The following is a 118,925-nucleotide window of genomic DNA, read 5'->3' on the forward strand; positions in this document are numbered from 1 at the left end:
GTGTAAAAAATGAGATTTAATATTAGTAAGTGTAAACATCACACAACACTAAAATATCGATTTATTACGTTTTTACTTGGCACGAAATATTTTTCTACGCATACACTGTGTTTAACTTATAAAATATTTGAATATACTAGAGCACTGTATATTATAATATAGAATGCATATTGAGAAAAGGCACAGAAGGTCTATGCGAGAAAATGGTGAAAATGAATAATGCGACATCTTGCACATCTTTTAAAGAAAATCCCGTCTTATCGTAACTTCACTATTGCCAGTCGTCTGCTCGAATGTGAAAGGAAGACGATAAAGATGAACTCCTCTAGTAACACTGAGTGTTGGTAATACCCCTTCCAGGTGGATGCTGTCAATAAATTCCAAGTAATTCCTAAATTAATAATGGCACTAGTAAATTCTACCTGCTATGGCATAAGTAAATGTGGGTTTTCTAAATCTGGATAATCTTGGTTAAGTTGTGGACATCTCGACAGAAACGCCCCTGGTCCTCCAAAAATGGAAGTTGAGCGGGAGACTGCTGCATTAGAAAAGCTTAATTTATTGCTAAGAAACAAGCTGACAGATTTTCCAAAGTCGAATCCAGCATAAGAAAAAGGATATTATTATAAAACTGAAAGTAGCAACTTGGAATATGCGAACTCTCACATGTCCACCTGTAATAATTAATAATAATCCAATAGTTGTGGACACCAAGGTTAAATGCATCTTCATCTCCTTCTAGTGCCGACTCCACTAATGAAAGTTGGCTATAACCATTTGCCTCGTTTTCATATAAATGCCTCTACCCAGACAAAAGGTTTCTGCAACAAACACATAGAAACAAAACGCTGGCAATTAGATACCCAATTCCGACAAAAGTATTGGATTCTGAAACCCATTTGGTGCTACGGATTTAATTATGTGGATATGCAAAATTAAAAATAATAAATATTTCAACGATTTTAATCGAAAGTGCTCAGAACTGTAGTAAACACATCTTCATATGTCAGCAAATAGTAGCACAGAGACTTTTAAACGTGCTAGTGAAACACTTATACAAGAAGGAGGAAACAGCTAAAAGACGAGAAAGCTCCAGGTCTACATGAGATTTACGCAGAACTGCTGAAGCTGCTTCACAATGAAGAAATCAAACGTATCCATACCATATCCATATTTTCAATAAGAACTATATATACATTACCGGAAATATCCTTCAAGTTTGAATCTAATCAACATTTATAGCTAGGCCTAAAAAGCCAACACAATAGTCCCGTGAGCCATCTCCTTAAGGTATTCTCGAAAATCATATACAGGAGATTATACTATATAAACTAATTAATAGAAACACAACTGAACCGATCACACTTTGGTTTTAGGAAAGCACTAGGTACAAATGATGCATGATGATGAAGAGGCGTACCAGATCTAGAGCGGCGAATCATTATAAATCTGTATTGACATCAGTTAGCGGAAATAAATGTCGATGGGCAATTGTAAGAAACTATGGAGGTTAAACTCGGAGTACTGTAAGGTCCTATTTTGTCAACGTTATTATTTAATGTAAACTCCGAGGAAATATTTGCGGAGGCACTACATGAGACTGATGAAGGTATTTTAGTAAACGGAAAACGACTACATGACATCTGCTACGCAGATGATGCCGTCATATTTGCTGATAGTCTAGACGGCATACAACATATAGAATAGAAACAATCAAATCATATACTTATCTGGTAAGCAATGTCAATGATAAATGAGAACATTCTTCATGAGAAAATATGGTTACTTCGACGTATTTTGAGAATATCTTGGGTTTACCATATTTCTAATAGAGAAGTACTTCGTAGACATAATACACAACCTGCAATATTAAATACTATAAATGCATGGATTGGAAGTACTTGGGATATATTTTGCGAAACAACGAACGCTTTATGAACTATTACAGTTGATCTTGCAAGGAAAGTAATGGGAAAAGAGGTCCCGAACGTAGAAGGATGGTTTCTGGATCTCTAGGCATATCTGAAACGAATAGGCACCGAAAGAAGATAAGCAGAAATCTTAAGATGTAAGTTTCCTTGGACGTGCACTAGTCTCACCATATTTAGCTAAAACTCTTTTTATGATAATGATTGTAAATTACTGGTAGTCTATAAAAAAATGTAATTAATATTTAATGCCAAATAAAACGTAGACTTTGTAAGTAAAGACAGACTATTGACGTTTATTAACACTTGCATAATTGTTGATTACATTTACAACATAAAGTACAATAAAGCTATACTCACCCTAGTTCGGTTCTGCCAAGTCGGAAGGTGGCAGATGTTAGTACTAAAGCGACATCAAAAAGTGAAATAAAGATTGTTCGAAAACTTAGGACATAGCCCGCAGCTACGTTTGTATTTATTGTTAATTATTTTTTTTAGTTTAACCCTCATATTATATATTAGTAACATCATCTAAATTATTTTTTTATTTATTCACACAATGACTAAAATAAATAATATTATTTTGATGTTTATAGGCCTTCAATATCTTAAATTATTTCTTCCCGAAGTTTCTTCTGCAATTGCATTAGACACTATTAAAGGCAACTGAGTCTGCCCCAGATGCAGCCGAAACGTCAGGATGAAATAATTTCGGTGGGCGGTCTATAAACACTAAAACCAATGTAAGACGACAAGACAGCGGTCGTAAAAGTTTACATTCCATGATTAAAAGCAAAACAAAGTAAGCAAGCAGTTATAATCTTCGAACTGCTAGATGTCGATTCTGTCAAGAGAAAGAAATGTCGGCCGAAGACCTGTAGTTCGCTTTTAAGATAATTCATTGTAAGAGATGTTAAGCCTTAGTTAAGACCAAAATAAAACCAAGTTCTATAGATCATTTGGAGGTTGAAGTATATCAGAAGTTTCCGAGTAAGACCAAAAAGAAGGTAATCATAAATTACTTATTTGATTACATGTTATATTATCGTAATATTTACTAATCAACACATTAAAAGCTTGAGTAACAAATTTTCATGAGGTATGTGGTTGTATATTAACAAAATATAACGAACAATGTACATTTCTCTTTTATATACATTTAAATTGTGTAGAAAGGATAATGAAATAAAAGAAAAATATATCAATTTTTAGATAACGACCAATAATAATTGTTTTGGACGAATTACAACCAATAATTCGCAATAGTTTGGCCTGAGCGGCCAAACAATCGGAAGCTCGGCATTCACTAAGTGGCGAATTTGGAAGACGAAACTTTACAGTACTTGGCTAGCTGTTGTTATTAACACTCAAATGAAAATGAAATCCCTGAATATTCATAACAACAATAAGAATAAGATAAACTGCAAGAAATCAACAAGATATGAATAAAAAATATCATCAAATGGTATTATTACTCGTCAAGACTAGGAATGACTTTCTAAATTTTGGCTGTCAGCGCAGACGGAGAAAGCATTCGGAGAGAACAATATGAATGAACGCCGGGACTGGACTAGGTGATTTTTAAACGTAGTTTACAGGTCGAGTTTACTTCTCCTACTAAGACAATTTCCTGTAATTTTAAAGACAATAAATTAAACGTTAATAAAATCGTTAACAATACTTGAGTTATTGAAATGTCAACTACTTTCAGATTCCATAGGATATGAAAAAGAAGCAATGCTATTAAGATAAACGATTTTAATATAAGTATGGTATAAAAAATGTAAGATTTCCGAATTATTATACAAGATTTTATTTAAAAAAATATATAGTCAATAGTCTGCTAAAACCTTACATATTACCGAATAATTGTTAAATATTGTTCTTTATATCCTAGTATACGTTTTAGCTGTGCAGCAATCTCAAAAATATATATCTTCGTGCACCAAAACGCAAATAAGATCAAAAGTAGCAATCAACAGCTTTTTCAAAGCGTAAAGTTAGTACAGTAAAAAAAGTTACCTAAAATATAAGACACATCTTTTTAAAAACTATAGAACAATGAGTAGTCAACCTGAAAGTATGAATTGAGGTCATAACTTGAAGAATAGTATATAAAGTTCTCAAAGAGATCAGATTCGGGAGGGATGTGTTACAATATGTTAAGTAAATTTCATAAAGAGGTGATATTATTTAAGGGAAAAGTCAAAATTTAGCGCTTAGCATAATCATAATGTAAGCTATCACTCGGTAGTGATTTTATTATGTTTTATATGCGAATAAAATTGAACTGCATTTCCAACTGAGCATATATAAATATATATATATATATATATATATATATATATATATATATATATATATATATGAAAATTACTGAGTTCTCGGGAAGAACCGCGTTGAGAATTTAAAACTCGACGTTTCGGCACCCATTTTGGAGCCATTATCAAGAGGGATACGGTTCGGTTCGAGTTCGGGGTCTCAATCTGCCTACTCCCCTCACTCGAGACGTACCAGTATCGTGTTCTATATTGCAAGAACTGTCTCTCGGCACTGAGGTCTCAATCTGCCTACTCCCCAGTGTCGAGTGACAACCGGTCTTACCCTGTGTGGCTGCTTTTATACTCGCTGTATGCGCGGGAACGGTATGCGCTGACGTGGTCTGAACTGACGTGGCCTGAGCGGTGTGGGCGGGAGGTCGCTGAAGAAGGGGTCGCCATGTTGCCGGCAATCGTTTCGCGTCATCGCGCGTGTTCAAGCTGTGAGGCCGTTTTTCGATTTCGATAGCTTCACGAATGATTCTCGCTTTTAATGATCGGATGGGAGCGATGGTTTTTGCTTTTTCGAAATCTATTTTGTGGCCTGTCTGAATATGATGTTGGGCTAGGGCTGAAGTGGTATCGGAATGTTTGACTGATAGAGAATGTTCGTAAATACGGTTATGGATTCGTCGGTTTGTCTGTCCTACGTATGTACGTGGGCAACTGGAACAAGGTATCTCGTAGACACCATGGTCTTCATTGGGGATTTGGTCTTTTACGGATCTAACGAGATTGGACAATTTGGAATGAGTGGTGAAGATGGTTTTGATATTAAGAGGGATAAGAGTTCTACTGATCTTGTCAGTGACACCTTTAATAAAAGGTAGAAAGATTTTGGGTTGATCCGGCGGCAAGGTTTCTTCTTTGGATGGAATGGGGTTTAGAAGTTTTTGAATGCTTCTATTGATTTGGGTTTTGTGGTAGCCGTTTTGTAGGAGTGTTTGTCTTATTGAATTGATTTCGGATGACCTGTGATTGTTGTCGCTAAGTCTTATGGAACGGGAAATAAGAGTGTTGATGACTGAATTAAGTTGGGCGGGGTGATGATGTGACTGGGCATTGAGATAGCGGTTTGTATGAGTGGGTTTCCGGTACACGGAATAGGAAAAACTGTGAGGTGGATTTTTCTGAATAAGAACATCAAGGAATGGCAAAGACGCTTCAGACTCAACTTCCATCGTGAATTGAATGCTGGGATGTATTCCATTCAGATGGGAGAGGAAGAGATCTAATGCGTCTTTACCATGGGGCCAAATGACAAAGGTGTCATCAACGTACCGTAACCAGCAGGTGGGTTTGAGATTTGACGAGGACAAGGCTACTGTTTCGAAATGTTCCATGTATATATCTATATATCTATATATATATATATATATATATATATATATATATATATATATATATATATATATATATATATCAACTCTACAAATCAACCTACCTCTTTCATTAAAATTTTGACAAACTCTGAAACTAAATTCGCTAATGCACTCTCGGGCAGTATTAAGATGCAAGGAGAACCATTGAAATGCGATATTCCAAGATCAAGCAATTCCGGTTCGACTAAAACACTGTTCAAGCTGTTGCAAAAGCGGACACCTTAGTAACGAATGCCCTAAAAAAATCAATTATCTGTCCATATTGTGGATAACAACATAGGTCTACTGCATGTCCCACGATAGATGTTCCCAAATGTCCTAACTGTAATGGAGGCCATCCGGCATTCTCACAAAAATGCCCACACAGAAAAATCCAACCAAAAGACACAAAACAAACACAACCCGTACACATTTCCAAGCAAATCCCCTCATACGAATTATTCTTGGACATGAAATCCCTAATCCACTTCACATCCATGATCCTCTTTGTCTTCCCTGAAAAGAGTAGTGGCACAATCCGCTATGTAAACCAAATGTCCAATGCACTGTATGGGTATGCCACATCAACCTCCTGCTATAACAATTCCATAAACCAAACTTTCACTCAACTCAATGGATTAAAGGAAATTCGCAAGTGAAACTTGTGAGAAGGTTATCGGTAAGTTGAAGTTGGAGATTAGTCAAAAGGACAATCTCTTATTGTTCTTTCTATTTATCTTCAACTTCAACTGCCCGTAACCGTCACACAAGTTACATTTATGAGTCTTTTATATTGATATTAACGACCATATTCTTTTTTCATGTATTTAGAAATCTATGAATAGTTTATAGACTCCTAGAGAGTTTAATTCATAACCTCAGGACAACCTTTGCTTAGTCCCCCACTAGTGAATATATGGAATATATTAAGAGTATTTGTTAACAGGTAAAAGTGTATAATATGCATAAGTTATACAATAATGGAACTATAACAAATCATTGCGAATTATAGCATACTCTGATGATATGGACCTGGTTTTCACAATAAACGAAAACTAAAGTAATGACATCGATTCCAAACAGTAGAGGTGAAGTTTGAAGCACTGGTAAAAAGAACTGGAAATTAAGAAATTGTATTATGATCTACTACCCAAGGTTGTACACATGGAAATATCTACAAGTTAATAAATACATAGAAACCAAATGCGTTGTGTCATAATCATTACAAAATGAGAGGAGTAGACACGTATCGTGGAGCAGACATTGGCTTTGATCAAAACTTACAAATTAGTAATTAATCAATTAATTAATTAGTAATTAGAAAAACACCCAATACAGCTTTTTTAACCATTTGGGACGTTTCAACAAAAACTTCAACTTCGACGCTTGTCCGATATGCACGTGAATAGTGCATATGTCCTTGAGTTAGTTACAAACACTGTCAAGGACATTTTTGTTTGATTCTGGAAAAGGTTTGAGTGCTTCATTTTGATTTATGTTACCGTCACTTTTGATACAGCTGACTGGTCTACTTCTGGTCTGCGGTAAGTTCAGGTTTGTTAAGATTCTTTCTTTGGTCAATGACCGCGCCTTGTATAAGCCGTTTCTTCTGAAGAGACCGGCTAACGGGATGCAAATTTTCTTTTGTACGTGGAAATACTTTCCCAGCATCCTTATTTTTTTAATTCCACATTTTTCTAACTTATTGCACTCAATATCTTTATCTAAACTTCTGCCAAAGAATCTATCCGTGACATTCGCAGTTTCTCATCGTAGTTTTTTGTTTTCTCTGGCGGCTTTTTAGACGATTAAGCCGTTAAATAATGCTTTTAAGGCTTATTTTAGCTAATAATAATAAAAGCAACAGTGAATTAAAATACAGCCGTGTCTACGATCAGAATGGTCATGATGAAAACTATCCTGTCAAAACCCTATTACCAATGCGTGTAAGAAGTACGAAAAGACGAAATATCAATGCATGCGAGAAAACCAAAATACAGAAAAGTCACATCACCATACAGACTAAGATGAGACTTGTAAATAGAATGGTCTTCTCCATTTTTTTATATCGGTCTGAATGTTGGTCCTTGAAGAAAATTGATAAACTCACTATAGACTTGTTCTAAATGTTTTGCTGGCAAAGAATGTTACAAATGCCCTGGACCGCCAGAAGAATCAACGAGTCGATCCTTAGAGAGCTGCACGTTACAGAAAGTGTCCGAAATATTGCTATCGAAGAAATCAACACTTAATTTGGTCATGTGGTCCGTAGAGATGATCTGGAGAAGCTTACATTGCAGGGAACGGTGCAAGGAGCGAGAGCCCGGGAAGAACACCAACAAGATATGTGGACCAAATTAAAACATTGCTTCAGAGTTGCAGCAGATAGAGAAAGATGGAAAAAAATCAAGAATCATGATTAAGAATTTAAGGCGACGTTATGTCCGAACCGGAAGACCGACGAGGAGAAAGTGGGAAATAGGAGTATTAACAGGCCAAGACTGAGGTGGAAAACAGCGTAGACGAGGAAGATTATCTGGCGAAACAGATTAAGGTAGGACGAGTAACAAAGTAATTTTTTCTCTGAGTTGCAACTGTAATATCAACTTTCAATGCGACACTGCAATAAAATAGAACAATCCGACTGTTTATAACTAGGAGTTTACAACAGCGACACACTTGTAAAAGTGACAAAACGACTCGACAAAAGTGAATTGTGGAAAATTATAGTTTCGTATTAATTTAGTTTTTAAACCGTTTTTCTCTAAACACAGTAAGATATAAATTATTTTTCAAACGAATTAATAATCTTATATTAAGTCTGTTTAATTTCTAGGCAACAAAAAAATATTTAAAAACCGAATCATGCAGTAAGAGTACAACAAAATAGCATCAAAAAGAAGGCACTCCGAATAAAACGCGTATTATATATTTTTTATAAAATTGGTCGAACTACCTTTTAACTGTATTGAGATTAATTTAATTCAGGTTTTAATAAAAGAAATACTTTGTTTTGAAAATAAGTTTTTAAATAATATCACCTCAAAATTAAAAACAAAACCACTACAGTAAATTGACTGCAATATATTGTCCTGTAATTAAAATAGGTACATGAAGAGGTGAATGAAAGAAGGGGTTACGTCACATTTTTTCAATATGTATTGTTTTAAAATTATTCAATTTAAGAAAGAGTTACGGCCTCAACTTGTTTTGTATATGTCAACTTATCAAAAATGTTACCAGACCCTCTTTTTTCAGCCGCCTCTTTAAGTGTAGAATGTGCTAAAACTTACATATTTTAGAATGTACAATGATGGAAAATGTTAACAATCCATGTTTTAAGGCCACTGAATATGACACTGGAACTACTATATCTACATGTAAACTTTTAAGGCATTTTATACATATAATAACAAATAATTGGTGAAAGTAACTCATATCACGATTGCTACGTCAAATATTAGAAAAACTAATGAATTCAATATTGATACTTTCCACCTATTTGTAGATCTTTAAATCATAAGATTTCCAAAAGCGATAATTGGTAGAGTAGAGTCTACAAGTCTGTAGAGTATAATATATGGCAATATTTATAATATAAGTGTTTAAAACACTTGTGTTTAGATGACAGAAACATTGCTGAAACATGTTGCACCGAAAATAATAATTTTTTGAGCTTGTAAACAAATTCATACGCCTAGATCTTTATATCTAGTCTCCCTTATAACAAGAATAATGCTATAACGAAGGAAATAAAAAGGATTATTATCTTCGAACAAAAGATCTTAAGAAGAAGACTTAGAAGGTACAACAGAAATAGCAGATGGCAGGATTGAAGTAACATTCTTTATAACAGTCGTTAAGTAGATGAAAATGGCAAGAGGCTTGTCAAGAGCGAATCAAAAATACATTATCAGACGAACCCTATTGCCTATGGGAAATAGAAGTAGGCCAAAACTGAGGTGGAAGAATGGTGTTGCAGACGAAAACGTGAGGAAGATTGGCGCTGCAAATGGGCAACTTTAAACAAAATGATGTTTGTATGTGTTTTGTACAATGTATAAACCATAAAGCTATACTCATTTAGAATATAGAATGAATGAGTCACTATCTCCACTTATTTGGTATAATGTAATTAGTTGTTTTTCCAAGATATATAAAGTACTTTAATTTTAAACCATAAAAATAAAGCCCGCGCTGAGAAAACTACTCTAACAGTGACAAATATATTCTATATCAGTTTGGTTTAAGATAGTAATCGATTTATCTTGGAAGAAACTAACCAACGGCTAAATTATCTAATCTAACCACTATGGAAAACCGTAAATAGAAAAGCAGGGAGAAAAAGAACGGTATATGCTGTTTTTTTTTTCTCCAAATTATGACGTGTTATAATGCTTAAAACAATAAAATAATTCTCCTCCCTGCTATAAAAGTATCACAGATATGCCAACTCCGAATCATCCACTCTCACTTTAATTCAAACAATACACACTAAAAATTTTGTTCTTTCAAAAAACCGGAGATTAAGATTGTTCCATTTACACTTCTTTTACTCGTATCAGCGACAATTGTTTCACATCAAATCTTTGGTTCAAAATATTTACAACGTTTTTGCACTTATATATTTATCTTAATTAAAAGGAGAAAAAGTAGAATTACATACTGTTATCTCTCAAAAAGATGATACTAACGATTAGTAAACTATTCGTACATATATTTGTCATAGGTGGATGCTTTTTTACGTTGCGGCTGTTATTTCTGAATATATTTCGTACAAAAAAGACGATACATTTAATGAAACTAAGTCGCAGCAGGTAAAAATGGGATATTAAATGAAAGGTTGAAGTATTGAGGGGCAACAATGATGGAACAACTAACTTTATACAGAGGTCTCAACTTGTTAAATGCCACTCTGAAACTAACAACTAAAATTTTGTACTACAAAGCAGCAACAAGGTTTTCGTACGGAAAAGATGCAGTATTCTGTCATCTAAAACGTCAACAAAGGAAGATAATACAGAATGGGAAACAAAGAAATGAAAATATTCTGTTACGCAGACGATGCAATATCGATAACCGGAAAAAACTAGTGTACAAATTCAACGTAAGAGCTAACGACTTTTATAAAGACACTATAAGACCAATAATGAATGAAGTATGCATCAGACCTGACACAGACGAAACACGAGATTAATAGCATACTGAGAGGAAATACGCTGAGATCAAATAATAAGTGGAGATATCAGAAGATAATGTAAAGTACAGGTAATAAACAAGTGGATACTGAACAGAAAAAAGAATGGGAAGTTCAAACTTCCCATTCCCATCGATAGCAAGACAAATCACCAAATTGTAGAACTATCAGCTGAACCCGCAAAAGATGGAATGGCAACTTTCCATCGAAGCATAAAGAATTAGAAATATGGATTCTAAATAATATAACTTAAACGAATTAATACTGAGAAGAGGTGCACTGAAAAGAAAATCGACGAATCTTGCCAATCTTGAAGACATACGTAATCAACTAAAGCAAAGATCAGATTTGGTATAAATTACAATAGAATGAGAAATATCCACAATGTGTCAAGACCAAAAAGATTGAAATTACAGATAGAGTCCTTCAGAGATATAGACGCTTACAAGAAATGAGTATCAACAAGCTAATCCAAACTTAACTAGCTATAGAGATGCAAATGCTACAGAAGTTGAAGCAAACAAAAATGAAGGCAGTGGAAATACAATTAAAGTTAAATATAAATGACTAATGGGTTTAAAAATATATAAAATATAAAGCAGGATAAACTACTAACAGTCCATCGGAATCGAAAGATAAAGTATTGGGAAACAACATAACGGAATGATAAAATAATAATAATAATAAAGTCACGTATATATATAAAATATTTTGTTTAAAATAAAAAGATTCTGCTTAACATAATATAAATATATCTTTCCTCGGATGAAAACTTTTTATAGAGACTGATACATCGAAGCTCATGTAAGCAAAAGACAAAAATAGATTTAGACTGTACTGCCAATATTACCAAAGAAAATGTTGAATTTTCCTCTTACCTTTTTAAGGTGTATGTAAAAAGAAGTTTTAAGGAAATTGCATCACGCGTACTGTGGTGTATGAACCTGTGGTGTGGTGTTGGAACTCATCGACTTTCTATTAGTACAAACAGTATATGGACTTCTTGAGATTTTATAACTACATATAAATATGTTTGATGTATGTAAGGGTAACACACCACATGTGTTATAATATTACTACGAAGACAATTTTTGAATATTATTCTTGCGACAATTTCTCCTTTTAAATAAGTTTTATCGACATTTACACGGGAACATCTTAACCTCCAATAACATAATTATACTTCTTCAAAACATAATTTCAAAAAACTAAGAAATTAATTTTCCGTGCACCCTAAATCGATATAAGCAGGTGTACTTAGGATTTCCGTGATTCGATAGTATCCTGAGTTCGATTATCTCGAATATCTGTCCGTCTTTTTGAACATCGAAAAACTGCAACGCATCCCCGTCATATTCATAGACGTATTCACCTAACAACACTAGATCGCTATCGTTCTCGTCTTTTAAACCATAAACTTCGAAATGTTTTGGAGCCGAGTCGATTTCACTATTTGGTACCAGCAATCTGTTGATGTGTTCCATCGAGAAAGCTTCAACTTTGATTCGCCTGGATAGCCGAATCATAATAAACCCTGGAAAGTTCTGAAAGGCCCAACATTGGCCCGGGTTTATCCCAGGAGTTATTACAGTTCTCGGAGAATTCACTGGATACCATAAAGGGATTCCTAATACAGAAACTACTGCATTACCCGAGTGGTAGTTTTCTGTGCATCTTGTGCTTAGAACCTGGGCTCCCATTGACTCCATTGCGTAGTCTACCAAACCTGTTTTATCTGCGTCATAAACATCAAGCACTCCCTTCACTAGTTTTTTTATGTGTTGGTCAGAAATTGATACATCTCCAGAAGTTCTGTCTATTTGTTTTGACTCTTTACTAATGTCTCGTTTTATCCTTAAAGTCACTTCTTCCATAAGCTTTAGTGTATTTTCATTTACCAAGTTTTCATATTTTGTATCGAAGTTAGAAGTTATATTACCTATTCTGTATTCCAACTCTTGTCTTGCTATCAAGATAGTTCTTAAATAATCGTTAAAGCCTTTTTGATTTCTTAGAAACTCTGGATCGTTTATAAAATTCGTTAAAACTTTACTTATATAATTATCGATATCTATATAAGGATTCTTACAGCAGCGATTAATACGCTGTGTCCAGAAAACAGCTTTCTCGGACCTATCAGAGTTCAGACCTGACATTATCCTATTCAAATCCTTCTGCCTCACTCGTTCTGCTTCTACCATTTCAGATCGGAGTTTTAATATTTCATCTTTTAGACCGTCTATTATTTTCTGTTGATTAATAAAAACCTCGTTGTCGTCATTGTTGTTTACTTCGGGCTCTATCTGTACAGCGGGAATAATATTAACTGTTTCTGTAGATTTTATTTCAGGCTTGGGAACTATAATTGGGACTAATAAATCGGATTCTCCTTTGTTGAGTATGCTTCCCAGATTCGACCATATCGACCAACCTGCAAGAGGAATAAGATTAAGGAAAATTAAAAGCAAATGTGAGTGATTGAGTTAAATGGAAACTATGCTATTACTTTAAATCATAGTCTGTTATCAATAAAATACAAAAACACAATATTTTTAGTGATACATAAAATTTCATTTTGTTAATATATACAGGGTGTCCCAACAACGTTGATCACCGGTGATTTCTTGGGAACCACAATAGATAAAATGACGAGACATTGTCTTGGGGTCAGCAACAACCCATATTGGGAGTCTTACGTTACCATACAAGGTATCCGTTAAATACTTTAACATCACACCATCTTTTCAACAAAAATGTAATACAAAATAAATTTTGTAATTTTTAAGGGCTTTTACCCAGATATTTAGTGGCTTGACTCATATACACCTGGTAAAAATACACTGATGATACGACTTTTTAATCCGAAAACATTCTGTGATGTAGCTCGAAAGGGTCTTTTAATAAAGGATTGTTAAATAAAACTTTTGCGATTCATGGTATACAGCCAACTATAGGAATTTCATTTTCCTTGTGAATTTTAAAAATCTTCGATTTGGTAACGCATCAACTATGTGCAGTAGACGATCAGCGATCAGTCCCAAGCTTTATCATTTAAATTTTACTTATACATAGATAAGTATCGTGTACAGGCTGTGTACTGTGTATAAATAACGTATAACTGTTATGTTAAATTGAAAATAAATCAGTAAAGGACTTTAAAAAAGTTCAAAAAAAGCTGAATCAGTGTCGTAGTCATAGATCAACTTCAATCTGCAGCATCAATAGAAAGGACGAAATCTGTTGAATAGTTTTTCATAAAAAAGAAACCAGCTTTAGAATTAGGGGTAGCTGAAAAAGCTTCAGCGCAAAACAGTTTTTTTTTTATTTTTTAAAAGCATGGTAGGCAAAAATGTTATTCTTTTGCCAATCACCCATTGATGTACAGATCGTTATCATTTCAGGCAAAACTCAAAGGCGTTATAAACTTTTATTCTTGGAATGCAAAAGACAGTATTTGAAACATTGACAACTCATCTACTTACAAACACATTTTTAAAAATGTGTACACACAGATAGGAATTTTTTTTTATGAGTTTGTACACCAGAATCCTCTTTTTGAATAGAAGGTATTTATGGGTACGTCATTAATTTTAAACCACAGTAAGTGATTAACAATGAAATTTAATGAATACATCAAAAAATAAATAATTGTATTTCAGATGTATCAGTCTTAAACTAAAGTTAATCCTTTTAGTATATGAAAAATAGTCAGAAACAAAGGATGCCATGACAAAAAATATATGTGTAAAATGTTTAACTTTTATTGAGGTTAGTCATACTGTTTATACCAGCGATCGGCAACCAGCGACCCGCGGGGTACGTGCAGCCCGTAAGCCACTACGGTGCGACCGGCGCAAATAAGAGCCGTTCCACACGACGCTGGCTACACCGCAGGCATTAATTAAAAACACGTTATAGAAATAAGTTTTTAATTTATTTATAATAGACTGATAACTAACTGATAGACTCTGACACGATATTATCGCTCTTTCGTTTGAGAATGTGCGTTATGAGCGCGAGGTGGTCAAAGCTCATACGCGATGTTGCACCAATGATCATAATAGGTATCCATCGCACGCTCGTTGCGTATCCTATCCCAGTTACCACCAGTCCTGCGTTTCCTCACTCCTGCTCGCTTACTTTGTTGCTAATAGTCGTACGGGTAACACATATACTTCAACTTCCAACCGTCCTTTTGATCCTCCCGACTACGCCGACGCGGTGTGAGGTACGTTAGCAAATTTAATTGTTTTACGCTTTGAATGTGTATTTATTATTATTTTTTGGTTGTTTTCACCCTTCTCGAAATTAGATTATAGGTAAATATTGTGGAGCCGGGAATAGTAACATCGAAGTTATGTCTTTAATTTTTTTTTTTCTGAAGAACAGGCTAAACATGACTTAAAAAATGACGATTGTAGAAGAAACTAGAGTTTTTAACGAAGCATTGACAGAATTGTATTTTTTATTGAGTTTAATAGAAAATCGTTATGCTTGTAGTAAAGGAATATAACCTGAAGCGACATTACGATACTGAGTATAAAGCTAAATTTGCCTGTATTTAAGGAGAATTACGAAAAAATAAAATTTCTAGTTTCAATCCTCACTAAAAAATCAACAAAAACGTCTTCAAGGTTGTGGTAGACAACAATGAATCAATCAACTCGTAAAATATTGTGTCTTAGCAATCGCCGAAGAAGTATGTTCGAAAAACAAAAAAAAAATTGAAAGTGTCAGTCTCTTTGCTAGAACTTGCACGCGACGCATTGACGTGTTGGGCGTTAACTTGTATGAACAGCTCAAAGATAAATCAGTATTTTGATTGTCACAATGTTCATACTACATAAGATCTTCAACATCTCACACAGGAATTGATCCTATGGCCTCAAAACGTAATTGATAATTTAATTTATGCCAAGGCGGTGTCAAGCTGTAATTAATGCTGTTGGAGGAAACACATATTATTAAACATATTTCTTGTTAGATTTTTATGTTTTATATTGACTTTTACGTTAAAAATTTCCATTACAATCTAATCAGGCATTATAACGGTATGTCACTTTTTTAAAACCAAACAAAATTGACGTATATATCAGACAAAACTTTATGTTCCTTAAACATTTTTGATGTGTTTATTATGTTTATATAGAATTACAAATATAATTATCGGTTGTAATGAAAATTACATATTTAACCAACTAATTCTGTTCCGTACCAACAGATATTTAAATTAACACTCCAACCACAACGTAAACATCAAATCCCTATATGATAGAGCTCGAAGCAACTGCTCTAATGAAAATGCATTTCAAGAAGAAAAATAATCTGCCAACAAAGGTTTTGACTAAAAATTACTACCATTGTCATTTTTAAACAAGGAATTCCACAGGATTGAAGAAAGAAAACAAAACAGCACAATAAATTGTGGCCAACCCCTTCTGCTGTTCGGAACCGTTTCGTGACTAAGTGTTGATTAGTCACTTCCCGCTCCTTGCCGGATCGAGTATTGATCGATCCGTGTGTGTACTAACGCATCGCATTTTCGTTTCGATTTTTATAATATTAACCGTATTTATTTTTCGAAGGTATCAATAGTGGGTCATAGCGCCTTAGAAACCTTTGCCCGGATAGAAATTTTATTTTTTTATTGTACATATTACCTAGAATCTAATTTTATTTTGTTATTTATTTATTTAAATTAAACCTGTGTATTACTAAATCTGCTGTCTAACAGAGTTAACCGTCACAGGATAAACGAGCATGAAACACAGCAAAAACAGAGACTTCGAGACATCCCAGATATTCAAACATGCCTGGGACAACGAACACAGACCACAATGGAAAGATACATCAATAATCATGAAAGAAATAGACATGAAAAAGGGAAAAGTCAAAGAATCAGCCGTCATCCTACTTAAAGAAAAATGTCTAGCAAACCCATCAGCAGAATGTAGCAGACTTTGGTTGCAATACCAAAAGAAGTCCACAACAAGAAGATACCAACATTAGCGGAGTAATAGAGGAGGCCGAAATATATCACCTACAATATTATACACAGTACATAATATGCAACACACAATACATAAAACACAACTCTACGTAGCACAACTTACGTTATAAAACCACAATAACGCTACAGATTACACAAACATATAACACAAAAGAACACACAAAACAGTCAAAATTTGATATTCTTAGGGGAAAAATACCACCCTCACATTTTTTCAGCCATTTACATGGTGTTGCCGATAAGCTCGAGGCAAAGTATGTCAATTTTGTAAGAACGTAATCTAAAAACACATAACTTTGATTATATATTTTCGCAGAATTTTTTAAAATAATCTTTTTTTGAGAACGATTTCCAGAGTGGAAGTAGAAATGTCAAACATTAGTTAGTTAAATATGTAATTGTCATTACAACCAATTTTTGTAGCTGAATCCCATATAAACATAATAGAAATAGAATAGAAATAGAAAGAGAGAGAATAGAAATAGAATAAAGAAATAACATTGTTTATAGAGAAATAAATCTTTAGTAAATTTATAGGATAATATATTATATTGTCTTAAAATGATTTAGAGCGTGTATTCCTGTTGCATAATGACATCGCTTTGTTGTTCCTTAATAATCGATTAAACAAATTGTTTTGCTAATTGAAGCAATTTTTTCTTTATCTTCGTACTTCTTTTTTTCAATAACTACACTTTTTTGGTATTTTTTATTTTAATTATGTGTTTACATGCACTTTATTGTTACTTATATTACTAACCTAACTTAACGTGTTTGTTTACAAAAAATCTGTTTGAAAAAATGACTGACACTATTTTTTATGAAAAATCGTAACTTTAAATAAGACATTCCATAAGAAAGTAGTTTCAGAATCTTATTTTGATATAACTCTGTGTATACACGTCTTCAAGGGATGGCGTTTGTAGATGGAGTTATCAATGTTCAAACTGTGTTAATATATACATAGTACATTATACAGAATCTGTCTAAATCTCTGAAAATTTTATGCAGAATCTAAAAATATAATAATATATAGGGTGTTCCATTAAAACTTATAAAGTTGATGGCGACTTCGGCCGATATACCGGAAGCAGTAGCGATCTGTAAATATTTTAGATGTGTAGAATTAAAAGTAGTACAAATTTTCACTTCTCGAACAATCAGATCATGTTCAGAGTAAGTCTGACGACCGGTCTACATGAAACATCCTGTATACTAACTTTATACAAAAATAGAATAGTAAACAACCTCAAAATACTAAAAATTATTGTGATCCCAGAAACGCAAGTTTATTGTACTCACCACTGAAGTATAATATATCATTTTTATACACTCATGAGTATTTGTTTTTATTAAATGAATTAATTCTTTTTTTTTATTCCTGTAATAAAATTTTAACTAGTTGCCTCTTCCTAACCACCACAAATTGCTTTTCAGAAAGGATGTTACACAAAAACCATATGCATTCTCTTAAACTTTATTGACACAATAAAAAAACAGTACAAACACCAGTGTTAACATAGTCATAAAAAGAACAATCATACACAGCTAAACGTTAACTAATTTAAATACTAAAATAAGCCACAAATATCAGGTCTACGTATATGAAAAGTGTGATTAAATTATTATTTTGGCAATATATGAACGAAGCGATGAAAAGAAAATGACCTATCCCGTTCTGAACTCTGGTACCTATATAATATACACACGTACAAAACATAACAGTACTTGATTCTAGAAGTGTCGATGATTTTAAAAATGAAACGTAACATGTGTTAAAAGTGCAAAAATCTTCATCAATAATATATTCAATCCTTTGCCACAGTAACTGTATTTCAAATGACCAGGATCCAATTAATATCAATAACTTCTTTACTTATGTCAGGAAAATTTCTATCAGATTTTTACTTCTTAATTGTTTTCACGTTAATAGAGCTAAATCATTGTTATTATTATAACAAGTTTTTAGTTAAATATTTTATGGAATATTTATATGGGATTAAGCCACAATTGATTGTAATGAAAATTACATTGTACATTTGTTTTTGACGTTTCAATTTCCATTTGGCCTCATGGACCTAAAGCACTGAATAATAGACATCAACAGTAAAGAAGAATCAATCTTTACATGAAAAAAGAAAAAATAACTCACTTCCTTTTCTAGATATGTTAATCACAAAAGAGGATATATGATATGCAACCAAAGTTAACAGAAAACCATCCAACATCAACAGATATATAAGTCACTCAAAACACAACATAAATAACAAAAAGGGAATTATCAAATTATTATATGATCAGGAAACAATGTCAGGATAAACGATTATGTAGCATACATTAAAAACGGAGAATTCGACAAATCCCAGATATGCAAATGTACCTAGGACATGAGCACAGAGTATAGTGGACAGATACATGAATAGACATGAAATGAGCCAGCTCTCATCTTACTTAATGAAGAAAAATGTATAGCAAACCCAGCAAAATATAGCAGACTCAGGTTACCAATACTCAAAAGAATGTCAGCAACAACAATATACCAACAATAAAACATCAGAGACACATCATCTATAGTAATACATATTGATATTATCCTGGGGTACACATACCATTATCAAAATTTTCAACTAAAAGCATGCCTATTTGCCTACAAGATCGAGGCCAAGTAAGTCACCTGTCAACTTTGGAAAATAAAAGCGCAAAAACAGCTATAGCTTATAACAACTTCTTATTTTGTAAAATGTAAAGTGTAATTTTTATTAACTAATTGTGATTCAATCCCATATAAATTCAATATTTAATTTAAACATGTCACAAGAAAACAATGTCAAAACCTCTTTAACACGTTTTTGTAACGGTTCAACTAAACTGTAAATTAAAATTATCTTTGATAGGAATCCATTAGCTAGACTATTTTTTTTTTGTTTTATATTCATTGTGTTCCAATCATAGCATTTTTTGAAGTTTAGTTCACAAAATCATAATCGTTTCATTATAAGTTTATAGTAGTAGGTATAGGTATATAGTAGTATAAGTTTATAGTAGTAGTTGGTTGGTGTTTATTGACCCTTGCCAACAACTTAAATATATTATTATTTGTTATAGTAATCTCAAAACAAAACAGGATCACTCAATGCTCCTACTATAACCTATATAAAGTTATAAATTGATTATGTTAGTGAATATATTCCTCTAATTAACGCCGGTGAAAATATAGTGTTAAGTTCATTTGATGCTTCTGTTATGTTTAGTTTTGATGACCTTTTAGCTTTATTCTAATATTGCATCTTAAACATTAAGCAGTGCATGCTGCGTGTTAGTTACTCAAAACTGGTATATACATTATTTCCTCTAACGTCCGTTGCACGTCATGCATGACATTTCTACGTAGTCAGAGTACAACCATCTGCTTCAACATTTCCTAACGATAATTTTCGAATTATTATACGTATTTTAAAATATAAACCTCATATTCCCAATAAAATAAAATTTATAGAAAATATGTTTAAATTTAGAACTCGTAAAACAATAATTCTTTGAAAAAAATAGTACACAAATTAGCATTTATTTATGAAGTACAAAATTTACTATGAAGTTAGGTTATTAATATCACAAGGTTATGTGTATTATAAACAAACCTGAAATACCGTGAATAAGTAACAATTATTGTAATTTTATTGACAAAATTCCGAAACAACTCAAAGTAGTTGTAATAAATTTCTCTTTATTATTTTATTAACATTATTTCATTGTAGATGTATCTATTAAGATTTTGCCAGAGTTTGGCTTTTCTACCTTTTCACATTCATCGTAGAGAGAGAATGAAATCAAAGTGGCTCGTATGGGTTCCTTGAAGCAGACGTTCGGGAGCCCCACGAGTGTTTCATTGTGTCTCGTTTGTTTTTCATTGTACAGTGAGCAGTTTTTCGTTTTACCTATTTCAGAATGGTGCGAAATCGACAACGGAAAACCAGCAAGGGACTGTTTGTTAAAGATGACATTGGAAGGCAGTGGTGGAAATGGTCTTGAATGAAATTGAATAATGTGAATCATGTCACGTTATCAAGATATGTGATAAGAACGAAAGCACGTAGTGGGAAGAATGTGAGATATGCACCTAATTATTCAGTTAATATGGGTTTTTACAGCAGAGCAATAGGAGAAACTGAAAAAATAATTGAGAACAAGATAATGTAAATCTGTTTTTTAATAATTTGGAAATATTGTACAAACAGCATCCAGAATTTGGTGATGGGGACAAGGATGTTCAATTACGATGAAACCGCCACATCACTGTACAAAAACCCCAACGAATAGTGGATGAAAAAGTTGTCAAGCAAGTGTGCAAAGCCATAAGTGGAGAAAAGGGCACTAACGTCACCATAGTATCCATAATTTCTGCATCTGGCAGCACTACTCCACCAGTGATGATTTTTCCACGTGTCAATTTTAAGGAGCATTTCTAGGCACACTAGGCTTAGCTATCCCTTCTGATTGGATGGCATGGAAGCTCCCATGTTATGCAAGGACAATGACGTTTTAGTTTTGACTTTGATTCCCCATTCATCCAATAAAATGTACAACCACTAGATATGGAAAACAGCATCAATTTATAATGCAGCACCCTTTGTGAACACAGCTCATCAGAAAATAATGACGCCTTCCAATATAGTTTCAGAATTGAAAAAAAAGTGAGATACATTCATTTAATCGACATGCTTTTACCAACACACTTCTCGTGCAATTATGTGACTGATAGACTGCCTGCTGGCACTGTAAATTTTCAACCACTCAAGACACACGGCTATACTGTCCAAATGAGTCGCCCAATGAGGGTGACCAAAGCTTCCTAAAGCTTTACTCTCTCCCTTTCGTTCTTATCCAAAAGCAAGAGAACGAAAAACTGATCGAAAGTCGAGGAAAAAGGCAAAATGTATGATAGCTACGAGTATTCCCGATATCAAAGCCATTGCGGAAAAGAAAAAACCGGTTTTATTTTCCATGAACAAGACAGCAAAAAGGGGTTGTTTGGACCCAAGAACAAAAAGTCTGCACAAACAAGGGACGTTGATTCATCAGAGGACGACGATGAATACGTTAAATATCTAGACTCGGACGACGATATGGACATGGATCGGATTTGTTTGCTGTTGAGCCTGATCACTTTGCAGAATTGTTCCGCCTTCCTGCTTTGGATGATTCTAGCTTGGTTGAATTGAAAAATAGGAAACAATTCAAATTCTACGTTGGTCGAATCACTAAGACGAAAGATGATGATGTCAAATTCCTACTATACCGAAAATACACCAACTTCGTGGAGCCTCCTGTAGATGACATTGCCTCGATTATTGCACAGACATAAAGATGCGGTTGGAAATCCGTCTGTAGATCAGGTTACTCAGAGACAAAAAGGATTAATTTCATTCGGGATCGATTTCAAAAATTTTAACATGGGCTAAATGTAAAATGATTTCGTGTTTATGCCTCAATAGGGGCTAAATGTAAAACGATTTCGAGTTTGTGCCTTAATAGGACCAGTTGAACTTATTTTTTTCCCCAGGTGCATTTTCTTACTACTTGAAATTAATTTAATAAATAATGTTTTTTTTTTTCAGGTGTTTCATGGTACCCCTTGCTCTGTTTCAGAGTATCCCGGGCATGGGGCGCAATGAAACAAAAGTAAGTTAGTGGAAAATGGCCGCTCACGGTCACACATAATACAAAAAATAATGGTTGACGCATTTCTTACATAGATTAGATCCTACGGTAACAGGAAAAAAATAAAAAGTTAAAAAAAGTCTCAGTTGGAATAGCTATGGGTAGAACCAACTTTTGTGTTTCATTGTGCCCCACCCTCCCCTAGCTCTGAACAGATGAATTAATAATAATAACCTTACATTTTCATTATTTTATAATTCTCTATATTGTCTACTATCTGGACAATACAAAAAGCTGTGCGAAAACGTCAACTTGGATGACGTGCAACGGATTGACGATTAAATTACCAATGTAGAGCAATTTCTAAAGCGCAGAATCTTATATATACCATAACTCATGGGTTGTTAACTACGTACACTGCCTCCCCTGTTAAGGATGAGTGCGGTGGAATTGTCTATGAACTACATTAAAGCTAAAAGAACACGCAACAGTGTTTAAATTTTCCGAAGTGCAAAAAAATTTAGTCACTTAGTATGAATTAAGTTGATTATAACATGGAAAATAATAAATATAAAAGTTGAATATAAAATTCTAAAGTGAAGAAAAACAATGACATTTTACGGATTTTTAAATGTTGCGTTCTTTTAGCTTTAATGTAGTTCGTAGACAACTTACCACGCACCCGCCACTCTTCCTAACAGGGCGAATTAGGAAAGTCTTAATAAGCAGTGTTAAAGTTATCAGTCAAAATATGCTATCGGTGATTATTAATAGGTGAACCTTATGAAAAATCATTAGTGTTAATGAAAATAAGTTAGATCAGATTAGGATAGGTCCGTGTTTTAAGTTCATATAAACATGTTACTTAGCTTTATTTAAAATATATAATAAAAAGTAATATATGCACGTTTTAGGCATTTGTATTATGCTCTATTACGAATTCATAAATAAATTAGAAAAAGGGTTTGACAACGTTATTATCACAACGTATATTTTAACAATTCTTGGATTAAACCATTATGAGGTCAAGGTTCGAGGAACGTGCGCGAATTGTTGAAGTATTATTATGCGGATGCGATTCTTTCACAAATTTTTTGAACCTTATGATAATGTAAATTATAGTTCACAAAATCTTCAACACGAATAACTTAACATAATTTCCAATAATTGGGTAACTATATAGAGAAAAACGGGACCATAGATAAAATAAAGGGAAGACGAAGGTAGATATTGATTTCTGTTGGTCACACTGTTTTAAGACATTTAAAAAACTATAAACATATCAACAATAAAAAATTGATGAAATACTAACCAGCTGCACATTGTATAAAGACAGACTTAAAGCAACATATTCATTTAAGGTTAGGTATAAATGGTTTAAAGCATAGAGGTATATATTAAAATACACTGGGCAGTCTGTAGAGCTAAGTGGCATCATATTTTTTGTTGTTGTTTATTATCTCTGTCTTACATGAAGTAAGTATAGCAGCGTCTCTTTTGGTGGGGGAGAGAGTGAAGAGTTGCAATGTGCTAGAGAGGGACAGATCGAACAACCGAAAGAGATCTTGTCGTCAGTGCGCCAGTATGGTCGGTCTATGTTAATATATACATCTGTGGTTTAAAGAGTACCTTTGATAAATACAAATATATACGTATAAAATAAAAAGGGACCAGTAAAATATCAAGATTTTTTTCTATAAGTATCAGCTCTTGAACTGCTTGGATTATAAGTTCGTAAAAGAATCACTAGCCAAAGCATAATACAAAGTTATCTTAAATTTATAAGGTTTATATGAACGTTTTTGTGCTAAAACAAAACAAAAGCAAAGCAATTATAACTAATCAATACCCTTTCTTGCATTGAACACAATGTTACATATTTTGCTCATAAAATATATTTAAAGAATGAGCCATATTTTTTAAAATTTAACAATATTTTAGTTTTCTCAAATATATCTACAAAATTCGTAAAACAGATCGAATTTCTTAATAATTTTCCTTAGCCGATTAATAAAATGAATAAAATATATCATATACTTATTTTCTACATTATAAATCTTTTCTACAGATAACTCTAACGAAACATAAACAAACTTTGCTTTTTTCAAAAAGTAAACACTATCTGAATGAATCATGTTGAAAAAAGCACCAACTTTAGACTAAATGTGTTATTTAATTAATAAAAAGTGTCGGAATTTGTATATTTTTATATTAACAATTTACTAATTTTCGATGAAGATATTAATTTGGCAGTAAATAATTAACTTATAGATAAGGCCGGAAGGACCATAAGAAATTAAGAATAATGTAAATATCTAAATCTCTAAAAATAAAAAACAAAGAAAAAATAATAAGAAGTTATGACGACAGTACGATACGTTCTTAGCCTCACCATACGATGGCGCCACTATCCCAAGAGACATTTACTATTGTGTAGTATATTCTCGTAGACGACTAATGTCAAAATTTATTTTGACCGCGTGTGGAAGTAGGCGTGTCCGCGAGTGTTAGACAAATAGAAAAAGAGCACTATTGATCGGTGATTAGATTCTTGTTTTTGGTAGGGAAATTGCACAGCGAAATCAAAAATCGCTTGGATGATATGTACGTTGACTTTCCTCCTTCGATGGCGAAGTCTGTCAAAAATTGATTTAACGAGTTTTAAGGTGGTTTTTGATAAACCACGTCCATGTAACCCGAAAACAGTTACCAGGGAGGATAACATGACAATTCACAAGAAATTCACAATATGGTATTGGCAGACCGCGACAACAGTAAGCATCTCATATTCTGCATGATATTTTTGACTAGACCAAGCAACAGTGAACAAACTTCACCCGGTGAACGTGCTCCAAAGAAGGCAAAAACTGTCCTATTGGCCGAACAGGTGATGGCAACGGTTTTCTGGGATCTACATCAACTATTATTGGGTCGATTCGATGACTAATTGCAGAAAAAAACGGCCTCATACGGCGAAGAAAACGGCTACTTCGACCATGACAACGCACCGACTCACACTTACGCCGTCCACGGAGCCCCCCTCTACTTTGCAGGTTTCGACGTACTCTGACGATTTAAAGATTGGAGCATAGTAGACTAAGTAAATCAGACCATTCTCGTAAATCAGAAGATATGTACCACAATCTTGACACTAAGAGATTTTTAGAGGCCATACATATTCGCATTTTTGTCATCCTATTTGCTTTAGTTGTTCAGTAACATTTATTATAATCATCATAAGTGGCTCGACAATCCGTTGTGGATCTTGGCCTGCTCACAAAGAAGTCGCCACTCCTGTCGATTCCTGGCAAATTCCCTCCATCTTCTAACCCTTAGAATCTGTAGGTCTTTTATTTATTATAATATGTACTTGTAAATTTGTTTCTTTATTAGTGAAATCAGAAAAGTAGGCTGTAGATACCAGTGGCTAAAATACTCACGTATCTAAAACGTGTTCATAAAAAATGTACATTTCGACTCAGTGTATATTTGAACTCACCAAAGGAAAAAACTTCTAAATATTTAAAACTATCCGGAAACTGTTTCCTTGTGTCCATTTAACTTTCATCAAATATTTTGTAGGTGTAAACCATAGATTATAAAGTGAGTTTTTTATTTGATTCTTCGGCTTCCAAATTAAACTATGTAAATATATGAATCTTAACATTATAGGCATCCTTATTGGTAATTATACTTAAATCATTTATTAATTTTGATGCTACTTTTGATGCAAACCCATATGCCAAGTTTATGATTAAGGGTTTGATGGTTGTTATCTTACAGTACCATTGCCTCTTCTATCACTTTCATGGTTAGTAGAGGTTGTCCTTCAATTCGAGTTTCAACTCATGGTGCTCATGAGTCTATGGTGTTTCGTAAGGGAAGACCTTCCACTTGAGTTCATCTTCGTTTCTAAATAACTTAAGAACTTGGGTTAAAATCCCACTTACAGGTATTGATAGTCGCCAGCGACTAGTAAATTTGAAATGGTAACAAAAGAAGATGACAACATAGCAGTAAAATAAGATCCCTAGAAAAAGTATTCCAAAAATGTTAAAATAATTGAAATATATTGTAGTTAACTGATTTAAATCAAGAAACAAATTCATCTATGGCACTACCGACATATAACATCGTTTGAAAGTGTATATGGATTAAACAATATAATTAGTCTTTTATTAGTTCGTGCTTCTTCAACAGACTTCCTCTAAGTAACTTTCGTTTTGTTAACATTAAGACACTATATTAAGGCGAATGAAAAATATTGCAAATATGAGTTACAATGATTCAGTGTTGTTAAAGAAGTCGTATGCTCTATCTATGTATGAGTTTATATAAGTAGAGGCAATTTTTCCGCAATTAGGGTGGCAGGAAGGGGCAAGATTCACTCCATTTACCAACAACAAGTGCAAACCTGAAATATATGGGTCTCAATTAAAATTACGATATAATAAATAACTTGTTCTAAACAATTTGTGATATTTCAGATAATTACCCCTTCAAATTTCAAGACACAAAAATATATTTTTTAATTATATTGAAAACATATTTTAAATAAAATTATTGTATTTATACCTTTTAGTCTAGAGGCCAGTTAGGTTATCGTGACCTTTTCAATTCTGATAGGTCCATCCAAGTTTTTTTATACTGACTGCTAATTACGAATTTCGAGGGGGATCAAATACTTGTTATAAACAATTTAATTGTTTATAAGGCTCTAGATCGTAAACTAAGAGATAAAAAAGTTTTTTTCAAATAAAATTTGTTCCTAAAAAAAACGTTTAAAAAAGAAAATGGCGTTTACTAAACTTTAATCCAATAATTAGAACTCGAGATATAGTAAAATTAGTACAAAATAGTTGCAAAATAAGTATTTTTCGAAGCTTTTTCGATCGTAACTCGGCTACTATGCATGCAAATGTGCTTTATACAGTCTCGTTTTAAAACTTAATTAATAGACTTTCTAACAAATTTTGTTAAACGGCCTTATCTTTATTTGTATTAAAGTTATACCCGTTTATTCGAGGTCTCAGTCTCCCAAACCCCCCGACACTACTACACTGATCACTAACTAATGCATTACTGCCACTGGGAACAGAGAACGGTTTATTTATACCGTCGATAGTGACGTGGTTTGGGTGAAGGTTAGTGTGGGGATTGGCGTGGGCAACGATATATTCTTTATGGGAGGTCTCCATGTCGAAGGTAACCGTATGCCGTGATCTATTTTATTGAGAAAATTTGGCCTTTTTTCAATTTCTATAGCTTCTCGGATAATTCTTGGTTTATAGAACCAGATATGGGCTATGGTTCTGGAGTTTTCAAAATCGATTTTGTGACATGTATGAAGATGGTGTTGACCTAGAGCTGAAATTGAATCGGAATTGCGAACAGAAATGGAATGTTCGTAAATCCTATTTTGGATTCTACAATTTGTTTGGCCTATATATATATATATATATATATATATATATATATATATATATATATATATATATATATATATATATAGGCGTATATAAAGTTTTGGAGGGTAAATATTGTCTTTATTCCTGGATTTAAGAATTTTGCCGATTTTGGCAGATCCGAACGAGAGGTTCGCACAAATACATTTCGCTACGAGCCGGCGCATTAGAGGCGCTATTAAAATATCGATATCTTGGCCAAAAATATGCCTACGAACATTTTCCCAAGCTCTAAATGTTACTTTTGAGTTCTTATATCATTACTGTTAATTCAAGTATAAATGTTTATTGCTCAAATTTGCTTAAAACCCTTATAAACATATTAATTTACAATTTTTTTAAGAAACTTACAACTTCAAATGGGTATAACTTAAATACAAATAAAGATAAAGTAATCTAGCAAAATTAAGTTTTAATGGGACTTTTGTAATTTGACATTTGAATGTGTAGAAGCCGAGTTACGATCGAAAAAGCTTTGAAAAATACTTAATTTGCAACAATTTTGCACTAAACGCCATTTTTTGTTGTTTTTTTTTAAGGAACAAATTTCATTTGAAAATTGTTTTTTACCTCTTTTAGTTTACGATCTAGACTCTTATAAACAAATAAATTGTTTGACAACACGGATCGAAATCCACCCTCGAAATTCGTAATCAGCATCCAAAGGGTGGACCCATCAGAATTAAAAAGTCCACTGTGACCTAGTTTGGCCTCTAGACTATATATTTTTTATATTATTTACAATAGTTTATATTTTTAATAAATAAATAGTTTATGAATAATAACGAAACTTAAAAGAAGTGAAGATTTTCAATATGAGTAGTCCTATTATGGGTGGATGATGGAAACATTTGAGAGAATGATTTACTACAAATTATATAAAAGAATTAAGCAGAGTAATAAATCAATCAATTAGTCAATTTCAATCAGTCAATCAGTAATTTCATAGCTCTACCAAAATATGTATATGTATATTAGGTACGGACTTTGTCCAATGAGTAAAATCATATGCGAGGCCCATTTAGAGTTACATCCATGTCAGATATGGGCAAGTTAGGCAATAATTAGCAATCGAATTTTCCTAATTTTCCGCAACTTTTCCACGGTAAAATTTTTCGTTTTCACGACCTACCGTTATGCCTTTCTAAATCCGTAAATCCGACGGTCTAATTTGTTATTTTGTAGATGTAGTATATTCAAACATACTATTTTTAGAGCAATCAATATATTTTTGAAAATCAAACTTTACATCCCCTTTTTCTTGTTTTTGTTTATGTAGTGTGTCCAAACATGAGATTACTCTCATAATTTTTAGAGAAGACAATAAAACTATGTACTATACAGTAGGTACTAATTTGGCGATAACATAATGTTTACTGATCAACTTGAGAACCATTTTTTGAACGACGACCTGTATGTGGTTTTTGGTACAATTTCATGTAGCTTCATGAGATACTGAACAGCTTTGTTTTTATTTTTCTTCAGGTGCCCTGTTCGCTGTGAACGTTGGCTATTAACATGAAACTTCTGAAAAGTTCGACTGATGTGTTTGAAGTCTTCGAAGATTGTTTAAAAAAAAAAACAAAGTAAAATCAGCTATAAGTCTTCACGGACTTTTCATCAGCTATCCCTAATATACCCTTTAAAACCTACAAATATCTGTATAAGATTTTTACGTGAAATCAATGTGTAACGATGCTATGATCGTTTAACAGTTCGAACCGTGGGAGTGTCAATATTTGCGCATCCACTTCTACAACGTGAAGGCGTAGTGGGATTCAAACGGCTATTTAAGGCGTGTGAATAGCGGAATTAGACAGTCTTGTAGCTAGCGCTCTAGGCTCCCTGACTCGCCGGTGTAGTGAACCAGCGAGACATTCTGGACAGAGATAGTTCCGTATTGAGGATCATACTCTGTCCCTAACCAAGCGGAACCCATCGGTATTGCGTATTGAGCATTACCGTGGATCTGCACAGAACCAACCGGGACAGAGATTTCCGTATTGAGGATCATACTCTGTCCTTAGCCAAGCGGAACCCGTCGGCATTGTGTATTGAACATTGCCGTGGGTCTGCACAGCTAAATATTTTGTTTGCGAGCATATTCGGAGCTTTCGCTGAATTGAAGCGAAAGCGAGTATATTAGTAGTACTAATTAGTTTCTTTTCTTTTATAGACGTTTGCCGGGAATTCATTCAGCGCGGGACCCAGACGGAAACGTAGAATTCATTTTATTTTTGTTTTATAAGTATACAACGTAGAATTCCTTTTTTTTTAGTTTTTATTTATTGTATATATATACTTAATAGATTTATTTTTATTTCAAACCTGTGTTTTACTGAGTCTGTCGCCCCGAAAGAGCTACCCATCACAAACTGGCGCCCGAGCAAAAATTAATAACATGCCGACAGATAAAGACACAGACTCAGTAACAGGTACGTCGTGGATAAACCGACTTTGCAAAGAGGAATTGCAGAGCGAGGCCGAAAAATACGGCTTAGATCCCAAGGGAACCGTCGACGAATTGAGAGCACGACTCAGAACCTATTTTAAAAATCGCGAGGAAGCGACAGGAACAATCCCAAAAGAAAAAACTTCCAAGGGAACAGAATCCGACACACTGGCCCAGGAAATTTCGGGCATCCGAAGACAACTACAGGAATTAACAATAACGAAACAAATGGGGCAACCAGAATTGCTAAATCAAGTACGAAAGTGGAACACACACTTCGACAAGAAACATTCGGATGCAATAGAATTCTTAGAGAGGATAGACGAATTAAGCTTGGCCTACGAGATCGATAAACAAGATCTACTAAGAGCATTACCAGAATTATTAGGAGACCACGCTTTGTTATGGTACAGAAACAATAACAAAAATTGGAAGTCATGGACAGATTTCAGCGAAGATTTTAAAAAAGCTTTCTATCCCAGGGGATATTTGCTACAACTAGAAGAGGAAATCCGAAACAGAAAACAGAGACAGAACGAACCAGTAGATAAATACATCACGGAGATTCAAACATTAATCAGACGAGAAGGCTCTTTTTCCAAAAACCAAGAACTCGAAAGGATATACAAAAATTTGTTACCAGAATATAAGCTTTATGCTCGCCGCCGGGATTTCGAAAACTTAGCCGAATTACAGGATTTAGCCCAAGAATACGAAGCTCTAGAAGACGAAAAGACCCGAGCAAATCAGATTTGCCGTGGAAACTGGAGACGCATGGACCAAGCAGAGTACGATGCGAAAACGGCATGCTTTAGATGCAAGATGCCAGGTCACAGCCGTAAAAACTGCAAAAACCCATGGAAAAAGTTTTGTTCGCGTTGCGGCAGAGAAGGGGTTTACAGCAGCAACTGCTGTTTCAGGCGTCAGGGAAACGAATTACAGACTGGAGAAACAAGGAGTCGTCCCAGTCTGTAAAACAAGATTCGACTCCATTCGTTTTCGCCGTTACACAGCCAGCAAGCAATGACATTCGACTGTTCGCATCACTAAAAATAGGGCAAAGAACATACAGAGCGCTCATAGACACAGGAACTACTAAAAATTACGTCGGGGATAGAATAGCTCAGATATACAAGGACTCTCTAGATAGCTACAGCGGGAGAACAAGACTAGCAAATGGAGCGTCAATGGAGCTTAACCAGAAGTTGACAATTGAATGCGAGATCGATAAGTTACAAACCCGACAAACATTCATAGTAATGCCAGGGTTGACGGAAGATGCATTAATAGGAGTGGAATTCCTCAGGAACCATTCTATCGAACTTAAATTCGATAAACATACGACCAAACAATACATACAACATCAAGAAGAGACTTGTAACACTTTAAAAGACTCCACTCAAAATACGGAGTTAGAAAGGTTCCTAAGAAAAGAACTAAGGGAGTTTGAGAATATAACAGGACCCACGAACTTAATAAGACACGAAATAAAATTGAAGAAAAAGTGCGATCCAGTCAAGCAGCCTTATAGGCGGCACAATCCCGCAATGCTACAGATCATCAACCAAGAAGTGAACAAAATGTTAAAAGAAGGAACCATCGAACCCTCCACAAGTGGTTGGAGTTCACCGATTGTACTAGTTAGGAAAAAGGATAACTCGTACAGATTTTGCATTGACTTTAGAAAAGTCAACGAACTATCAGATAAGGACGCATATCCGTTACCCAGAATATCGGAAAATCTGGATAGACTTAAGGAAGCAAATTTTATATCGACCCTCGATTTGAAACAGGGATATTTTCAAATACCCCTAGAAGAAACAAGCCGCCCAGTGACAGCATTCAGCGTACCCGGAAAAGGCCATTTTCAGTTCAAAACCACCCCATTCGGACTGCATTCCGCAGGAGCCACTTTCCAACGCCTACTGGATAAGGTAATACCTCCCGATATGGAATTCGCGTTTGCCTACTTGGATGATATCGTAGTAATATCTAAAACGCTCCAAGAGCATTTAAATCACCTACATGAAGTTTTCCGAAGACTGAAAGAAGCCAGATTACAGCTGAACTTCGAGAAATGCACGTTTTGCCAATCAGAACTCAGATACTTAGGACATGTGGTTGGAGCAGAAGGAATAAAAACCGACCCGGAGAAAACCAACGCTATAACCGGACTTACAGCACCGAGAAATGTGCGTCAACTCCGCCGGTTCCTAGGAATAACATCATGGTACCGCCGATTCATAGAGAACTATTCGACAATAGCAGGACCGCTAAACATGCTTCTGAAGAAGAAGATAAGATGGAAATGGACCGATAAGCAAGAAAACGCGTTTGAAGAGCTAAAATCAAAACTTACATCGGCCCCAGTATTAGCATGCCCCGATTTTTCGAAAACATTTTACCTGCAAACAGATGCGTCGAACTGTGGACTTGGAGTTGCACTAACACAGAAATACGACGGCCAGGATAAAGTAATTGCATATGCTAGTCGAACCCTCACACCAGCCGAGACAAAATATTCCACAACGGAAAAAGAATGTCTGTCCATCGTGTACGGGATAAAGCAAATGAGGCCGTATATAGAAGGATACAATTTTAAGGTCATATCAGACCATCAGTCCCTCAAATGGCTGAAGAACCTTAAAAACCCGTCAGGTCGGTTAGCCAGGTGGAGTTTAGAACTGCAACAGTACGATTTCGAGGTAATATATAGAAAGGGAGTCCTCAACAAGGTAGCAGATGCTTTGTCACGACAACCACAAGAAAACCAGAGCGAAGAACCAGAGTCGGAATTATTAGCATCAGAACTGGAATCATGCAGTTGGTACGATAATTTATATAGGAATGTACTCCAGAACCCAGACGATTTCCCGGATTTACAAATATCAAACGGGAAATTATATAAACACGTTTGGAGCAGCCGTAATCTAGCCGACCCAGAGTTTAATAACCCATGGAAATTATGCGTACCAAGATATAAAAGGAAAGATATTTTGGAGGAAAATCATGACTCGACCACAGCAGGCCACTTAGGAATTGCAAAAACAATTTGCCGAATAGCGCAAAAGCACTATTGGCCTAAGATGTTTAAACAAATTGCAGACTACGTTAGAGCCTGTACGAAGTGCCTCCAATATAAACCGTCTCAAATGCAACCAGCCGGGAAAATGCAACCGCCCACTGTAGAAAAGCCTTGGCATACTGTCTCAGTTGATTTAATGGGACCATTCCCAAGATCTGCAAAAGGAAACATTTTCTTAATAGTCGTGCAAGACCGGTTTACCAAATGGGTCGTCGCCCAGCCAATAAGAGCAGCATCTACGAACTCAATCATCGACACTCTACGATCTAAAGTAGTCATGCAATTCGGTATCCCGAAGAAAATCATCTCAGACAACGGCGCGCAATTTACAAGCGGAAATTTTAAGGCGTTCCTAAAGTCCTATAACATAAATCACATTCTAACACCGCCGTACTCACCTCAATGCAATCCAGTAGAACGAATGAACAAAGTACTGAAAACGATGATAGCTACTTACGTGGAGGATAACCATAAAGACTGGGACAAATTCATACCAGAATTCTGCTACGCCATAAATTCGGCAAGACACGATTCAACAGGATTTTCACCAGCGCTTCTTAATTTCGGAAGGGAATTAGACACAACAGAGGCGACAAATGGACAAGATATACAGGGGTATGCAGAAAACTTAAACAAGTTAGAAGAGTTAAGAGAACTAGCGAAAGTGCACATGGAACACGCTTTCGAGGACCAAAAGAAATATTACGATCTAAGACGAAGAGACTGGCGGCCACATCCAGGAGATCGAGTCATGAAAAAGGAACACCATCTATCATCGGCTAGTGCAGCTTTCAACAGCAAACTAGCGCCGAAGTACTCAGGGCCATACATAGTAACGTCAATGATATCACCAGTAATAGTAAAACTGAAATTGGCCGATAGTAGTAGCCGCAAGCAGACGACGGCGCATGTAAAAGATTTAAAACCGTGGGGAGGAAGATTGTAATAAAGATACCGAGAGGGATAGATGGCATCACGAGGCTGTAGACACCATCTACACAAAAAAAAGGTATGTTACTTTTTTTTTTTTTTCAAAGAGAAGGGGGTGTAACGATGCTATGATCGTTTAACAGTTCGAACCGTGGGAGTGTCAATATTTGCGCATCCACTTCTACAACGTGAAGGCGTAGTGGGATTCAAACGGCTATTTAAGGCGTGTGAATAGCGGAATTAGACAGTCTTGTAGCTAGCGCTCTAGGCTCCCTGACTCGCCGGTGTAGTGAACCAGCGAGACATTCTGGACAGAGATAGTTCCGTATTGAGGATCATACTCTGTCCCTAACCAAGCGGAACCCATCGGTATTGCGTATTGAGCATTACCGTGGATCTGCACAGAACCAACCGGGACAGAGATTTCCGTATTGAGGATCATACTCTGTCCTTAGCCAAGCGGAACCCGTCGGCATTGTGTATTGAACATTGCCGTGGGTCTGCACAGCTAAATATTTTGTTTGCGAGCATATTCGGAGCTTTCGCTGAATTGAAGCGAAAGCGAGTATATTAGTAGTACTAATTAGTTTCTTTTCTTTTATAGACGTTTGCCGGGAATTCATTCAGCGCGGGACCCAGATGGAAACGTAGAATTCATTTTATTTTTGTTTTATAAGTATACAACGTAGAATTCCTTTTTTTTTAGTTTTTATTTATTGTATATATATACTTAATAGATTTATTTTTATTTCAAACCTGTGTTTTACTGAGTCTGTCGCCCCGAAAGAGCTACCCATCACAAATGATTATTTTTACAGATAGACGGGTGTATATTTCGTGCAAAATTTCTACGGAATTATTGAACATATAATTAAGTAGGTATACCATGTATATTGCGCTTCAAATCCGGTCCTGTTTTTGATTCATAATAAACAAATTTACTTCTGGCAAATATTTAACAGGTTTTGAGTAATAAAACAAGATAAAATTTGTAATACATTAAAGCAAACAAAACTTTTATGCTAATTTACCAGCAAATGTTCTAAAAAAAATTAGTAATAAACAAAATCCGACAAAAAGATATTTTATTGGATTTACGAACAAGAATAAGCGTACAATGCTAATTAATATACAGAATAAAATTTAAGACAGTAGGATGGTAGAGGTTACGAACAAATTGATTGGGCGCCAATGTGCCGAGTCCACTGAGCCCAGTTTTTGCAAATGTTTCATAGAAAAACTCTAACAACAAACTATGTATTGGTTTCGTGATTTATAGTGTCAATTCTATAGTCATTTGGGAAGTGAACTTACGAATTTCTTAAATTTGTTAAATCCCCTAAATCCAAAGATCCAGTTCATCAAGGAAAGAGAAAACAGCGTACATAGGTGTTTATTTATGTGGAATTGTGGGTTATTTAGGTGGAATCTGAATTCTAAAAAAAAGCGTGTCATAAAAATCTTAATAGATCTTGCTGATCGAATATGTGAACCTGGATATTTACAGATATCTAGCAAAATTCAGTGTACACTCAACAACACAAAGTGTAAATACTCGTTTGACCGAAGACAAGAGGTGTCGTCTTAATCATAGTGGGAAATCAGTCATTATAGAAAAAACCGTCACACAATAAAACCACCAAATTTTATTCGAAGTAACACAAGTGCTTAGCAGATTACACTACTGTCCAGTATTGCTAAATAGAGACTATTGAAATCCCAAAAACACCCGATCGACGAAGATTGTAAAGAATAGGATGTATATCTAAATATGAGAGAATCTCAACGCTACGAAATTCAAAACCTCTCCCTAGGCGCACCGAAAATACCAGTACCGATTTTGACTAATTGACAGATCCAGGGAGAGCTTGATATAATAGCGCAGATATTCAAGAAACATCATAAGTGAGCGATAGATAGTTATGTCCGTTGCCTCATCATCTTTCGATAATATCTGTGCAGAAACCATTTGACAAGGTAAGACTCAAAGATGTAATCCATCTTCTGTATAATAGAGAAGTTCCCCTAAATATGGATGGACAGACAGAACCTACAGCAATGGGCAGTGTAATCATGGATGAAATCATCAAAAGAGTTAACAAAGGAAGAGGATATAGAATCGGGAATAAAGAAGTAAAAATACTCTGTTACGCAGACGACGCAATATTAATAGCCCAAGATGAAGATAGTCTGCAAAAACTGGTCCACGGATTTAACATAAGAGTAAAAGAATTTAAGATGAAAATCTCATCGCAGACAACTAAAACAATAGTAACCAGCAAAAAACCAACCATATGTAAAATAGAAGTTGATGGCATCAGTATTTAACAAGTAATGGAAATAAAATACCTTGGAATTACATTGTCCAGCTTTGGAGACCTGGAGAAAGAAGGAGAGATCGAGTACAAAAAGCAAATAGACTGACAGGATGCCTTAATAACACTATATGGCGAAACAGACACATTAACACTGAGATGAAGTCAAGAATTTATAAAGCCAGTTCAAGACCAATAATAACATATGGCTCAGAAACAAGACCCGACACAGCCACAACACAAAGGCTACTGGAAACGGCAGAGATGAGATTGAGAAGAATTACACGAAATACGCTAAGAGATCGAAAGAGAAGTGAACACATTAGAAGAAACTGTAACGTACAGTGTATAAACGAATGGACATTAAATAGAAAAAAAGAATGGAATAACCACATAAGCAGACTGGAGGAGCCTCGTGTCGTCAAAATGGCAAGAGATAATTCACCAATCGGCAGAAGTATCGGACAACCGCACAAAAGATGGAGTGACAACCTTTCATAGAGGTATTAATCCACCAATGAACAAGCAGAATTGCTTATAAAGGGGAAGAAACGGAATAGGAAAGGCTGAAAAGAATTATTTCGTTACCAGAAAAGAGCTCCTAGCTATTAAAAAGCCCTAGAAAATTTTAATACTTTCCTTTATAACATAAATTTAATAATTAGAACGGACCACGGCGCTTTGCATAGGCTAATGAATTTTAAAAAACTATAGGGACAAGTTGCTTGGTGGATAGAGGCTCCAATATAACTTCGACGTAGTACATCGAAAAGGGCGTCTTCATAACAATGCCGATATTCATTCTAGGCGACCATGTTTAGAACGAGTGCCAGTACTGTAAAAGACTTGAAGATAAAGAGAACATAACCGAAGAAGTAAGTCTCCAGGTAACCACAGTTATACAGGAACAAGATAATGATCAGACTTCCCTGGAAAACTTTAAAAAAGAGTCAAAAGAAAAATAATGACTTAAAAGTCATCCGAGAATGACTTAAAAATTGAGTAAGACCTATTTGGCGGGAAATAACCAAATACAGTGGAACTATCAAGGCGTAATGGGCTCAATGGGAATCTCTGTACTATTCTAATGATCTATTATATCGAAAGTGGAAAAGTCCTGATAGAGTACGTACAGTTCAACAAGTGGTACTGCCAAAATTATAATATAACTTAAAAGTATGTTGCAAGAACTTCATAGCAGCCTTTCTGGAGGACATTTTGGAGTCGAAAGAACACGGGCCAGAGTTCGAGACAAATTTTACTGAATCAATTGTCGCCGGGATGTAGAAGATTGATGTAAGATATGTGATTTATGTAATGGTAAGAAAAAAACCTAGAACACGAAGTCGTGGTAAAATGGCATAATATCTTTCCGGGAGGCCTTTTGAATGCCTTGCAGTGGATATTCTTGGTCCACTTCCGATAACAGAGAGAGGAAATAAGTATTTAATGGTTGTAATGGATTATTTTTCAAATTGGCCTGAAATTGCACCCCTTTCTAATCAAGAAGCGACTACAGTAGCGGAAGCATTCATAACACACGTCGTATCAAGACATGGCGTTCCTTTAGAGTTACATTTTGATCAAGGACGAAATTTTAAATCAGAATTATGGCAAGAATTAAAATCTTTATAATATGGGCAAGAAAACTCGCACTATGCTTCTCCATCCCCAATCAGACGGAATGGTAGAAAGAGATAATAGAACTGTTTGTCAATACCTTTCAAAGTTTATCGCTGATAATCAAAAATATTGGGATACTTTGATTACTATATTCCTGTTAGCATATAGAAGTTCCGAACACGAATCAACTGGTTATTCTTCATCAAAAAAAATTGGAAAAAGTCTATGAATTTCGTATTTCGTATCGTAGTTTGAACCTTTAAAGTGATAAAGCCAAGGCCAGGCTCGACTTGCATGCTGCTGGTGCAGCTTTCGAAAGAGGTGACCCAACATGGTTATACAATCTTATACGTAAGAAAGGACTTTGTCCGAAACTTCAATGATACTGGGAGAGCCTATAGAAAATAAACGATCCTATCTACCGCATCCAGTTTTTGTCTAGAAGTAAACCCAAGGTAGCTCATATCGAGAGATTAGCTCCATACCATAGAACTGATCCACGCTGTGGGCTTCTGTTTGAAACAGTAGTATTTTGAGTTTTGAAGTTTATAGTTGTCATTGAGTTATTGTAAACAAGTATTGTAATATTACTGGTGTTCGGAACAAAGTCATTTTAAAGAAGTGTAACAATATAATTTCGGAAAAATATGATTGCAATTAACAATTGCAAAATTTTTTAAATATTTGATGTAAACACGTATAACATATAAAACCCAAAAGATTCAAAAGAACTTACCTCCCAGAAGCAACAACGGAATAATACAAAGAGCAACCAACTTTGTACTTTTGTTTCTATTCTCGTTCTTCCATAGCAGCCAAGTATCCATTAACATCACCGTACTCGAAAGCTTATGCAGTTTTGAGAACCATGATACCGTTACTCGGAAACCAAAATACAGAATTGACAAAATCGTGGTTACTACCTTCGTGACCGTAGTAATAGTACTGGTCCGCATTCTCGTCCACCACGTCGTTGTAACAGTCTTGTGGCTCGTTTTAGAGTAATTGGACTCATAGTTGTTGTTAAACAATTGTCTAGGTTTGTAGTCAGTAAATAAATCTGAAGAACTTCGAGATATGTATGATTCGGTGTTGGTATGCTTGTGTTCGACGTTTGTAAAAAGGTGTGATTCGTCACTGGAGGAGTGAACTGAGTGTATAGTTTTTCGTGACATATTGGGCATAGCCACGACACCAGGAGCTAATTCGACCCTATCTCCCGAGAGCGGCGAGTAGGTATAATCTGTTTTTGGATATACGCTGCAACAAAAAAAAATGTTATGAGCACAGTTCAATCCGTAATCTCTACATTAATAAAAATGAATCGCCGAAATGTTTGTACGGGCATCAATTCAGAACGACTGCACCAAATTAGATAATTCTTTTTTATTGTGTTTGTTATTATCAGGAGAAGGTTTATGTAAAAGATAATTTTCAAAAAAATTGTACGAAAAGACCTTAAAAACAGTTTTTCTGTAATTTTAAATCGCAATATAACTAATAGATAGCGCCATACTATGACTAACAAAAGAAGCTAAGATTAACAAAATAAGTGTCAGTATTGATATTTTGGGTAAAAGCCATACCACACTGAATATCTCCTAAGACAAGCAATGTCGGTTGCGGTTAATACTTGGATGGGTGACTGCTTGGGAACATCTCATGTTGTTGCCATGTGAAATCTTCTGTGAAACTGTAACCTATTTTTTTAATAGCAAAATTAGTGACACAGAGTGAGTTGTCACACTCCTTCGAAACGGTATGACCGATTTTTATGAAATTTTTATATCTATATTCAGTTGAATATACTACTCTAAATTTTCTTCTAGTAAAGTTGTTTTCATTCAAATCAGTTGATACAGTTATAAATCAGAATGACGTAGTCAACTATCCTACAAAGTTTTTGAATTCATTGGAATTACCTGGATTCCCACATAAGAATTTACAATTAAAAATTGGGTTAGTTCTCATTATGCTGCGTAACATTAATCAACCTCGAGTGTGCAATGGAATGAGACTGACTGTGAAAATGCTAATGAATAATGTCATTGCGACAACGACCATCAAGGAAAAATACAAAGGAGAGGATGTCTTGATCTCGCGTATACTAATGATTTCAACGAACGTACCATTTGATTTTAAACGTTTACAATTTCCCGTGCTTTTGGCTTCTGCAATGACAATAAACAAATCACAAAGCCAGCCGTTGGAAGTTTGCGGAATTAAGTTCCATGAGTATCCATGTTTAGCGCATGGGCAATTATTCGCGTGTCGGAAAACCGGCATCGTTGTATATTTATTTAACGCAAAAAAAATAAAAATATTTTTATCAAAAAACATTCAATTGAAATAACTTTTTTCTTGCATAATATGTTTGAGTGTTTTTTTGTTTTATTTTCTATTAATTTTTTAGACACATTATATTCTAAGGCGGTAAGAAGTTCGCCGGGTCAGCTAGTGTATAATATAAAACAAAATTTGACATTTATACTAAATACAAATACAAAAGAACTAATATTTTTGACTTACGGAGAAGGATTAACGATTGCCCTATGAACTGTATGGAATATAAATAATAATGATGTTAATGGAAGTATATAATAGTTCTGATAAGAGGGAAACTGTGTACCAATCAAAAGTTGACAATACTAAAACAATGATAATTATGAAAGAGAGAAACAATACTGACTTAAACCACAAGTAACCAGTTAACAGAATAGGAACGTATGGAATTAGAACTAAATTCCCAGAATGTTTATGCAAAAGGTAAATTATTCCAAGCGGAAATTTGTCTTTGGCACAGCTTGGGGACGGACAACTTACGCTTCGATGCCCTAGTGTTTTACGTGTTGCTTCTAGTAGTCTTTTGGTTTTTTATAGTTCTGGTCTAGTTTTTGCATCATTTGCATAATAGATATTACTTTGACGTTGTCATGTGTTTTGTTTTTATATTCTTTAATCTGATTTTCTCTCATTTTATATGTTTTCAGTTTATCCACTGTTCTTATTATTTCATTCACGATATTTAATAGGGGTTGGCTTAATGTGTCTTCCTGGCGGATCCTATTCTCAGCTGGTATTGATGCAGTAACTAAAAGAATCTTGATATTATATCCATGTAGAAGTTAAGATATTACCATAATATTTAATAGAAAAATAAATATTTAAACGTTGAATATTCTTAGAAACTAAATGAATGATCACAGAAAATAAAATGATGGTTTTTAATTTAATTTATTTTATTGTTATATAACACGCATGGGACTGCGTTTACTACTCCACGTAGTGTGTGGTCGCGCGATATGTCGTTACATTTGTTTCTTTGCGTTTCAGTAGTTTTTGTTTCATCATACCTCTGTGCGATCCACCGCTCCGTTCGTAGCCCCCGATATGAAAGCTGTTTGAATAAATCCATTCAAACATCTAAAACTATTTAAAAATAAAACCTTAGTTACGTCCGTAAATAGTTATTTTGATAACTATTGGTTTAGTGATTACACAAGACCACGACGACCTCAACTACATGATGAAGAAGCTACAAGAAGAATATACCAAAGCTGGCCTAGATATTAACCTCGCGAAAACAGAGTACCTATCTACAAGTGAAGAAGACATAGAAGATCTACAGATTGATGCGTGTAATAGTAACTTTGATTCCGTCTCGATTTTAAATTTACAATACTATCGACTCCCCATAAAGGTTAGAATACTAATCTTTGGGGAAGTTCGCCATGCAAGTTCAAATGCCATCACGACTGGACTATAAAACAATGGGTTTTGGTATTAAAGTCCCATGACCAAGTGAGACAGGTAGTGTCTCGCCTGATTAAAAAAGGGGACATCTAGATATTTTTGTTTAGAAACAGTGCTTTAAACAACCTTTGGAACATTAGGCCTTTAAAATAAAATGTAAACGAAAATTTTATTGAATCACTCTTTCATACAAGGCAATGACAACATTCAATCAATGTGAAATTGTACTATTAAATATATTATGTCAACCTCGTAGTCCTCGTACTACGGATGTTAGTGATGACGGTTTATGCACAAAAGTTTTTGTCACAAAATTTATTATAAAGTAAAACTAAGATTTAAAAGCTAACAACCTAAATTAAAAATACAAAATGAAAAGATATTATAACACCATACATGGACTTAAAAAGCCATGAGAAATATACTTAATTATTTGTCGTTTTTATGTTTGTTGCTATTATTCAAATTTTGCTATTATTTAGTCAATAATTTGTATTTTAAATTTCGCTTTCGCTAATTGCAACATATAAAGCGCTTGTTTATAATTTAAAAGACCGTTAAAAACCGTTAACCATTTCTGCAAACAATCTTGACAATGACATAATTAAACGGACGTAGCTACTGCACAGATAACACGTGTTGATATTTCCCTAAACTAAACAGATTAATCAAGGAATTTATTCTAACACTGTATTAATTGTAAACTTTATCTATAAAATTATTATTTGTGTAACTGTGTTTTGTAAAAAAAATATTAAAAACGTTTCAAGATGTCAAAGGAAGACTATATTTTTAAATCGTGGTTTATTCTTAACGGGATATTTGATAAAACTGAGGTTCCTCTAGAAAACAGTTTTAGAACAATATTGTCGTACGATATTACCACAAACGGCGATTTTTCGAGGATATAAAAAAACTAACGGAAACAAGCCAAAATAATAAAGAACGACATATATTAAATATATAAAATGAGAAGTGGAGTGAATTCAATGTTCAATAGTAGTAAAACTAAAGGGAATGAAAAATAATAATGAATAATACTAAACGTCCAGTTTCGTGTAATCATCGAGTTGTTACACTTTGGTCTTAAGAGCCAGGCATACTGCTGCCAGAGAAACATGGGAATTGTAGCACGCAAAGTTGCGTCTTGTTCTATCTTACGGATTCTCTCTTTGCCAATAAAAACTCATACTCGACCAAACAGATATACACGTCTTTTTGTTGATCTCTACCTTTTTGCAATAGAACAGATAACACAAATATTGTTTCCCTAGTTTCCGTTCCTGTTCCCCTTGAAAACCAAACTACCCGTCATCTAAGTCCATTTCACATTTTCTATGGACACAAAAATAGTTTATATAATATGGCGTACTATACAAGGCGAGTCATAAAGAATGAGTAAAATTATAACCTAAAATTCAGAAGTCACCAACGTTTACGTAACAGTAGTGAAAAAATTCAATTCTAGTTGAATAGTTAATATAAATTTTGTATAAAAGTAATATCTCATTGGTAAAAAGTATCTTTATGCAAATTTCTAATGACTAACATCAGTACTTGCAAATAATCGACAAAACAACAGATGCTTACTTTAAAATTTTCTGCAACTCTAATCAATCTTTGTACTGTACTGTCTGATGTATGCTGTTTCTGTCAAAAATGTCCCAATCCGTTATAAATGTCCAGAAAAACTTTGCTTTGCATAAATGCAAATTATAACTCTTTTCTTAATTTGAGAAGTTATTAGCCTCGGCAGTTTTACTAATTTATCAAAATAAATTGTTTCATAAATGACAAATATGTTACTAAATATTATGTTGCTGTCAATTTTCCATGGCACACTAATGCTAGAACATAATAAATTATGTGTATCTACCGCTTATTAGGTATGCTGTAACATATAAAACTTTGGAAAATAAAATGGCAAGCCACGCGCGACGGTGATTTAGTAATATTCAAATATCTAGAAAACGATTATAGTTTTGAAAGTCAGGTTGTAAAGGTTACAACCTGAATCATAAAGTTTTTATTACAAAAATGATTAGGCTATCTTTATTAATCATGTTCGTTATAAATTAATGACAAACAAGTTATCGTTGATATTTTCTGTTGAATATGACGTATGTTGGTAAAGCCCTAGTGTCCAATGAAGAACATGCTGATACTCTAAAGCTCGTAATCTATGAAAATGGTTTAGAGTTAAGAGTTTTGACAAATTTGTTTAACACCTTCCAACAGAACTGGGCAAATAGCCCTAGACTGGCTGAAGTTAACTTTTGTCACCTTACCAAAAAAAGTGAAGACTTCTAAATGTCATGATTATCGTTGATGCCTCACGTATGATAAACAGCAATTAGACGACACTCAATTGGACTTCAGAAACGGATTGAAAACTCGAGAGGCTCTCGAGTTCTACACAGAGAGCTAGGGACATGCATTTGGAAATATACGCCTGCGTCACAGACTATCTATCGCAAAGCTTATGACTTGTCAGATGACTCAAGTAAGACTGGAGAGTAACATATCGGAGGAGATAGCCTTAAGAAAGGACGTGCGACAGGGATGCATATTATACTCACTCTTCTTTAATCTGCATTCCGAAAACATCTTCTCAGAAGCTTGTAAAAATACTTGCGCTGGAATCAACATCAACGGCAAAACAACTAATAAGGCGAAAGTGGTACCATTGTACAAAGGAGGGGACTTAAAGCAACCTGGAAGTTATCGGTCAACATCTGTTTTAACAGCCATATCAAAGATCTTGGAATCATGTGTAAATAACCAAATTGTACAATTCTTTGAATTTATCCAGCTACTGGTTTAACAGGCAATATGGTTTTAGACATGATTGTTGTTAAGTTGTATATTTGTATCATTGGATTCTATGCAATATGGGATAACTGAAATGGATTTAGTTTGGTTGGAGGACTATCTGAGTGGCAGAATACAAAAAGTACTAAGTAACAATGTTGTAAGTGCAGCAGAAGATATTGCATGTGGAGTTAATCAAGGGTCTATATTGGGACCAACACTTTTCCTGATTTACATGAATTCATTATCCAATTTACCGCTGCAGTCCATGTTGTATCTGTATGCAGATGACACTGGTCTTCTGTATGCCAATAAAGATCCCAGAAAATTAGAAACTAATGTATCAAAGGACTTAATATAAATAGATGAGTGACTTAAGTATCACAAACACTCACTTAATATGAATAAGTGGAGTTATACGATCATTTCAAATAAGTCTCCAGTCTTCCTGAACTCCAGTAACGTATAGACGACATTGTAGAATGCAATGAGTGTTACGGTTTGTATATGACATCACCAAGATGAAACTTATTGTTTTCTCGAAAGTGCTTTCAGCTGAATACATAATTTATAGAATTGTTGAACAAATCTTATCTCCGATATCTAAGAGCACTAGTGAGTAGTAGTTGCGATTTGACAAGAGAAATTTAATCAAGAATAAAGCAGGCTACGTGGACGTTTATCGTCATGAAGAACTTCTTTATCAGGCTGGATTTAGATAAGACCAAGAATCCGAATGCTACGCTACTAGCGTTTTCAATCATCCACTACGGCTGCGTGAGCTGGACCCTCAAGCCGCCGCTAGAAAAACGCATTAAATGGACCTTTATAGGAGAAAACACCAAGTTCTAAACAGCCTTCAGAAGAAAAAAAAACTGATGCGAATTGCTTCGGTTGAGCACCGAAGCCAAAATTTAGTAATCAATTAACTGTAAACTGTTAAAACTTTTGAAGAGAGACGGCACAATAAGAAGAAAAATTGCGTATGTAGCGGCATCTACAAGTTAATTAAAATCTATTAATATATTATTTATCGTTATTAAAAAGGGTATAATTGATAAAAGAGATACAAAAACAATCGTGATACCATATACAGCTATCAATAAAGGGCAACACTTGATACGAAGGGATCGATTAGATTACAAAACATTACAAAGGATGGTTTTACCAAATTTACTAGTGATATGGATTTAGCTAAACATTGCATACATTCACATACATTTTCTTGATAGTATTATATGCACAAAGGTGTCACTTAAATGTGCACTTGAAGTTTGATATCAGATTTAAGATATATTTTTCTTTCTCGTCATTATTTTCTAGTTATACTATACACGATATTTTAAAGTAAAACCATTACCGATTAGTAGACACTCCCAAACAGAATAACTTCATCTTGCTTCCCACTGACCTTTCATTCAAAACGTGCTTAATTAGTTTAAAATTATGGAAACAACCAAAATTTTTGTATTTATATTTTAAACCGGTTTTGTTAAATAGATGATGTCGCAAAATGATTTTATTTTAAAAATTAAAACCTATGCAATAAGTTGAAATAGATTCTGGATATAATATTTAAATTTAGACATTACAGCATCAAACACCTTTTTTAGATAAAAAATAAATGATATCATTCTATATATCGATCAATCAAAGGTAGATAACTGGTACAAATATTATTATTATACAGTAAGATAAACTATTCGAGTATGATTTAGGGAATTGTTAAAAATATTGTCCATCGATACTTGTTGAATTTATACACTGTCACAGCAGGTAAAAAATAAACAAGGAGGAATTGTAAATTAAAAAAAAAGTGATATTTTTGTTTTGCAACAAATATCAAGACAACCAAGGCCTATAGGGATACAGTATATTACCATATATTCCACAGCAGTTAAATTAAAAAATATCGAAAGGCATAACAGCAGGTCGATTTTCAGAAAACCGCACCTTGGGTTAACTCTACATTTCCTTTTTTTGCTTATCTCATAATAATATGACATTTTCAGTAGACAAAAATGAATAAGGGATAAAATCGTGCTTGAACTTCGTATCGAAATCCGACGGTCTATATTGACTAAACTCAGTTCTCAGAACGAAAAGATATCGTGGATGGAACACTGTTGACAATAGTTATTATAAATAATTCATATTATAGAATAGAATAATAATAATATAGAAGAGAATAGAAATATGCTTTATTGTCACTGAAAATTGTACAATTTTATGGACAAAGCTTACAAAAAGTCAAAAAAATAACAATAACCATTAAAATTTACTAAAATTACATAAATCTTCGATATCACAAAATAAAAGATAATAACCTTACGAAGTAGTTTACGAATAAGTTGCTGCATGTGATACCCAAATATATTATTTAAAGTATTGCTTGAATAATATGGTCTTTCAGATAGATAGGCTTTTGTCAATTTATGGAAAGAAGTTGTACTCGTAGATTTAAGTTGCAAAGGGAGATGGTTGTATAATTTTTTTGCCGAATATAATATATATTTCTTTACTAACTCAGTGGACGGGATCGGTAAATACACATCAAAGCTTGAATTTCTGGTGGAGTAGTCATGATTAGGTCTTGCTGGAAAAACATGAAGGTGTTTAAGAATTAAGCAAACAGTTTCTAGAATATATAAAGAAGGAAGAGTTTAAAAAATCCCGTGATTTTTGAAGTGGCTTCTGCAATGTGTTATTCTACTGAGGCCAAAAAGATACCGTATTGCTCTTTTTTTGTAATTTGAAAATAACATCAGATTGGGCAGCTTTACTAGAACCCCAAAAAGGAAGGCCATATCGAAGATGAGACTCGAACAAAGAAAAATAGGTTATTTTGGAAGATGCTAAATTGATTTCCTTCGAAACAGATCTTATTGCATAGCAGGCTGAGGCTAGTTTCTTACTTAACAAATCGATATGAAGGAACCATTTAAGGTTGCTGTCTATAAAAATACCATGAAATTTTACAGAATCAACGATACTGATCTGGCTGTTATTAAGAAGCAAGGGTTGGAGAGCTCCTTTATAGGATAATGTACTGTCTTATCCACGTTAAAAGAGAGTAAATTAGAGTCGGACCAGGTTTTTATTTTAAGTAGATCAGAAGTTAAGAAAAATTTAAGAAAAAGTTTAAGAAAAATTATAATTATGAGGGAGATCTATGTCCAGCAGTGGATAAGCGAAGATTGAATGATGATGATGATGATGATGAGATCAGAAGTTATAATTGCATGAAGAGTTTCAATATTAGAGTATCTCCAGGTAATACTGGTATCATCAGCAAAAAGAAAAATTTTTCTATCGATTTTTAACTTGGTGATGTTTGTTGGTGAACATACAATGTTTTTGTGACTAGAGTCAGTATCATTTGCTTTAACTAGTTGTTTTCTATTCCTCAAGTAAGATTGGAACTAATTCAAAGAAATACCTCGAATTCCGTAGAAATTTAGTTTTTTTTATCAAAATGTCGTAATTTGCACAATCAAAAGCTTTGGCATAGTCACAAAAAACAGTGGCAGTATAAAGATTATTGTTAAGTGCTTGATAGACCTCATGTAGTACAGAAAAAATAGCATCGCTGGTACATTTATTGGATAAAAAGCCGAACTGACTTTGTGATAAAATGTTGTTTTCAACGAGAAAGGACATAAGTCGGACTTTTATAAATCTCTCAATAATTTTGGATAGGACCGGTAGTAAGGCAATAGGTCTATAGTTGCAGACATTAGATTTTTCTCTGGAAATATACCTTTTTCGCACGCAAAGAAAGATCTTTCTGCAAAATCTTCCATAAAGTGGATGGACACATATCCAACTGCTGTGCACGATGGCAGATAGACTGATTCATGTCTTCCTGTATGCTACGCTCTACAGCAGCAACAAGTTCTTCTGTACGCACTGTAAGACGTGCCTGTGGATGCATATTATAATTTAGAGTAAACGTGGTGCAAAAATGTTCCATGGTTTAAATAAATTTGTACAATTTGGAAGCGTTGTTCGGGCGTCAAGTCTATTTATGCTGAAATGCCAAACTGACCTTAATATAAATCACTTGACAGCTGCCAAAATGGCCGACAGTTAACAAAGTGTTACCAATTTACATTTTTATACCTCTAAAAAACACTCTTTGTTTCCTTGTCTTTCTCATTGTATTATAAAAGAATGGTCATCATTTTGGGATTATTTATTGTAATAATTATAATGTTTAACAGTATACAACAATTAAAAAACTTAAAACGTTTGATACAGTTGAATTTAAGCATTATTAAGTCATGTAAGCAGGGCGCCAGATCAAAAAGAAGGCCACGGAAAAGGTAGGAGGATGAAGTGGAAGCGGACGCGCAAAATTTTCTAGACGTGAGAGCCTGGAGAAGATCAGCGCGGCACCGGCAAGGTTGAAGGCATAGTTTGGAGGAGGCCAAGGCTCGATTTGGACTGTAGCGTCATTGGAGAGAGAGAGGGAAGTCATTTAAATTTCCATGTTTATATGGGATTAAGTCACATTATTATTGGTTGTAATGAAAATCATATTTTTAGCTAACTAATGTTCAATATTTCCACTTCCACTCCGGAAAACATTAAACATTAAAATCGTAACCTTTGATTTGCAGCAAGTCTTACAAACTCCTTATATACGTTCATCCATCATATTTTATAAACGTCAACTGGCTGTATATAATTTGAATTGGCTGAATTTTTTGTGGCAAGAAACAATTATTGAAGGACGAGGTGGTAACTATTTAGATATATTTCACAACTTTCACCAGATGTAACTGATTTAATCATGTATTCCGACACATGTATAGGTCAAAACAGAAACTCCCATATACTTGTGATGTGTATTTGAGATTTACAAAATTCTTCTACTTTGCTGTGTATTAGTCACAAATTTAGAGTATGCCTTTAATGTGGTCAATTGGGACCACAGCGGGGTAACAATACACGGCGAAAAGCTTAACCATCTCCGTTTCGCAGATGATATTGTCCTTATCACAGATAATTCAGGAGAAGCTACAGATATGTTAAATGAATTGGACTTTGCATGTTCGAAGATGGGCCTCAGAATGAACTTACCAAAACTAAGTTTATGACAAATATGGTCCCCAATAACCATTTAACTATTCAAGACAAAGTGATAGAACTGGTGGAGAAATATACGTATTTGGGTCTTGAAATAAGAATCAGCAGGGATAACCAAACATGCAAAATCCAAAAACGAATTACTTTAGTGTGGGCAGCCTTTGGAAAACTGCGAGATTAGCATCAAAAGGGAAGTATTTGACCAATGCGTATTACCGTTCATGACCTATGGGGCAAAAACTATGACTCTAACCAAGACTACGGCTTCGAAATTGAGAGTGGCACAGAGACGAATGGAACAGTCTATGCTGGGAGTGACGTTGCTGGACCGAATAAGAAACGAACATCTGCGAAGAAGGACGAGTATTGCTGATGTTGTGGAACGCATAGCGGAACTGAAGTGGAACTGGGCAGGCCATGTAGCGAGAATGCATGACTTACGATGAACGAGCAAAATCACAAATTGGAGGCCAAGAGCAGACAAATGTAGTAGCGGAAGACCACCTATACGTTGGGCTGACGACATCAGGCGTATCACCAAAAATTGGCAACAAAGAGCACAAAATCGTAAAGAGTGGAGGAGTTTAAGGGAGGTCTATGTCCAGCAGTGGACGTGATAAATGAAGGCTGGATGATGATGATGAGTCACAAATTTATGATAAGTGAACATTCACATATGGAGTGCGACACAGTGCATGCAAATAAAGTAAAGCATAAAAAGAAAACATCCATGGATATTCATCATCCACGTGACTGGTCTCAGTTAATTCGATTAATGGGACCGAAATATATTGTGGTAGATATGGGTTAACCAGATTTCCTTTAAGCAATTATATGCCAAAAAATTGTACTCAAAAACAAAAGATATTAAAAATAATAAATTTGTGTGGCATGATATACAATGGATGCGATTTTTGAAAGAAGAAAATATGTGTATCTTGTTGTATAAAACGTCTCTAGAATTAGATAAACATTTTCGAAAAATATCTTTTCTAAGAAGAGGACAAAGCGTTTAAATTTTCAGATTTAAAGCTTACAATTCAGTACACGGAGTGTTTACTAATAAGTAAAAAGAAAAAAGTAGAATTAATCAGCATTTAACATTTAATAAATCCAGTGTTCCATGAGTACTATAAAAACCTAAAAATTTCTGGGTTCAGAACAAAGGACGATTACCGACACCTCTGATGATGAGTTAGTAACTATTTGTTAAGATTTTTCTCTTGATAATGCATCTAAAAAATGTTTGGATTGTATGAGTTCATTATACACTCACTATAAACATATATTTGTTATTTTTTATCTTTAATATACAATATAATTAATGACTACAGACTACAGATGCCATTTTTTCATAATACATAATGTATTTAGATATCAGTGGCACATAAAACTTAAGTCATACAATCCGTTAAGTCGTTCTTTTTTATGTGTGTCAATGAATTTTGAACTATGTAGCTCCTAGATTAACAATAAACCAAAACTGATCAGTGCAACTGTTATATTATTTAGTAACGATTTTAAAGTTCAACCTGGTATTTTTTGGATACGATGATTTTTGACATAAGAAATTTTACTCTGCGACCACAGAATTGTGCGTTAACTTTACACGCCATATGACAAAGTCGATAACAAAATAAACAAACGCAGTCATCCATAAATTTAACCCACATACCTTTTATTGCCCTTTATCACGCTACAACACTTTGTGAAACACAGTTATGGAAACGATTTCATTTAATATTCATTACCATATAAACACTTAATTTTAATTTCATTATTATCAAAAAAACAGTTTTGTCTAAAAATAATCAGGAAGTTATAAAGAGTTTACTTGATTGTTAAGTTTAAATGTTAAATAAACGAAGATACTGTTTTGTTAAAGTATAAAAATAAAAATCATTGACTAAAAAACTAATGAAAGTTCATTTGCGTTTTTTGCCATGATTATTCTTAGTCCAGTTTATGGTGTTTAAATTTTTGGTCGTATGTATCGGCGACTAAGAAAAAAATATAGATTGGTAAATGTAAAAGTATAATCTTCTTCTTAAAGTGCCTATCCGTTCCGGATGTTGGCGATCGTAACGGCTATTTTAAAAGTATAATAAAAAACTATTTTTGTTCCATCAACAATGTTAAATTATGTTATATAAATATTCATTGTTTTCAAGAAAAAGCCTATAAGGCAAGCAATACTTTTCACAAAGAGGCATCACCAACCAGAGGACCAATTAACAGTGAAAAACAACACCATCGAGTGGAAAAGCGAAGCAAAATACCTTCGCCAGGTATTTATGAGTCAAAGTCATTATGGATAAAGGATTAACATTCAAACAACACGTAGACGCCACAATACAAAAAGCAAACATAGCAAAAGCGTCAATAAGAGGACTCGCAGAAAGAAAAAGCAAACTGCGGATGAAAACAAAAATAAGATTAATAAATAGTATAATTCTTCCTATACTTCTTCCTGTATCTTTCGCATGGGGACACATATGCAATACTACAAAAACGAGAATACAAGCGGCACACAACATCAGCCTAAGAGAAGTAGTTCCTATTTAGACAAACCAGAGTGACTGAAATAATGAAGGACAAAGTTAGCGGAACTGGAGAATCATTCAAGTCACATAATGCGGGAGATCATGAGATACGACGCTTTCCACCGATGGAAGCACAAACGACCCAAACAACAAATAGTGGAATAAAAATAAAATAAAACCAGAGAGAAGATAAACAAATAATACCAGAGAGAAAAAAAAATCACCGGAGAGAAAATAAATCAAAAACAACAACAACACACAAAAGTGGATAGTTCAAGTGATAGGCAAAGTGAATTGATTATATTTATATACATTCACTAATCCTGATTTTGAAATTTTGATTCCGAAATGTGGTGATACCGACGTATGTTAAGGGTCTCATATATAAACGACATAAGTAAAATAATTATTCTCCAGAGGCTAAGAAAAGACAAAGAAATTATTAACACCATAAAAAACAGAAAATTGGCTTACTTCGGCCACATCATGCGTAATGATAAATACCGACTTCTACAGTTGATTCTACAAGAGAAGATTGAGGGTAAAAGAGGCCCTGAACGTAGACGTATATCCTGGCTGACCAATCTTAGGAAGTGGACTGGTTTAACGTCAACTGATCTATTTCGAGCTGCTGTGAATAGAATAAGATGGGCCAATGTGGTCGCCAACATTTCTAGAAGATAGGCACATTTAGAAGAATTCTGATTTTATGTTTCAGGACATGCTACAAAAAAAAATCATAAAAAACACAAAAAACGGCCTCGGATCCAAAAAAATTATAAAAATTACTAACAAAACCGAAAAAGCGAAAGCCAACAAAAAAATATTAGCAAAAACCACAAATTCCGGGCACGTAGGGCCCAACCACTTAAGCACCAAGTCTCCTAACCAAGCCTACCACAGAGCGGAGACTTGAGGCCCAAGTAAGCCATTTTAGTTTCGAAGATAAGTCACATGAAGATAACAGGAATAAAGCGACTAACGCTAGCCTGAATTTTTAATCGGATAGAGTACCATGTTGGAGTTCTATTACCCAGGATTCCCACATGAAAAGCATTTGGGTGGTAGTTATGCCCCTATCGCACATCAGAGTGCTATAGGAGGGAAAGGGATGGTGTGGTCAAACTCTCAACTGGTGACGTGGTGCCACTCAGTACCTCAGAGAGGTACGAGTTTAGTTGTAAAACGAATACGCATTTATTAACAACTCGCACGACTTCGAGATATGTATCACTTTGTCTTTGTCAGTCTTCTATAAACAGTGCAAACGTCAATTAGGTACAGCTCTGCTCTTATATCTCGCTACTGGATACGTAATATACGCTGGGATCCGTAGCGACCCCACGTCCCCATGAATGCAATATTTTCATAAATTCTTTTTTGCAGAGAAATGGCCAGTACAAGTAAAAAAATTAAATATTGTCATGAAAAATACGAGGAGACTGTAATGCAATGGTGTGATGAGCTGGACGCTGATTCGGAAGACGACATAGTCGGCAATGATCAAGATACAGAAGTTGATGATGATACGACAGATAGTGAACAAAATGTTTCAGAATTTGAACAAAATGTACAAGATTCTGTCATTGAGAAAGAACAAAATAGCACTGAACATAGTGAGCAAGAATTGGATTCTGATGCAAATGATGTAGGAAGGGCGTTTTATGGGAGAAATCGCTACAAATAGTTGATGCAGCCTGCGCAGAAAACAAGCAGAAAAACCCAAGCAATTGATTTGGTAAGGCATTTACCTAGTCTTAGAGGCACAGTGCTTCTTGTTGCCATTTGTTGGATATTCGTCCAAGAAGAAGAAGCACAGAACCGTGAAGAGTGGCGAAAAATGGGAGAAACCTATGTCCAGCAGTGGACAGAAGAGGTTGCATGATGATGATGATGAGAGGCACAGTAAATTTGTTGGCAGATCAAAATCCAACAAGTGTTGGGTGATGTATTTTCACCGATGATGTGATAGAAGAAATAATAAAGAGGAGAAATGAAAGACTGGGTTTAGCAAGGCAGAAATATAAAAATGAAGATAAGAATAGAACTTGGTGCATTATTTGGTCTACTTTTCTAACAGCAATTTTTAAAACATACAATGAAGACTTAGAATCAACGTATGCAACAGATGGAATAGGCAGACCAATTTTCACAATGCACAGTGCACAATGTCTCTAAAACGTATACTCACTTTATTAACTTGTCTAAGATTTGAGGACCCATAATCCAGAAAGGAGAGAAAAAAATATTAGTAGATGCGTTAATGATCTTGCATGCATTGATGAAATGTTAATTGGATTTAGAGAAAGGTGCAAATTTAAAATAAATATGCCCAACAAACTCAATAAATATGGTGTAGAAGTAATGGCCCTTTGTGATGCTCGAACCTCTTATTTATACATGTAATGCGTATATATACACTGGTAGAGGTAGTGACGGCGAAGAATTATCAGATCAAAAAAAATTTTCAATTCCTACCCAATCAGTACTTGGACTCTCAAAGCCAATTTTTGGAAGCGGTAGAAATATTACTGCGAATAATAATTGGTACAATCTATCCAAGTTGTTGAAGAGTTATTTGCTAGAAAAATTACGTATGTGGGAACGCTCAAAAAGAGTAAACGAGAAATTCCTAACAAATTTTTTTCCAAATAAAACTCGTGCAGAACAATCATTGATCTATGCATTTAACAGAAACATAACACTTTTTCATGAGCCTAAACGAATTAAAGCTATGATAATGATTTCATCTATGCATAGATATGAATCAACTGATAGTCAATCTTTAAACCCCCAGATGATCCAATTATACAACACAAAAGAGGGAGTGGGTAGTTTGGATAAAAAATGTGAGACTTTTTCTACTACTCTCGAAAAACAAGAAGTTGGCTTAAGGCTATTTTTTATCAGTTGTTAAATATATCTCTCATAATGTTTTATACACTTATACAAACCAGAATAACTGTACAAGATTTCAATTCATTAAAGAATTAGATCGTTGCACCTCGTTTAAAATCGTCAATAAAATCCTACACTGCACTATCAGACCGAATGATTCTTTTACAGCTGTATGCATCCCCATTTGATTTGAACATAATACAGATATACGCACCTACAGCTGACAAAGAGGAAACAATAATGGAAGACTTCTACGAACAACTAGAAATCTTAATTAATGCAACCAAAAAGAATGAAATAACACTTATAATGGAAGATTTCAATGCGAAAGTAGGACGAGGCAAAACAGGAAAGGTAGTGGGAAATTTCGGACTTGGTGAAAGAAACGAAAGAGGAGATCGTCTAGTTCAATTTTGCCAAGAACACAATCTAGTACTTACTAACACTCTTTTTAAGCTCCCGCACCGTAGACTCTATACCTGGAAATCACCGGCAGACTCACCCGGTAAAATATTCAGAAATCAAATAGATTATATCGCTGCACCAATCAGGTTTAGAAACTCCATCAAAGCCGTAAAAACTTACCCGGGTGCAGACGTAGCATCAGACCACAATCCGGTGGTATGTAAGTTTGAAGTAAAGTTAAAAAAGCCAAATGTAAAGAACAGGCCCGAAACGCTAGATATTAGGAAGCTTTCCAACAATAATATTAAACAACAGATGCAGGAGAATTTAAATACCGAAATATCAAAAATCCTTAAAAATAACAATGAACCGCTGGAAAAGTGGAGTGAAATTAAAGAAGAGATTAGGACTTCAAGCACTAAGTTTTTACTACCTGATAAGAGAAAAAAGAAAGACTGGATGACTGCAGAAATCCTTAACATGATGGAAGAGAGACGGATATATAAAACTAAAGATACTGCCAAATACCGTGAAACCCATAGACGAATAAGAGCTGAGATAAGAAAAACTAAAGAGAAATGGTTCTCGGAGAGATGCGAAGAAATCGAACAGTGCGAAAAGGTATACGACTATCACAATATGCATAAGAAGATAAAGGAACTCACAACAAAGAAAAGCTACAATATTTTATCGAAAGGGCTGTGCGATGATAATGGAAATCTACAACTAGACCCCGACAAAATAGTTAGAATCTGGGAAACTTATGTGGAACAACTGTTTAATGATGACCGTCCTAGTGGGTATACACTGAGCAATGATGATACTGGCCCGTCTATTCTAAAATCAGAAGTGGAGAATGCTATAAAGGGTCTTAAAAATAACAAAAGACCAGGCAACGATAACGTATACGGGGAAGTATTGAAAATGCTGTGCGAAACAAATAGTCAATTTCTAGACTCACTCGTCAGACTCTTTAACAATATTTATAACAGCGGGGAGTTTCCTGAAGACTGGCTAGAGTCAACTTTTGTTGCCATACCGAAAAAACCAAAAGCAAAGTCTTGTGATCAACATCGGATGATAAGTCTAATTAACCACATTTCGAAGGCATACACCAAGGTTATTTACAACAGAATAAGCAAAAAATGCGAGGATAACATTGGAGATTCGCAGTTTGGGTTTCGGAATTCTTTTGGGACAAGATAAGCACTTTTTAGTCTACAGGTACTCATCCAGTGCTGCAGAGATATGAACAAAGACTTGTACGTATGCTTTATAGACTACGCAAAAGCATTCGATAACGTAAAGCACGAAAAGATAATTGAAGTTCTCCATAAGATCGGAGTCGACTACAGAGACATTCGAACAATAGCGACTCTCTATTGGGGTCAAACAGCTAAAGTGAAAGTAGGATCTACATTGACCAATAAAATTGAGATCAAGAAAGGGGTACGACAGGGCTGTATCTTGTCTCCTATTCTCTTTAATATATACTCAGAAGAAGTATTTAAGACAGCGCTCGAGGAAAGCACAGAAGGCATAAAGATAAATGGAGAAATAATTAATAACATAAGGTATGCTGATGACACTGTGATTTTAGCAAGTAGCATGGAGGAACTGAGTTACCTAATGAGTAAGATACAAAAAACAAGTGCACAATACGGACTCAGACTAAATATCACAAAAACCAAATGGATGTTAGTAAGCAAAACCCAACAACCACCACAGCAACTGATATTAGACAATGAAAGAATTGAACACGTGGATTCGTACATCTACTTGGGAACAACAGTTAACTCAAATTGGGATCAAGCGAAGGAAATACGTATAAGAGTAAAAAAGGCAAGAGCATCGTTCACTAGCATGAAGCAAATTTTCACCTCTAAAAGCCTCACCCTACCTCTCAAAATTCGACTTCTGAAATGTTATGTATTCCCGGTTTTGTTATATGGAATGGAGGCGTGGACAATGACCGCAACATTGATGAAAAAAGTAGAGGCCTTCGAAATGTGGGCTTACCGACGTATATTACGTATATCCTGGACTGAGCACGTGACCAACGAAGAGGTACTACGCCGGATAGGTAAAGAGAGAGAGGTAGGAATAAGTATAAAGAAAAGAAAGTTGGAATACTTGGGTCACGTTATGAGACATAAAAAATATAGAGTACTACAGCTGATCGTTCAAGGGAAAATAGACAGCAGAAGGGGTCCAGGGAGGAGAAGACACTCGTGGCTCCAAAACTTGCGGCAATGGTTCGGATTGTCATCTGCTGAACTATTCAGATCTGCCGTAAACAAAGTCAGAATAGCCATGTTGATTGCCATTGTCAGAATAGCCATGTTCGGAACGGACAAGGCACATGAAGAAGAAAGAATTAGATACTGATCTAATAACACCGCATATAAGACGACGATTGGCCAACTATCATTTGCCGAGAGAGTTGAGATCAATAATTAGTTCAATTTTAAAAGAACCAATCCAATTTCCAATGTGGGAAACGTCCTAGGATTAAGGATAAAAAAACTTCTGTGACTTGCAAGTGTTGTATGGTACCTATTTGGTTAGAATGTACAGAAAAAGTGTGTAATGACTGTACAATTGACTAACTGTGAACTTTTTTGTTAAATGTTATATTTTATATTTTAATGATAATAATATTATAATATGTCTAAGGCTATAATATGTCTAATATATTATAATATATCTAAGTTAATTTCTAAACGAATGTTGTTCAAATTTTTGTTTGTTTACCTAATTTTTTATAAATAATCTATTATTGTGCAAATGTATTCATCAATATATCATTTTTCACCTATACTAAAAATACTCTTATTTTTGAATAAAGTTAAAATTATTTCAAAATACCGGTTTAATTTTTTTAATAAAATCCTACTAAAATGATTTTTATTTCTTGTATGACAAAATTAATGTTTTCATTGGTTTTTTATGATTTTAAACGGTTAGGGTACGGTTAGACTCCACGTCACCGTTTATGTCAAGATTATATCACTTCACCACTTCAGGGTTAAAATGTTTGCTCTGGATTCAAGTCAATGAAAAAGTGCTTATTTTTAGAATAAAACTCTGGAGAAACGAGGCAATTCTTCCTTATAATGACTACGAGTGTTTTAGTACACACTACACAGTGCTATTAGCGCGTATTTTCAGCTCTACACTGAAAAGAAATTAAATCAAGATACGATAGGAATATCACACAATAAGATAGATACATCAGATGTTTATTTTGACAACTGTATCTTGGCTTCCGATATAAAAGCTGCAGATGTTTTTAGTTTCCATATTTGTGTGGTACTGTCATAAAAAAATACAAGTTGTTATTTAATCACATAAATACACATTTCACATGTATTCTTTACGCATTTACACCTTAAGGCTCTTATTTTGACTTCATAAAAATAAAGAAATTAAGAAGCAGACACAATTATTACTGACTCACTGGAGACAAACACTTCTCACACCCTAAATATATTCGCTATCCACCGATCTTCCTCTTCTTCAAGTTCCGCTGCTATCGGAAATTGGAAATTATTCTGGCAATTATAGTTTTGTTTGTTACGTATCTGAAAAGTTCTAAGCCATTCACGGAGATTGTGTAGCCACGAATTTTTACGCCTTCCTACGCTTCTTCTGTCTTTTAATTTTGCACTACATTATATTCCTTAATAGTTCGTATTTCTCACCTCTCATAATGTGTCCCAAATATTCCCACTTTCTCATTTTTATTGAGTTTAAAACTTCACGTTGTTTTCCTAGTTGTTCGAGCACTTGTATCTACATTTATTTTGCGATCCGTCCATGATATTTTTAGAATACGCCGGTAACACCCCATTTCGAATATGTCTAGGGTTTTAATGTGCCCAAGACTTAACTTCATATAAAACAGTTAAGAAAATATGACATCGTAGCATTCTTATCCGCAGCGTTATATATCATACAGCAGTATATTCATACTATATTAGCAGTATACTAGCAGCATATTATCCGCAGCAGTATATTCATACTAATATTTCAAAAAATCTTCATTCTATTAAAAAATTATCTTACAACTTTATGCGGCAACTTATTCCTTTTATTTGATCAATATCTTCTGTGATCCAAGCTCCAAGTTATTTGTACGAGGATATTTGCTCAATTTTTGTATTATTGAGTACTACTTTATCTCTGTTTTGTGCTTTCGTAATTCCCATGAACTTAGTTTTCTTCAGATTTAGTTTTAATCCATAATTGTTGCAATGCATATTGAGTTGTCGGGCAAGATCTTCTAGTGTTCCCGCCAAAAGGACTGTGTCGTCAGCATATTTTATTTTACTGAGTGGCTCACCAATTATTATAAAGACCTCACTGACTTCGGCCAGCGCTAATTATTCTCAGATGGCTTCATTATATAAACTCATGGCTTCACTTTGCACTCGTATGTCCCCATAGGGAGGACATGACTCGTGTTTTACCGTTGCGCTCGTATGTTCCCATACAGGGGACATCGCATGTATATGTCGCCGCTTCGGCGACATACGAGTTATTTGCTATCTTTTTAAAGCATGATTACGAGTGTAAAGAGTTAAACGAAATTTTTTTTTATCTGGAAGACAGTTTTTTGCTTTTATCGCCCATATTCTTGTAAACATTATAATACATGGTTTCCTCCTTATTTAGGTCCTGGTCCATCTCTTTGGTGAACGCTCCGATGTCCTACTCGTGACTTATCTCGAGCGAGGCTCAGCAATATTCCTTCTTCCGTGCCGTTAATATTTTTATTTCACTCTTTTTTCTTCTTAATATCCAATTATTAATATCTTCGACATTTCACGCGTGTCTTGTGCTTTAAGTTCTTTTAAGAGTGTCCCTCCAGCTATTCTATGAAGTATCTTTATCTCTAATGTTTCCAGCAGTCTTTTGAGATTTGAGGTTTCTGTTAAAATTTCAGCAGTATATGTCAAGAGAGTCCTTAAGCTTTCATAGATTTTTGAATTAATTGACAATGTTTTACCATATTATCATTTTTGTTCGTCTTCTACATTTGTACTTCTAAATATTAACCTTCAACCTCCGATACAAGATGCTTAAGTGTTACGTGTGGCCTGTTCTCCTGTACGGAATGGAAGCATGGACGTTAAAGGCCAGTTCCATTAACAAACTTGAAGTGTTCGAAATGTGGTGCCTGCGTCGAATGCTCAGAATATCATGGACGGACAGGGTCAGAAATGAGGAAGTACTCAGAAGAGCGGGCTTACAGGATAGGGAACTTTTTAATTATGTAAAAAGTAAGAAGACTGCATACTTGGGGCACATTATACGAGGAGAACGATACACTTTTCAGCAACTGATACTCGAAGGGAAAATAGAGGGTAGGAGAGGTCTCGGACGTAAAAAAAATGTCATGGCTGCGCAATATTCGACAATGGACAGGAATCCACAGCTATGAAATGCTTCGCAATGCTGCTAAAAACAGATATATTTAATCCAGAATATTTAACATCTCACCTGACAAGACGATGTACGGTGGACGCCTACGCAGAAATGCATGGCACCTTAAGAAGAAGAAGAAATATTAGAACTTCATTTCTTAATCCATCATCATCATCATTCTCTTTGCCTTTATCCCTATGCGGGGTCGGCTTCTCTAATTACACTTCCCCATAAGTGTCTATCTTGGGTCATATCAATATTAATACCCTTTACCAACATGTCCTGCCTAAGCCTCCCCCCGCAGATCTTTTTTGGTCTTCCTCTCCTACTACTTCCAGGAACCCGCAGCGATCATCAATTCTTCTTATTGGGTGATTAACGCCTCTACGTTGAACGTGGCCAAACCATCTTAATCTATGCTCTCTCATCTTGGCAACAATCGGTGCTACCCCTAGACTTTCCCTGATATACTCATTACTAATTTTATCCTTTTTTGCCACTCCACTCATCCATCTAAGCATTCTCATTTCCGCCACATGCATTCATTGTTCCTCTTTCTTTTTAACAGCCCAACATTCAGTTCCGCATATCATAGCTGCTCTTATGGCTGTTAGAATTATCCCTTCAGCTTCATTGGAATTTTTCTGTCACACAACACACCACTCACTTCATTTCACTTCATCCGTCCAACCCTAATTCCACTGCATGCATCTTCATCTATTCCTCCATTATTCTGTAACATCGATCCTAGGTACTTAAAACTATTACTTTTCACAATCATTTCACCATCCAAATATATCATTATATTTGTACTAACTCCATATTTAAATGAACATTCCAAATACTCTGTTTTTGTCCTACTAAATTTTAAACCTTTTTTCTTAAGAGCTTGTCTCCACTGTTCCAGTTTTTGTTCGAAGTTGCTTTCACTATTTCCTACCAACACTACATCATCAGCATACATTAAGCACCACGGAATATTACCCTGTAGTTTCGCTGTTATTTGATCCAGAACTAATGAGAATAAATAAGGACCACCGAGCCTTGGTGCAATCCTACTTTCACATGAAATTTATCACTCTATCAAATTTCATTTCTTAATCCATAGATATATAATACAAAAAATAGACTTATTGCTGCAATACAGTCGCGTTCCCCCAGTTGCGACAGAGATAAGCTCCTCTTTCTAATTTGCCGGGATTATCGACCACGTGACCTTCTCATAGGTTATTTAAGTCACGTGGTGGATAAACCTGGCAAATAAGAAAGAGATGCAGGGACTGCTTTGCGTCAGTTTTCGCTGTCGCACTGGGGGAACGCGACTGAATTGTAGCAGTCAATTTATATTATATGTTTCTACTATTTTTCCATTGTTAGGATATCTTTAAAACCAGAGCCAATTCGGCAAGTTGGAGCTCAGATTCTTATTCAGCTCACCAAAAACTTTCGGAGAAGTATACTCAGTTCTCTGGGCCTCATGCTTGTCCTTTGAATTGGAGAGTATTATCCTACTACCCTCCTTAAACTTAAGAATGGTAGTGCTCGTATGCATGGGATATGTTTGCACTAAACTTTCTCTCCCATATTTTAGTTTTTCTATGAAATTCCGTCTTTTTCGGAAGTTCCCCTAATCTTTAACAAATCTAGGCTTTATTTTGCGTCCATACAATAATATGCGGAGTATTCCACTAAAAATAACAAAGTTAATGGCGACTTACGGTTCTAAAGGAAGTGATAGCAAGCTGTAAATATAGACTACTAGATCAGCTACAACTATGCGTAGCAATTTTCAGATTTCAAATTCGATACTTTTCAGAGATATATCGAAGACGTCTACTTAGAACACCTTGTATACTTATTGTGGTCTATATCCCAAATATGAAACGACACCGGACAATAATTCCAGACTAGTTCTTAGAGTTTAAATTATAAAAGTCAGTACTTAGAAAAATAACATATAGTGTGATCCATTTAGATTGGAAACACCTGTATAAAATTTTAAGTTTGTAATAATTGATTTTAACCAATTTTTTAAAATGGCATGTAATAAAGGACTACTTCGGGACATAATTTAGAATGTTTATACTATGACATGACATACTAAGATATTTTTTGTTAGTCAAAAATAGAGAATTTTTATCGAGATCTTTTTATTAACAAAATTCGTACGCCACTGGATTTAGAGCGGCTTCAAATAGCTATGTCAAGAATTTTATTAAAATATATTTATTAGTAACGAAGTTATGACAACTTACAATCTTAAAACTCACTAAGCTACGAGTCACCAAAGAACACTATCTATCCACAGATATCTATGAAAATTATCACTTTTTAACTAATTTTAATAATAAACCACCACTACAAAATAATGTTAATAATAGCATAACAATTTAATGAAAGTAACGCAACCAGATTATTAACTTTACAAGCTATTAAAACTTAATATTTCAACTTAAATCTTAGTTGCCTTGAAAATGATATTACTGTTTAACATTTGTGACAAATTTCAATGTCACTGCGACAATATTTACTTCCAAGTCTTTTCATAATATTTTCTGTCATGCAGTGGCGGCTGGTGTGGTAAAATTTTGGGTAGGCCAAGCCAGCAAATTACATATAGCTATGTGTAATCAGTGGCGGATCCAGAGGAAGGGGTCACGGGGTTATGACCCCACCTAAAAATATTTGAAAACCCACTTATCCTATTGGTGGTAAGACTAAAAGTGACCTTGCATCAGAGAAAAGTAATCACCCTCAAGATCCATGACCTCCCCAAAAAAATTCTGTAGCCGCCAGTGTGTGTAATACATATTTTTTTTGTGAGAGCGGGAATCTTTTTTTTTTCGAGGCAACCGTGCACTTGTTTGCAATTGTGTTGTTTGTTTAAAAATATGTTACAATTATAGATTATGTTACATATTTTTTTATCATAATTTAAAAGAAAATTTATATTACAATTCGATAATTACATTACAAGTGACGATGATCGGCGTAGGCCCGATCGTCTGGTGCCTAAACAGCTAGCATAAACACGACAATATAAATCGTTGTCCGGCAAGCTGCTTAACTTCAAACGCTTTTTGTACGGGGATCTTATGTGAGCTGGGTCGGCCAGTTCCGATCGGGCCTATTAATGATATTTAAAATGCCTGAATACGATTCGATGCTTTCTATGGTTATATGATATCATAGTTGTTTTAACGGACGCTAATGTATTAAGTGATTTAGTACATTTAAAAGTTATTTACATGGATTAACATAATTTTTGAACATATGTTTTTCAATTTTAAAGCTCTTAAAATTATTGGGTAGGCCCGGCCTATCCTGCCTACCCCCAAAAGCCGCCACTGCTGTCATGGCTATCCGTTTTTTGGGAGATAACGAAAGAAGTGGCAGAGAAGTTTGTATAATATTTAATGGCAGACATGCCGATTGTTTTATTAGCAACTTTAAGGTAATAAAAATAACCGAATAAAACCGAATTTAGAAAATATCCCCTTACAAAGAAGAAGAGGGAATTATGAAATCAATTGGAATATTAAAACAACATAAATTTTCTAAAAAATGTATTGTTTAGCGACGAAGCCACTTTCACTACAAATAGAGTACCACTATCACAAAACTGTTGCTATTAAACAGCAGATAACCCCCATTAGTAATAAACTATACAAGCCAGTATTCTCAAAAAATTTATGTTTGGAATAGCTATTAACTAGCGAATTAGTGGACCTTTCTTTGAGGAAAACATGAACTCAAAAAACTTTTTAAAATTTTTAAAAACCTTCTTGTGGGATGCTATTCATGAGCTTTCACTTAATGAACTAAGTGTATCCAGTTAGATGGGTGTTTTTTCATTACGCCAGAATTGGGAAGCAATAGCTAAATGAAAGTTTTCTAAACTGTTGGATAAGTCTTGGTAGTCCGTTGATAGATTAGTTATCCAGATATCAAGATCTCATAATTTTAGAATTCTTCCTCTGGGGAGTTATCAAACAAAATTTTACCCAACCCGCCGAAGAAACGTAGACAAACTTCGTGCAAGAATTCAACAGGCATGTGCAGAAATTAGATGGTGGATTGGTAGAGACAACTAGGATTTAAACTAAAATTATATTTCCATGACAGTCATTTGATACAGAGTGTTCTTTTTTGACTTGTAGCCTAGTAAGTTTTAAAACTTTTGTCATAACCACAAAATTTTTGTCATAACTTTGTTATTAATAAATATATTTCAATTAAATTTTTATCATAACTATTTGAAGCCTCTCTAAAACTATGGCGTAGGAATTTTTGAAAAAAAAGCATGCCTGGTATGCCCTGGTAATTTGAATAATTACTTTAAATTATGTTCCGAGGTAGACCTTTTATTATATGATATTGAAAAAAAAATTGGTTAGGTATATTCGGTTAACAAATTTTATAGAGATGTTTCCAATCTAAATGGGTCACACTATATAAGTAAACAATGAAAAAAAAAAAAAAAATAGAACCAAATTATAGGCATATTAGGTTCCCATTTCTATGATTACCATTATATGTACTATTACAAGAATACCTTTCAGATCCGGTAGATATAAATGATCAATACCACTCCTTGTATTATTGTAGAAATTGACAATCTCCGGAAGTAACGCCGAGCACGATTTTTATATTTACCCATTTTTATTGATGTCAAATTCCATTAAAATTATTTTCATAGTGCATATTCGATCGAAATCTTGAAAAAGTGTCAAACTCCTCATAATATATCAGCCCATTCCTCTCACCACTTTTGTAAATGTTTTTTTAATTCCGTTAGTTTATATTTAAAACTTATTCGGACGGATAGACTTGTCCTTTTCTCCTTTTTTTTCTGTTAACTGTGTCCCTTTTGGTACCCGTTTATCGCTTTTACAATACATTAGTTCTAGATCTCATATAAACATTTTGGTATTACGACGAAATTAAGTCATGTGATTGATTTATTTATCTACGCATACTTTATATTTTTTATTTATGTCACTCCCGGAGTGCCATATCCCGTTTTTTGTTTTTTTTAATCCTGTTCTGAAGCTACTTTCTTGTGAATCTTAATGCAATTACTTCTTTCGTTGGGAATAAGCCACAATTTAAGTTTAAAATAAGTTTATTTTTGACGTTTCGATTTCCACTTCGGAAATCGTTCTCAAAATACAAACATTGTATTCCAAACGAAAATAGTAATTAATTTTTTAAATCCGTTATAATGAAATATAATGATAATCAAAATGAAGTAATTAAACATAAATACAAGAGAATAATGAAAATGTAATGATGAATAAATTTCTATATTATATTTAACAAATTTTGAAAATTACTAAAATCATTATCAACAAAATTTTTAAAGAGAAAAATTAAGATTTTTTTATATTTTAAAGAACTTAAATGTGTGGTGTTATTATAAAAAATATATTAACAGTTAAGTAATAAGTAGACATAAAATTTTATTAACCTACACATAATAATAATGTGCTATAAAAAATACTCACTTCTGACGGCACTCCCTAAGTGCTACCCACCATTTTTTTTTATTTATATAAAATTACAGTAAAATTATTTGCATACCTACTGCAATAATTGATTGAAGTCTTTGAAAGACGTGACTGGGAAAGCATGACAAAAGATTCTTTAGGCATTCTATAAAAAGCAATTAACTTTCTATCAGGCGTGATTTTGTATTCTTTTCAAAGTAGGGATGCACCCAATATCTTCCCTGTGAACTCTACGAACCCTGCGGTACTCAACTGCGATGGCAATCAAGCATGTCCTCCTCGTCAGAAATCGACATAAAAAACCACGGCACCGCTCGAATCTCGTAATTAAGATCTCGGAAAAGCTTTCTGAAAAAATCAGGATCCCTTCCCGAAGAGCCAAAGACCCGCCGAATACACCTATGGCAAGCATCAGCTACAACACATTTTGCTCCCTTAGAGGAAATGGCCGCTGGACACAATTTGCCGTATCCCACATGGAAAGCGCTAAACAGACTAAGAACTGGCGTTTCACGTTGTGCTAGTAACCTGAAGAAATGGGGATACAAGGAGGACGATACCTGCGACTGTGGCGCGGTTCAAAATAGTCACCATCTACTATCATGCACAGAGATGAGAGAGACCTGCACAAAAGAGGACCTATTCTTAGCGAATGACAGGGTCATATATGTGGCCAACCATTGGAAACACAAAATTTAAAGCTGTTGGTGTTCCGGACACGGAAAGTAAGTAAGTACCGCTCGAATAAATAAACACAAATGATTCAGAACCATTCGCTCCGTGGGCGGACACAAGTTTCATTTAGGTTGTAAACTGGTTATAAACCGATTGAGACTAGTTGTCAACTGTTGTTTTAAAACAGTTGCGCCATGGACTCATATTTTGTCCATGTTGGAAGAAACGATCAGTAGGAAAGCACAGATATTTTATTTGGTCCATTTGACAATATTAAATATTTCATTATATTCAAAACTATAATAAATAAAATACAGTCAATTCCGTACATAATCAGAACAGATTTCCTTTATAATTGATATGGTCATATTAATATAATTAATTATTCGACAACATTATCATATCAGTAAGATTAGAAACGGAAGAATATGTTTAACTACCTTTAAAATATATTTTTGTTTACTTTTAAAAGTAAAACGTTTAAATTTAACATTGACTTTTTTCTAATTTGTGTCAGAAAATATGTTGTCAAGAAAACGCACTTCACTGTTTGACTATATACTAGGTTATACTAATACAGAAACAACAAAAGAAACTGGAACAACAAAATGGAAGTCAGAATAGACGAAAAACTTACAGAACCTATAGACATAGGCAGCGGAATAAGACAGAAGGACTAATTGGGCCCTAAGCTGTTTAATTTAAAAATGAATGAAATTAACAAAGGAAGATGATACAAAATTAGTCCAGTCGTCAGAGATTTGATCTCTACAAACGAGACGAACAAGCTGAATTTTCCGAGAATGTCAATTGTGGGACCCCAAAAAAGATACAAAAAAGTTGCCCTCGGGCTTACCCCTAAAAGCCCCTCGTAGAAGGACGAAAACGGAAAACATCGATTTATCAAGAAATGCAGATGAGACAATTTTGAACAAAAATGTTTATTAGCCCTTTTGGTGTAGAATAAACCGTTCTCTCAGAAACAACGCTTGAAGCGACCGGCGATTTTGAATGTCAGTTACGCTCGCGAAATCAGTGTAACAACTCGACGGTAAAAATTCGATATCTTTAGAGTGTCCTCTCGACAAAAATCAGAATGCATTGTAAAGATGAAGAGTGCAACTCTCGTATACAATATTTGCATTTTGCCGCAAATGAAGTCAGTTCCTATAAAGCCGTTACATAAATAATCTTTGAGCGATTCTTGTCGTTTTTTACGATTCTCATGATATCAAAAAATTGATCACTTCGATCGATCGAAATGACAATGGAAATTCCACACATCGGTGTGGAGCCTAATCTTCAAAACCTATAACATGAAATTTTGATTTTGAGTTTTGACAACAAATATGTCGCATTTGAAACATGCTTAAAAAACGCTGAATTTAAACTTTCATATTACAAACTACTGAAGTTGTATAGTTTCGAAAAACGTACTAGTACAATCGAAAATAAGCAGTTTTGACATTAAGGTCGCTGTTATGCACAAGTTTTTCGTCGCCTGTCGCGTGGCGACAAAAAACGAGGCGTTCTCTAAGGCCGCTTGTATGTACGCGTTTTCGTCGCCTGTCGCGTGACCACAAAAAAAACGCGGCGTTCTCTATGATTCTGTCCCCGAAATTAGAGAGTTTAATGACGCTGCTTGCTTCGATAGGAGCTTATTTTTCTAGCTTGAAGAAGTTAATCGATGTGTGAAGACTTGTGTTGTCCGATGGAGCACCTCGATGGTGAACTACTTATCGACAAGATTGAAAAACGACCATCTTTGTGTGGTTCATCATCTTCTTCATCTTATTGCGTCGTCTCCTTTCGAAGGTTGGAGATCTAAATAGCAATTGTAGCTTTGGAAACTGCTGCACGAAAAATTTCTGTGGATGAGCGGTCAAACCATCTCCTTAGGTCTTTCAGCCACGAGTTCTGGCGTCTTCCAACAGATCTTTTACCCTGAACTTTACCTTCCAATATGATTTGGAGTAATTCATATCTTTCACCTCAACACATGACCCAAGTATTGTATTTCTCTCTCTTTAATTAGTGAGAGATCAATTACAAAAAGGAAATAGACTAGCAGGATGCCTTAATAACACTATATGGCAAAGCCCACATATAAACACTGAGATGAAGTCAATAATTTACAAAGCTAGTGTAAGACCAATAGTGACATGCATTAGAAACAAGTCCCGACACAGCCACAACACAAAGACTACATGAAACGGCAGAGATAAGAGTAATGAGAAAAATTACTAGAAATACTCCGAGATATCAAAAGAGGAGTAAAGACATTAGAAGAAAATGTAACGTACTGTGTATAAACGAATGGACACTTCACAGAAAAGAATGGAATAACCACATAAGCAGAATGGGGCAGGCATGTGAATCCGCCAATGAACAAGTCGAATTGCTTACAAAAATGAAGAAGAAGGTTACACTAATAGTATTCACTCAATTTGTTTCCCTTGTTTTACCATGTCTCAATAATTGAGAACTCCTATGTTACTTCTTATGTCAGACCATAGACACATAAGACCTAGACTGAGCAAACTCCGATTATTCAGATCCAAAACGAGAAACAAAATCGCCTAGCAACCACTCGACTTGTTACATCAAACACTTTAGTTAGATTTAAGTTGCTACCTTACTTGTGTGTTGTGTTTGGTAGTGGGAAGGTCACGTGGTCAATACACCCGGCCATTAGAAAGAGATGCAGAGACTGCTTTGCGTCATGTGTGTCTGTAGCAATGGGGGAACGGGTTTATATTGCAGCGCTCAGCCTAGGTATTACATGTGTATATGTCAGACTGCTGACCTGGGGGTTAGAAAAAATATTTATAATTTTATAAGATTTTACTGGGTTTCATATCGAATTTTTGCCACCACGAGAATCCGATAAATTTGTGCGAATTTATGGAACAACTTTGGAAGTGCAATGGCTGACTACGGTTTTTTCAAACAGTTTTCAGAATAATGTAATGATTTGTGGTACCTAAGCAATAATTAAGTCGAACACTACATATGACACGACATTCAAATATATGCCCACAAACAGATATGCCCGGAAAACAGAAGTCATAAAAAAGGAGTGAAAAATGAAAAAATAACTATGTTTCCTAATCCTAAATATTTAGTATTTGTTTTCTATTTTTTTTAACTAAAAAACAAAAAAAAATAATCTTATCTATAATGAAGGAATCTTATTTATAACAAATACAGATTTATTCTAAAATATCGAAAGCTCTTTTGATTTAATTTAACATTAATAAAAAAATTTACTCACTCCCAATATCTTCCGGATTTTTTGTAGAGATCTAACGCCGATACTTCACTACCACCGTTGGCAGCTGCTCTAGCGTCCTGTATCATTTGATTCTTCTCATTCTGTGATATAGATTTGGTCGAAGATACTTCGTTTTCCCCTTCAGATGAATAATCCGAAGTATTGTGCCATTTTCGACTGACACGTTCTGATTGATGGGAGGATTTCGTAATTGGTCTCGCGTTCGTAGATGTTACCTCATCTACTGCCTCTGATGTGCTATCCTTTACTCTGTAACAAAAGATAGCGCTGCTGTTAACAGTTCCACACAATACTGGCCTATAAATAAAGAAAAAAATAAAGGTATCTCTGAAATTTCTTCAGGGTTTAACTCTCTACCCAAAGAGTTGTAATATGCATAATATCCATCACACATCGAAAATTCCGACTACATCATAACTATTACTCATTATACTGTGCATCTGTATGGTTGGTTGCCTAGCTGACAAGAGAAAGATCGTTATAACCTCATGCATTCGTACACGTGTAATGAATGTACAGTACTTTATGTATGACTCCACTTTAAAGTAATATTTTTTACCGAAATAGTGGAGTTATTTGTTGTAAACATTTTTTTGGAGAAAGTATTATTCTTTATTGTATAAATCTTTTTCTACATCGAATTTCACATTATTACCTGGTTTTATGCTATCATTTATTATAAAATGCATTTAATCTTATTTTAGTTTATGCCGTTTATCGAAAAAAACATTTTGGTTTTTGTTTTTAGAATGGATCCAGGGAAGTTTTAGCTCGTCTAAATACGTTAACTGTGTTCCTGATGATGGAGAACTAAGTGAAGACTACTTAGGTTCAGATTGAGATAATGAGTATATTCCTCGATGTTGTCGTCATTCTCAGTCTAATGATAATGATAGCAATTAACAAAGCAATTTGGATAAAAATATACCTATTTGCTCTGGTATAACTAGAATTGTCAACAAAAAAAAAAGAAATCTGAAAAATTTTATGAAAATTGGGCCATATGAAGCATTTTAATAAAAGTGATTACGCATTTAAAGGCATTATAGAACTACCAGAATGTATCATTGAGCTAGAGCCCATGCAGATTTTTTTCTTGTCTTTGTTTCCGAAAGAATTACTTTCCGTGATTGTTAAACAATTAAACATAAAAGCTCTACAGGATAACATAAACAAACCTGCCAATATTACCAAAAACGAAAGGGAGCAATTCATAAGAACTGTAATATTGATGTTATTGGTGAAATTACCAACGTCGAGGCTCTACTGGAATGCAATTGTAGGTCAGCCACAAGTATTTGAATCTATGACCTGCAATATATCGGATATTATAAAGAAACACCTTTATTTTAGTGATAATAGTAACTCTATTCCTATTGGTAATCTAGACCATGATAAACTGTTCAAAATTCGACCTGTTTAAGATTAAACAATGTATTTTATTGGTTACCAATGAGGAACATCTAGCTGTTAACGATCAATAATTATCCCTACGAAATTCCAGTACCACAAACAATATAATCCGGTAAAACCTCAAAAATAGGATACAAAAATCAAGTACTTAGTGGTGTAGTGGTTTTAGTTATGACTTTTGACATTTTTGCTGATAAACAAAGCAATACTTTTCCAAATGGAGCGCTTGATTTAGGAGTCAGTGGCAATGTTATCAGACTACTGACAGAGACAGTGCCGAAGACCCTTAATCATAAAATATTTTCCGATAATTGGTTTAATAGTCCAAAATTACAAATTTATCTTACAAAATGGATTGTTGCCTTTAGGTATGGTTCGATGAAACCGTGTTCCAAATTCAGGAATCCCATCCAAAAAAGAACTAAAGAAAAAAGAAAGCGGTTTCATTGTAGAAAAAGTTGCCCTTGTTGAAGACGTAAACATAAGTCTAATAACTTGGTTCGATAACAAGCCAGCAAATATGTTATTAAATTACGTTGGTAGTGAATCTAGAGATTCGATGCCCTCGAGCTGTTAAAGTTTATAATCAGCTTATGGGTGGAGTGGACTTATTAGACTAGATTTCTTTACAGAATCCACTTAAGATCAAGAAAATGACATAAACTATTTTTTTATATGTTGGATCTATGTGTTGTAAACGCTTGGATACTCTGGGACATAAAAAATGAGCAAAATTGCTATATATCATTGTTTGACTTCAAACAAGCCGTTTCTCAACATTTATGTAAATCTGGGAAGTCACTACCAAGAAAGAGTCACTTCAACGTCTAGTCGTCAAGGAACTCCACCTGTGTTAACCAATGGAAGAACCTAAACACCTACAAAAAACAAGAAAAACTCCTGCAAGTAAGAGATACCGTGAAATTATGTGCGTAAGGACAACAGTATACACATGCCATAATGGCAAAAATATCGCTAACAGTGTCAAATATGTACAAAAAAAGTTACTCCAAATGTATAAACTGTATGGAATTGTCTATCACAATTTCGTAACTAATATTTATTTTTGTATGTTTTTCTAAAATATTTTAGTATAATGCATGCCAAACCATATACGGATTTTCAAAAAAACTTCCAGATTGTAGTTACTGCATACTAAACCATATATGGGTTAAAACCAATTATTTTCAACTTTACTCATGTAGTAGAGGGTTAATAATATATTGCTCTTCAGCAGCAACTACCAAAGTTTGACAATGACAACTTCATTAGTTTCTGACATTTTATGGGTACCTTAATGATTTACGGCTATAGATTGTCTCAAAGTGACTAGTCTGTACAGGGTAAATGCATAACATCGATGCCAAACGTCTTTGCAAACTTGTAGTAAAATAAACGTCGCTTCTTACTACTTAGCCTAATCCATCTTTTGTGTTGAGGGTAGCTTAAGTACTAATGCCCACTAACGACCCTGCCTGGCTTCCTTCTGTCAGTGGTTCTCAAACATAAATAATATTTGCTACAACATACTTGGGTTAAATTAAAATAAAATAGAAATTAAAAAATGCCTTTTATTTGTGTCACACAAGCAGTTTGTTTTTAATCTTACAGTATGTGCTAGCGATACAAAGCCATTTGTTTATAGATTTAAATAAAATCAAATAAAATAAAACTAAAATATAAAGAAACATTTTATTTATGTATTGTTCCGTTCAAAAGTTAAGGGGGGAAGGACTTTAAAAACCGCACTGTATATAATGGCAGTAACAAAACGTAGAAATATCCGAAAAAAAAACTAATAAATAAGTTGAAAATAAAAGAAGTCATTGTATTTAATTTCGTGTGTAAGTAATCGTAATTGTACACCATTATATTTAGTTCCTTTTTCTATCAATCGTTGTCACATTTAGTTTCTGCTTCACTATTATCATCATCATTATTATCGTCACTGTCATCACTATCTCCGTTATTTATATTTATAATAATTGGTTCGATATCATCCAACAAATTGTCAATTTCCCAAATTTTTTTTTGTTGCTATTACGTGGTTTACGTAGTTTTTTCATTTCTCTGGCGTAATGACCTGCTGCTGTGATTAAATTTCGCATTTCAGCTTCTTTAAAATTTCGATTGGATTGAGTTCACAGTGATAGGGTGGGAGCCTCAGAATCTTCACATTGTGCTTTTTGGCAATATCTTCTATTATGTACCTGTCATATTTTGCTTTGAAGGCCTTGACTACATCAAGTAACTAGCATTTTAGGTAGTCTTCTTCAAAAAATAGGTCCTTTGCCAGAAGCCATTCTTAAATATCTTTTTTTAGTGTTGAACTGTTGGGAAATTGTTCTGACTTTCTGCTGTGATAGGAGGTATTGTCCATTACCATAACAGTTTTTTCTGGCAAATTTAGCATTAAGTTATTTTCGAACCAATCTTCGAAGGTCGGTCCATCCATTTCGTCGTGGTAGTCCTGAGTATTTTTCTTTGCCAAAAACGTGAGCTCTGCTCCATCAACAATAACTTAGAAGAACGTATTTGCAGTTGATATCAACCAAAATTACAAATTCCTTACACATTATGGCAGTAATTAGCACCGCAGGGACATAAATAACATTTTAAATTTGGCAGTTAGTAGAAATTACCGGAATTATTTTAAACTTTGAAACAAATGTTTATTTAACACACATTTTATTATACTACTGCTACTAATAAAAGATAAAAGTTGATAAGTTACTATTAGAAACAAATAATGTATAGTATTATGTAAAATTATTAGCAAACGATATTTGTAAATTACATAAAATTGTACGTGAGGACTTGTTGAGAACTCCTGGTTTATTCCGTTTATTTTGAAAGATAGACAACAGAGAACGCCATCGCTCACTACATAAAACTGGCAACGTCTTGGCGAAATTCCCATAAGGTTAGCATTGCATATCTTACCCTGTACAGACTAGTCACTTTGAGACAAAATATAATAAGTTTGATTTTTTTACTCATTTCGTTACAGTTGAATGATTAATATAATGTTTTTTCCACAAGTTGATAATGCTAATATTTTAATTCTGTCGCTTTTCGGCGGACACTATCAAACATTTGTTGACAGTGTGTCCCAGATATAACTACAGCGAAATTTTCTTTGGTATTTTAAATCCATGAGCAGACTTGACCTTAGATCACAACCCACTTATCGCCAGGATTACACTCACAGTTAAAAACATTAAGACATCAAATAATTGCTACGATGGACACAAGAAAGCTTAAAGAACCCCATGTAAAAGAATGCATACATAACACGAACTGCATATGAACTGTAGCAAACTGAACATAAACACTAATAAAACTGACGAGCACTGGGATCGACTAAAACTAAAAAAAGAAACGTCGAAATCCATAAACAAGAACCAGAGATACAGTTAACAGCTCCTTCCCCTCCACTGCTCCCGCGAGTTTCAAAGCCGGCCGATTTTGGAGACCACATTTGCAAGCTTAGTGAACGATTCCATTAAAAGGCAATCTTTTTCGAATTTTGCACAATAAAACTTTAGAGTATGTTCTTTTAAATGACTAATACGAACTCTTAATTATTATAAACAAATCTGCTATCAATTTTTTAAAAAAGGGACTAATTTCGTCCCAAATTGTCCTAGGACAATTTTTTTATTTTAAAATTGTGAAAAAATACAGATTTTCTAAATATGAAAATTTTTTTTTTCAGTAAACGCTTAAAAAGTTATTTTAATTGTTTGCAAGCCTAATAAAATCGACATGTTTTTGCGAAATTATTTTGCAATATTTAAAATTGTTTTTCTTAATCTGTTTTAAATTATGTTAATAGAATAAATCTTCTTTCAGAATCTGCACGTATGATTACTATAACTACATAATTTTATGACTATTGTTGCAAAAAAATTTAATTTGGGATAAACAAATTAAATATTAAATAACTTTTAAACTATTTAACCTATCTGTTTGAATAATATGAAGGTTATAAGTGTATTTTTAAAAAAATTATTAACATTTATATAATACCGAAATTGTTTATTTATTTTGCAACTTTCTAAATAACAAATAAGGATAGAAACATTTAAAAAAACGTTATTTTGAAGGTTTTTATATGTCCTATAAGTTTATTACTCTCAAATTTGTTTCAAATGCTTCAATTTTTGTTAATAGACGAAAAAAGCAACAATTTACCGCTTTTAACATTAATTTGTTAATAACTAATTAAGTCCAAAAAATCGACTGCAGGAAATATATAGGTTTTTGTTACAGAGGTCAATACTACTCAAAACAACTGTAGTTTGCCTGGCCGGATCAGTGTCAGCAAAAAAAGCTTAGTTCCCAGGGCTACTATTCTTCGTTCCATTAGTAGTTGAAGGGAGTTGTATCTCTCGTGTCTGAATATAAGCCCAAGATACGATGTTTTCCGTTTTTTTTTTTTAATTTCTACGTATTTTTTAAGTTCACGATCTCTTACAACTCTTCAAACTTCATTTCTACAACTCTTAATTAAAACTTCTTAATTTCTAATTAACAAAATAAGAGCAACAGAGATGGAATTCCTAAGGAGAAGCTGCAGAGTAACAAGAAGAGACAGAATAAATAACATGGAGATTAAGAGGAGAATGGGAATGAACTCCGACATAATAGACTACATCGAACAGAAGAGATTAACATGGTACGGACGGGAAGAAGAAAGAGAGGCAGACCCCGAAGATCTTTCAGAGATGAGGTGGACGAAGCAATGAGTAGAAGAAACCTACAGGAAGGGGACTGGCTAAACAGGAAAAATTGGAGAAAACGGTTGAGCGAAGGAATACAGTGAAAACTGTGGAAATCCTTGTATATATATATATATATAATTTCTAATATAGTCAGTCCATAGAATTTTAAGAATGCGGCTGATTATCCACATCTCATAGTTTTCTAGGCGTCGTAATGAGCTAATTGTCAGCGTCCAGACTTCTCTGCTATGCAGTAGGATACTGTGTATACAGCATTTTATCATGCGATAGATCAAGATCTCGGTTGGTGAAAAATTTTTTCATTTTTAGAAATGCGTTTCTGACCTGTTCTATTCTACATCTAACTTCTTGTTCTAAGCCTAAGGTCTCTAAGTATCTATGATGATAGATAAATGAGACCTTAGGCTCAGAACAAAACGTCAAATGTAGAATAGGCAACTTGAATAAACACCAACTTTTCAACTTGTTCAATTAGTTTGTCATTGACTAATATGTTCATGTTTGGATATTCTTTTTTGTGATTACCATTGTTTTTGTTTTCTTTGGTTTAATGCCATATTTTTAATCTCTCTTACTACCTTTTTCCGCAGATTTTATAGTTCTTGTTCGCTTCCGGCATTTAATACCGTATCGTCGGCATATCGGATGTTATTAACAATTACTTTATACTCTCTACAAAAATAATGAAGTAAAGTTTCGTAACGACAACATCACTACTTTTCGACAAATATGATCAACACATATTGGAAAAAATAATTGCAAAGTTTTAAGTTTAACTTGAATAAACATCTCGTAACACATATTATGAAACACCCTGTATATTTACCTGGTAAATTTTTCTCAACACTATCAATTTTGAGTCCTGTCATTTTTCTTGCCAGGGTGCGATATTTTCAAAAGTAATTTCAACTTATAATTCACGTGTAAATAGATCATTACAAACTCGAAACAAATCGTAAATAAGTGTGTAGCATAAATAGCTTTTAGCGTAAGTAATAAGTAGGTCTGTATGAAGATGAGAACAAGGCCACAGACCCAAATCTTAGGAATTTTGTTAATGACAGGTGGTGGGTTAGCTAATTTTAATTGAAACGTAACCCAGGAGGTATATAGTACTATTTTTAAAAACCTAGATATTTACATTTAATCATGCTCTTAATTATCAATATTCTGATACTTAAGTAACAATTTTTAAAAGTCATTACAAATGTTTTGGAAATTCATTTAAAAATTTTTTTACACTGCTGAGCAACAAACACTGACTCTTGATCGTTTATGATTACTTGCAATTGTTCAGTCGAAATTCGGTGAAGAATATTGGAAAAGGTAAAATATTAATATATTTATTATAATAGCAAGAATAACGCCATTCTAAAAATGTGTAAATCTCAACTCAACCTTTTTGCACTCAACCGTAATTTATATTGGGTATGGGTACTATCTTCACGGGAGGTAATTACAGTACGTGAGCTATATAATGTAGTTCCGAAAAGTTTATATTCTATTTCGGGAATAATGATCGGTACTAGTATTTCGGGAATAATTTGAACATCATTATCTTCATCGCCAATAGATATTTTACACGGTGTGTTCACGCAGAGGTATAATAAAATAAAAACGACTGAAACAATAAAATGAAACGCCTGTAAGAGATCAAATGAAACGACTATACGACAGATCGCGCAACAACAGACTACGAAAAAATACACGTACAAAATAAAACAAAATAAAATAAAATAAAAAAATAATTAAAATAAAATAAAATAAAAATAAAATAATCCCGTCTTTTCTTGAAAGATTTATGATGCTTTATTATACATTTATTTTGTGGTTCATTCTCATTCTTTTTTCTTCTGTATATGCCAGCATATACCCTTAATATTTTCCTTCCCCATCCTGTTGTTCTTCTTGTTTTCTTCTCAGAGTCTTAAGTCTTCTGAGGTCCAGCTCTTCTTCTTCTTAAAGTGCCCTCTCTGGAGGTTGGCTACTACAATTTTAAACTCTTCTCTATCTTCAGCTGTTCTTATTAGCTGTTCAAAATTTAGCCCTGTCCATTGTCGGATGTTTCTGAGCTACGATAGTCTTTTCCTTCCTAGGCCTCTCTTTCCCTCGATTTTTCCTTTCACTATAAGTTGGGCATATTGGTACTTATTATTTCTCAGTATGTGGCCTAGGTATGATGTTTTTCTAACTTTTACTGTGTTAAAAAGTTCTCTTTCCTTGCCTATTCTATGCAGCACTTCTTCGTTTGAGGTATGCGATGAGGTCCAGCTCAGTATATCAATATCGTCTGCATATGGTAAAGCTTGGCAAATATTTGTGAAAGTTGTTTCTTCTCTCTTTGTTTGGATCTGACTAATAACTCACTCTAAAATATGATTGAATAGTGTTGTGAATAACGTATCTCCCTGAATCAGTACTTGTTTAATTCTAAATTATTACGAGAATGATTTTGGATTCTAATTTCGTTTATAAGTGTTAGATACCAGTCAAATTAAATTCTAAGTTACGTTGAAATCTTGCATTGCTTTGTACAGTTCATTCCTGATTATGGAGTCACATGCTTGTTTAAAATTTATGAAAATATAAGATAAATCCCGTTCGTAGAATTTATCTAGTATTGTCTCAGTAAAATGACCCCTTTTCTCAATGTTGCAATGTCTCTAATATTCCATCTTATGTATAAAGCATATCACTGTCATCTTCCACTATTCTTCATTGTTTATGTATCCCATATTCCCCGGAACAGTACTGATGCTTCTTTCACAATTGCCTGTGTCTGAATATTATCATTTCTGTTGTTATTGCAACATGGAGCTTCAGTATTTTTCATTTTCATAATTACTACTTTTATCTGCTTACTATTGTAGTACAAGTATATTTACCATTTTATGACAATTTATATTAGGTGTAATCATCTGCTCTCTCTAGTCTGGAATTCTTCTTTTATGGCTTGTTTCTCCCGCTTAATCAGCAGTTGATCCAAATGTTCTTTTCATTGATTTAGCACTAGTTTCTGGTCTCCTATCAACTCAATTATTGTACTGCTTTGTTGGATTATTTCTTCTATTTTATATTCTTACCTTGCTCTTGTTTCATCCTGGATATGCTCTAGTTAATTCATTGTTCTGAAATAAATCTCATTAAATCCCTTACCACATTTGCTATATTGTGGGGCATTTTTGTATTAACTCAACGCTCTGCAGTTACAAAATGTACATAATGATCTAATAAACAGTCAATAATATATCTTGTAAACACTGATTGGAAGCAAAACATGTTTTAAAAACTTTTTCCCATCTGGAATTCCAAATGTCGATATTATAGAGTATATAAATTATGGTTTTTCTAAGATATATTTGAAAAAAAAAATGAGATGACATTACCAGACATAGCAATTTCACCTTTATAGTCCTTTTTAAAAGCAGTGTTGTGTGTAACATTTATTAGATATTCTCATCTGGAACAAAAATATTTTACAAAGATTGTGGTGGATTGGATAAAGATTGTGTTCCTTAAATATACATATTTTCAGGTTTTTCTATCATTGACACACCTTTCTGATAGAGATCAATGGAATGAGTAACACTGAACCATAAGTCCCCACCTTTTATGAACCTGTTCATCCATACATTGATTGTTATACCCACTTGTACCATAGGACAGGCCCTATAATGCCATAAACCACACTCTAAGGGTGCATTCATTACGGAGACCATGGCATGGTATCCTCGCCTAGAGCATAGCACTGACAGTGAACGCTCACATTTAAAATAATGCATTGATTTTATGTGGCGATGATAATATAATACCATCCTATGGTCCGATCGAGGGTCGGCCCCTCGTTATGAACGCACACTAAGGCTGTTGATTAGGATCTTCAACATGATGGCTGTCCATGTCCACAAAATGGCAATTGACCACTCCCACACTGATGCAACAGACCATGTCTTTCCATACCATAAGAAGCTGCTGACCATGTCCGAACATGACAAACATATTATATAATGAAACAATAGAATAACTACAAAAGAACAACTCTCTAAAAACAAATATTAATGAGTGAAGTTAATAAGCACAAGAAATCAGAATAAGGATATAGAAACCTATATATTATGGATGTTTTTCTTTGATCTTATATGAAGGGTGTAGAATCAAAACTCTCTTTCTCCAATCATGGCCAAAATTTAGTTGTTTGTATTTTCTGAATCTGCTTGCTGAACCCTACACAAATCCAAAACTAGTTTGATTCAAAATTAGGTTTATCCAATGGACCAATAGGAGGCTTGTAAAGTGGGTGTAGGGGCTTCACTTAGATTTAAGTATTTTATTGGTCAGATGCAATGTCAGTGTTTGTTTACTTTAATTGGCTATCAACTTTTAACAATAATTATTTGCCTAGTTAATTCTGTTAAAATAAGTAGTATTTATTACAGTTATATTTTTCGTCCATTTGTGATGGATGTTCAAGTTACTCCTGTAGGACCTGAGAAACAGGCAAGGAAAAGAACACCAGATATATCTAAACAATTTCACTATAGTTTCATGGCACTTGAAGTCCACCTGAACTGCAAATAATTTAACTGCTTATACTTGGACAGAAAATGATTATCACAAAGGTGTGATAAAGTAGGAAATGAGACAATGTGGACACATTACTAAAAAAACGTTATAGAAATAACTACAGAAGTATTATCCATTTCCATAAACAATGGAAATGGAGAAAATAATAATGAGGAGGATAATGAAGTCTGTGAACCCTCAGAAGAAGTTGACCCATTTAGAGTTTAATTACATACATCTGTACAGTTTTTATAACTTAATTAAGGTTTTCTATTTTTTCAACAATATTTTTTAAACCTATGTCTTTTTATTTTATTAAAATAAAAAAATAATCTATGTATTTTTTGTACCAAGTTAATTCTAATTTGGGATTATAGGCATAATCTTTCAAGAACTATACTGACATTGCAACCTATAAGATTTGTTGTACCATTACCAAGCTAATTAATATTATTCTATTAAGATCAGCAAAAATGTTGTAAAACTTCATCTCCAAAAAGGGGTTTCAAAACTTGCTTTTTCCAAATGATTTTGTTTTAAAACTTGCTTTCTCAAAATTAATGACAGAAGTTGGATATCATTCATTATGTAATACTAATTTTGATGGTCAAATTATATAATGTGAAACTTAGATCCGTGGGATAACTGTAATGGCTTGTCTTTAACATGTTTTTAGCATTTTGTGACAAACAAAAATTTTGGAGAAAGCGAGTTTTGATTATACACCCCTCATAGGTATAAAGGCATGAATATTAAATAAATAATATATGAACAAACTTTAGGTATTTAACATGTGGGCATATTGAAGATAATTGAAATTCTCCTGGACATATATTCTGAACTAACTAGGAACTAGGTACTCCAAAGGCAAGTCATTAACAAGAGACAGTATTGTCAATCAAAACTAGGAAACTACAGTATATGCATATATAAATATTCAACATCTTCCAACAGACTGAAGTTTCAGTAGACAATTCCAGTCCTGATAATTATGTGTAACATGTTATAAAAATATTGTATGTTCCTTCTGAAATTCCTAGACATAGCAAAGATTTATGCAGCCTACTAAGTAAAGGGGTGGTTTGCTTTATGATAATATCTGAAACTCAAGATCTTATCACATGATTTGGTTGGAAACAATTTGAACATTTTCCATATAGCCTCTTGTTACATTAGCTGTCAAATAGGGTGTTAAAGTTCTATAACAACTGTGTTCATAAATTGCTCATGACATGGAACATGTGAATGGAGTCTATGAAACAATAATACAAGAAAGGATAACAATCTCCAGGTGGATCACACATGTAAAAATAATTGATTACAATAATTACAGAATAGGGAAAAAGAGGAAAGATTGAGGTAGAGTAAAGGGAAAATATCCAGCAACTCAACAATAATACAAGAGACAATTATTATAAAGGCTGCAAATGTTTCAACCCTAAATTTAAAATGACTTACTTATGATTTACCATTGAAATTAATGCCATTTAAATATTAAATAATATACCATTTCTAAAATTGTTAAACATGGTCTTTTATTTTTATTTTATTACATATTTGACATGATTTAAGTAAATTTTAATGAATAGAACAATGAATAATAAAATAATTTTGTTCATGAGTAAATTACATATTTGGAATTGTGTAAATATATAAACTGTCTAGGCAATGAAATTATTTCAAAACATATTTAGAAAATTGTTTACCATATCATTAACTGTTATAGTTATCTGCAATAAATATAGAAACAAATATTTTGCATATTTTTTACTGTTTAGATATTTTCAGTTTAAAATTTAGTAACAAAATGAAAAGGACTTTGCAAACATTTTGCAATTTTTCTTGAGTTTTTTGCAGTGCATAAGTTCAAATTGATAATTGACATCCTGACATGGATAATTTTTAACTTTGCTGTATAATTATATTTATTTTATTATGTTAATTTTAGCCTTTCTTACTCTAAATAATTTTGTTCTTATGAGAAGGAAATTTTACATATTTTATATAGAATGCAATCTCTAGCAAATGTCAGTTAATATAATGATATACAATAATGTATCAAAATTAATAAACCTACTTATTAAATGTATCAAAACTTACTTGTATGAAGTAGAACTCCTTGTGACACGCACATTATTTTCAACTATTGTCTCCTTCTCCAGGAAGGTTTTACTAAACTCCTCCACCTGGGTAAAGGGAGTCCTTGATTTTGACCTCCTTGATCTAGTATCCATGTCAATTAGCCACCAATAAATACTTCCTAGAATTAGTAAAAATCATTGGTAGATATAATACAAGTATCTTTTAAAACTAGAATCTTTTAATACCAAGAACAAGATATTAAAAAGTGCCTAATTCCCCCTTAGATGGTTCTAAAAATAAGTTAGTAGTAGTTCCCTCCACTTTTAATTATTTTAAGAAGTATCTGTCAACTACCTACAAGAAGGAAACAGTATGGGTGTTATAAACAAACACATACACATGTTTACATTACATAAATCAGTAAAATGAAAAGGAAAACTAGGCTAAGGTTAAGCCGTTTTTACAAGTTACAGCTCCAATTTTTTGACAATATAAGGGACAGAATATAGCTATTTTAAGTTTTATATCAGTGTATCAAATCGATTTAACAGAAGAATATCCACATTTATGTTAATTTTTATGACTACAACCTTCTTGACTTCAGCTTTCTAACAGAAAAACAAAATTTTACATAACATGAAGAAAAATTTTAAATGTATAGAATATCCTCAGAATAATTAGCTGATGTACTTACCACATTTAAAATTAATTCGTGTGTATGAATATTCTCCTAAATTTTCATAGGAAATCACACCTAAAACGGCTTCTCCAACCAAAACTTTAAATGTAGTGATGACGTCATATATACGAAAATAAACATAACAGACAATGTTGCCAAATGGAAAGTGTTTGTCTTTGCAGATTTGATTTACCTAACAGTTATAAAGCCGATTCTTTGCAACATCTGGAACAGGGACTGACTAAAATTATAAAAAAAAAGATTTACTAAAATAAATGATTAAGAGTTGGAAATGTTAAGTAAACACAAAGAAACCAGTACAGTAACAAAGGAAAAGTAGGCAATAAATAAATGATAGAATGGAAGTTCGAAGCAATTAATATGTTTATCATAGGTTTACAATATTTTATGGCAATAAAAATATCTACTGTACCTAACACAATTATTATTCATTACAACTGGCTAAAATACCAATAATACATAAGAAATGAGCTACTTATAAATTATTGTCTAAATAAAAATCTAAAAACAATATAAAAACAGTTTAAATCACATGTAATAACAAATCAGTTAATAACACATCCAGTAACATTTTAGATTTAAATTGCTGAACAATTAAAACCATCACCAATATTAATCTAACAAAAAGTTTAACTTCACTTTTAAATCTGCTAACTCCAATAAAACAATCAACTTTATTACACTAAAGATTGGTTAATCTGATAGTTCTAGATAAAGAGTTGTAAACATAGTTGGTTTTATGTTGAATTGCATAATTAAATAACTTGCCAAGTAGATACGATTTTATATTGGCAGGTGTCCACTCATTTAGAAGTACATTTCTACAAAAATGTTTAAAAGCAAAAAGAAGAAGAAACAAATTTTGAGCCATGCACCGGAAAACGCAGATGAAATTGTAAAACCTGCAGAATGTAGACTTAATTATATCTTGCGAGTGCCCTTCCAAAACGGAGATAATAACAGCTATCAAATCTCTGAGAAATAACAAGTCTCCGGGAATTGATAACATTGCTGCTGAAATACTTAAAACTGATCCGCATCTAACGGCTGAACTTTTGCTCCTCATAATCCGATAGGTGTGGGAAACAAACCGCATTCTAGAGGGCTGGAAAAGGGGTAACATTATTAAGCTTCCAGAAAAGGGCAACCTCACACTGTGCAAAAATTGGAGAGGAATAACCTTGCTTACCACAATAAATAAAAATCTTCACGACCATCATACTTTAATGATTAACAAACAAAATTGAATTTCGAGCTGGTCAAGCAGGCTTTATACCAGAATTCTCCTGTATAGACCACATTAATACTGTGAGGGTAATAATAGAACAATCGGTAGAATGCAACACACCCTTATACATGGTTTTTCATTATAAAGTCACTGTATACTGAAGCGAAATACAGCGTGATACACAATGGAATCAATAGCGATGAATTTGACATACTTACTGGAGGGATGCGTTCTTTCTCCGTTTCTTTTTAACATAGCAGATTTTTAACATAACAGACTCCGATACAAGAGGGATACAGTGGACGTTAACCACACGCCTAAGCGATCTGGAATACGCCGACGAGATCTGCCTGTTAGGACAAAGGTTCCAATATGTGGCTGATCAACTGGAAACACTTTTCACTGAAGCCAATAAAGTAGGTTTGAAAATCAATATTAGTAAAACCAAATCTATGAGAGTAAATGCAAGAAACAACACGCTATTTACTATCAACAACATACAGATTGAAAATGTGGAATACTTTACGTATCTTGGAAGTGTCATAACAGAAAGCGGAGGTACAGAGGACGATATTCGTATAAGGATACGAAACACTCAAAAAGCATTCAACATGCTCAACCCTGTTTGGAGATCTGGCGAGTATACTACAAGGATAAAGATCCGCATATTCCAGTCAAAATGTCATGTCTGTTCTACTCTACGGATGTAAAACCCGGAAAGTGACAAAAACCCTTACAGATAAACTGCAGGTCTTTGTTAATAAACGTCTACGACGAATTGTTCCTGTGTTCTGGCCTAACATCATCAGAAACGAATATCTACTACACCTGGCCGAACAAAAAAGGGTAGAACATCAAATAAAGTCCAGAAAGTGGGGTTTGATTGGTCACACACTCAGAAAAAATAATTCCAGTATTGCAAAGATTGCCCTAGAGTGGAATACAAAGAAAGAAGAAAAAGAGGTCGCCCAGTACAAACTTGGTCATGAACGAGATAAGAGGTCAAGGAAAGTCTTGGAATGAGGTGAAGGCCTTAGCGCAAAATAGAACCCGATGGCGCGTTTTCACTAAAGGTCTATGCTCCACTTAGGAGTTCAACAGCCTAGTATACCTACGTGGCGGTGCTACTATATATATATATACACACTCATGGACAAAAATATCGAATATTTTGGAATTTTCTAATTTTTGTTTTTTCAAAATAAATTCTGGTCAATCAAGTCGTTTGTTGTAAAATAGAGTTTGTTTTAACAATGTTTAATGAACAATTTTAAGTTTTTGTGCCGGGAAAATTGTGAAAAAAATAAATGTTTAATATTAGATAAATAAGGTTATTTGACTCTAAACTTAAATGATAATTTAAATTGCTTAAACAAGTTGTTTTAACTGAAAGAAGTGCATGATCAGTAACGAGTATTTCCCCCTCTAGCTCTTATTACTGCTTGTATCTTTCTCATCATGCTTGCAAGTAAATTTTGGACATTCAGCCGAAGCCGAAGCTGCTCTATTGTATTTGGAACGGGATTTCTTTGTCGAATGCTGCGTTTTAGGTTATTTCACATGTGCTCTATTGGATTTAAATCCGGGCTAAACGGTGGCCAATCCAATGTTCGAATTTGGACCTCATCAAGATAATTACTCACTGGCAGCGGTATGTGGTCGAGCATTAACGTGAATCTTTCATATCCAATATAACCAACACATGACAAAACATGATTTTGCAGGATGTTTTAAACGTAAGTATCACTAGTCATCCGTCCAATCACTTCCACAAGTGCAGTACGTACATTCCAACTAATACCTTCGCAAAGAATTATGACATCAACTCCAAAACTAACGGTCTGGGTCAATGAACGATTTCGTGTAAAATTAAGAACCATAAAACGGTCATCAATTGCGGTTGTGCACCTTGGGCGTCCTTGACCAGGCCTTCGTACAAAATTTCCTGTTTTGCATATCCTTCCTTTTTGTTCATATCCTTCCTCGTACAAAATTACAATATGTGCTACTTGGGCTTCATCGCAGTGTCGAATTGGTGGGATACTTATTTTAAACTTAGTTAAATAAAAACAATATTTAATTAAACTTAATGAATTAAACTAAAAATAACCGAATTAGTATTATTTTTGCTTTACGTGAAGAAGGTTTTTTATGATAAAATGTCCGAATGACACTAACCACTGAATAACGTCAAAATAAACATCAAAATATTTCAAACCAGTTGAGTACATCAGCCTACTATATGAGTATTATCAGTAATCTAAAATTATTTTGAAATAATATTGACTACAAAAAAAATTGGAAAATTCCAATATATATATATATATATATATATATATATATATATATATATATATATATATATATATATATATATATATATATATATATATATATATATATATATATATATATATATAGATATAACACCGGCACGTAGGTATACACACTGTTAAATAATTTAATTTTATGCCATCAGTGGTGATACTGATCTCCTTACTGCGAATAAACGCCTTATGTCACGCTATGTTCAGCTGCGGAGTTTCGAGGCTGTATGCCTTTTTAAATTCATTGATAGATTTAAGTGAAATTTAAATAAAATGTAAGCAGACCTAATAGTATAATGTTCGCAAAACTATTATATAACTGAATTATAATTTAAGATAAATGGCCGAGACGACTCTGATAATAAGCTGAAGAACAGTAAAACTATGTAAGCTGAATTAATATTAATAGTGCTTACACGTCACTTAAATGCAAATTATTCTTTCTGTCAAAAAATTGACGTTTTGTAGGAAACGTCGTCTGCTAACGTGAGTTTAATAAAATTAAATAAAATTCAAATGGGAACTGAAAACATAGATTATGTATCAGGAGATACACAAAATAAACCATCACAGCAAGAACCTCTTCTACCATTTACTTTAGAAAGTGAGTGCAGGCAAAGGATATTGTAGAACTAATCTTACTTTGTTGACATCTGTTAACTATGGGCATTCTAATTTATGACTAAATTAAAAGAAGTTGTACTAATTTTTTTTATTTTCTTTTAGTTTTGAAGTTAATAAAAGACTGCCAGCAACAACATGGTCTTCGACATGGAGATTATCAGAGATACAGAGGTTACTGCTCCAGAAGGATTAGCAGATTGCGTAAAGTACTCAAAATTCCTCAAGGAGATCGTCGACACTTTAAAAAACGAGACGTTACTGAAGCTCACATAATAAATCCAAAATCTGACGACAGATTTCTACACATTCCTCTTATACTAGCAGAGAGAAACTGGGCATATGCAATGCAATTAAGACAAGAGGCCAATACTGAACCTAGGAAGAAGTTTCATTTAGTTCAGAAAATGAGAAAAGCGTGTGTGTATGCTTTACAGTTGGATGAGCTGTGTAAGGTAAACGAAATTTAAAACTACCAAGTCTACAATTGAGATAATTTAGTTAAGTCGAAAGGTATATTAATAGCTATATATTTCCTACAGGTTGGAAACACCTCTGTAAAATTTGAAATAATTAACAGATTTCATTCATTTATGAAGTGAAAACTTCTGTGTCCTTAAAAAAATGTACTCCTTTAGATGGGGAAAAATGTCAACTTTGCCTTATCATGAAATTTGTTAATTTAATATAGGCTGTATTTATTTAGCATAATTCACTCAGTGATAATTTGAATCTAATAATGAAGTGTTTATTTATTTACTGACTTCTACCATTTTTCATAAATTATTAAGTCTATTTATTAGAGTCCACACAGTTTCTCCTTGAAATTGGGTCCTTTGCCTATCCATCTGCATGATAACCCTTGAAGAAAAAGTTTTAGAGTCTTGAAACATCTTGAAATAAAGTCTCAGATCTATTTTTTCTCTCTAAAAGTCTGTTCTTCACACTACAATATGACTTTCATCTTTATTGCAAGAACTCATCAAGTAATGAGTATCCTTTTAGAGAGAAAAGATGGGTATTCAGGCTTTCTGAATTCAATTCACTTTATTATTTCTAACTTACACTATCATTCTCTTTGCCTTTATCCCTATGGAGGGTCAGCTTTCCGAATTACATTTCTCCATAGTTTATATCTTGGGTCATACCAATAGTAATCTCCTTCACAGAAATATCCTGCCTAGGTGTCCTCCTTTAAGTATTTTTTGGCCTTGTTCTTCTACTACTTTAGCTTACAGGAGCTAAAACTTTTTTTTTATTAATAAAATTAAAGACAGTCAAGATTTCATTTCACGTACAAATCGTCTATGTATCTGTTGATACGTATTTCGCTTTAATAAAGCTCATCAGAAGGCGTTATTCATAGGCGTTCTCAACGTGAAAATTAGTCTTTTCTGTCTTTGGGAAGCAACGATAAAATGGCTTCGAAACGGACGCAATAGCGACATCTGATATTAAATCCGTAAAATAGTTTTAAAACACAATTCAGATAACTGCTTTAATCTGAACCTTCTATAAATGCAAGGTATAACAGACGTTGATAAAGATGTTAATAGAGACATGGGGAATCTAAAATTTGCATTCCACGACATGTCTCCTCAACTAAGCAGAAATCGTTAGCAAATTGGTTTCTTGTACTCATACAGAGTAGATCCGAATAAAAATAAAATTAAAGACAGTCAAGATTTCATTTCACGTACAAATCGTCTATGTATCTGTTGATACGTATTTCGCTTTAATAAAGCTCATCAGAACAGTTATTCATAGGCGTTCTCAACGTGAAAATTAGTCTATTCTGTATTTGGGAAGCAACGATAAAATGGCTTCGAAACGGACGCAATAGCGACATCTGATATTAAATCCGTAAAATAGTTTCGAAACACAATTCAGATAACTGCTTTAATCTGAACCTTCTATAAATGCAAGGTATAACAGACGTTGATAAAGATGTTAATAGAGACATGGGGAATCTAAAATTTGCATTCCACAACATTCCACAATTTGCATTTTTTTTTATTATTTAAACATAAAACCACATCAATAGCGCAGGGTTATTAGTGGATAAGCAATTCTTTATATTGGTTGATTAATGCATTTATGTTGGAAATGTCCTATCCATCTTAATGTATGTTCTCTCATTTGGGTATCAGTTGGTGTCACCCTAGACTTCCCCTAATATATCCCCTCCTAATGTTACCCTTTTTTGTCACTACTCTCATCCTGCTAAACATTCTCATTATTGCCACATGCCTACATTGTTGTTATTTCTTTTTAACTGCTTAACATTCAATGCCGTTCATTATATGGCAGTTTCATAAAATTTTTCCTTCAGTTTCTTTGGAATTTTTCTGCCAGGCAACACACCATTAAATTCCTTCAATTTTATCCATCCTCTAACTCTATTGCATATATCTCTACATTTCCCCATTACTCTGTAATTCTGATCCTATATACTTAAAACTTTTCCTTTTCAAAATTATTTCAATATCCAATGTTATCATCTTATTTGTATTAGTACTAAGTTGTAAATATGTTTTCTTTAACTACAATTCCAGTATCTGCTTTAAATCTCATGCTGCTCTTCCTTTGTCTTTGATAATGTCTGCTGTAGTTGCAGAAGGTATGTCAAGAACAAAGGATCCTGGAAAACAACCTGTAAATCCTGATAATAATGTAGCTTTACATATAAAAATTTAATAGAAACTGGAAATAGTTACATTTAGGGAGTGTTGAATGACAAATATTCAGAATTACTTCTAATCTAGAAAATCTAAAAATTGTAAACTATACAAAACTTCATAATTTTTTTGTGAAATAATTCAAGTTTCTATTTTTAGTTGTAATATTGTTCTATTTTTTGTAGCAAGATAGATGTGATGTTCGGACTAAGCTAGAATCACAAGCATATCTTGCTTGGATTCAAGGCTCTCTTCAATTTGAACTTCAACTTTGGCAGCAAGCTGCTGAAAATTTGAAGAAAGCCCAGGTAATCTATGAAAAGATATCATCTACACTGCCTGAAGAGGAGCAGCTACCTTATAAACAGAGGGTGGAAGAAATTAGTCCAAGTTTAAGATATTGTGCTTATAATATCGGGGATGAGAAAGCTGTAGATCTCTTGGAACTACGTAGTCAGGGAGTATTGGAGAAATTTGATGCTCTTGTATCCCAGAATAAAGAAAAGAATGAGGATGTTCTGTATGAGGTAATTCTTTTTTTTTTTTCTTTAATTATGTTAAAAACTATCTAAAAACTATAACTAAGTCAAGTTTTATACAGTCACAATCACAGGCTATATGTGATTGTATAGCTGTATTTTCATAGTCAGATTTTTTTTTGATAATATATTTGTAGAGATTGAATTCTAAAGTGTACAATAGTACATATAGAACAAGTCAAACAGTTCTAGTTAATATTCCTCTTAGGATTTGTAATTAATAATACATTATTTTAAATCAATTTATCACATTAGAAAACAAAGATTTTGTGATTGATCCAAAAAATCATTGATAACTACAGTAAAGTACCACAATTTTAGCAAGTGACAAGTGAAGTTTTAATGATTTTTATAGGCCAGTAAAATTGAACATTTACCCTTTATAAAAAAATTTTTGTTCTGACAAAAGGAGAAAATTTAATTAATAATTAATAAACAAATTAGTCGATTATTGCAGAATCTGTTTAATCTCGTAAAAATTGACAAAAACCTTCTTCTGACTGTTCAAAGGCTATAAATTCAGATAGAAGAGATGTCATTTTATATGAAATACATGTCAATAATTTGACTGGTCTCTTTTTAAACTGTTCAAATGTTTTGGAGAAGATTTAGGTTTTAGAGAAAATGTAACATTGTCAGTGTGTATGATTCAACTTGAAGTTATCTGCAATGTTGTAGTTTATATTTTTCTCTAACGATAGATAATGTCTGAGATCAACAACGTCATCCCAAATTAAGGCAATGTAACTGGCAACAATGCCATTGTTTGGGTAGCTATTTTATTATTACAGATAACAGTAAGTTGGTTTTATAAATGCACTGACAGGGGTTTCATAAAGCAGACAACATAATTGTTTGCAGTATTATTAGTGGAAGAAGCCTTTAAATTTACTTTTTGTGAATTGTGAGTAATTTAGTTTAATTTAATTTGGTGACAAATAATCAATATGACTGACAGTAGTAACAGTGAACCATATATCAAAAAGAAACGTCAAATTTTAACACATGAAGAAAAAACAATGATCTGAAATGTGTTTGAAGGACTTAGAGCCAGAGGACAATATAATACTTTGAATGTTGAGACAAGAGGAAGGAAACAAATAAAATTGGATGATACAACCAAACAGGACATTCATCGTGCAGTATATGAATTTTATTTCAAAAAGGAATAACGAACTATAAAAAAAATGCTTCTTTTCTTCAATCCAATGAAAATATTAAGTCATGTTTTGTTATGCACTTTACGTGAAATGAACTTTAGGTATTTAAAGAGAAAGATGAATAGTACCCTTATTGGATAAGAAGGATTGGATAACATGATTAAATGAAGGACATACTGTGACAAAAATTTGGCAGGATTTAAAAGTGAAAAACAAGCAACAAACTTTCCTAGATGGTTTTTCAATAGGTTTAAAAGCCCCACCTGGAAAAGGAAAATGCCTTATTATTTAGCCATATTGGCAGTGACTCAGGATCTGTTGAAGGAGGTGTAAATGCATTTTTTTCTAAAAAACTGAAGATTACCATGAGGAAATGGATAAAGATCATTATCAAAAATGGTTTTCACATATTCTGTTAAAAATTGAACCAGGATCTGTTATTGTTATTGTCCATATCACTGCCGGCCTGTAGAACAGTTACCAACCACTAAATGGCGAAAAGCCAAGATTGCGGATTGGCTTACTAAAAAAATATTAAATTCAATGAACTAATTTTTAAAATCGAATTATTAAGCTTAGCACATTTCATAAAAATAAATATATTAAATATGTAGCAGTAGATGACATGGCGCAAGAACGAGGCGTAATTGTAGTTTGATTGCAGCCATAGCATTGTGAGTTAAACCCGATAGAATAAATGTGGTGTCAAATACTGATGAAGTAGCAAGTAACAATGTTACTTTCAAATTCAACTATGTAAAAAATCTGCTTAATAATGCCGTCAGCAATGTGACCTCACAGTAGTGTATAAAATATATCGAGCATGTAGTGAAAGAAGTGTAGAATATGTGGAACTTTGACAACTTCATTAAAATTACCATGGAAGCAGTAGTTGTGGATCACAGGTCAATGACTTGTCAATTTCCTTTCACCTCAAACCCGTAAAGGTCTACATTGAAAATATGAGTCACTTGCTTCAATTGTGATACTGTGGTATAACTGGACTGCAGTGTTGTTGATTAGGTTTTATTCTCAGCAAAATTTATTAGCTATTACTAAAATAAGTTGTATTGGCATATACTAAGTAAATATACCATTTTTAAAAATTGATTGACCAGTTATTTATTGTGAATTTGGACTGTCTAATTTTTTATTGGATAAGAACGATATACATAACTATATTTATTATTTAAATTGACAATTATTTCGTTCTTTGTTTAGTTTAGAAATGTATTCCCACATTGACTTAATTTACTATTGGTTTTCTATTTTTCTAATAAGTTGAGATGTTTTGTAACAGATATGTGCCAACATTTTGATAGTACTATAAGTCAAATAACAGTAGATTAGGTAGGAATTGTTTTATAATTAGTCTTAAGATAAATGAAATTATGAATTTATACCAGTTTAGCAGATTTGAGCATCTGTATGACTGTTGTGACATAGAATTGATTCTTGGGTTATTTGAGGACTCTTTATAATGTGATTTTATTATATGAGTTATATTTTTATTAAAACATTACATTTTCTGAACAACATTCCTATTAAAATTATTCCTTAAACTTTTATTTTGTAGGTGAAATGGTTTAACCTGAAAATTCCAGTCAGAATCGAAAGAATACGATTATTTTTAGTCAGTATTGAAGGTTTAAATGAATCTTTAAACCACGCTGAGGATAATCAGGGAAGGATTAAGATTTTAGAGAATCTATTTATTGATTTGAGAGATATAATTTCATTGGCAAGGGATAATTCTAGGTCTGATAAATTGACAGCCAAGCAAACAAAGGAATATCAGCAGCTGATTGCTTATCTGTTGTCTATACGTATTGAACGTACTTCCCAGAGAAATGTTCTGCTAATTTTACAGACAAGGTGAGCTACTAATAATTATACAGGGTGCGGCATTAGTGCGAGGAAGTCCAATTACTCATTTGTCGTAACAAATACACAGATAGAACCATATTTTAAAAATATTTTCAAATATACAGGGTCACCAATATTGACGGGGTGGGAACAATCTTTTTTTTTTAATGGACCTTGTATATTTTTACATTTCTGGACATATTTTTTAATATAAGGTTTGGCAGTGTTATACGAGGTAATTTAAAAGATAATTACGATTTTGTATTAATTTTGTAACAGAATTAACACCCTGTAAAATTTTATTTTATATTTTTCATGGTTCTTGTGACCAGATGACACGTTCGCAGCTACCACTAACTTGGTTGTACGCCGCGCTTTAACAATGTCATTAACTCGTCTCCTTTAGCTTTTTTCGCTGCACGTCAAACTGTTTGCGCCCGGGAGTGGTAAGCATATAGATGTGTATGGCTCACAATGTTAAAGAGAGATACTAAAGTGTAAATCTATTAACATCCAATCTGAATTATTTGACAAGTGGCGTTCTCCCATGTGGCGAATTTGCCCATTTTTGGACAATTTTGATGAAAATCTGCAGATAGAATTCTTTCTTTATCTTACTGATGCCTTTGTGATACCCGAGAAATCATCCTTCGAAGACAAAAGCTTGTATAACATGCAGTTCCGCCCTTTTTTCATGTTTACGCCATTCCTCAAAAAGCGCAACTTTTGAAATAGAGTATGTCATCAGATGCCACCAATCACGCATCTCGATGTGCATCGCCCTTCCTTCTGGAACAAATAATTAAATCTAATTGGTCGAGAAATGAAAAAGTTTCATATAAAAGTTAATTTATCTTTAAATATGGGACATTTTCGGATTTCGAGGCAGTGAAGTATAGTACAGTGTGTGTTTTACCCGTGTAGGGTAGCTCCCTAGAGCACTTTGCTCGAAGGGCTCTGTTTCTTTCTAAGACTCTGAAGCTGAGTTTTTTTCTTCTTAGAAAGAATGCGTTTTATTTCCACCACCTAATAAAACCATAAAGGCATTGTCTCCTCAAGATAATGCCACAATAAGAGCGTACCGGCCAACTACGCAATATTACACCATATTGCGCAATAGTTGGACAAATTAATAAACATGGAAACTTGCACCAAGTTGCAATCAGTTTTTCATACGTTTATTAATTACATCGGAGACGACATGGCGCCCAACCTTCAACGAACTCTACCACGACTCCGAGATGTCAGAGTTCTCATGCTCCGCGATCGAAAATCGCAAACAGTTCCAACACGATGCCTGCATCAAGACCACTCAAGAAAACAGCGGGGAGAAGCATCGGATGTTAGTACACCAAACTAACATGCCGATATCCACCTTCTGCAGCCCTGAAACCGTCGATGTGCCACATCTCCGACGAGCCAGCCTACTTGATGCTAAGTACCTGATGCAATGGATGTCTTCGCAGTAGCCAGTCACTGCCTGCCCTACCATTATGTGGTCCAGAGCACCACGGAGGCCCAGGCAAACTCGCCTACGACACACCGGCGACATGCAGATGGGAAACGTACAGCTAGAGAGGACGAAGCCGCCGTAGAGGAGCACGTCGTCGAGGATGGACCTGCAGATGCTGTCCACAACACCGATCACCGCCTGTGAGTGTTTTTGTGCAGTGCAAGTACGCGATACGCGAGTGTAAGTGCGCGCTACGCGAGTGTAGTGTGTGTTAAAGGACTTGTAAGTAGATCTGACAATATAGACATATTCATTTTGATATATTTCATGTTATATTTGATATATTTTATGCATTTTTTTTTCTTTTCTACATGTGATTTGTAAAAAAATTGTTTTCTTAAGTTTTTTAATAAAATCATCTTTTTTTATCAGCCTCAGAGTCTCCAAAGCAGGGGGGATGTCATCAGATGCCACCAATCACGCATCTCGATGTGCATCGCCCTTCCTTCTGGAACAAATAATTAAATCTAATTGGTCGAGAAATGAAAAAGTTTCATATAAAAGTTAATTTATCTTTAAATATGGGACATTTTCGGATTTCGAGGCAGTGAAGTATAGTACAGTGTACAGTGTGTGTTTTACCCGTGTAGGGTAGCTCCCTAGAGCACTTTGCTCGAAGGGCTCTGTTTCTTTCTAAGACTCTGAAGCTGAGTTTTTTTCTTCTTAGAAAGAATGCGTTTTATTTCCACCACCTAATAAAACCATAAAGGCATTGTCTCCTCAAGATAATGCCACAATAAGAGCGTACCGGCCAACTACGCAATATTACACCATATTGCGCAATAGTTGGACAAATTAATAAACATGGAAACTTGCACCAAGTTGCAATCAGTTTTTCATACGTTTATTAATTACACCGGAGACGACAAGTACATGTACCTATGCAGAAAAAAAAATTAAAAAAAAATAGTTGTACAAAAATGTGCTAATAAAAATTATAATAGTTAGGAAGTAGAAGCTAGGAGGTGTCACATAATTAAACTGTAAGCTGCGGGCACATGGGAGCATGTAGTTTCTGGACTTGTAAATATGTAGTAAAAATCAACAAAAAGGTCACTTAATGTTGACATCGTATTTTTCTAAATAACTGACCAGTGATTTATTTATGTTATTAGCGAAATAAAAATTACATACCTTTTATTTAGTTCAAATCCATCATCAAAATATATTACGCACAGTAATATAATCACTAATATATATTATGGCAAGAATAGCCAAATTACAATTATTTTCAAATGCTCTTACTTATTTTCTTTCATACTAACCTTAAAATACATTATTAATTAATCTCAGTGAAAAACAATTCTTGGAATCATGACACAGAAGAGGTTGTTTACACTTTTACAAAGTATTTTCCAGAAATTACTTCATGACTTTTGTCCACCTACCGTCTTATGATTGGCACACTGCGGAGCGGAGTGAATGAAATGTAAAATGAACTGGAAATTACGAATCCTTCGACGTTGCCGCGGATATAGCATAAACTATATTGTCCAAACGTGACTAACGCTCAAAAGGCGTACACATTAGATGCAACAAAAATACGTGTTTCTTCACAACTCGATCTAGCACAGTCGACGATCAAATAGACTTAAAAAGTAGAGCACAAAACTAGAGTACAAAGTGGAGCATTATCCAATAGCAATTCTAAAAAAGCAGATATGTTACCTTGGTTGATAAAAAAATATAACGTTTTGTAACATCAATGTTAAATCTACAATTTTATGAAATCATCAAACAACATGTACAAGGTCAGATTCTATATAAATTTAACAAGTTACTGCAATAATGTGGACATATTTCTTTAAACCTCCAGATCATCCAGACTTAAATCCTATAGTAACTGTAGATAATGGAAGAGACTGTGTGAACATGTCAAGGTTTGTCAAGGCTAAGTATTGATTTAAATTATTCCAGAGACGATGACACTGGATATGATTATACATATTATAACATTGTCATACGATGTATTCACAAATGTGTCCTTTATCTTCTATTCATTAGCTATTTTAGTAATAATACTAAAAATAATAAATTTTTTAAGTTCATCAAGGAGTAATAATAGTATAATATGTGTTTAAAGTATACTAAAATGTTGTTAAATATTTAAACTATTGTAAATCATAAATATTTTTTGGAACGCCACTGTTTCTTTCCAAGTAATTCTCGCCACTGCTTTTAAAACCAGTTAAAAAGAAAAAGGGAACCCACATTTCCCCATTGTCACAAATTCAATATAGTTCTTTCTTACACTAACAAGTACCTATGTGCCAAATTTCAAAACTGCTTGTCGCGTTCGTAATAAAACATAATTGCAGTTAAGACTCATTATATTATACTTAAAATTTTGTTTTAGAAAACCACAAGATTGTGTCCGTCTTTTAGACATCAACATTCAACAGACTAACGAATTATCACAGAATGACATAATAAAGGGTAATACGAATGCACAAAAATACTACGAGTCCCAAATTGCAGCATATAAAACTCTTAGATATTATTATCTAGCGAAATCGCAAGGGGCTCAAAAACGTTGGAAAGAAGCTGCTGTTCTCTTCGATACTGCCTATAATTCTGCGCAAGTTTTAAAACAAGGTGAGTTGAATTGTACAATTTAAAATTTGTCTCATTGCTGTTACGCTATTATTTTCACATTTGTGTATTTAACTCGTATTTTAAATCATAATTCTTGATTATTCTTTATCGTTGTGTTAATACTATCAGTTGCAATGCAACACTTCTACACTAGGTAATAACATAGATGCAATTAAACTAAAATACGAATTCAACAGAAGGGTACACAACATAAATATTTCTACAATCGAACAGGACACTGAAGTGGTTTGGGCAGAAATAAAAAACGCAATTGTTGAAAGCACAGAACTAATATACAAAGGAGAACCAAGAAGAAAATAAAGTTTGGATGATCGAAGGGATCTTAGACCTGATGGGGGAAATGCCTAGGAAAAAATCAGCATTCAGTACAGACAAATCAACACAGAAATAAAAAACAAAATAAAACTGGCCAAAAAAGAATGGTTATCACAACAATGTCAAAAAATAGAAGATCTAGATGCTAAAAACGACACTTTCAATATGCATAAACGTATTAAAGAAGCAGCCGAATTATTTAATTTAAGATAAGGAGGGATCCTATTAGACAAACATCGGAAACTTATACCAAATACCAAGGAAAAACTCGAAGAATGGTGCAGTTATATCGAAAACTCAACGATATAATGTACTAAGGATTCAACATGTTGATATTTTTACACAGCTGATCAACGACGGAACTGACTTCACATTATCGGCTGCAATGGCCGACGTGAATTTGACGGGTGATTAATGTGAATATAGTTATCCCTGATATTTTAATGTTAAACAGTTAACATTATATGTTAAGTCAATAATTTAATGTATAATTTTTGGTAAATGAATGAACTCGTTAAATTATTAATATTTTGCATCCAGGCATATCAGTGGCGTGTGATGCGCTGATGCGCAACTACGTACCTGTAAAATATAAATTTTTTATATGTTTTTATGTTATAAAAATATTAATTTTTTAATTCTACAATGTTACACGGTATTATATCTTTTATTCAAATGTAAATAACGAAAATAAATAATTATTGTGCAGCTGCGGTCATTGAATAGTTTACACCCTTACATATCTAGTAGCCGATTTTTTGAATTTTTAGCTCGTTTAAGCGCACATTTTACGTCAAAGTGGCGTTTCCAGTGGTGGACTCCGACAGAACAGGTTGATTAAAATTAAAAAACCAAAATAAAATAAATCAACTTTACAAAATGTAACAAAATAGAAATTATAGAAAGAAGTTTTTGCTCTTCTTAGAGTTTGGCAATTGCTCTTGTTTGTTTCGTGTGATTCAAAATGCATTGTAAGCATTTTGAACGAGTTTAATAGCTTTTTATTTTATTTTTCAATATCTTCAATTACCTGTTATTATTTTAGGTAAATTCGAATTGGAAGTTAAAGAAATTTTACAAAGGATTGAAGACAAATCGCAAATTGACATCGCAACGGCTAAAGCTAACATGATATTGGATCAGAAACAAGATGAATCAACGATACAATTTCCACAAAGCCAAAAAACTTACAAAAGCAAGAAACCGTTAGTCGAAAGGTTGGATGAGTTTAGGGAAGATCCGCAGTTGCTGTCCAAAAATCCCAATCTTGTTACTCTGCCACCTGCTATGGAACCAGTGCCAGCAAAACCATTATTCTTCGATTTAGCTTTGAATTTTGCCGAATTTCCCGATCTTTCTGAGAAGTTGGATGATGGAAAACCCAAACAGAAACAGGGAGCTGGTATTTCTGGTTTCGTTAAAGGACTTTGGGGATGGGGAAAATAGGAAATTAGTTAATACAGATGGTTTTATAAGATTTTCACATTGTTTAATAAATTTAATATTACCTATATGTTGTATATTTTTTTACACAAATTTGAAAGAGTAAGTGGCAAAAATGGCAACTATGGTGATATATATATATATATATATATATATATATATATATATATATATATATATATATATATATATATATATATATATATATATATAATATATATATATATATATATATAATATATATATATATATATATATATATATATATATATATATATATATATATATATATATATATATATTGAGAGAGAGAGAGAGAGAGCAAAACTGGTTGGATTATCGACCGGAACATACACAAATAATTTTGTAGTAAATTAGCAGGTATGCGGTCTGTTGAATATTTGTAAGTAAAACTCCTTTTGTTTCCTTTACATCTCTATATTTCGCTAATTGTTTTTCCCGTTTTCTGTATTTTCCTGTTTCATCAGGAGAAAAGAATTAAGAGTATTTTAACAATTCCATGTACAAAACAGTACAGTACCTTCTTTCTATTATTTTGAGTTGTATTTCTCATAATCTTCCCATCTCGTTTAGTCTTTGGACAAAATCGTGCTTGTGCTAGTTGCTATTTGTTTGTTCAACTCGTCTACATTGTTTGGTGTTATGCTGTGTTCAAGGGTGTTGTTAATATAACTACTCTCAAAATGTTACTTCCGTCTTGTGGGCGTTTCCAGTGAAAGTATTACTTTTTTAAATGGTTCCTATCTAAATGTATATGTAACTTTTTGTAGAAAAAACTATTCATCTCGTAAAGATTATTTTCTAGCAGAAATGACAAAATCATTTCACCTCTTTAATTCTTACCCAGACTTCATAAATTTCCCAGAGATATTTCCGGTGCATCTAACCGTGATACCATTTGTGCATTAAAATCTCCACTCATGGACGGTGTCATCTCTAAGTGGAATTTGCTCTGAAAAGACTAAGTTAAACAACCCAGCAGGCTATGATTTCATTACTGCTGATGTCTTGAAGCATTTTCCGGTATGTGGAGTGAGAATATTACATCGATTGTGTAATGAAATCTGGCGCACATTCGTCTAGCCTGAAGATTGGAGAAAGACCATAATCATACCTCTACATAAAGGTCCAACAAATAATTGTAACAACTATAGACTACTAGCTCTAATATCGCACGCCAGTAAGGTGATCCTCTACATCCTGCAACGTCGTCTAGAAAAGTTAATAAGTTGGCAAATAGCATCTGAGCAGGCTGGATTTGTGAAAGGCAGAGATACTAGCTCTAATAAATGCTAAAATTAGAAAAGCTTGTGGTCCAGATGATACACTAACTGAGTTGCTGAAACTAATAGAGGATGATAACATAAAAGTAGTAGTAAGACTTTTTAATTCAATATATAACACCGGAGTGATTCCCACAGATTGGCTCAAATCCATCTTTGTCGCAATACCTAAAAAACACAATGCGAGAAAATTCTCAGAATATCGATTAATTAGCCTAATGAGCCACACTTTTAAAATTTTCCTAAGAATACTTCACAACAGAATTAGACGCAAATGCGAAGAAGATCTCGAAGATACCCAATTTGGGTATCCACATCCTATTACAAAAATGCCGTGACCGAAGAAAAGATGTATTTGCATGTTTCATGGACTTCGAAAAGTCATTCGATAAAGTACAGCATGTAAAAATAATGCAAACACTGAAAAATATCGAAATATATGACAAGGATATTCGTGTCATTATAAATTTGTACTGGAATCAAACTGCTATCGTAAAAATTGGAGATAACTACACCGATGAAATCTTCATACAACGAAGAGTCAGACAAGGTTACGTTTTGTCTCCAACATTGTTCAATGTTTACTCGGACCAGTTATTTAAAAAGTCACTTGAGAGACAACCATATGTAATACAAATCAACTGGGAACTACTTAATGTGATTAGATATGCAGACGATACAGTAATTCTGTCAGATAATATTGAAGGTCTTCAAATTTTGCTTGATCGTATTCACGAGGTATTAAAATAAACTTAAACAAAACCAAATTTTTAGTGTTTAGTCGTGACCCACATCCCGATGCAAAGCTTCAATTAAACGGAGTCCAAGTTGAGAAAGTTCAAAAAATGACATATTTGGGAACTGTGACAACGGACAAAGTAGATCCAGACATAGAAATAAAACGTAGAATAGCAATAACTAAAACTACTTTTATGAAAATGAAGTCATTTCTTTGCAATAATCATCTCAGTTTAGAACTAAGACAAAGAATGATTAAGTGCTATGTTTTTGTCCGTATTTTTGTATAGTGCAGAAGTGTGGACTCTAAAAGTATCGATCATGAACAAAATTGAAGCATTGGAAATGTGGTCATAGACGAATGCCGAAGATACCTTGGACAGCAAGGAAAACTAATGAAGAAGTACTAAGTAGCGTCAACAAAGATATAGAACTGCTAAAGACTGTTAAACATCGAAAACTGTCTTATCTGGCACATATAGTAAGGGGAAGCCGTTATAAAATATTACAACTAATCCTTTAAGGGAAAAAAGAGGGTCGTAGAGGTGTCGGAAGAAAACAAGTTTCTTGGATAAAAAACATTCGTGAATGGACTCAAATATCAAATGCAGAACAATTATTCCATATCGCAGAAGATCGAGAAGCCTTCGCAATGGTGATCGCCAATGTCGGATAATTCTGATACGGCACGCGAAGAAGAAGAAGAATAGGTACTAGAGAACAAATCCTTAATGTAAGAAATGTCAGAAAAAGCCAGAGAATATTATACAAAGGCATTTGATCATGTTAAATGGGACAAACTATAGAACATATTGACAACAATGGGTGTACCTAAACACTTGACTCACCTTATTAGCAAAATGTATCAAGATAACCTGACATATATTTGAATGGACGGATACCCATTTGACGAATGCACTTTGGAGAAGGGAATATGTCAAGGACGCGTTTTATCTCTATTATTATTCAACATCTATTCGGAGTTCAAAATGAGCAGTCTTTAATGGTTGGGAGGGAGGAGTAAACCTAGGCAATGTCAAGATATAAACTTGCGTTTAGCAGACGACACTACACTTTTACCCTTTTCTCCAGAAGAAATTACTAAGTTAAAAAACTCAAGGTAGAAAGTGCTTAATATGAACTCGTAAACTTAACTAGAACAAAACCAAAATCATGGTTATTGATTGCCAACAAGTTTGCTGAAACCCGAACTATTACGGAATGCGATGTAGTCTCCTCTATGATATATCTTGGAGCCCTCGTTAACAACATAGGCAGTTGTGAACCCGAAATTCGAAGACGCATTCAACTAGCAAGAGCAGCAATGACTGAACTAAATGGGGTCTGGCGGGATCGTCATATTATTATGACCAACAAGAAGGGACTTGTTTCAACTCTGGTCTTTTCCATATTTTACTAGGCATGTGAGACATGGACAGTCAAAGAATCAGATAGACGACGCACAGACGCTTTTGAAATATGGACATGGAAACGACTGCTTCGAATTCCATGGACGGCTCGCCGTACGAATATCTTGGTTCAGGATGAAATTAAACCCAATCAGCGTCTCTCTAATGCTGTTTACTCTAGAATTTTAAAGTTCTTTGGCCATATCCATCGAAGTGATCACAAAATGGAGCAGTAGGTGGTCCAGGGAAGGCCTCAAAGGCATCACGAAAGAGCTTCCTAACAAGCAGTACACTGAGGCAGTACATGTAACAGATGACCGCGACCAGTGGATACATATCACTCATTAGACTATCCGAGCTGCTGAAGCTCAATAATCAATCACTGCACATCTGCCAAGATGTGAATGACTATGATGATGATTTGATTATTTAATGGATTTTCATGTTTATATTTTGTTTTATTTTTGTTTGGTTTTGTTGATTTCTGTTTATATATTGTTTTCATTTTGATACTGTATCCTTTTATTTTCTCATCGATCGAGTAGACATTCAATTCTTCTTTTACGCCTTCATTTTTTTGTATATCAAGTCTTGTAATTATTCCTTTCACTCTTCTGAGAAATCTTTTTTCTCCAGCTTGGATTCTAGAGATTTTTCTATTTGTATCATTATCCAGATTTCACATCCATGTAACAAAGTAGCCATTATTTTATAAAATTGTATCGTTCCTTTTCTAGATATTCAATGTTTTGTGAATTGTTTCATATATATACATAAAGGAATCTAACAATCTAAGATCAATATCTGTATCTTTCCCGAAAGTTTTATGCATGTTTATGACACCCCAGATAAATGAAATGACTCAGTTGTTCTAGTAGATGTTCATAGTGAAATTCACACTGAGAATGTGGAACGGTTAAGATATGAATGCGCATTTGCCGGATTTCACGCCATGTGCTTGATAGCACAAACAGGTCCAAGAAGTTGTTATGTACAGAACCGTTTTAGGCGGGGCTCTATTACGAGTAAAACTACCTTTTTTTAAATTTTAATTTATAATGCAAGTTAGAATAAAACAGAGAGACATAGATATTTATTATCAAATGTATTTACAAATAATTGCCATTAAGTAGACAAATAAGGCATGAGTTTTAATAAAAAGACTTAGGTTTAAAAGAGACTTTTATTCATTTATTCATTCAGAGATTATAGAAAAACAATGGTTGGTAAAATTTCGATAGGTAATACATATCGTGCATCATATCCTATATCTAAGTTTAATTGTTTCAAAAAGTGTCCATTTTCTCATTTTGAACAGTTGTTACATCTAAACGGTTTGACTTAGAGCGAAGCGGTTTGCACATTTCTATTCCAACTTTTCATAAGGTATCGAAAAGTTTTCCAACGAGAAAATACCCAAAAATACTCGATTTCTGAGCATCCAGCTCAATATACGAAAAGCTCGTACTCTGATTGGAGTGGACTGATAAATGCATTTCATTGGTTATAGAATAATCGAGGTTACTCGCAGACATTCAATTATACTAATGTCGCCCTCTACATTCGAGATGTCGGATTTGCTTTCGCTACTCTCCCCTGTGTTCGCATGTGTAATCAATTGGTCTACGTTATCTTACAGGTTGTCCGCGGTCCACATTTCAGTTTTCGTTTTCTCAACGACATGAGTGACATGTCGTTGCTTTGTTACGCGTGCGAAATCGTCGTCGATCAACTGGCGCACCTCTTCGTTTTTAAAAATGGTATTATGGGTAGCTACATATCGCTTAACTTGGTTTCATATATTTCTATAGGATTTAATTCGATATGAAACGGAGGAAGTCTTAAAATAGAAACATCATGTTGTGCAATATATTCATCAAGATTATACTTAGCGTATTGATCTTTCAAAGCACACGCTTTTACGATAACTCCTCGAAAAAAATGTCTCTTTCAACTAGAGACTCCTTGAGAATCTCTTTTTAAGGAAGTGATACGATGCATTGTTCATTTCAATGATATTCCTGCGACTATTATTTGGTGAATTTGATATTAACGTCTTTTTAAACCACGACTCAAAATATGCGGCATCCATTTTATCGTAATAGTCTCCATCATTTTTCTTTGTCATAGAAAACGCTGTGTGTCAGGAAAGAAACCACCTGAAAAACCTGCATGCAATAAAACATATCTTGGATCTTGTTTGGTAGGTGTTAAACCTATGAGGAAGACATCACGACTGTTTTGTATAGTGACAACCCACCATTCGTGATTAACAGGTAGGCCAACATTAATCCACGATTCGTCCAAATATATGATATGGCAATCATCTCTTCGCTAACGTCGTATGTGTCTCAAATAATTATGGCGTCAATGAATAATATCCTCTCGCTTCACCATGATGCTTCTTCGACCACGTTATAAACATCCGATTTCTTTTAGAAGCCTGTATAAAGTAGAAAGAGACAACGGCGATAATTTCTCATTATCTTGTATAAAGTTGTATACGTTTTTAATATGGCGGCAAACTTTTCATCAAAAATTCGCTTGTCATATGTGAATATTCTAAAATTGGTTTGACTCACTCGTTTTTTACGATTTTTTTTGGTAATTTCAACATTCTGCCTTTTCCTTTTTTTTGATATTGTAAATGCTTCTTACGATAAAACGTCATCAATGAAGTACGCCTTACAGCAGCACTTACATTAAGTTGTTCCATATTTTGTAAAAAAAAACACAAAACATTCAACACTACCAGTTTAACACAACCATTTAATGATTCACGGGGTCTAAATTTATGGGACTCCATGCTCTCTGCTTTCAAAGGCCTTTTCACCCATGCCCATTCGCAATGACAAATTAAATGCTTGGAGGTTATTTTATGGTAATTAGGACAAACCAATTTATGGCTATATTTGGTTGATTATGTTAATAATCGTAATTTGCAACGGAACATTAAAAAAAACATGTTACTCGTGCGAATATTATTCAATTTTGCATAATTCGAGCATTATTTATTATGAATTTAATCTGTGCGTCAACATATTATACATTATGTTGACGTTTTATACCCAAAATTCGTATTTTTCTTTTCCAATAACTCATCAAAATGCTTAGGTATAGATTTTCAGGAATTAATTGAATTAATTGAATAACATCACTTATAAACGATATATATGACTCGAATTTCTTAAATCTACTTAGAAACTATTCGAGCTTTGTATAAAAGAATTGCTACTTCAAGTACAAAACATTCGAAACAAAAGTATTACTTTCCAAGCTCTTTATACGTTTCGTGGAGTATTCAATTATTACAATTTTCACAATGCTTTTGACTCTCCTATATACATAATATAAAATATTATATTCGTACTACCGGGAGAAGCATTTTATCCAAGCCGGTAATATGCGACGCTACTGAGTTAGTAATTAACAGCTGGCGAAGGCTGACAACCCCGTGCGTTATTCTTCATAAGTAAAGCATTGCCCTATTTTGACCTCATTGCACTCTCAGTGTGAATTTCACTATAAATAGTAGATGGTCAATTACTTTTGTTCTTTAATAATCTGAAGGATAAATCGGCAAATATGCCTATACAGAAAAATAAAGTAGAAATTGAAGATATTAGTAAAGAAACGTTAGTAAATATATTCAATTGAAATATATTCAAAGTATATTTTAGTCATTCTTGTTCTATTGGTATTAATCAAACATCCAATTCGATAATTAAGTATTGTTGATAAACCCGCATACAAATATAATATATCAAACACTAACGCCTTAATAAAATACTTTTGGAAATAGGTATTCTCTTGATTTTGAAAATTGACATATTTTTAAAAATGAACCAAATTATAATAAGATATATAATAGGAAATGATTCATATTATAAAAAAATGCTTAAGATCACTTCAATGATATGACCTCTCCAATTTATAATACAATTTAATATCTTAGTCATCAAACAAACAACCCATTTCCTTGAGATATCTTTTTTTTATATTTTATCCGTTATTGAGTTCGTATTTGTAAAGTGCCAATTGTTTCACTTAAGTATATTTGGTAATTAATGAAGGTGAAAAAATCATCGATTTCACGTAAAAATCGTATATAGGTTTTTTAAAGTTCTAAGTGGTATATGAGTGATAGCTGAAGAAAAACAACAAAGCTCCTGGCTATGATAAAATATCAAACGAATTAATAAGGCATGGTAGAAAGAAGCTCACAACAGAAATACACTCCCTTATTGTAACAATATGGAAAACAGAAAAAAATTATGAATAGTGGAACAAAGCACTAATTGTATTGTTATTCAAAAAGGGGATGGAACAAATTGCTGTAATTATCGCGTCCTGGAAATGGAAATGGGCTGGACACAACGAACGTCTCGAAGATGGTAGATGGAACAAAGAAGTCGGAAACTGGCGACCGTACGATGCGAAGAGACCAAGAGGAAGACCCCAAATGCGCTGGAGCGACGATATCAAAAGAGTCGCAGGACCAATGTGGAAACGCCTAGCACACAACATTCGGATAGAAAAAGGGCTAAAAAAAAAAAAAAAAAAAAAAAAAAAAAAAATCGCGTCCTGGCTGTTTTGTGCACCAGCTACAAGATACTTCCATATATCTTACTTAAAATTTTAATACCATACACAGAAGAAAACATTGGATATATGACAAATCCACATACTAATGTGGTTTCAGAAGAAATAGAGAAACCACAGATCAAATCTTTAGCGTCCGGCAAATCTAGAAGAAATAATGAGAATATAATCTAGATGTCCTCAACCTATTCGGGAATTTTCAACAAGCCTACGATAATATTTATAGTATAATTTATGTAACATGCTATGGTAGGCTGCCAATTTATGTTGTGTAGGGTGGGATGATGAATTATGTATAGGTAGTCTTGTCGTCGAAAACAAAATATTGAGATAGATTCTAGGATCCAAGCAAAATCCTGAAGGTAATTCGCTCAAATGCAGAAAGAACAACCCCTAATAACAAGCATGAGAAGTGGTAATGGGATAGCTTCTAGTAATATAGCTGTACTAACGCCAATTGGAAAGCGCCTACCGGGTCGTCCCGGACAAAGACTGACTTACAAAATCAAATGGGACCTCCAGGAGCTCAATACTCGTATATTTGCACCATTGGCAAGAGCTGTAAAGAACCGCAAAGAATGTCGAGGGAGGACTCGCAGGGAGGCTAAAACTCTTAAAGGATTGTATGGTCATCGTATGGTATATAAGGGATGTACAAGTGGGTATCTTTTTTCGCACATCTTAATCCTAAATTCTCCTCAGATCCATATGTACAAGCCTTACTGAACAAGGTTTCTGCCTATGTTTTATTGTCTAAGTTTGTCTTATAATTCGCCTTTTAAATAATCTGTTAATGAGTGTCTAATTTATATAATTCTTTCTTCTCAAAATTTCTTCTCAAGTGTATTTGCTTATTGCAATATTCAATAATAAAATCAATCCAAAAGGAGATTTTTATAAAAATAAATTAGATTTTTACTTACATACTATATACACTGTCTTTTCACCAGTCTTTTCTTCCATTCCATCGAAGATTGTCCAATGTCCATTTTTCCGCCTCCACTTCCAGCTTGTGGTAAACATTTCGATTATTCTTCTCCGGATCAGAAGATCAGCCTTGTGTTTTTTTTGCAGAGATCGCCATGTGGTATAGAATGTATGTATAAGTGGTTTGTTAATTATTTGTCACTACTTACATTTTAACATTATATTTAGTTCTGTATAAATAAGTGACTGACTGTGTTTACAATATCAGCCGGTACAATAACAATATATCGACCTACGCTAACTTGCGAAATACTATATATCTTTAATGCCTAATTATTATTTATTTCCTTCTATTCGAATACCGTCCTCGTATTTATGCTTTTAATTATACAAACAAGTGTGTGTTTTCCAATGTCGCTCATTCATTATAGGTTCACGCGGTTTAATGTAACTTTAATTATAAATCATTCGTATACTGACCTATTCTTATTCTGTAACCCTTTTTGCTTTGCTTTTATTGTTTAAGGGTTAAAACCTCACTACAAACCAAAGCAAGTAGTAAGTTATTTATTTATAAGTATTATTCAGTCCAAATCTCAAATTACTTCAAACATATTTTTGAAAATTGAAAAAAAGTGTATACATTTTCTAAAAACAAGACTTGGTCTATAAACCGTGGTAGATATTATAGAGTATTCCACATTTCCTGTGTCACGGAAATATAAATAACAAATTATTATAACCAAAAGAATAGCAATGAATATCAACAGAGACCACTAATGGAAAGAATATTGCTGAAAATAAAGTGGTCGATAATTTTATACAGCTGGATAGTGTACTTACTCATTATAACAAAGGGAACGAGGCACAGAATTTGATGACATATTTCGATATATAGAACAGCTATATCCAACCTCATAACAATATGGAAAAACAAAAGTGTAACACAAATATTAGGAGCAACTGAATATGAACCCAGATGGGAGAAAAATTTACACATTTGAGATGTTGATTTTCAGAAGAATAGTTCCAAAAGCTTGTACAGCCAAAAGGAAAAACACGAAATTTTTTTAGAAGATTTCTCTCCAGTTTGGTATTTATAAAGATATTAACTTGCATTTGTCATTTCCACCCGTCAAAATCTTCTTTATATGCCAATAAAAAGTATCCAACTTCAGCAATTACCTTTGTGAACGCTTCATGGTCTTCTGCAGTATAAAAAAAGATACCCTGGGTTTCGTATATTCATCCAATCTCGAATGTTTTTCAACCAAGGAGCTTGTTTTCTCTCTACAATCCTTTAGCTTTTGTATTCTCCCCTTAAGAATCGGCTGCAGTATTCTATACATATTCATTAATATAGAAAAGCTAATGGTTCAGAGAAAACCATAGGAAAAGCGAAGCAGAATGCGGTCATTAACGATAAGGTTAGTGATCGCCCTATCTAGTAGATACAAATTTCACGACTGCAATATTAGCAATCCATAATAGAGAAAGATGAAGATTCAATGAAAATATAGTGTTACGATAGATAATGACGCATCATATGACTCAAAACTGTAAACATATTTATTACTAATATCCTTATTCATTCGAGTATTTTCTAGTAAGAAGATCCACGGGTCTCCCTCGCCTACAAAACCAGTATGAGTGACCTTCTCGGCTATTCGAAGGGGAATCGCCGCAATTCTCGAATAACGGCATTTTATATTTAAAGAGGAATTTTGTTGTAAACAGGGGAGTTAGTTTTTGAATATCGAGTTAGTTTGAGCCTGAAAATATAATTGTACGCGCAAATAAATATAAATAAATATTGTGAAATAAATTAGTAATAAAGACTTTAATAAATTTGTAAGTGTTATAAATAGAACCTTTGATAATAAATAAAGACGATAAATTAGATTAATAATAAAAATATAGCAATAGCAATAAGAGAAATAAGTAATACACGTTTATGCGTCTTCTAAGAGGTACAAAATAGAACATAGATATATAATTGTAAATGAATTTAACTGTTATTTTTTACGAATAATGTAGTTACAAATATTAATCACACGGTGTACATATATTAATATATCTAATAGAGCTCGGTTTTGCATCGATAAATGAAATGTTGCATTCAATGTGGGTTCCGAATATTTTTAATATTAACGAAGTTTAATATAAGTTATAAATTGTGAATCTCAGTGATATATTGAAATAAACTGTACGTGTACAAACTGTTTATATAATATCCAATTAAATTAATATAAAATTAACTATTATAGACTACAACTAAAACTATTACTAACTATTTAACCGAAAAATATAATCTTCTCTTGTAGATTATCTAATAATCGTATATGTATGTATTTATCCAATAAACAAATGGTGGATGATTTTATGAATAATCATGGTCAAATAGAAATACAAGGTGAAACTGTCAGAGGAAGAAGGTTAGTTACACCAGCGGAACGACTTATGCTCTCCAACTTATGTCCTACAATACCGCACGACTTGCTAATCAATGAGTTACAAAAATCGGGATAACTCCTGTCTCCCCCATGACATTCCTAAAAATGAGTGCTTCTATGCCGGAGTACAATCACATTCTTAGTTTTCGAAGACAAATATATATATCAGCCCTTACAGTCTAATACTTAATCTTGTTTTGCTATAACTACAAGAAGTCAGGTCACATTGTATCACAGTGCTCCGAACCACTAGCTCAATTAACCCCCAATCAAATCAATGAAACATCATTATCCAGCACAACAAATATATTTTTGCAAAAACTCAAAGATCCAAACCCTTCTCAATGTGAACAAATGCCTATTTCTAATGACCCAGAGATACCGAACAAAGTAGATACATCAAATAAGGACAGTCACATAATTAATTAAGCAAAACGTAGCTGAAATTATTTCACCTGAAGCAGATTCGTGTTCAAAACAATGTAACATTTTTCCAACACCTAAAGTCCAAGCAAAAGCTAAAAAAACTAAAATTAGTTCAGCAAGCACTTCTAAATGCTCATTATCTCTCTCACTTGAACCTGCTAAAAACTTCATATAAAATCACTCTCCACCTTTCGCTCTAAACTTTGACCAACTTAGCATGATACTAATAAATATCAATGGATCAACAGATCCTATAAGCACAATTCACGAATATACCACAGACCTACCAGCATTGTCCTCCTAGTCAAGTTTACCCTCATTTAAAGGAAAGATTCATAAAACGCAAATTTACGTCCTTAAGAAAAAAATCTATAATTGTAGAGTGACGGGGCAAAGTGATCTAAGTGCCAAAAAATCAAAAAACACTTTTTCCACTCAAAGTGTTCTATGTGCCATCGCCAATAGCCCCACTGTGATTTAAGTCCCTATTCTACTGTTACCTAATTTAAAAATTGACTGCATGATCAAGCTAGCGGTATATCCTTCGGACGTGTCCGGCCAAACTGTTCTAAGTGCCATGCTTCTTTATTAGTATTGTTCCATGTCAGTAGTTGCTTATAAACGTTCGGGAACGTGTCATTTTAAGGTTAAAATTCCTATTTTGCATGAAATAATGAATGAACAAGCATTTTGTCGTGATGAAACAGTTAAAAACAAAAAACGTAAGAGAAAAATACAGAGTGAGGCACGAGTTAGTGGAAATTCGTACACTACCGATAAATTTAAAAAACTAGTTCCGGCAAGACGTAAACCTAAAAACGAGGTTAGTATTAATTTTTATTTTCGAGTATGTGTGCAATAATGACGTTAGCAACAAAAACCAATATTTGCAATGTAACCTTATATTTTGCTTTTTTTGTTTTCAGGTTGAATGCAAATGTAAGAACAGCTATTGTAAGGAACTGACTGGAATAGAGAAGATGCAACTCCATGAGTCCTACTATTCACTGGATTTAAATGCACAGGGTAGTTATCTTATGGGACTGATTCAGATACTTCCGGTGACACGACGTCGCCATGGTACTTACGATGATGATTCAGAGAGCCGACGCCAATGCACTATGAGTTACACTGTTCCTGATGGTAAGGGAGGTTTACAAAAAGTTTGTAAACAGACATTCATGAAGATTTTTGCTGTTACTCCCCAAAGGATTACAACCATTGTCAAGAAGAAAAAAATTGGGGATTACATGTACACAGACAAGCGAGGTGGTGCAAAAATGTTTAAATTCACTGTCCATGATCGTCGTTTAGTAAAACAACATATTAATAGCTTCCTTAGAGATGTCAGTCATTACAACCGACTTAAGTTGGACAAAGAGTATTTGAGCTCTGATCTGAATGTGCATAGGCTTTTCAGGGCATTTCAAGAAAAGAATCCTTGTACTCATATTTCACACAAGTTTTACCGAAGTGTTTTTTTGAAGGATTTTCCGAACCTATCCTTCCGTCGACCACGAATGGATACTTGCAAAACATGCGATCAACTGAGCATATCAACCAAAAGTTCTGACCCAGCAACCAAGAAAACAGGGATAACAAAACTTGAGTTACATCACCGCCAAGTAGAAGCTGTTTTCGCATCTATAAAAAGCGACTTTATACGAAGCACCTTGCCAGTAAGTGACACGTGCACCATAACAATGGATTTGCAGAAAGTTTTTTCGTTACACAAACTAACTCACAGTAGTATGTACTATTCCCGCCAAATATCTGGTTACAACTTTGGTATTCACGTGGCTGATACAGATGATGGATTGATGTGTATTTGGCATGAGGGGCAATCAGGAAGAGGAGGCAACCAAATGACATCTTGCCTTTTACAAACACTAAACTGTGGACTACTCAATACATACAAAAAAAATCTGTGCGTTTGGAGTGATAACTGTGCAGGTCAGTTGAAAAACAGAAAGCTTTTGTTCTTGTACATTTTTCTTGTCTGCCATGAAGTTTTTGAAACGATTGATCATAAGTTTCTTGTATCAGGTCATTCGTTCTCAGCTTCAGATCGGGATTTTGCTTTAATCGAAAAAAGAGCAAGACAATGCAAGCTAATTAATATGCAGGATGTTATGAAGGCGATAGTCACAGCGAGACCTTCACGTCCTTACAAAGTTCTGAACATGGGTGACGAGAAAACGTTTTTTGATTTTGATGCAGCCTCTTCCGCGTTTCTGAATACAGCCAAACTTGGAATTTCTACAGCTGTTTGGATTCGAGTTTCAAAGAACAACCCTGGGACCGTCATGTACAAGAAAAGTTACAGTGATTTAGCACCGTGGGAAAGTTGTATAGTCCTAAAACCTGGCATTACTGCCACTACCATCAAAAATGCTACACTGTCTTCTCTTCCAAATTCCTTACTTTTAAAAGAATCTAAAAAGAAAGACATTACTGCAATGTTGCAATTTCTCGATGATGACAACAAACAATATTTTTTAAACATTTTGACAGTTTAAGCACTTTATCATTTTCATTTTTTGTAATATGTGTTATATTTGAAGCATGTTTAATATTTAAAATGACTTAATTTAACAGTTTTTATTTTTAAATAAACGATTTACGACAATAAATTTGATTCAAAAACGGTTTTTTGTGTTTTCCCAATAAAATGTTTTTTGGCACTTAGATCACTTTGCCCCGTCACTCTACAATTAACTTTGTAATGAGACATCGGACTGGGAAAGTGACACATCTCAATTAAGCCAACAATAAGATTCAAGTCTCTACTTCAATGGAATATTGATGGATTTTTCCATCGTCTTTCTATGCTTTATTATCTAATTGGTAAACAATCTCCTGATGTAAAATATTAAAAACATCCTTTGTTGTCTAGTCCTTTTCGACTCTCTTAGAGCAGTCAAAGCTGTTCAAAATGTATACCCTAAACACCCCATTGGGAAAATGATCAAGGTCGAACTACTGGAAGGTCAAGAAACGTTCAGAAGGATCCACTTCTTGTGAATATAATCTCATATCTGTACCGTAGAGGTAAATGGTAGTATGTCCATCTACTGAAGTTTTGAGATAACGAGTAAATAAGATAATTTCCAGAAAATTATTGCAATCATTCTAAATATGAAGACATATGAAATTATGTATTTATATATTGTAACATTGTACATTAGTTAAACAATATTGTCCTAGTGTGATAAAAAAATTTGTTTATATATTGTATAATATTGTGACTTAAGGTCTTTTGCCTCGGCATTTACCAGAAGATAAAAAAGTGTAGAAAATAGTAAGTTCCTACAGTAGAGCAAATAAAAACACAAAATGAAAAATATGTATTCATCATCGCTATCACTAGCATTTTGTCTCATGACAATTAAATTTCTATAAAACTCATGAAACTGACCGGGAATCTACTGTAAAATTAGTAAAGAACTTTTTTCTTTTGTGTTCGGTTTTTCATAACGTAGTGGTAGCTGTTCCGGAAGATTGGACGCAGTTGCAGTTCTTCTAGCCACGTACAATTAATTATTTGAGTATAATTACTTTAAAAGACTATTAATAAAAAATTATAGTCGGTTTGTCTTTTTTTACACAGAATTGGACTACGTTTGAAATCAAACAATTATCATTGTCAGTATTTTTCTTTTTACTGATGATTGCGGATTGAGACTGAGCGTAAAGTACTTCAAAAATGTTTAAGTCATATTTGTCCATTTTAATCACTTGATCACCTACCGAACTGACTAATTGCTGCCAATCCAAGGCGTTACGATCTAGATTGTTAGCTGTTTTTTTATAGATCTTTTAATTAGAGCGTGCACCTGGTCAACTTCTAAGTGAGTATGTCCTCTGAGTAAATATTTATAGTCACTACTTTTAAATAAGGGCAGATGTTCAAACGCATTATGTACAAAAGTACATAACATTGCGGTTTTGATTTGTGCAATTATCTGACCAAATAACCAATTCTTCCACATCAGTTTGTGATAGAACTGTCATGGCCCATTTAGTTAATGCCGAGATAATTTTGTGGCCACCCCGTCCAGCTTCAGATTCGTCCCAGATAAGGTAATATTAATGTTCTCTATATTTATTTACATATCGTGAAATTTACAGTCCATAATTTAAGCTTGTAAAAACTTTGATTATTGGATAAACAAGGCGTAGGTAAGCATTTTTGTACATCACACATTATAACTTTAGTTTTCCCAGTTGATTGTCTGTTTTCCTATTTATCGTTTGCTTTAACTTTTTATTGTTTTTCCACATCTTGAAGATGTTGGTCATAATTTTGCTATATTGGTATTGTTTCTTGTTTGGAACAGTTTTTATTTGTAACATAAAACGATCGCAAGTATCACACATTCCACAAAAACCGAATTAAAATCGGTATTGAAAATTTTTTATAGAGCCATAATTTAACAGTATCATTATTTGGAATATTGTCTTTCTCACACTTTAAGGTATATAATTTGTACATTTTTTCCCGGCTTAATTATTGTCCGAGATTTTTGCAGTTTTTGGTCGAGAATAATGACTGTCGTAGCACGGAAACGATTGAATGTGTTCTCGTACGCGATTTCAAACTACTTCAGGTGTTTTGTTAAATGCTTCCTGCTTTCCTCTAACGTCTTGTGCCAAAAAGCCTCCCATATTATCGTTTTTAAGAACATCGCGTACAACTATTTCGGAAATATATAGAGTGTTTAAAAAAAATCGGGCGCGAAATAGCGAGCCCGATAAACAAATCCCACAGCTGATGAAGTTACTATGCTTTACCTCTTTCTCCAAAGGATATACTACTTTTTCTTATAAGAATATATAGGCCACCAATAATAATTCCTATACCATCTTTTGAAGAAGCAGATTTTACTTCGCATAACGCTATCACCAATGACGCATCAGAAACAGAGTGTCGGAGTGCCGCTAGCAATCTAAAAGTTTATCTCAAAAATAAGATGTTAAATGCGTGGAATCTGGTTCCAGTTCTAAACTCAGAACCATCAAAAGTGACATTTTTTTTATAGAAGTCCACTGCCAGAAGTAGAAGATCTCAAATTATTATTACACATCTACGACTTGGACACTGTAGGTATACTCACGCCTATCTCTTCTCAAATAGTGAACCTCCAAAATGCGAAACATGCAATACAGTAGACAGTATAAAGCACTTCTTGATAGACTGTTTTACATATGTAAATCAAAGACAATTTTATAATTTTCCAAACAACCTGTAAGCATTTGTACTCATTACATAAAACATGTTACATAAAATTTAACTAATTTAATTAATTAATTGTTACAAATGTTTAATTGTTTACAAATTGTAATTCATTGTTGCAATGATTGATTGATACAAAAGTTTAAAGTTACAAATTTTACAGAAATGTCGCTAATTCGGGTAGATGCCACTTTTTTGTCTTTTTTAAATAAACAAAATATATATATATATATATATATATATATATATATAATCTTTTTTTAAATAAACAATATATATATATATATATATATATATATATATATATATATATATATATATATATGGACATATATAACAATAAAACACTATAAACTTTGTTTTCAACTTTCACAAAATTTATTATAATATTTTATCTGCTATCAGATATTATTGTGGATCATCCAGAGACAAAGATTTCAAAACATCCCGTATTCAAATAGTTTTTATGTTGGTGAAGATACGTAGACGATATACTAGTATATTTTACAGGATCTAACAGATAACAACCAATTTTTATCGTATATTATTCACTCCATAGTTACATTGAATTTACAATGGAAACAGAACAAAATCAATCCATTAATTTTTTAGGTTTAAAACTCATCAGACTTAAAAATAAGCATGAGTTCTCCGTATTTCATAAACCTATCCAAACTGACACGACTATACACAATTTATCATTTCATCCTACACAACATAAACTGGCAGACTATCATAGCATGTTACACAGATTAATAGAAATCCCGATATCAAAATACACTTTGAGACAGAATTAAATATCATTAAACAAATAACAGTAAACAATGGGTACAACGAACAAACAATTAATAAAATTTTAATTCAAAAACTACACAAGACAATCCTGAAATTAGTATTTCCACCACTAGAGACAAAACCTAGTAGGTACCTTTTGCTCGATTACATATACACGCAAAATAACAACAAAAATAGCGAAACACATAAAAAAGAAAGGAATAACACCAGCTTTTAGAACAAACAACAACTTAGGCAAATATATTAAAAACAAGAAGAGCCAAAATAAAAAGCACTTACACAGTGGTGTATACAAACTTAAATGAGGCTACTGCCCAAAAACTTACATCGGTCAAACTGGTAGAACGTTTAACAAACGTATAGCAGAACATATAAAGGCTTTGAATAATAGGAAAACAGGTTCTATATACGCACATCACCTTCTAGATCATCGAATTTCAAATTCTTCACATCCAAAATAAAGGCTTTAA

General features: G+C 33.7%; 2 protein-coding genes across 2 annotated transcripts; one reads left to right on the forward strand and one right to left on the reverse strand.

Annotated features, from left to right (window-relative positions):
- Positions 1 to 7,497: 7,497 nt before the first annotated feature.
- Positions 7,498 to 84,489, reverse strand: LOC140437277 (uncharacterized). Its single transcript, XM_072526708.1, has 5 exons — positions 84,254 to 84,489; positions 83,578 to 83,737; positions 70,733 to 71,002; positions 39,079 to 39,602; positions 7,498 to 13,235 (listed from the first exon to the last, which is right to left on the reverse strand). Exons 2-5 carry the CDS (start codon positions 83,709 to 83,711, stop codon positions 12,013 to 12,015), a joined length of 2,151 nt encoding a protein of 716 aa, XP_072382809.1. The 5' UTR covers positions 83,712 to 83,737; positions 84,254 to 84,489; the 3' UTR covers positions 7,498 to 12,012.
- A 3,758-nt stretch (positions 84,490 to 88,247) lies between these two features.
- Positions 88,248 to 100,633, forward strand: Srp68 (signal recognition particle 68). Its single transcript, XM_072526709.1, has 6 exons — positions 88,248 to 88,418; positions 88,541 to 88,890; positions 91,299 to 91,640; positions 94,389 to 94,687; positions 98,548 to 98,786; positions 100,168 to 100,633. Exons 1-6 carry the CDS (start codon positions 88,331 to 88,333, stop codon positions 100,566 to 100,568), a joined length of 1,719 nt encoding a protein of 572 aa, XP_072382810.1. The 5' UTR covers positions 88,248 to 88,330; the 3' UTR covers positions 100,569 to 100,633.
- Positions 100,634 to 118,925: the final 18,292 nt, after the last annotated feature.

The sequence above is a fragment of the Diabrotica undecimpunctata genome, chromosome 3, assembly GCF_040954645.1.
Source record: "Diabrotica undecimpunctata isolate CICGRU chromosome 3, icDiaUnde3, whole genome shotgun sequence".
In the NCBI taxonomy this organism is placed as follows: domain Eukaryota; kingdom Metazoa; phylum Arthropoda; class Insecta; order Coleoptera; family Chrysomelidae; genus Diabrotica; species Diabrotica undecimpunctata.

Bases quoted from the DNA above. Each gene is read 5' to 3' on its own strand.
- LOC140437277 (XM_072526708.1), bottom strand. From the start codon at position 83,711: ATGGATACTAGATCAAGGAGGTCAAAATCAAGGACTCCCTTTACCCAG. The intron at 71,003-83,577 runs GTAAGTTTTGAT...CTTTTGTTACAG, and splicing joins AGGAGTTCTACTTCATACAA to AGTAAAGGATAGCACATCAG. The intron at 13,236-39,078 runs GTAAGTTCTTTT...TTCCTCTTGCAG, and splicing joins TCCGTTGTTGCTTCTGGGAG to GTTGGTCGATATGGTCGAAT.
- Srp68 (XM_072526709.1), top strand. From the start codon at position 88,331: ATGGGAACTGAAAACATAGATTATGTATCAGGAGATACACAAAATAAA. The intron at 88,419-88,540 runs GTGAGTGCAGGC...ATTTTCTTTTAG, and splicing joins TCTACCATTTACTTTAGAAA to TTTTGAAGTTAATAAAAGAC. The intron at 91,641-94,388 runs GTAATTCTTTTT...TTTATTTTGTAG, and splicing joins ATGAGGATGTTCTGTATGAG to GTGAAATGGTTTAACCTGAA.